General features: G+C 40.5%; 1 protein-coding gene across 2 annotated transcripts; it reads right to left on the bottom strand.

Moving 5' to 3' along the window:
- Nucleotides 1-567: 567 nt before the first annotated feature.
- Nucleotides 568-81,608, bottom strand: LOC136885794 (zinc finger protein 567). 2 transcript variants are annotated; one of them, XM_067158527.2, is made up of 5 exons: nucleotides 81,389-81,608; nucleotides 67,932-68,061; nucleotides 50,552-50,647; nucleotides 25,064-25,146; nucleotides 568-4,540 (listed from the first exon to the last, which is right to left on the bottom strand). In XM_067158527.2, the coding sequence occupies exons 2-5, from the start codon at nucleotides 67,995-67,997 to the stop codon at nucleotides 3,526-3,528; spliced, it is 1,260 nt and encodes a 419-aa protein (XP_067014628.2). In that variant the 5' UTR covers nucleotides 67,998-68,061; nucleotides 81,389-81,608; the 3' UTR covers nucleotides 568-3,525. The 2 variants fall into 2 exon arrangements, with proteins under 2 accessions (XP_067014628.2, XP_067014627.2); XM_067158526.2 differs by lacking the exon at nucleotides 81,389-81,608 and adding an exon at nucleotides 81,163-81,209.
- Nucleotides 81,609-121,896: the final 40,288 nt, after the last annotated feature.

Below are 121,896 nucleotides of genomic sequence, written 5' to 3'. Positions count from 1 at the left end.
ACAAATAAGGCCTCGCTTAGACCCAAAATTCCATTATGATGCAATGGGCGAGTATTTAGGGAAACCAAAACCGAGTGGAATATTTGATTTCTTCATGACGATACATGCCAGAACATACCGTATCTAACAGACAAAAGATGCCCAGCAGAAAATCGCATATAAAGATCTGTTTAGTAAGATAAAAGGCACGGTTAGAAATCAAGATTGGGTCCGTACAAATAAGGACGAAATAAAGATTCTCATGGGCATACTTTTGCCGCAGGGGATTGTATACAAAGATAAATAACGTCATTATATTTTTCGCAATTGCTGGTTGACTACCAACTCCTGTTTCCAATGAGCTGATGGTACGGAAGTCATTTCTCCTTGTCAGGCTAAGTTGCTCAGACGGTTGAGGCGCTGGCCGGCCTTCAGACCCCAACCTGGCAGGTTCGAACCTGGCTCAGTCCGGTGGTATTTAAAGGTGCTCGAATACATCAGCCTCGTGTCAGCAGATTTACTGGCATGAAAAAGAACTCCTGCTTGACTAAATTCCAGAACTTCGGCGTCTCCGTAAACCATAAAATTAGTAGCTGTAAAGGAAAAAACACTGTGAAGACCACAAATACTGTACATATTACCTATATTTTAGTGTAATATAATCCGTTAGTGACAATTATGAATTGTAAGTATTTAAACTGGATACCTCAGAAGCCGCAACGAACATATCAGATCCTTTCGAATCGTTTTTTCCATTTTAAATCTTTTAAGTACATGGAAACCTTGTAAATATACAATTCGCATGCAGAGAAAAAACATATTTCCAGGCAGAGATTCTTAGTAAACTGCCTAAAATATTTAGGTACACGTTACTGTCATTGGTAAGAAACAAACTAAGTATAACAGCCTGAAAGCACTCGGCATGTTCTTCCACAAAGAAAAGAAATTAAAACAGTACGATTTTTCAACAATTAGATACACTATAATACAGTTAATATCTCTTAGTGGCCATTCTATTTTAGACTAAGATTGTTTTGAGCGACTAGTTAAATATTTTCTTCACTCAGGGAAATCACTCCCCGCCTGGGAGTGAGCCAGTGTGTACCGAGCTCCCCGCTTACGAGAAATTATACGATTCTCTTAACATTTTAGAGCATTACAGTGCACGCGTTTGCGTTCACACACGTGTTCGTTCTCAAGTGAACTGTTAGACTGACATTCTGGCTGATGGATTTGCCAGACATTTCACCAGTATGGCTATTCGTCTGTATGTGTCTTCATGTATTTCAGGAGTGCACTTCCCCCCCGTGAAGGGCTTACTACAGATACTGCAACGGTGTGGCGAATCGCTGGTATGAATCCGCATATGAGCTGCTGAATGGACTTTCTTGCTGAAGGATTCTTCACAGACATTGCAGCAATTTGGTTCTCATCTGTATGCAATTGTATGTGTTTCGACAGTTCACTGCTATCGGTGAAGAGCTTACGATAGCTACTGCAACGGTGCGGCATCTCGCCCATGAGAGTGCGAATGTGACGTGGTGGTTGGACTTCCTGGCTGATGGATTTGCCATGACATTGCATCAGCGTGGGTTCACGCCCGTCAGAGTCCGCATATGGCGTGTTAATTAAGTCGTCTTCCTGGCAGGACTTGCCGTGACATTGCCTCGTGTAGCTTTTCGCTTGGGTGAGTCCGCATGTGAACTGTTACACAGAAATTGTGGCTGATGGATTTGTCACATATATTGTGAGACAATACTAAGGAACTTGGTCACCTTTTTCAAGTGATTTGAAATTCATATCACATCATGAATTGAAACTAGTGTGCTTCGCACCGCTACCTGTTGGCGTTGCTCGTTAATAGTCTCAGCCAGCTGGTGGCGCTCCTCGCGGCTGCCAGTCTGAAATGCGACAATGAAGCAAATAGTTGAATTAAACAAGTGAATAATGACCTTTGTATTCGAGGTCAAGATGTTTTCTGAATCGGAAGCAAATTGGATTGTGTGGCAGAAAAGGATGTCTTTAAGACAGGATTATGATCCTGGATAGGAACCTTTGTGGTTTCGCCTTTTCAATACGTTTTCCTTTAGTCGGCTGGTATGATTTCATTTAATACCGATATTTCTTTTTTAGAGAAATCAGTTTCCACGTGCCCATGTGGTAACCTACTTCATTCAATTTTTATTTCTAATTAAGTAGTGTGATAGCCTGAACCTCAATCCTTAGGTATGCCGTAAATCAAAATTATGTGTGGAACTGGTTCCGGTGGCTGTGTGATCGGCAGATGAACTACACCTGTAATTCACAATTATTCGGTTTGGAATCCGCAAAATATGCTAAAATGATAACCTTAGTTTGGTGATTTTCCCTTCTAGTTTTAAATTCGTGGTTAAAGTTTATTCAAGGTGTTATGTGTACTTCGCATGGTGAGTGTAGGACTAAAACTTTAAAACGTCATTTCGTGGCATCCTTCTATAATGTAAATGAAACCTCAAATTTATTAGTCGCCGTCAGGCTAGTTTTCTCTATGCTTATTGCCTTGCCTGTTATTAAGCCTTGTTGCCTGGTTACGAGTTTTGTTTGATGATGATTGGTTTTTCTGCCCTCTCTGTTGTTGAAAAATAGATGAATGTCTTTGAATGTTAATGATGGATAGAATGGTGCTTGGTGACTATGTTTTTAACTCTGATCCTATTTGTTGAATTATTTGTGGTAGTCTGTTTTTTATTGCCAATTAATTGTGTACGTTTTAGAAGCAATATTCATTTACATTTAACTATATTCCTTGCCTAGTTAACCAGGGCCTGTTGTGATTCTGAGGTTCTGGATATGGTACACACACCAATGATGGTAATAATAATAATAATAATAATAATAATAATAAGTGGTTATGGTTATAGTTAAAGTTGTTTTGAGGCACCTCAACCTTTTATTGTAACTTGATCTAAAAATATTTCAAACTACTGATTTTATTTTGTTACACAACATTAATATAAAGGACAAAAAATTGAGTCACATCATTTCTACATTTACTTGGTATAATTTTAATTTTATCTTTAATTATTAATGCTTTTATTAAAGCCTTTTAAGTTTAATGGTGTGGCTCATTTCATATGAAATGGTAAGAAGGGCTAAAGCTTTAAGTGAGTACTAGTTCCCGGTCTTGGATGGATATACTCTTGGAGTGGGCTTCTCCCTTCCACATTAAATATTGTCATCAGTAAGTATTTTTCTCCAGTCTAGAAAGCCAAGAATAACGGCCGAGAGTATTCGCCGCGCTGACCACACGACACCTCGTAATCTGCAGGCCTTCGGGCTGAGCAGCGGTCACTTGGTAGGTCAAGGCCCTTCAAGGGCTCTAGCGCCATGGGGTTTGGTTTTTTAAGTATGTCTCTGTGACAAATTGCATCAGTGTGGCTTCATGCACATGCGAGTCGAGCTGTGACGTGTAAGACTGACTTCTGAGATGAAGAAATCAACAACAGATATTGCATGGAGAGTGGCCACTCATCTGTGTGAGACCGCATGTGATGTGTCAGACTACATTTAGGTTGGATTGACTACAGAAATTGCAACAGCGTGTGTTTCGTCCGTGTGAGTCGGCATGTGACGTTTCAGACTCAATTTGCGGCTGAAGGATTTGCCACAGACATTACACCAGTGTGGCCTTTCACCTGTGTGAGTCCGTATGTGGACTGTTAGATTAACTTTATGCCTGAAGGATTTCAGACAGACACTGCACGAGTGTGGCTTCTCGCCCGTATGAGTTCGCATGTGACCTTTTAAGGTGGATCCGAGACTGAAACATTTGCCACAGACATGGCAACAGTGGGGCTTCTGGCCCGTGTGAGTAAGCATGTGAGTTCTTAAATGACTTTTCTGGTTGAAAGATTTGCCACAGATATAGCAACATTCTGGCTTCTCACCCGTGTGAATCTGCATGTGATATCTTAGATAGGTATTGCTGCTGAATGATTTACCACAGACATTGCAAATGTGTGATCTCTCGTCTGTGTGTGCCCGCATGTGACGTGTCATACTGCTTTTGAGCATGAAGGATTTGCCACAGACAATGCAGCAGTGAGGCTTTTCGCCCGTGTGAGTCAACATATGGTTCGTTAGACCGAATTTCTCTCTAAAGGATTTACCACAAACATTGCAACAGTGTAACCCTTCGTTTGTATGAGTTAAGATGTGACCTGTCAGTCTGTATTTTCGGTTAAAGGATTTGCCACAGACAATGCAGCAATGAGGCTTCTTGTCCGTGTGAGTACGCACATGATGATTCAGATTGCCTTTCTCACCAAAGGATTTACCACACACGTTGCAACAGTGTGGCTTCAGACCGGTGTGGGTCCTGATGTGACGCGTCAACCCACTTTTGCAGCTGAAGGATTTACCACAAACAATGCAGAAATGAGGCTTATCGCCCATGTGAGTCCTCATATGATAAGTTAGACTGATTTTCCGGCTAAAGCATATCCCACACGTGATGCACTTGAATGTAGCTCCTATGTCATCCGTAGGTTGATGATTTGCGAAGCTCACCTCGGGTCTCGATCTACAGTGAGCAAATGAAAATGATATTACCAATTATTTTACAGTCAACTCTGCTACAACCCTCACATAAGTGAAATGCTACTGAACATTACTCATGAAGATCGCATTCCTGAGGGTAAATATCTTCTGAGATGTAATGAACAAGGCCCCACACCGCTGGCTGCGCAGAAGCGTGTGACTGGGGAAGACATGTCCATGCGCGTACCGCCATGTTGCGGGCGCTCCTCAGCTTGACGCGGAGGTCGTACGGAACTCGTGCTTTAACTTACATTTCGTACACATGAAAACATTCGCCTTATAAAATTAATGACAGCCTACACCGACTACCGTGTACACACGCAATAAATATACATAATATCAAGACTGTGGTAATATTAAAATATACTTCTGTACAAAAACTGAAAAATCTACACAAATGCTTTGGATAGCCTATGGGTGGCGCACCTAAAAAAAAGAAACCTTTAGCAGACTAAATAAGTAGCCTGAAAAATACACTACTACAAAAAGTACACTACCGGTACCTCGAAAATGATCATGTCGCTCACTTTAATATAAGGGTCATGTTTGTAACTGATGTGTTTGAACATTGTACGTATGGCAAGAGGCCAGAAGGACGAGAATCACGTAGTAATCTGTCTCTTGAGAAACCTAGGATCAACAATTATTTAGCTTTATTGAAAATATGAAGACATGTTCAAAAAGCGGTCTACAACTTAAGTATGATTACACACCGTGAGATAAAAATTGCCTGTCTCTCAGCAGACTGGAGAACACATAAATTAAATATTTACACTCTCCTGTACCGATAACAATAATCTTCAATATCAACAAAAAGAAAACCTGTGAAATATAATCTTTCTATGGAAGGTACATAGCTTATGATTCCTCTCAGATAAGTCATTACAGCAAATTTTACTCAATTACCTGAACAGACTGTTTAAAAAGTACACGACTGCAGAAATCTTTCTAAAACAATCAGATACGTTTTTTTTCATTTTCTGAATATGAAATGCCGGCTCTGCGGTGCAGGGGTAGCGTGTGTACTTCTTACCCGGAGGCTCCGGGTTCAATCCCCGGCCAGGTCAGAGATTTGTACCTGGATCTGTGTGCTGGTTCGAGGTCCACTCAGCATACGTGATTACAATTGCTGAGCTATCTGACGGTGATATGCGGCCGAGAGGATTCGCCGTGCTGACCACATGACACCTCGTAATCTGCAGGCCTTCAAGCTGAGCAGCGGTCGCTTGGTAGGCCATCGCCTTTCGGCCTATTGTGCCATGGGGTTTGGTTTGGATATGAAATAACGTAATTGGATGAGTAGAAGTTAAATTATCATGTTTGTGTGATTTGGATTTAGGTAAATGCTGCCTGACATTCGTTACACTGATGCTAGTCTTCTATTGTGAATTTCTTAAAATTAAATTAATGTCTAGGGTTAGTTTGAGTTTCTCTGCGTGGTTTAGGCTTCAGTTTTATTTTTTACAATTTGCTGTACGTCGCACCGGCACAGATAGGTCTTATGGTGACGACGGGATAGGAAAGGCCTAGGAATGGGAAGGAAGAGCCCGTGACCTTAATTAAAAGTACAGCCCCAGCATTTGCCTGGTGTGGTTTCCCATTTTCACACCAAGCTATACCTTAATTAAGGCCACGGCCGCTTCCTTCCCACTCCTAGCCCTTTCCTGTCCCATCGTCCCCGTAAGACCTATCTGTGTCGGTGCAACGTAAAACAACTAGAAAAAAAGGGAAACCACGGAAAACCATCTTCAGGGCTGCTGACAGTGGGGTTCGAACCCACTATATCCCGGATGCAAGCTAACAGCTGCGCGGTTCTAACCGCACGGTCAACTCGCCCGGTTAAGCTTAAGTAAGAATATTACAATTTAAGATGTAAAACCCTCCTCATAATATTATCTTCTTAAAAATTACTGCTTTTACAAACTCATTCTGAATTAACATTCTCTGAGCACATAAAAATTGAAAGTGCGCCTAATTTTTCTCTAATATGAGCACCATGATTTACACCAGAAAGAAAATAAAATGAAATTGAAAGTAAAGCACTTGCAAACAAAAAATATTAATATCATAGTGAAAAGTTAATTTGATTAGCGTTTTGTAATGCAGACTAGGATTGACAAGATTGTAGTGAGCTTTGTTTAGACTTTATATTGTCAGATTTTTCAGGAATAGCGTATGTATTCTTTTATTACAAAGCAAGTGGGAAAAATTGGAGAAATTAAGACATACGATACTAATAAAGCATTTTTCAGATAATTGATAATTTGAAGCAATACCTTACCCTAATATTAGAAGGTTTTATCAAGTTGTATCAATCATATCTTACGGATTCTAGCCCCAGGTGTATCAAATTTGTAATACCGCTACACAGTTTGTATTAAAATTTGTAGTCTTTTTCAGAACAGCTTTCTAAGTTCTAAACAATTATCCCCGATGGATTGGAAAAATGCAAACAAGAAAAAGAAGCCTAAATATTCTAAATTTCATGCCCATGCGTTCTTTGAATCAACCACCCTATAAACTGTTTAGTTCTCGATTATGGTAAATGAAAGTTACATTTTAACAATTCAATTCCTACTCACATGTGAAAAGAAATACTAGATCCCTTCTGATAGCAGTCTGTATAAATGAAGGCTGCACACGAATTCACCCTCGTGAATATCTTTCCATTCCACAGGTAATGCCTAACTTTAGGCCTAATATTGCCGATCAATTTAACTAACGTAATGTATCAGCTCCCACACTCCTTGAAAATATTTGACAATATATTATCACTCCGTCAAATATAATACCAAACCAGATCCACTTACAGGCATGATTCAAATCGAAAACATGCAAGGGTCGGGAAATATCACGTGCTAGTCATGCATTCGAAGTTGAAGCGCCCGCAACATGGCGATGCGCGAAAGTGTTCAATATTCCGCTTAGCATCAGCGCGCTCTGTGAGTCTAGGTAAGTAATATTAAAGTCTTTGGTAATGAATATGAAAAGCTGTCACTTATGACGAGAATATGTTGCATCTTATGTCTTGAATCACATTATTACGCGCAAGAAACTTCTGATGATATATAAATGTACGAGCTCATACACCTAATTTAAAGAATGCTTGAGAAGTGGTCCAGGCTAAAGGAGAAATACAAGCTCCTTAATCTGGCAAACATTTATGTATTGAAATACGTATAAGTCTGTCCTCCTAGATAAAGGTCGGCATATGCTTTAGCGATTTTATCTTGTTTAACAACTCCGCGGTTTGTGGTGGGCGAGTGATAATTTTTGTACAAGCCCTTTTTGCGATTGAGTCCGCATGCGGGATGTTACTCTGAATTTCATGCTGCAGGATTTGCTACAGGTATAGCACTAGTGTGGCTTATCGCTTGTGTGAGTCTCATTGACATCAATAAAGTTTATTACCTTGTTTGCCGACAGTAAACAGAATCAGCTGAACCATGGCAAATCTTTTATAAATATTATTGACTGTCACGCAAAAATTCGTACTGTAGTTGTAAATTGATATCATACAAGTGCAGCATTATGTTACATCACAGTGTGGTCATTTCTAATTACATGGTTTTGACGTGCAATTAGAGTAAAAAAACTGTAAGTATAGGACGGTAGGTTTATACAAGAAAGTTCGTACTACTACCGTGTATTACATCATTCTACGTCTCAATTGCTGTCTTTAACTGAGGCCGCATGCAATATAGAAACAACTAATCATGACGAAATCCTCGAAAAGCTGAAAGATAACATGCAGATGATGACACTTTCCCTAACTCTGATGCTTTCATTTCACCTACAGATACTGCTGCCACGGACATTATGATAGTGACAAAGAATATGGCTTGGTTTGTAGGGTTTAATTACAATGTTATGATATCCTGGAATATTTGAACACAAATGCAACCTATCATGTCCTTAAATATTCTTATTAGTGTTCTTTTAACACTGCACGTAAAGGAGCATAAAAATCAAGGCTTGAGCCAGAATACGAGATGACAGGACATTGAATTGAACCATAGGGGATACTGCTGCTATGTAAAGAAAAGGTTGAAATTCATTTTATGTCAGAAACTTAATGGACCAAGTGTTATTGTTAGTAGAATGATAACATCCCTGAATAGCATCCATGTCTATGCCTGCGTCCCCACTGCAGGGAGGTTGTAGATATCCTAGGAAAGAAGAGTGAGAAATGCAAATTTCTTGGCTAAAGGTGAGATCCACCTGCAACAGGCACAGGAGAAAATTCATCGTAACGTGATGTGGAACTTCGCAAGGCATTCTGTAAGGACAGAATTCACATGTACCGGTGGAATGCATGACTTCTTCAAAAGCAAAGAAGTGGGAGGAGGCTCGACCATTTGTTTTAAACGGTGCAATACTCTGCGTCATTCTTCTTTACGCGAGTACGTGATTTTTGTGACAAGTGATTTATCAATTTCTCATTCTTTTTCAGTAAAACAGTATTTCATGTTGAATTGATGAACATTCTCCACAAATCTGTTACACTGCCATAATACGTGGGTCATCCCAGGTGACGGATATGGGTTCCCCAACGACCTGCTGGCAGTCTTGAGCGAAATATAATTGCTCTCGAGAACGAAGCACACACAAAGTCCTTAATGGCAACATTGGCGGAGATGGAGACGTTTAATACGGAGTAGTTCAAAGACGAGGTACTCGACCTTTCTGAAGTTATTGTAGAAAGGAGCGTAGCGTTCCTTCTCCGGAGGAGGGCTGCAAAAGGCGTCCGTTCTCCATGTCCTTGGTGGTGTAAGTACCTGCTGTCATGAGCTCTAAAACTATTCATAACAAGCGCCTCATCCTTATGGAAATACGTCACATGGAATCGGAACAAGCCTAATAATGTACATATATATAAGTGTAATACATATAAGTACATACATGTAATAAGTACATATATGTAACAAAGTACATACATGCTTATACACCCTGAAACTGTTCTCTAATGTATTCTCTGTTTGATTTAACGTACAAATAATTCACACTCTGAAACTAACTATATTTGACTACTGTGACACTGTGTTGACTGAAGTAACTGGCGACAGTAACAAGAAACTGGACCGGAGCCTGAACGGCTGTGTAAGATGTACCTTTAACCTGCGAAAGGACTCACATATATCACCTTATTATAAGGAGCTGACGTAACTTCGAGTGCACAAGCTCCATGAGCTTCACAAGCTATCACTTCTGCAAAAAAGTACTTTCCACAAATACTCCCGACTCCGTTTTCATCTTCTTACCTCTCGTCCTATCATGAACACAATACAAGATCTGGCTCCTCTCTTGCCATACCTGTAAGCCGCACTGCTGTGTACAACCCCTCCTTCATAATCTCTGTGTCTAGGTCATGAAATTCGCTACCTGCGAATATTAGAGACAATCCTTCTCATCACAAGTTAAAAGTGGCTTGCCGCGAGCATTTGCAGGGTAGATTCCGCTGACCTGCTGGATAATTATTGAGTGAATTTAGGAATGAATGAGATGAATGAATGGATTACTGTAGTTACATCATTTATGTGTACTTTATTTTGTGTATTTTAAAATTAAGAATTATTATTATTATTATTATTATTATTATTATTATTTATTTGTATTTGAAATTATAAGTTATTTAAGTGTATACTCATCTAGTGGTTAAGTGTAAGAGGGCCATGAGCCCTAACTTCGCCACCAATAAAGGCATTTATCCATCTATCTATCCCATAGAAGGGATGCATGTTGGCAGGGCCCAGTCAGCATGAAAATTATGCATGGGTTAGCGTCGCACGGGCTGTAAAGGCTAAGCAAGCGAGAACCACCATTTGTATCCATCACTGAATTACGTCCGGACGAAGTAGCGAATTAGCCACAGCACTTGAGAGATGGCACGTAGGCATCTGTAATGTGCAGGAAAAAATATGGGATGGAGAAAAGTAATGCGAAATGGGGAGCAGTTACTAAATGATGTACAACGGAAAATGAAGAACAACTAATTGTGTTGGCATTGTTATATCAGCAAACTTTTGACTGTTTAGTCTCTGAGGTGAATATGTATGACAATTGCTTGATGTAACATGTCTACGCTGGGGACAGAAGGAAAATCCAATTTTTCAGTGCAACGCTTCACAAACTGGCCTGGGCACGGAAAGCAAAGATGGCTTCTGGGCAGTGCTTGACAACAAGAACGTTGACTATCTTATTGTTGCCTGTGATCTGAATAGACGTTAGACGGTGGAAAGAAGACCACACAGCCCACTGCGGTCATGGATACGGACAGAAGAACGAAGATGACGACCAGCGAACTCCCGATAATTAAAAACCGGTCATGGCGAATACACAGCTCAAAAAGTGTGATACTCATCTAGGCAGGTACTACAGTGGCTCCCATCCGACTCACAATGGCTAAATCCCTGTGAGACGACAGAATCTCAGAGATGTTGCAGAAAACTTGAGAGAAAATGGACCAAAATGGATCAAATGGTGGCACCTGAAGGAGGCCGAACTTGTTGCAAAAATTACAGTGCCACCAATAACCACAGTTGAAGTAAGCCGGACTAAACTGTAAGATGCCACATGCCCTATTCTTGGAACAACTAAATGAGGGCGACGACTTCGGATTGGCAATGGCACGTGGCTTCGGAACGACAATGTTCAGGATGCAGTAACGTTGAAGGAACAGCTGTTCCACAAGTCTCTTGTTCATTGGAATGTCTACAAAGAAGCCAGTAGTAAAGAGAAGGAGGTCATTGCCAAAACCAAACCAAACAGCTATGCAGGTCTATATGTGAAACTAGACATGCAGGAATACGAGCGGGATATTCAACACCTAGTCAAATTGAGACATCATGAAACGGAACAAATCCAACGTTTTTACGGCATCAATAAGGTAACAGACGATTTGCTACTCGACTGGCGGGAAGCGCAAGAATGCTGGCGGAACTACTTTAACAAAATTTCAATCTTGGAATATCCGTACTACTAGTCCCAATCACCTCCGCTCAAAAATACGGGAAGCCCTGTCAATTTTTATAATTACCGCCAGATCACATTTTAGAGCCACGCAATGACAGTTTTCGAACATATCCTCGACAATAGGATTAGCGAATTAGCCAAAATTGCAACGAGCCAACCTGGATTTGTGTAAAATCGTGGCACAACCGGAGCAAGTCACACTGCACGGCTGTTAGTTGTGAGACACTGTGAAAAGAATAAGAGGCTCCATCTCGAATTTCTGGACCATGATAAAGCCTTCCATCAGGTTGCTCGTGACCTTATCTGGTCAGTGCTACAAGAACGTGGCATTCCAGAGCACCTTGTTGAGAGGGTACAATTGCTCTACGTAGAATGAAGGAGTTATGTCCAAGCTGCCGCAGGAGCATCTGATGACTTCCGCATAACTGTAGGAGTCCATCAAGGCCCTGCCGTATTACCATTGCTGTTCATTCTTGTGATGGACAACATTATATCAGACCTGAACAAGCCAATACCATGGACACTTCTCTATGCTAATGATGCCATTTTGACTGCAGAGAAGAAGCTTGATCTGCAGCGCCAAACAGATGACTGGAAAAAATCGACTAGCGCAATATGTCCCGCGCCTCAACAAAAAGAAGAAAGTATACATGACATTACATCGTCGAGATGTTGGAACAATGCATGTTGACGGTGAAAATATAGCACGAGTAGTGAAATTTAAGTATTATGGCTCCACAATCTATGATGAAGTCCGACTTACTGATGAAGTCAACTTAAGGATATGCAATGCATGGCTGATGTGGGGAAGGACAATGGGCACCGTTGCGACCGCGGATGGAGAATAATCTGAAATCTAATATCTACCTGTTATCTGTCCTGTCATTTTCCATAGCAACGAATGCTCGCCTGCTACAAAGGAGGTAGAACGCCAACTAAGCGTCATGGATACGAAGATGCTCAGGTGGAAGGCGGGCATAACTAGAGTGGATCACATTTCAAATGATGTTATTAGGAAAAGTCTTTTCACTGCACCGATTCAGAAGAAAATTGAGGACAGCCGTGTGCGCTGGTGTGGGCAATTGTTGCGTGCAGAGGATAGTATATTGTGAAAGTCAGAATATACACAGGAAGTAAGGGGAAAGAGGCGCAAGGGACAAACAAGACAGCAAAGGACAGATACAGTGCACAGGGAACCGAAAGCTGTGAAACTATATACAGACATGGTCTGAGACCGATCTAACTGGAGACAACCTATCACAACACCGGACACTGCCACGAGGCAGGACTGGACTAACATTAAAGAAGCAGATTGATAGATATTCTATTGTAAAAATGGGATACATGTTACACATCCTAGCATTCCACTTAATACGTTCCAATTCCCTTCCCTAAAGCCTACATCCAATATCTATAAATGACTTATTTTCACAAAATAGTGTTTGACAGAACGCTTCTGGATTTCTTGTTTATGTGACTGTATTAAATCTCAAGATTATCTGTATTAATCGGAATTGACAGTTTGCATATCCAGTGAAATTTTATTGGTACCAACAAGAAGAGCATTATAGGCTGAATGGAATTTCGCAATTCATATTTCTGCTTACATGCGTAATAGATAGGAGACGATCAGGTCAATGAACTTATTTTCACCCTGCTCAAGTCTATAAACATGAAGACCAGGGAGGAGTGGCAAAAAGTGGTCAGCTCAGGGCCACGCGTTCCTACACAAAGGGCAGTTAACCTCACCACCTCATGACTAATTGGTAAGCTCAGGAATATGTGTCTTTCCACAAGTCAGCAGTTGGGAAATTTTATGAATATTAAAACCTGTTCTTATGTAATTGAGTATGAAATTGACACAGCAAACCTGTCAGACATTTTGAAAGAAGTAATTTAATTTGCTGCATGTTATTTGTAGACTGCTGAAATGAGAGTCAGGATAACACAGAGCCAAAGGTGAGATATAAAATAATACACTTTGCTGGTTCGAGAGTGTACCTGCACAAGATATGTTTAGGAAGAAAAAAAAGCTAAATTAAACTCCATTCAAAAAGAGTAATATTAATTTTGTGTGTGAAAAGTATTCATAAACAACCTTTTTAATGGTGGTTGTATGTCATGATTGTTCTCTAACATAGCCTATTGTGTCCTGTAACACATGAATTACAAAGAAACAGCAGAATTTGAACCGAGAAGACGTGACATATTCGGGCGTTCTTCAGTTGTGTGCATGGTTCTGCTCTTTATAATGAGAGAGTGTAAGTGTAAGCTGATACTGGGCAGTTCTGAGGAATGAAATGAATATTTCTTGCCACTAGTTGTGAATGTACAGTGGAAGCAATTCAAAGCATCACATAACCACTAACAAAATCAAACAAACCTTTCAGGATTCATAGTTTCCATCAATAATCTGGTTTGAAGTCAAACATTAGGCTATGACTAGCCATTCCAGAACCTCTCGATACAAGAGTGCGGGTAAGAGCACAAAGCCAACCTTATACCATCGTTTCCCAGGGATTATCAAAAATCGTTCCACACAGTAACCACCAAAGGTGTGACAGCAAAAAATTAAATTGCAAGTAGTCCAACGGCACACCTACAGTTCTATAACACTAAACAGGATACACACTTACATTACTCTGTTATGTCTATGATAAAAATAACAATTCTGAAATAATATTCTATTATTACATCATCATATACCTATTCCTACCATATAATAAATTCACTTACTTGAAAAATTCTGGAATGTTTTTAGGCAACCTGCACAAATTTAAAACTTCTCTTGTAGCTGCCATTTGATTACTTTACATTAGCTGCCTAAATGTGTTTGCAAACAACAAAGTACAAGCACTTGAGTGACAATGAGCACTAAAATGAAAAGTGGGAAATGGCGACAATCAGCAAGGGTGACCACAACACTGGAACAAGTATAAATTCAAATTCAATACCATGATATCTTTATATGCTTAGAACAATGTGGAAGATTTATTTGAAAACTATGATATCAAAGATGCAGGACTACAGAACTGAACGTTCATTTCTACAACACATTATCTGCTTTATAAAAAATTAGATGTATGGCTTTTCAGGTGTTTGCTCTATTAAAAGCCATACATCTAATTTTTAATATAATTTTTGATATGCTCTATTGGTGGAAAAATATCTAATTCCCTCCATGGAAACTTAGAATTTCCACATTATCTGCTTTGGCGTTCACAAATGGAGAAATTTGACTTAACACAATATAGAACTGGAAAGATCATAAAAAAGGAATCTAACCAAATAAATAATTCAAAAACTGATATTATTTTAGTTATAACACTATTGAACTGATTAATGAAACTAAATTATATTAGTCTGAAATTATTACGCTGTTTATGATGTACATTAAAAAATTTGAATTTGTAGATTTAGTTTAGCCCTTTTCTCTGTGTCACTGTTGGTACAAACATACAAAATTACTGAGAATATCTGGAGGCAATAGTGGCAGATGGCATTTCAGATGATAAGAATGTGATGAACAAATGATGCAGTGACAGTGAAAGAAAGAATACTATCACGGTTGCTCGACACACCATCAGGAGAAAACAATATATATCGTCTTGCTAAGTCCTGTCACCGTTCAACTCAGGACATTGGACACGTCATGCACATCACGGGAGCCGACGCCAGACTGCTACGAGATCAACAATCCATTCTCCAGCATTGGGCAGATTACTTTAATAACATCAGCAACAAAGAATTTACGCATCCACAAATTTCTAGTCCTGATCCTATCGTAGGCCCTGTTCCCTCAATTACATCTGAGGAAGTAATGCTTGCCATTAGCAAAATGAAAAATGGAAAAGCAACTGGTCCAGATGACTTACCAGGGGAAATCTAGAAAATGCTCGGATAGCCTGCTTCAGAGTTCCTTGTCTCACTCTTCAACCAAATCATTGCCGAGAAACAGCTTCCACACACATGGACAACTAGCACAACATTTCCAATTTGGAAGGGAAAAGGAGATGGGAGTGATTGCTCGACCTATCACCCTATACGACTCCTCTGTCATACTTTCAAGATCTTTGAACGTGTACTTGACAGCAGACTCAGATGTATTGTCTCTGTAACACCAAACCAGTGTGGATTTGTTAAGGGATGCAGTACCATCGATGCTATCCATGCCACATGCCTCTTGATGGAAAAGCACAGAGAGAGACAGAAGAGTGTACACATGGCATTTCTAGACCTAGAAAAGGCTTGTGACCGTATCCCACACGAACTTATTTGGCGAGCTCTTCGTTGTCATGGCGTCCCTGAAGAGTATGTAAGCTGGGTGCAACTTCTGTATCGCAATTCCACTAGTGTCGTCCGGAGTGCTGCTGGAATCTCTCCGCCTTTCGATATCACTGTGGGTGTTCATCAAGGTTCTGCCCTTTCACCATTGCTATTCATCCTCTTCATGGATACGGCAACAGCTGACATACAGACTTCACATCCCTGGACCCTTCTTTATGTCGATGATGTGTTACTTGCACAAGAAACCCGTCCTGAACTCCAGCATCAGGTTCAAACGTGGAAGGACAGACTGGCTGAAAATGGACTGCACCTCTATATCCAGAAGACAGAATACCTGGAATGTGGCCCCCAAACCAGAGGTACCATAAGTATCAGTGAAGAAGACCTGCAGAAGACCATGCAATTTAAGTACTTGGGATCCGTCGTCACCTCGAACTGTGACACCACTCCTGATACTCGGATGAGGGTAAATGCAGCTTGGCTCAAGTGGAGACAGGTCACTGGAGTCCTCTGTGATAAAAAGATGCCTCAATATCTAAAGGCAAAAGTTTATAAGAGTGTGGTACGGCCAGCAGCGATCTATGGGACTGAATGTCGCCCCATGATGAAACAACAGGAGCAAATGTTGACAACCATGGAGATGAAGATGCTTCGATGGTCCATGGGGCTGCCCCGTTGTGACCACATAAGGAACACGGATGTCCGGCAAAGGTTTGGTGTCGCGCCCATCATAGACAAAGTGAGGGAAGCCCATCTCCGCTGGTACGGCCACGTTATGAGAAAACAGGACGACTCAGTTGCCAAAACAGCGCTCCACATCAACCCAGAGGGAACAAGACCACGAGGAAGACCGGCAAAGAGATGGACTGACAACATCAGGGCAGACATGCACAGTGTTGGCTTAACATCAGAAGATGTCAACGACAGACAGAAATGGAGGAGATGTAGCAAAGCAGCAGACCCTGCAAGTCAGGAGTAATGCTAAGAAAGAGAGAGAGCTTAGAGGTATTGCTTTCTTTTGCTACTTGCTTTACGTCGCACCGACACAGGTAGGCTTTATGGCGACGATCAAAGGTATTGTAAATAAATATATTTCAGAAATATCTAGTTCTATTCAATAAAACTACATGAAGGAACAATAAATTTGATCTTAAAATTACTGAATATTTTAGATAATTTTAACCAATAGAATTTTAAGATATAAGTGTATAAGTGTCTAAATAAGTCCTTTTGATTGTTCAGTTCTTTATTCATATAGAAAGTGCTTACCCTTAATAGATTGTGTTAGTGAATGTTGCAAATCAAGATTAAAAGAAAGTCAATGTCGACCAATTACGGGACAAAACGGTAGGCATTACGGTGCAAACAACAGTGGAGGTAATCCGTCAGTTTTCGAGCTTTATATTCACCACTCATCTCTGCATGCAATAGTGAGGTTAAGTTTAACAAACTAACACTACAGAAAACTCCCATTTCAATAAAGTGTTGCCACAGATAGCACAAACCGAGTGAACTCGCGCCACCGCAAAAATCGACCCACACAGGCGATAAAATTCACAGTTGCAATAAGTGCGCACAACAGGGGCGTATTCTCCTTGAATGCAAGGCATTCACTGCATGCGTTATGATAACACAAAGAACTGTCTGATGTACGATTTTAGGTTGTTTTAAGTCAAATATTAACGATTTCATCTCTCAGAAGTTCAAAAGGTCCACGCAACTGTACTAGTTCCGTTGCTTGACTACGTGTGGTGCTGGTGTAGTCTCGCCGTCTACTCCTCTCTAGGAAGAAAGAGACAGCATGGCGGACTTAAGGATAAATAATAATAATAATAATAATCGTATGGCCTCAGCTACCGTGTGCAGACATTTCAATTTGACGCCATCTGGCTGTCTGCTCGTCAATTTCGACGTTCCGTTTTACTCTAGGCCTCCACTAGATGGCAGACCGAGTAAACCGAAACTCTCTTGGGCGTCTATGGCTGAGATTTAATGAATTTGGTCGGGTAAACACCAAATGTGTCACCAGAGATCTTTTACATGCCGACATCGTACGACATGGAGTGTCGAATGGAATTTTTTCCGCCCTTCAAAAATCCGACTACCTCTGCCGGGTTTGAACCCGCTATCTTGGGATCCGGAGGCCGACACTCTACCGCTGATCCACAGAGGCAGCTGACTTAAGGATGCAAGGCATTCAATCTTAAAATTGCATTCGGTGGCAGACGTAGTTTTGAAACCCTCCAAACGACGTCGCTGCAATTGAAACTTGGTCAGAATTTGTCACCCCATACCCGTGCTACCCTCTGCCATCTGTTAGCAACTTGGAGAAAGTCGACATGTTTTCAGCGAACGGGACCCACAGATTATCCCCCAGCGAGAACCCAGCGTGACGAAACTGACCAATGCCACTGAGGTGAGGCTAACTAGTGAGTTAATTCATTGTGTGTTTTGCTGATTAGTGAGTTCATTCTGTGTGTGCTGTTCCTGTGCTATTCGTCGTTTTCGGTCTTTTATTATATTTTGCGCTTATTGTGGTATTAACGATGGATGAGTCTAAAACGGATATAATTGTAAATGAGTTTACTGGCCGTACGTTTGATGAAAAGATTCAAATAGTTCAAGCCGGGAGACCTCTACCTTCCCTCGTATATTTCTTCTTTACCGAGCGAGTTGGCCGTGCGTGTAGAGGCGCGCGGCTGTGAGCTTGCATCCGGGAGATAGTAGGTTCGAATCCCACTATCGGCAGCCCTGAAGATGGTTTTCCGTGGTTTCCCATTTTCACACCAGGCAAATGCTGGGGCTGTACCTTAATTAAGGCCACGGCCGCTTCCTTCCAACTCCTAGGCCTTTCCTATCCCATCGTCGCCATAAGACCTATCTGTGTCGGTGCGACGTAAAGCCCGTAGCAAAAAATTCTTCTTCTTCTCCTTCTTCTTAATCTGCTTACCCTCCAGGGTTGGCTTTTCCCTCGGCTTTTCAGACTCAGCGAGGGATCCCACCTGTATCGCCTCAAGGGCAGAGTCCTGGAGCTTCAGACTCTGCGTCGGGGACAAAACTGGGGAGGATGACCAGGACCTCGCCCAGGCGGCCTCACCTGCTATGCTGAACAGGGGCCTTGCGGGGGACGGGAATATTGGAAGGGATAGACAAGGAAGAGGGAAGGAAGCGGCCGTGGCTTGAAGTTACGTACCATCCCGGCATTTGCCTGGGGAAGTGGGAAACCACGGAAAAACACTTCCAGAATGGCTGAGGTGGAAATTGAACCTACCTCTACTCAGTTGACATCCCGAGGCTGAGTGAACCCCGTTCCAGCCCTCGTATCAGTTTACAAATTTCGTGGCAGAGCCGGGAATCAAACACGGGCCTCCGGAGGTGGCTGCTAATCACACTAACCACTACACCACAGAGGCGGACTCTCGTAAATTTAAAAATAGAAAACAAGAATTGTGTACGCACGTTCAATCCAGGAACTTACAGTAAAACTGTTTGGCTCGAGTTCACTTACATGTAATTAGGGTGAGTAGAATTGAAATTTACTTAATACATTGTGTTAACTGCATGGTTACTAGTTCCATGCCTCAGTGGAGATTCCAGGATACGCCACTGGCGCACAAGCATTTACCCATACCGTACAAGCTGACTCACTTAGGTGAGAAACTCCACAATTGCATAAAATCCGGTCGGATATTCATGGACTTTAAAAAAATGGCGGACGACAGGGAAGCTCGCGTAGAAGATGCTCTACTATTCCTAACAGATATCGCGGAAACAGGAGGTTATATGAAGAAAGAAAAGGAGGAGGAAATCCTAAAAGCGGTGAGAGTACTGAGAAATTACTTCACTGTGCAGAAAAAGGCTCAAAAATCAAAAAATGATGATGTAAACATGCCATCAATGGAGGTTAATGGAACACAAACAGAAAGCTGACAAAAGAAGAACGACAGCTGCATAGCAGGACAAGTGGCGCCATCTAGCGACCAAGAACAAGAGTTAACAAGAGGCACTCAGCACACGCTGCCACCTACAGGAGAAACGGCAGATGATCTGGACCCCGAGCTACATCAATCACTAGAATACAAAATTACCGAGAAAGTCAACAATCAAATGAGAGCAATGATAGCAGACATCACACACAATATCAAAAATACGATTAAAGAGGAAATGGCAGCTACAAAGCAGCAGAACCCTGTATCACAGGAATTTGTAAGAATAAATAAGAACGACTTCATACGAGAGAGAATCAACCGCCTCACGGAGGAGAGTAGTGGAAGGGGAAAACACTCCACCCGGGAGCAAGAACAACAGCCGTATGCAGAAGTACCGCATCAACACCAAGAACAAAATCAGATAACGGATGGAGAAGAAGAGCAAAACTGGACAAGACAAACCCACAAAAGGCACAGACGCCCGGAGAGACAGCAACAAACCATGAACGGTACAGGAGTGAATTTAAAGTTAAGAACTTCCGTATGACGATGACTTACAAGCAGAAGAAAAGAGGGCCTGGCTGTATGTGGGAAGACTAAAACAGGAGACAACGAAAGACGCGGTAAAAAGATTCCTAGCCAAAAAGGGAATCGCAGAGAATGTTATGTGCGAAGAGATGGAAACAAGATACAGCACCAAAGCTTTCAAGGTAGGAATACCTTTCAACTTCCTTGAAAGTGCAAACAAGAGGGAATTCTGGCCAACAGGAGTAACAGTTAGACGCTACCGTTTTATTCGGTCTTTTCGAAGAGAAACAGGGGCATCGCTTGAATAAAACAACTCAGAAGCTCTCGGAAATTACAAGACTTGGAGATATCGACGGGAGAAGAAGGATGAAAATAATGTTATGGAACGTAGAAGGATTAAAGAGCGCAGCATGCATAGCTCCACCACACTTTCTTGAAGGATATGACGCAGCTATATTCACAGAAACCTTTCTCACAGACCATTGGCAGCACCCGGAATACTATAGCATACACCTGCTAGCGAAACAAGGAGAAAGAGGAAGACCCCAAGGAGGAATAACAGTCCTCCTTAAACCGTGGATAACACCAATTGTATCGACATCAGAGCAGAACCACTCCATTCTAATAGAGACAAAATACATCACAATATTAGCAACCTACTTTCAGCCAAATGCAACGGCTATAGATATAACAGACGAATTGGGCCAACAAATAACACAGAGCAAGGAAGACATCCCTCTAGTTATTGCAGGGGATTTAAATTGTCGGTTGGACATACCAAATCACAAAACAAAATTAGTAATAGATTCACTGCAAGAAGAAGGTTTCAACCTGCTAAACGACACCAATGTCGCTACATATATTTGCTACAACGGCAAAAGCACTATAGACATCGCCCTCGTAAGAGGAGAAATAAAAGGGGATATCAATCTACTTTGGTGCGCGAACCACACACCAATAAGAAAAAACATTCCAATGAGCATCGACATACAAAGTGAATGGAAGGCAAAGAAAAAACAAGAAACGAGACCACTCTCAAGGAGATTGGATGTCAGAAAAGTGGAAGAATGCAAAGAACAGATGGAACAAATCAAAACACTAATCGACAACTCAAATGTACAGGAAGCTGTGCATGAACTGGAGAAACTCTTAACACAAGCAGCCAGCCCCAGGAAAGTGCGAACAGCAAAAGCATGGTTCGATCAAGAGTGCTTCCTATTAAGTAAAGAGGTGCTTCAAGCTCTACACCGACTAAAATCGGACACCGAGAATCATACACTCCTCCAGACATACACCGAGAAAAGAAGATGCTACAAAACACTAACACGGGAGAAGAAAACGGCATACAGAGAAGAAGGAAGAAGAATAGTTGAGGAAGCCAGGAGAGACCCATTCATAGCAATCCGCCCTCGAAAGCAGGCACAGACCCACTATATCAGCATGGAGGAATGGACGAGATATTTCAAAGACACCCTCAGCAAAGAAGGAAGAGAAGGAACTCCGGAAACCAACCAAGTGCATACAACGCATGAGATGGCAGCAGGGTCTCCACTTACTACAACTGAGGTTCAAAACATTATTGAATCCACAAAAAAAAAAAAGCTGCAGGACCGGATATGGTATACAAAGAATACCTGAAAGACACGGCTCATCTACTAGCTCCAATTTGGACGAAACTTTACAATAAATGCATAGAAATAGCCAAAATCCCAGAACAATGGAGACAATCAATAGTAAAGGTAATTTTCAAAGGGAAAGGAGACCCGAAGGACACAAATAAATACAGAGGAATAGCCCTGGAAAACAATCCTTTTAAGGTATTCACAAAACTAATCACAGAAAGAATAAGGGACACAGTAGAAGAGTACCTCCCAGAATCTCAATTTGGGTTCAGGAGAGGAAGATCCACTCTCGCAGCGGTGGAACTACTGCAAAATAACATATGGGAAGCCATTGAAAAGAAGGAAAAATACTATACAATCTTTATAGACTTCACAAAAGCCTTTGATCTCCTGGACCGAGCATTAGTACAAAGGAAGCTCGAGGAAACTCTAGGAAGAGACAGCGTCTGGACAAGAATCATAAACTCCATAAATGAATGGAACAAGATAAGAATCTCGGACAGCCTAGACCTTTCAGAACCAATATTTCAAACAAATGGTGTACTCCAAGGGGACCCACTAAGCCCTCTGCTGTTCATCCTGGCAGCGAAGGACATTATGGAAATTGCGCAAAATGAAGATGTAGTAGCATACGCCTATGCGGATGATATTGTGATTGGCTCAAAAAGCTTAAAGAAACTGCAGAACACTATAGACGAAGTGGGAAAATGGTGCATTGAACACAAGTTCGTAATTAACACTGAGAAGACGGAAATGATGGTGTTCAGATCAGGAGGGCAAATACCAAAATCGATAAGAATCACCTTAGAAGGGAAAATAATATCGATCACCAATGAATACAAATATCTAGGGATAACACTCCAGCCGTCTGCAAAATGTTTCACTACACACACAATAGAGAAAGCGACACAAGCAATTTAGAGCGATAAACGAAATAAGCTTCATCAGAACACTAAGTCTTGACACAGCAATGGCGCTCTTCAAATCGAAAATCGTTCCAATACTTACGTATGGGATTGAAATTATATGGGCACACCTGAATGAAAAGAACTTAGCAACACTGGAAAGAGTTAAAGCAACATACATCAAAAGAGCAATCGGAGTGGCAAAAACAACAAGATCCAGATTAGTCTACCTTCTCGCTCGGTAAACTTTCCTCATAGAGGATTTAACCACTTGACGTACTTTGACGGATCTCTCCGTCCTGGCTCTCGACTGCACTCCCGTACAAAGACGGATCTCTCCGTCCGCGCGTAGTGTTTATTTCCGGACCCGCTCCAAGCCGGTTTCCTTTGTGAAAGGATTTGATATTAGTAAGGTAACCTCTTGACAGATGGAATCGCTGTTTTATTCCATTGATGTATTCGATAAACACGTCTGTGCAGTTATTTCGCGGAAAGAATAACCAGTATCTTAGCAACCTCATCGTAAGCGAAATCATGGCTGCCTACGTGTTGAGTGACGAAGCGATTATATGGGAATTTTTAGAAGAGAATGACATTGATATAGAAATAAGCGACAAAGAATTTAGTGGATATGTAAAGTAATGAAAGTAGTTCGTGTGATAGAAACTTTAGCGCTGGTAGCGGTGAACAAAGTGCTGTTTTGCCGTCAAATATGTCACTGAATTTTAGGCCTACAACTGATGCCGCACCAGCGGCTTCTAATAATGTTTTACATGATAAGGAATGGAACTGGGAGCACGTAAGTAATACTACAGAGTATCATTCATGCATTGCAAGTGGTGAAATAGTATTTTACAAAGGCACCTAGGACAATGCCCGAACGAACTACAAGTTGTGAACGAATTTCTAACAGAAGACTTTTCGGGGACATCTAACCCATGAGGTAAATGCTTATGCAAGTAAATGTCTTGTATCGGCTGCCGAGGATATAAATAGGGTAATGTCATTTGGAAAGGAACACTGGTTTCCTGTATCTGTGGATGAAATAAAGGCCAGATTACCTTGAAGTGGTAATGTATGACAGAAAAAAGACGTTCAAAACCAATCTTGTTGTTGACTACAACTGGGGAAAGGGTGGCGTTGATTCCCATGACCAGAGACTCCTTGATGAGGAAGTATGTAAAAGGATACAAAAAATATACTTCTACATGATAGACATGACACTTCCGAATTCCATCATCAATCATCCCCTCCTCAACCCTGAAAAGAAGCGAGTAGGCTTTACCACCTTCCGGATCAATTTGGCCGAACAGCTGTTGGCAAGTGTGACCTTGCCTGACTATCCAAAATAAGGCACCCACGCCCTGGGTATACACCAATGAGACTTCAAGAGAGGTACTGGGGACACTTTCCGACCAAAATACCCCCAACAACGAAGAAGGTCATCCCATCACGGAGATGCAAAGTCTGTGTGACACGGGGTCTGAGGAAGGAATCTTCATTTGAATGCCACCGGTGCTAGGTGGCGATACACGAATATGACTCTTTTATGACGTACCATACTCAAAAAGACTTCACAAAGTACATCTGACAGTAGTTTGGATATTTCCTTTCATTACGTTGCTGTAAAGCATGCCTTTCCAGTGTCGGTGATAATATCATGTAAAGTAATGAAAATAAATGGTACACCAAGGCAAAAATAATTTCAGTTAAATGGTATGTGAATGGGTTAAGGACAATGTACCCCCTACCTAACACAACGGCATCGGAGAACCTACTAAGGACACTAATAAGGAAAAGAGAAGAAGTACCCACGGAATTCTATGGAACTGGGGCCATGATCGATCGTACATGGACAGCAGCAAATTTTGCGACGAGGCACGTATTTACAAGACTTGCAGTACATGGATTCCACCATGTCATCTGCGAAAACACAACATACCACGAACCGTCAAACTCATGCAGGTGTATATTGTGTGGACAGTTATGTGAATGATATCACTTAGAACTCTGCAACAAGAGGACTAGATCAATCAGAGACTATGCGTCCAATGGTGCAAGTGTTAAATTGTTATAACACCTTTCACTAATGTATGGCTATTTTGCTGCAATAAATGTTTTATTTATTTATAAATGTAACATTGTAAAGACAGGACTATACTGATAAAGATGGTAAGTTTCAAAGATAAAACAACCACTGCTGAACACAACTGTGAATAGGTACAACATATCCCATATTGTATAGGGTTTGTGGTGTACGTACTTTGTTTCTTCTTTGATGTATGACAGCAGCTGATCATCAGTATGTTGTTCTATGAATATTTCCTTCTTAATGTCTTCGGAAGGCTGTAAGTAAGAAATAAGACGAGTAGAATAAAGAAGTAAAGGAATAAAAATACGAGTATATAGGCCTAAACAAGAAACAGCTGAGAAAAAAAATTTCATAGTGGCATAATAAGAGGATAAATAATTTATCTCCCAATTTAAAATATAAACATTTAAGAATGGAAAGTAACAATCAAATCAGAATCATTTTATTTGCAAAAGAGGTGCCTACCTCGGTGGCAAATGGTACATCAAAATACATTATTGTCAAGAACTAAATTTTAAATTGACAAGAGAAGAGACATTTTCTAAAATACTGTGTTATACAATTTACACTAACCATTTTTTACTAATCACACAGCTCTCCTTTAATAAATTTATATCATTTACAAAATTCTACTCATAATATCTTCTTACTTACAAATATAATCAACTCATATACAGTATGTGGAATCACTTTAAAGTATACTACACAACTGTTACAAGCTAAAATTTATATTGCATTTATTTATTCATTTTCTTTTTTACCTTTTTTGGAACCTAACTAGCATAACGACCTGCTACGTCTTAACCAGAGCCCCTTTTGCCACTGCTTTTTGGATAAGTGATAAGAGAGATAAGAAAATGAAAAGGTACATGCAACAGGATAGCAGTAGACAAGGTAGCGATAGAAAAGGAGGAACATGAAGGGACAAATACTATCTCCAAATCTTGCCCAATACCATTCCTTGCTTCTCTTTCTGTTAATCCCTATTTCCACACTGACTACCTATTATCTTCAACCTCTTATATTCATGTTCCCCTGTTCCCATCATTCTATACATGAATTAACTTGTCACCTCTTTGTTACTCTCCATGCTCCTGTATCTATGTAAATAAAGTTGTAGGGGGGCCCGCTGTCTGTAATTTTGATTGTTTTGCCAATTTTTCAGATATTTATCTGTTTAGGTCAACTCAAGACCAAATCTGTGCTTTGTACTTTCTGTGCCTGTCTGCCTGCTCCACCATCACGGCGAAATGGCTGCATAGATCTCGACCAAACGCCATATTTAGCGTATACTCGTTACGGTGAAGGTTTTGATATTCACATCATTTTAAAATGACTTTCCTCCATTTTCTCTTGATTTTTCCGTAAACTCCGTGGACTGTATGTGAAACATCTCTTCATTATAAACAACTTATGTTATGTTCATAATTTATCTTACTCTTCAAATGACGGAGAAAATTACTATTTTCCGCGGGTACCATGCTTTGCATTGAGTGACCAATAGACCGACAACGAACCTACAGGTTACCATGGCAACGTCTCTGACTGCTTGCCAGCAGGGAAGTAACGTATTGCTATTTTCGTCCCCATTCCTGTAAATTCGTGGTTGTTCCTTGGGTAGAAAGCAAGAGAGGCATCAATCAGCCATTCTGCGGGATATTGGCAGAATATCGTTAGAGGTTTTAATCGTCCTCGAATAGCTTAAGTAATAATAGAAATATAGAAAGAATTTATTGCAGCCAAATGGCCAAATTGGTACATACATGACATATATTACACTTCCTTAGGAGCTTATTCTGTATAATAGTATCTGTACCGGGTGGTACACCTCCACGCCGCTAATTCAAACTTTGCGCCAGTTAAAACTCCTCTTCTGGAGGAAGCCTGAACTTTAACTTCCATATTAATTCAACGATTTCTCAGAAGATGTCATTACTATAAATTTTGAAGTGTTCTGAACTATGTCAGTTTCGATTCTTTTTTGTTTTATCTGTAGCAAGAAGTGTGAACATTCTCTTCTAGAGGACACTACTTAAGAACTACAATGGTGCACCCTAGTGCGAAGTGAAGGAACCTTTTTTTGAAGAAATTTAGTACTTATAAGTTTGTTCTTTATTAAATTTCTTTCTGCCATTGTTTAAGTTGGCAATGTTAACCCTTTCTTTCCGCCAGTTTTGAATTTGACCAATAAGGAATTTCTGTAATTAATTTTCCACCAATAAGGTGTTTCTTCTTCATCTGGTGTAGTAGTTTTTGCCATTATCCAATAAAATGCTTGTGGGCAGGTGTTATCATTCACGAAACGCCTCGAACTTTCCACGAGGGTATATAAACTGCTAATTTTCGGGTCAACAATGATAAAGGTGTTTTAATTTATTCCACCTATTCAATACTTATATTATATACAATGATTATTGTATTTAGGCTGAAGATGCCCTTAATTGAGGGCGAAACATGTCCCATGTAACTAAGAATTTAATTATGTAACAACTATACGTAATAATATAAGTATTGAATAGGTAGAATAAATTAAAACACCTTTATCATTGTTGAACTGTAAAATTTTCAATACGGACCTAAAATGAGGTTTATAACATGTAATAATTTTCGGGTCTCCGGGCCACTTCAGTAACCTCTATCATTGTGTAAATTATGTAGCAGGGGGCGGGAAGCGCCTCTTTCTTCGGGCAGCAGTTCAACCACCAGGTAATGGCCTTTTAATAACTTCTTTTCTTGCTAGCTCAGCAGTTTAACTCTCGGGGCAGGTCCGAAGCCTTTTACCATGTAACTTTCCTCTAAAATGTAAAGACATTTGGTATCAATTCTATCTTTTAAACTACAAATTGGGATAGAGAGTGCTTAACCCTCTCGAGCTCCCACTCATATTGCTTTGAGGTGAACTTATTTTCACAACCGTTTCTTCCCTTCTAGTGTAATGTAAATCGTTTTCTTATATAAGTCACCTCTTTAGTATGGGATTAGCCCTTGCATTAGTAGCCTAGTGCCAAGTAGGTTTTAGTAAAGTATATTAGGAGTGCAGTTTTGCCTCCTTTCAAATTGGTATTTTGGAGGCCATGTTATTGTCCTGTTTCTTCACTGAATAGGCCTCAGTAGGTTGGGTACTTTAACCCCTGTGTTATTTGTGTTTGGAGGTCAGCTTGAAGGTCGAGTTTGGTGTGGCCTTTTATAGGCTGGAACTTTGAGAGCGGGTTGCTCTTCCCAAAAAATTGTTTCTGTGTGCCTCGAGGAGGCTTTACTGTGTAATTGGGAGCAAGTGCTCCTGGGCATGATTGGGGTTTTCTGCCCCTTTGTCAAATCTTGTATATCGTAAGGTTGGGCTTATAGCTCAAGAATTGTGTGTCTGGCTCTCGGAGCCTAAATCCTGTAACACTGTAATTGTACACTCTCGATTTGTTGTTAAGCTACTGAGTACCTGTTATATTTGTTATTTCTTGATCTTGAAAAGAAAATATAACCTTGTTAAATTAACTTTAATTTCGTATTTTGAGACCTGTTCACCCCAGCACCTTCTTTCACCTCTGCACATCCACAATACTCCGTAACAAGTGGTAGCAGAGCGTGGTTGAATGGGTCTCAATTTAGCCCCTTTTGTCGGCTAAACATGGCTTTGCTTTCGAACTCTAACAATTTTCTCAGTTGCTGGAATTTTTTGATTTTTCCTTTCTCAAAATTGTTCTGTCACCATGTCCGGCCCTCGCGAGGTTCTTCATCCTTTCTATTTGCGTAAAGAGGAATTAATTTATGAACTATCTCTTAGAAACGTACAATCTGGAGGCACGGTTGCAGTCGACTCCAATAAACTAAAAGATTCCCTTGATTTGCCTATTACCATCCCGACTTTGGGAGAGAAAGAAATTGACGACGCTCTCTCCACGATCAATGATAATACTACTGAGCTAGCATCTGTAGTTAGTTTTTTTGAAGAAAATGATCCATCACCAAATCAACTCAAAAGAGTACAGGCTAAGTTGTACCACTTTTATAATAGCGTGTGTGACCTATTGTCTCTGAGGTTAAATGACCTTCAGGGTAAGGAAGCTAGTGCCCTTGCTGAAAACTTGTCCAAAATGTCTGGTAAGGTTAGTCAGTTGTTATCTGGATCTGCGACTCCCAAAATCGACCAGCCTATGGTCGTAAATATAGTTAATGTGGAGGATTCCTCTAAAGAGGAAGGAAGGGATACTGAGGCGACCACACAACGAACATCTGTCCCATTAGGAACCGAGTCCGATCGTCGCACGTCCATTCCACCCTTTGTGTTGAATAGGGCAACTTCGGAATCTGCTTCTCCGCCACTTAGGCCCCTTCCTACTATGTCACCTGGTTTCAGCAGTTTGCCCCATCCTCTAGCAATGTTAGTTAGGGGTATTTCCAAGTTTTTGGTTAACTCTATTAGTGAGGTAATTTCTTTTTTGAGATTTTTGGTCGAGTTCCAAGACCATGCCCTAGTATTTTCCCTCTCTGCTTCCCAAACTCTTCAAATTATTTATCCATATGCCATAGGTGTCCTCTCAGACAAAATAGTCAGGGCAATTGCTGAACAATCATCTATTGAAGACTTTCATGCACACCTTCTCGCAAACTTCATTCCGGCTCGAGCTAGGTCATCCCTTATTCAAAAGCACTACTATCGGGTACAGCGTCTGGACGAAAGTCTTGCCGACTTCATCCAAGACATTAAATTCTATACCAGGGTGTTTGCTCTTTATTTTCCTGAAGATCAAATTGTTCATGCTATTGTGGAAGGTATTTCACCATCCTATCGGTCATATTTGTGTTTTGCGGCGTGCCCGCAAACCTTTTCTGAACTTGAAGCATTGGCCGTCTCAGCGGAAGGAGTTAGATACGCCGATACCTTGCGTGTCACGAAAGAACCCCCCTGCATCCTCTAGTAGTTTTCGGCCTCCACCTCGCCGAACCATCACTGTCCTTAAATGTTATACTTGTGAGTCCCCTGACCATCTTCGGAACAAGTGTCCATCAATTAAATCTAGTGGAACAAGGAATGGAACAGGGTCATCGCAAGCCTGCTTTAAATGCGGCGCATTTTCCCATATCGCCAAGAATTGCCCAAATTCGAATAGCACCCCCTCCTGCTCAACTTCGGGCGCAACTTTCACCAATGCCAATAATAATAAGTGACGAGTGGCTTCGGCTGAGTCGACTACCTCATCTTCCCGAGGGTCAGCCCCTTGTAAACATGTCGAAATTTCAGGGAAAACTCAGTCTTCAAATTTATCCTTTGAATGCCCCAGAGAATGTCTTAGGATTGCGGCGGATACCCCCGCACCTGTTCCATTTCTTAAGATTGAATTAAATAATGAGCCTATAACAGCTCTATTAGATTCGGGCAGTGTTTGTCCTATTATTTCGGCTGAATGGTATTCGAAATTGAAATCCGTTTGTAAACTTCCTGACTATTGTATATCTTCAGTTCAATATGTTTCGGCTAATTCTTCTCCATTAGAAATTTTAGGCTCCTTTTATGTCAAAATTCGTATTTTTAAATTTACTTGGAAAGTTAAATTGTTTGTGGCCAAGCACTTGTCTTGCCCCATTAGATTGGGAGCTGACTTCATTTCTCACACCGGTGTAGTGCTCGACCTTCAGAGTAAGTCATGCACATTCAAATTTGCTTCCAATTGTAAAATCCCCTTGTTAAAGTGTAGTTCTGTATCATGTTCATGTATTTCGCCTACCCAGGATGAGATGTTGTTAGATCTTAGACATCTACCTGAGGAGCAGGCTGACAGTATTTGTAAGTTGTGTCAGTCGTTTCCAGAGGTGTTCTCTGATACTCTTGGTGTGACTGACCTTATTGAATACAAAATTGAGGTTACGGATTCGATTCCTGTCCGTTTTCCACCTTATAGGCTATCTCCACCTAAAATGAAGGCTCTGAAAGAAATCATTGATCAAATGTTAAAGGATGGTATTATTCGGCCCTCTAAGTCGGCGTATTCTTCACCTAGTTTTCTAGTCCCGAAACCCCAAGGTGGCTTCAGGGCTGTCATTGATTATAGGGCTCTCAATCGGAAGGTGGTGTTACAATCTGTGCCCCTTCCCAACCTTCATTCTTGTTTTTCATGGTTTCGTAAAGCTAAGTTCTTCACCATCTTCGATTTGAATCAGGCCTATAATCAAATTCCCCTGGCTGAAGAGTCTAAACATCTTACAGCGTTTGCCACAGATTGGAATCTGTATGAATACAACCGCGTGCCTTTCGGGCTCCCCACCGGAGCAGCTGTGCTTACGAGGCTACTAGATAGGGTCTTCTCCGACATCAAATTTGAGTACTTATACCACTATCTTGATGATGTCATCGTATTTTCGGAGACTTTTGAAGAACATCTAGATCATCTGCGAGAAGTTCTCAATCACCTTCGTAAGGCTGGGTTAACTGTGAAGTTGTCCAAGGTTGCCTTCGCTAAGCCCTCCATGTCATTCCTAGGGCATATTGTGTCGCCTGATGGTGTTGCAGTCGATCATCCTAGAACACAGGCCATCCGTGATTTTAAACCTCCCAAGGACATCAAAGGTATCGCCAGGTTCATTGGTATGGTGAATTTCTTCAGGAAGTTTATTCCTAACTTCGCTAATAGAGCGGCGCCCTTGAACCTTCTTCGTAGGAAAGGCATCAAATTTGAGTGGGGACCTTCTCAACAAGCCGCTTTTGAAGATCTTAAATTAGCTCTGTGTAATGCCCCTGTTCTGACTATGCCCGATTTCTCCAAAATATTCATCGTCCAAATCGACGCGTCGTCGGCGGCGGTAGCTGCAGTCCTTCTTCAAGAGACTGAACTATGCCTCTGCCTATGCCTCTAGGACTCTATCAGCTCAAGAAGCCAAGTATTCCATCTATGAGCTCGAAGGTTTGGCAGTCTTATTTGCCTTAGAAAAGTTCCGTCTCTATCTGGAACATGTCAAATTCGACTTGGAGACTGATAATCAAGCCTTAAGCTGGGTCTTAGGTAGGCCGCGTCATACTGGTCGTATAGCCCGGTGGGCTATCCGAATTTCGGCATTCCAATTTGACGTTAGGCATATCAGAGGTACTGAAAATGTTGTCGCAGACGGACTCAGCCGTATGTTTTCCAATGACGTCGAGACCCATGAACTGGTCGACAGTTCATCACCTCCCGAGTCCATACTATCTGAGGTTAATGCCATCTTAACAGATGCTCCCATGCTCTTTAGGGATATTGAGAAATATCAACGTGAAGATCCGACACTGGCTCCGATAATGGAAACCCTTTCTTCTGGGGAACACGTCGTCCCTTATGTACTGAGGAAAGGTGTTTTATGTTGCCCTTCGAGGCATGATAAGATGATGAAAGTTGTCGTTCCAGCTGTTCTTGTACCTATGATCTTCAAGTACTATCATGAGACCCCATTAGGGGGCATCTAGGCATCTTTGAAACTCGTGAAAAGATTCGTGAAAGGTTCATCTGGAAAGGTATGGACGGTGAAATCCGTGAACTAGTAAAGGCTTGTAAATCTTGTTTGCTTAGTAAACCAACCATGTCCACCAAGGTAGGCCTTTTGTCCTCTCATCAAGCGTCGCGCCCAATGGAACGCCTGTATATTGATTATGTAGGACCCTTCCCCCAGTCAAAGGGAAATGCCAACAAGTTCATCTTTGTATGCGTAGATGGTTTTACAAGATTTTCCTGGTTATTTCCGACTAAGCTGGCTACCGCTCAGTCCATCATCATTTGTTTAAATTCTATCTTTGCTTCTTTTGGTCCGTGTCAATATATTGTGTCTGATAATGCTAAAGCTTTCACCTCCGATCTCTTTCGTAAATTCTGTTTTGATCTGTCCATATCTCATGTGACAATGTCTGCTTATTATCCTCAACCCTCTCTGGCTGAACGGGTTAATCGTAATCTGAGGTCCGCGTTGATTGCCTATCATCATGAAGATCATTCTAGGTGGGACACGTCCCTGCACTGGTTAGCTTTTGCTTTGAATTCGGCGGTTCATGAATCTCATAAGTTTACTCCAGCTTCTTTGATGTTCAAGTTCGTTCCCAACACGCCGCTCTCTAACCTCTGGTCTCTGTGTGACATTCTACCCGAGACAATAGATCCAGATAATATTAAAGATCTTTGGAAGAAGGCTACAGCCAATCTTAAAGTGTCTCATGAAAAGGTTAGGGAAGGATATGATCGTGGATGGAGACCCACCCATTTGAAGGTAGGTGACCAGGTGATGGTCAAAAATTTTGTTCCCGTGGGCAAGCCTGCCCCCAGATTTCATGGGCCGTGCATAATTCTCGATTTTCTTACGCCGGTCACGCTGTTATTAAGCAATCCAGCCACCGAGAGGATATTTAGGGTTCACCTGTCGCATGTGAAACCTGTATAATTTCTGTGCTAACTTGCTTCATATAATTTTGAAAGAAATATGAAGGTTATATTTTTTTTTGAGGGGTTTCACTTTTAAGGCCTTCTGTCCTTTCAATAATGTTCTTTATATTTAAGCATTCATTGTAAAAACCTTCCCCGACCAGTTAAACTGCAGTCCTGTCCTTACTATGGCCATTACCATGCTCCCGTCTCCTGCTAACATAAAACGGTGGCTTATTGGAATGAAATAAATATCTCCATGCCGCTGGCCCCTCAACCTCGCCACAAACACTGAACCCTAAAATCATTCTGGTCAAAACAAAATTCTGCCGCCGAGCTTTAATGTTTCAGTGTCCCCGCAGCCGCGCGGCGCCGTACCGCCACTGAGGTGGGGTAAGGGCCCGCTCTACTCCAGTGAGGTCAACCTGCGTACGGCAAGCCGGAGTCCTCCTCCCGGCCAAGGCTGATGTGCGGCGCACAACCTGCAACTTGCCCGCGACCTGTATGTTCCATTACATGTTATAAACCTCATTTTAGGTCCGTATTGAAAATTTAACAGTTCAACAATGATAAAGGTGTTTTAATTTATTCCACCTATTCAATACTTATATTATCACGTATAGTTGTTACATAATTAAATTCTTAGTTACATGGGACATCAATTAAGGGCATCTTCAGCCTAAATACAATAATCAAAAATACAACTAAATTAAAAGTGGAAGTTAAATACAATCATCAAAAATACAACTAAAATAAAAAGTGGAAGTTAAAAGTTTAGTCTGTTCTTAAAATTCAGAACAATAAAATTGTGAAAAATGATAAAATAAAAAGATGCTAATGGAATACTGTCTTATGATTAAACTATAATCTTGTCGGAGACTAAAACTTCTATTAAAATTCGAATTAAAACAGTTCATATAAAATATTGGAAAATCAAAGTGGTAGTAATAAAAAGCCAACGACATGAGGGCGTGTACACAAGCATAACCTTGATTGTCAAGAATACAATCTTTTCAAGGCCGCTGATGAAATTCGTAGTAAGTAAGGCAGAAGCGTCTATTGAAAAATTGTAAGAGGCCGTTAGCACCGGTAGGTAATAAAATGGCTGAATTCTTGCCAGAAAATGTCAACAGATGCAGAAATAAGTTTTATGTAAGTGGAAGTTGTTATTTCTTAACTACTGTTGAGTTGGTTGCTGTTAGACGGGCATGTTATTGTCCTGTTTCTTCACTGAATAGGCCTCAGTAGGTTGGGTATTTTTACCCCTGTGTTATTTGGGTTTGGAGGTCAGCTTGAAGGTCGAGTTTGGTGTGGCCTTTTATAGGCTGGAACTTTGAGAGCGGGTTGCTCTTTCCAAAAAATTGTTTCTGTGTGCCTCGAGGAGGCTTTATTGTGTAATTGGGAGCAAGTGCTCCCGGGCATGATTGGGGTTTTCTGCCCCTTTGTCAAATCTTGTATATCGTAAGGTTGGGCTTATAGCTCAAGAATTGTGTGTCTGGCTCTCGGAGCCTAAATCCTGTAACACTGTAATTGTACACTCTCGATTTGTTGTTAAGCTACTGAGTACCTGTTATATTTGTTATTTCTTGATCTTGAAAACCTTGTTAAATTAACTTTAATTTTGTATTTTGAGACCTGTTCAAACCAGCACCTTCTTTCACCTCTGCACATCCACAATACTCCGTAACAGTATCTAATTGTAATATTCAATATATAGTATTCAAACAGTTTTATCCGCCCTCATTTCTCCATATTATATTCATTTAGCTGTGTGGTTCCTCTTAAGTGTGCATGGTTATGTCTTGCTATACTCAACAATAGACTTTTGCCTCTTATTACACATGCTTAAGTGGTGCCTGTCACAGAGTTGGTTACACAGTGCGCATACACAGTTTTTGGATGGTTCGTGGTATTTCTTGTTCTGGCAGATTTTATGGTGAAATCCATGGATTGCCAGTCTGGTGAGTAAAGGGGTTAAACTGCTGAGTGTTTAAGACAGTGAATTCTGTTTGAATTGCAAAATGTAGGTGGTGCCTCGAGGGGCCTGGAAAATGTAAACTTTAGTCAGCAAAGATGCTCTGCTTAAGGCAGAAAGGGTATAAGGTTCAGAGCGCAGTCTCCTAGGTGAATTCATAAAGCATAGACGCCCTTTACAGTTTTGAAGAGGCGTTTGTATACCTTGTAAATGAAATTGGGAGATCTGTCTCCTTGACTATTGAGTGGATGGAGCCACAGTGCTCAAGTAACATCTGTAAAATTGGGAGCTTCAAGCTCAGCTGATTGTCAAACTTTCTAACTTCCCGTCCTTGTATCTAAGCTAACGAGCTGAAATCTTGTTCTGTCGCTGAGCGACGTTTTTGTTAAAATTGGATATTTGAAAAAATAAGAAAACAGCCAAAAGGAAATATAACCTTGATTTTAAAACTTTTTATTAATCTTTTGATTAACGGAGATCGACACATTCTTGCCTGCACCTTTTTTCACCCCTCTGTTCCATGCAAACAAGTGGTAGCAGTGCGTGGTTCAATTGGTCTAGATAAAGCCCATTTTGACGGCTACTAATAGAAATCTACATCGAACTCTAAAAATGTTCTTGGTTGCTGGAAATTTTCAAAATTATTTTCATTTTCTATCAACATGTCCGGTCCTCGTGAAGTCCTTGCAAGCGAGTATTTGTGCAAGGAGGTATTGATTTACGAACTTCTAATCAGGAAAGTCCAATCTGGAGGCATGGTTGAGGCAGATATTGCAAAACTTAAGGAATCCTTAGAACTTCCTATTTTTATCCCGGTATTTGGGGAAAAAGAGATTGATGAGGCTCTATCCACTATCACTGATAATACCACCGAGCTTGCTTCTGTAGTTACGTTTTTGAAGAAAGTGGTCCTTCTGCTAATCAACTTAAAACAGTTCAGGCCAGACTGTTTCACTTCTACAATAGGGCTAGGGTCCTATTGTCTCTGAAATTGAAGGATGATCATGCTAAGGATGCGAGTAATCTTGTGGACACCTGTTTGAAATGTCGAATAGAGTTAGTCAATTGTTGACCGGGGCCGCTACTCCTAAAAGCGACAAGGTTCCTCTGGTAAACTTGTCGACGGAGGAAGAATCTAGTAGAGCAATTGAGAGTAGGAAATCTGTTGCTACTCGACAACCATCTGCCCCATCGGAAAAAGTGTCGGACCATCTAAGACAACTTCCACCCTTCTTTCTGAGAAATGCAGTGTTTGAACCGTCTCAAATCTCCAATGCCGTCACCTGTTATTTCGCCCGGCTTCAGCAGCTTGCCCCACACCTTAGCCATGTTGCTTAAAGTTATATCCACGTTCTCCATTAACTCAAGTAATGAAGTCATTGCATTTTTAAAAATTTTTAGTCGAATTTCAAGACCATGCTTTATTGTTTGCTCTCTCTCTCTCTCCCAAATACTTCAAATAATTTACCCTTCTTCTGTAGGTGTCTTCTCAAACAAAACTGTAAGCAATAGCTGATAGATCTTCAATAGAAGATATCCATGCCCATCTTTTGGCTAACTTCATTCATGCTAGAGCTATGTTATCTTCAATCCAGAAGTACTATTTTAGAGTACAAATGTTGGACGAGAACCTTGCTGAATTTATCTAAGATATAAAGTTTCATACGAGGGTATTCGCTCTTCATTTCCCAGAAGATCAAATTGTCCAAACTATAGTAGAAGGAATATCTCTGCCCTATAGGATGTACCTATGTTTCGCTTCTCGGCCCCAAACCTTCTGGGAATTAGAAGCAATGGCAGTATCAGCCGAATTACGAGTCGCCAAGGAGCCCCATTCGCCATCTAACTCTTCTCGGCCACCACCTCGCCGAACATTTCCAACTCGCAAGTGTTTCGCATTTGTATCAACGGAACACCTTAGAAACAAATCCCCTTGGTAAAATCTAGTAGAACCAGCAACAGAGCTGCTGCTTCAAGTGCGGGTCATTTCCCCATCTTGCTAAGAATTGCACCTTAAGTAACAGCACACCTTGTGGTGCTGCCTCCACGAAACCATGCGATAGGAAGTGACAAGTGTCACCGGCGGACCCACAAAATTCTCCTTCCAGAAGCTCAGTCCCTATTCGATTAGGCAACAAATCCTTCAAAGATAAATTTTCATCTAATTTGTCACTTGAGGCCCAAGAGAACGCCTAAAAATTACTTCCGAGAGTCCAGGATTTGTACCATATCTCAAAATTGTAGTAAATAACGAACACGTCACGGCTCGATTACATTCTGGAAGCGTGACACCCATTATTTCTAACTGGTATTCTCAATTAAAAGCTTCATGTAAATTTCCAAACTATTGTTTCTCTTCTATCAAATGTGTTTCGGCAAACTCGTCGCCATTGGAAATTTTAGGCTTCCTTTTTGCTAAAGTTAGCATTTCAAAATTTACCTGGAAAATAAGTTATTTGTAGGTAAACAATTGTCTTGCCCTGTAATACTGGGAGCCTATTTTGTGTCTCATACAGGTCTTGTGCTCGACATTCAGAGCGAGTCGTGCTCCTTCAAGTTTGCAAGTAACATTAATATCCCTTTGCTGAAATGTAATTCTGCGTCATTTCCATCTATTTCGCCTACACAGAGTGATATGTCATTAGATCTTAGTCATCCACCTGAGGATCAGGCTGAAAAAATTAGAAGGTTGTGTCAGTCCTTTCCTGACGTATTCTCAGATATCCTTGGAAAAACGGACCTGATTGAGTACAAGATTGAGCTAACAGATTCCATTCCAGTTGGGTTCCCTCCTTATAGGCCATTTCCCTAAAAATGAAATCATCGATCAGATGTTGAAGGATGGTATTATTCGACCTTCCAAGTCGGCGTATTCATCGCCCATTTTCCTTGTACCGAAATCGCAAGGTGGTTTCAGGCCTGTGATTGATTACAGGGCTTTGAACCATAAGGTGGTGTTACAATCTGTGCCCCTTCCTTACTTTCACTCCTGTTTTCCTAGGTTTTGCAAAGCTAAGTTCTTTACAATCTTAGATCTTAACCAGGCATATCATCAAATAATTTTGACAGAAGAATCAAAACATCGAACGGATTTTGCCACGGATTCGAATCTGTAGGAATACAACTACGTGATCTGCTGTCCTCACTAGACTGGTCGGTAGGGTCTTCTCGAATATTTGTACTAATACCTCAATGATCCCCTCAAGTTTTCAGAAACCTTTGAAGAGCACTTAGATCATCTGAAGGAAGTCCCCAATCGCCTTCGGAAGGCTGGGCTGACTGTCAAATTATCTAAGGTAGCTTTCGCTAAGCCTTCTATGTCGTTCTTAGGGCATATTGTGTGGCCCGATGGAGTTTCCCTTGACCATTCCAGAACACAGGCTATTCGTGACTTCAAGCCTCCTAAGGACATCAATGGAATCGCTAGATACATGGCATGGTGAATTTCCACACGAAATTTATTCCTAATTTTGCCAACAGGACGGCATCCCTGAACCTGCTGCGTAGGAAACGTCATATATGAACGGGAGCCCTCGCAGCAAGCTGATTTTGAAGACCTTAAATTAGCTATTTGTAATTAGATATGCCTAAGTTCTCTAAGAAATTCATTGTCCATCTGGTGCCTCTTCATCTGCTGTTGCCGCTGTCTTTCAAGAAACGGAACTCTGAAAAAGGCCCATCGCCTATGCGCCTAGGACCTCATCGGCTCAAGAAGACAAGTATTCTATCTACAAATTAGAGGGTTTGGCAGTCTTGTTTGCGCTGGAGAAGTTCCCTAGAAAACTAAGTTATTTGTAGCTAAACAATTCTCTTGCTCTGTAATATTGGGGGCCGATTTTGTCTCATACAGGTCTTGGGCTCGACATTCAGAGCAAGTCGTGCACCTCCAAGTTTGCTAGTAACAATAATATCCATTTGCTGAAATGTAATTATGTGTCATTTGCATCTATTTCGCCTACCCAGAGTGAGATGTTGTCAGATCTTAGGCATCTACCTGAGGATCAAGCTGAAAGCATTAGAAGGTTGTATCAATCCTTTTCTGACGTATTCTCAGATACCCTTGGAGAAACCGACCTGACTGAGTACAAGATTGAGCTAACGGATTCCATTCCAGTTAGGTTCCCTCCTTGTAGGCTATCTCCCTAAAAATGAAAGCCCTTAAGGAAATCGTCAATCAGATTGAAGGATGGTATTATTCGACTTTCCAAGGGGGCGTATTCATCGCCCATTTTCCTTGTACCAAAACCTCAAGGTGGTTTCAGGCCTGATTTATTACAGGGCTTTGAACCGTAAGGTGGTGTTACAATCTGTGCCCCTTCCTGACCTTCACTCCTGTTTCAAATTATCTAAGGTAGCTTTTGCTAAGCCTTCTATGTCGTCCTTAGGGCATATTGTGTCGCCCAATGGGGCTTCCCTTGACCATTTCAAAAGACAAGCTATTTGTGATTTCAAGCCTCCTAGGGACATCAAAGGAATGGCTAGATTCATAGGCATGGTGAATTTCTTCAGGAAATTTATTCCTAAATTCGCTAAGAGGCGGCGCACCTGAACCTTCTGCGTAGGAAAGGTGTCAAATTTAAATGGGGGCCATCGCAGCAAGCCGCTTTTGAAGACCTTAAATTCGCTCTTTGTAATGCCCCGGTATTAGCAATGCCTGATTACTCTAAAAAAATCATTGTCCAAACTAATGCCTCGTCATCTGCTCTTGCCGCTGTCTTTCAAGAAACGGAACTCGGAAGACAGCCCTTCACCTGTGGTGCGTCTAGGACCTTATCGGCTCAAGAAGCCAACAATTCTATCTATGAATTAGATGGTTCGGCAGTATTCCTTGCGCTGGAGAAGTTCCACCTTTATCTGGTACGTGATGAATTTGAATTAGAGACAGATAACCAAGCCTTAAGTTTGGTTTTAGCTAGGCCTCGTGGTAAGGGACGTATCGTCCGATGGACTATCAGGATCTCTGCATTCCAATTTGATGTACGACAGATTAGGGGATCAGAAAATGTAGTTGCTGATGGACTAAGCGGCATGTTTGCTAGTGATGTTGAGACCAGTGAACAGGAAGATTGTTCTTCTGTTTCTGTGCCCATACATCCTAGTATTAATGCTATGCTATTGAGAAATATCAACGAGAATAGCCAGTGTTGGCTCTGATAATGGAAAGTATTTTTTCTGGGGACATGCTGTCCATTATGTGTTGAGGAACAGCGTTTAGTGTTGCCCTTCGAGGCATGATAAGGAAATGAAAGTTGTGGTTCCAACCATTCTTGAGCCAATGATCTTCAAATACTATCATGAAACTCCGTTAGGGTGGCATTTATGCATCTTCAAAACAAGGAGAAAATCAGAGATGTTTATTTGGAAGAGTATGGACGGTGAAGTCAGAGAAATGGTTAAGGCTTGTAAACCTTGCTTTCTTAGTAAGCCCACCTTGTCCACTAAGCTAGGACTATTGTCAGCGCATCAGGCATCTCGCCCCATGGAGCGTTTATATATAGACTACGTCGGACCTTTCCCCGATCAAAGGGGAACGGGAATAAATTCATTCTTGTATGTGTAGACGGTTTTACTAGATTTTCATGGTTGTTGCCGACTAAGCTGGCTACCGCTCAGTCTATATTTTTTTTGCCCCAACACTATCTTTACTTCTTTTGTTCCCTGTCAATATGTAGTTTCTGATAACGAGGCTTTCACATCTAACTTATTCCGAAAATTCTGTTTTGATCTGTCCATATCACATGTAACAACTTCCGCTTATTACCCTCAACCATCTCTGCTGAGCGGGTCAATCGTTATCTTCTATCAGCGTTGGTCGCTTTTCATCATGAAGATCATTCCAGGTGGGATACTACTCTGCACTGCTTATCTTTTGCTTTCAATTCGGCTGTTCATGTGTCCCACAAGTTCACCCCTGCCTCTTTCATGTTCAAATTTGTTCCCAACACGCCGCTGTCTCATCTTTCGTCACCGAGTGACATATTAGGTGAGACAAAGATCCTGATAATATCAGAACCTTTGGAAGAAGACTAGAAGTAATCTTAAGTCCTTTCATGAAAAGGTTAGAGAGAGATACCATTGTGGACGGAAGCCCACCAATTTAAATGTTGGAGACCAGGTTATGGTTAAGAATTTCGTTCCTGCAGGCAAGCTTGCCCCCAGATTCATGGGCCATGTATTATTCCGGACTTCTTAACTCCTGTCACTCTTCTGATCAGCAACCCAGCCTGCACCTTACGCAGATCAAACCAGTATACCTTTTTGTTTTTCAGTATACAGTAGGCCATTAAGTCATGGCAGTGAGAAAATGTTATATTAAAACAGACAGTCTTGAATCAAAAAATTAATTGGGTAAAGTACACTGACTGACAGAGCAAATGCAACACCAAGAAGGAGTGGTTTGAAAGGGATGAAAGTTGGGGAAAAAACAGAGACGGCACGGACGAATAATTGATGTTTATTTCAAACCGATATGCAGGTTACACAATGCGCATGGCATCGACTCAGAAGGATGTAGGACCACCGCGAGCGGCGATGCACGCAGAAACACGTCGAGGTACAGAGTCAATAAGAGTGCGGATGGTGTCCTGAGGGATGGTTCTCCATTCTCTGTCAACCATTTGCCATAGTTGGTCGTCCGTACGAGGCTGGGGCAGAGTTTGCAAACGGCGTCCAATGAGATCCCACACGTGTTCGATTGGTGAGAGATCCGGAGAGTACGCTGGCCATGGAAGCATCTGTACACCTCGTAGAGCCTGTTGGGAGATGCGAGCAGTGTGTGGGCAGGCATTATCCTGCTGAAACAGAGCATTGGGCAGCCTCTGAAGGTACGGGAGTGCCACCGGCCGCAGCACATGCTGCACGTAGCGGTGGGCATTTAACGTGCCTTGAATACGCACTAGAGGTGACGTGGAATCATACGCAATAGCGCCCCAAACCATGATGCCGCGTTGTCTAGCGGTAGGGCGCTCCACAGTTACTGCCGGATTTGACCTTTCTCCACGCCGACGCCACACTCGTCTGCAGTGACTATCACTGACAGAACAGAAGCGTGACTCATCGGAGAACACGACGTTCCGCCATTCCCTCATCCAAGTCACTCTAGCCCGGCACCATGCCAGGCGTGCACGTCTATGCTGTGGAGTCAATGGTAGTCTTCTGAGCGGACGCCGGGAGTGCAGGCCTCCTTCAACCAATCGACGGGAAATTGCTCTGGTCGATATTGGAACAGCCAGGGTGTCTTGCACATGCTGAAGAATGGCGGTTGACGTGGCGTGCGGGGCTGCCACCGCTTGGCGGCGGATGCGCCGATCCTCGCGTGCTGACGTCACTCGGGCTGCGCCTGGACCCCTCGCATGTGCCACATGTCCCTGCGCCAACCATCTTCGCCAAAGGCGCTGCACCGTGGACACATCCCTATGGGTATCGGCTGCGATTTGACGAAGCGACCAACCTGCCCTTCTCAGCCCGATCACCATACCCCTCGTAAAGTCGTCTGTCTGCTGGAAATGCCTCCGTTGATGGCGGCCTGGCATTCTTAGCTATACACGTGTCCTGTGGCACACGACAACACGTTCTACAATGACTGTCGGCTGAGAAATCACGGTACGAAGTGGGCCATTTGCCAACGCCGTGTCCCATTTATCGTTCGCTACGTGCGCAGCACAGCGGCGCATTTCACATCATGAGCATACCTCAGTGACGTCAGTCTACCCTGCAATTGGCATAAAGTTCTGACCACTCCTTCTTGGTGTTGCATTTGCTCTGTCAGTCAGTGTATAATTTGAAATATCGAGGCCTTCTGCCCAACTGATATATCACATGTTCCACCTCTCATTGTTCAACCTATGTACAAATCTTCCCCTCTAACAAGGCTTATGTTCCATTACCTAGCTGCCATTACCTTATCCACGCCTCGAAAACCAAGCCTGCAAATCACGCACTCATCCTCAATGCAGCCCGCTTCATCTGAATCCGCAGCTCAGAAAAATAGTCAACTCAAATCTCCACAAAAACAATTTCTGTCGCCAAGTAAATGACTGTTTCAGTACCCTATCTGTTATCATCGGCCGTATCTCAACATCTAGCGAGAGATGCCGGCGTGGGGTATGGGCCCACTCTGCTCTGGCCCAGTTTCCTGCATAACGGCGTACTCGAACACCATCCTAGCCGGCAAGGGCTGAAATGCGGTAACCCAACCGCCTACACATCTTGGAGCAGTATCACTATATCTGATCTATGGCGACCATTACCTTGGATACCCCTCTCATGGTAGCGGGAGAGATGTAGCTGAAAGAACTTGGCGCCTGTGGCGGCCTCTCCTACCGTCAAGCCCTGAACTGTATATCCTGTACTGGCACGGCTGCAAGAAGACTTCAAGACTGGTTTTCGGCGCAATTGCTTAAAATGAACTCTTTCAAGAAAAACTGTACAACTGTACAAGTTCATTTTTTTCTAACAAGCACATTTCTAACACTATGAGGAGAAACTTTAAGGGGGGGGGGGGGGGGGAGGTCTGTACCGCAAGGTACACCGGCCATGTTCATTCAAATGAGGCGCCTTGAAAAATGCCATCTTCACTATAAGGATTGCAAAAAATAGTGCAAAAAATGTGAACTTTTCTCTATAGATGTCTCTACCAAGAAATAACTTACATTATGCCCTCCAATGTGAAGAGGATCTATTAAACTCTCAAAGACATTTTTTTAAATTTTCAGGTTTACTACATTGAGCTGGTTGTTCTATGCTTTTTGTGTGTTATGCCTTTGCTGGCAGGACCTAGTGTTTACAGTGCACTATGTCTTCTGGTATGGGCTAGAGCAATTTTGTTACTTTCAATGATCTGTCTCTGTCTTACCCTTGGCTTTGACAATATGAAAGTGACTGAGGTATGAGCGATGCTAGTAATGCCATTCCTTATGCAGCAAGTCCCTGCTATGAATGGTGTTAAAACATTGCTCATAGGATCGGTTGGTGCATGCATTTCAGTGGGCTTGGCAGACTGATATGTAATAGGAACTTCTGGCACGGTGAGGAAAGCAACGGGAAACTACTTCACTCCTCATTTCCCTAGTACGCCTCATCAGTGATGTCTAGGCCATCTATAACAGCTGATGGCAGAGCTGTTGAGCATCCAACCAGCCTTAGGGGTGAAGACTGAACATACATACAAGGTTGTCAACAGTTCAATCTCACTCCGCCAACTTCAAAACTGACCAATAGTTCATTTGTATATGTATTTTTCCACCAGTAATATTCATCTTCTACCTATTTAATTAGCCAATAGGAACCGTATTCTATACTTTTGATTACCCAATAAGATTACGAGGTGTGTAGGGCGTTAGCCCTGAGTACTCTAGAACCTTCCCCTTGGGTATTAAACCTGGCACTTTTTCGAAATACATTGTCTTATTGATCATTCAGTTTACTGAGTGCGTGCTAATTTAGGAGGCGAGGGCATCTCGCCCTTCATCGAGCTTTACAGCAGATTAAGGTAATGGCAGCTATTTAATATCTATGAGATAGCCTCTGAAAGGTAGCTCGAGAGGAAGGCTTCCTCTCTTTAATAATGTAACCTTAAATTTCCAATCATCTAAAATGTAGATTTCTACTGTAATTTTCAAACTACCCGAAAAGCACTTAGCTTAAATTTGGGAATAGAGAATGTGAAACCCTCTTAAGTTCCCTATCAACTTGACTTCGAGGGGACTATGATTTTGTAATAGTTTTCTGTCTGTAACTTAAAAATTTTCTCCATCTAGTCAACTCAGTAGTATAGGATTAGACTCTGTAACGCTGGGCAATGAGCTCAAAAAGGATTTTAAATTCTAAGTTTAAGTTTCAAGGAGTTCAAGTGTCCGCCTCCAAATAATTTTCATTCTTGGGCAAGTAAGTTTAACCTGTGTTTTTTCTTCCCACAAAGGCCCAGTAGAATGAGTTTTCGATACTCCTGTAAAATTCAACCATTTATGTTAAGTGGTTAGACTGTTAAGAGTTTGAATTGCAAAATGTAGGTTGTGCCTCGAGAGGCCTGAAAGTGTAAATTTTAGTGAAAAAAGATGCTCTGGTTAAGGCAGTAAGGGTATGAGGTTCGGAGCGCAGTCTCGAGCATACACGCCCTTTCTATATTTGTAGAGGTGTTTGTATACCTTTGAAATGTAATTGGGATATCTGTCTCCTTGACTATTGAGTGGATGGAGCCACAGTGCTCAAGTAACACATGTAAAATTGGGAGCTTGAAGCTCAGATGATTAGTTGACAAATTTTATTGATTTTCTAATTTCCCCTACCTTGTATCTAAGCTAACGAGCTAGTGAAATCTTCTTCTGTCGTTGAGAGACGTTTTTGTTTAAATTGGACATTTGATTGTCGTAGATAGACCCATTCATGCCCGCACCTTCTTTCACCCCTCTGTTCCACGCAAACACGGTACCAATTACAAAAAGCCTTATTTCTTATTCCAGTTCATTATTCATATATATATATATATATATATATATATATATATATATATAAGAAGATAAACGTCTCATTATACTGCCATCTAGGACCCAATCTCATAATCATTACAAGATAAAATAAGCTTCACATACTGTAATGCTCCGAGTCCTACTTTCTGGAAATATAGCCACCCATTTAGTCACTATTCTACCTAGCCAAACTGCACTTAATTTTGTCAGATGTCTCCCAAGTTCTGTCCTATCAAAACCTATAGAGATGTCCATCATGACACATTTGACCTCCTAAATCAAAAATATCTCCTATATCTTAGTGGAATCTACAAGATGAGCTTCAGTGGAATAATGTTCCCTAAACCTGAACTACCTTCTATTGAACCAGTTATTAATTTTGTAAATGTGCATATCATCATCAGAAAGAATGAATTCCAAGAGCTTGCATGCATCACCAGACAAGATGACTAGTGTGTAATTATTGGCATTATGCACATCACATTTCTTTATACACAGGGTGCTACTACACCTATTCCTCATTCATCGGTATAGCTGCTTCATACATACACTTATCAATTAAACACTACAGATTTGGTTCTATATTTCAACCAATTGACTTTCGTATATCCCCAGAAAGTTTACCAATCCCAGGAGCATTTTTAGTTTTAAATTTTTGTACTTTATTTTCAATCTTTAAAAACTGTAGATCCATGTGGACATTACAAATTTATTTCAAAGGATAAATTGAAATTGTCAACTGCGTCAGGTACTGCAAAACGACATGGCCATACCATTGGTGTGTAACGGTTCAAATCTGTTACAAGATGATATCTGTATTTATATTATTATTATTATTATTTTACCTGCAAGATTACTATTATTGTAATATCATTATTGCTCAACTCAATTATGCAATGCTTGTCGCTTGCGTGATTGTAGTCAAATTGTTACGTATATACGTGTGTGCAGATTAACACTAAAAACATGTACTGTACAATAAGAGTTTCTGTATATCAGATGTGGATGTAGTGTGTGCAATAACTTGTGACATTGTAAGATTGCGAAATACTGCTGGAGTTACTGCCGAGTCATCGCTATGTCATCGTGTGCATTTAGCGGTGAGCTCACTTCGTGGGAGTTACACAGGGTGCCGCCGGCGATTTCACGATTGTATGTAACATTTGTCGCGATGTGGGAGTAGATCATAGTTATTTCTGGAGATTGCGTAGGTGTGTCAACCAATGTCTATAAAAGGCGGCTGTTAATTCCCAAATATTTGTTATTAGAGGTCGTATTGATAAATACTACATAATAAATGTTTTATAGTATTAAATTTCCGATCAATTATGTCTTATACATTGCTACTGTTCTGGCTATGATCACAAAGATATTCATGAATTTGGATTTGTGTTACTAAGTCATATCAGCGCTAAGTCACGAGAAAGTGGTAAAATAAGGAACAACAGTCTACAAATCACAGAGTCGAAAGAAAACTAATGTGAAGGCCTACAATATAGAAAGCCCATAACACTGACCATTGTTTGTTGGGAAGTGCTTTGTGACATCTGTTGCAACTCATCTCCGGCAGATAGAATTACTGCTGCGTACCGAGTATTTTTTAATTTGCTTTACGTCGCACTGACACAGATAGGTCTTATGGTGACGATGGGATTGGAAAGGGCTAGGAGTGTGAAGGAAGCGGCCTTGGCCAGCATTTGCCTGGTGTGAAAGTGGTGAACCATGGAATACTATCTTCAGCGCTGCCGCCAATGGGGTTTGAAACCACTATCTCCCGGATGCAAGCTCACAGCTGCCGACCCCTAACAACATGGCCAACTCACCCGGTCATACAGAGCGTAACAGCCTGCCTGAATAGTGAGGGGAAGTAGCTGGGGAGTTAGATAATTTTCTTCTTTATCATGCCATTCCTCTGGTTCATAAATTTTCTGATTCTGCTGGTACGTAACACACTGGTTCATCATAGCATTTGAACTATTCAATCCCTACTCTGAGGCGCTGATTGGAATGAGCAGTATGAATATTTAACGGAATAATGGAAGAGGAGTGTTCACAGCTGTCTGCGGCCTGGTCATTCCAGCTCTGGAACTTTGGACTGTCAGATTGGCACCGTAGTACTGTTCGTTAAAAGTGATTAAATATGCAGTTTTTAACTTGATCAAGTATAATAATCATTTTGTGTGGTTATTTCTAGCCGAGTGCAGCCCTTGTAAGACAGACCCTCCGACGAGGGTGGGCGGCATGTCATGTGTAGGTAACTGCGTGTTCATGTGTGGTGTGTGACTTGTACGGATGTTGGGGACAGAACAAACACCCAGCCTCCAGGCCAATGGACATAACCAATGAAGGTTAAAATCCCCGACCTGGCTGGGAATCGAACGCGGGACCCTCTGAACCAGAGGCCACTATGCTGACCATTCAGCCAACGAGTCGGACATGTGATTGAGTATTTTATATATATAAAATATATATGTTTTTGCTTTTAATCGCTAAATTCCTACTGATGTTTTCATAATGACCTATGTTGATTTCAGTTAGGAAAACCAGTAAGTCAGTTTTTCTGAGAATCCCATAGCGAAGCATGGTTACATCAGCTAGTTTTTCTCTATTTCTCGAATATACCTATATTTTCCTCAATGAACACGTAGTTCGTTGTTCGAATTACTTAAACGAAAGATAGAAGCATCTAATTCAAAACAAACATGCCAGCCAGTATCCACACGTGAGCCAAATTCTATATTAGTAGCTGTCACATTAGTACCCAAAGTTGAGAAAGCCTTATCCAAATTTCACCTTATTCAATGTTTCTAACTCAATTTTGACATTACATTAAATACATGAGACAGGAGAAAATATCTTAAGACCAGCCTTTTCGACCACTAAATGAGGTGTCTTATGGTACAATCGCTTTGTAGATATGATGTATTGTATAGCAGTAGTAATTTGTAAATGAAAGTTTACAATATTGTAAACATGCAATCGATCTATATATATCCATTAAAGTCTATTTGTAGGAATGTAGAAAGGGTGTGTCTGCCATTATAATTAATATTTTACAAACTGACAGTGACTCTCAGCAGCAGAGCATCTGCTACTGTAATCATTACTCTCCACGTCGACATTAAATGGCAGTAGGAATGGAATCCTTTCCAACTCCTGTGTAACTGGCATTAGTAAGGAGGAACTACCATTGTAATGGATAGTTCCCTTCTTGATTTGACTGACAGAAGTCCAGGCAGCATGCAATTTTATTCAAAACTCCCCTAATCGATTGTGTTTGTGGGTAGACAAGTGTGCCCGCCATTATAAAAAAATTTACCCATCAAAATGTGACTGGCGTTAGGCATAGTGGCCTTGCTATTATAAAGGGAACTCACCAACTCGGTGTGACTGTCATTAAGAAAAGGGGCTGTCATTACAATCATAACAGCACAACTCAATTCTGACAAGCAGTAGGGAAGATGCCAGCTATTATAATAAAAACTCCTCAAATGTAATGTGTCTGGAAGTAGGAAAGGGCACTTGCCATTGTAACGAAAACTCCCCAAATATATTGTGACCATGCAGTAGGAAGAGGTACCAAACTTTGAAGTGGATTATCAGTAATCACTCTCCTCAGAAAATGTTTGAGTTTAAGTCCAAAGCATGTCCTCCATTCTCGATAATAATACCACCTTTTTCCTTCCCGACGCAATCTATTCTTAAGCATAACATATTACACAATAACTTTTGCACACTCACTGTTAATTCAATGATAAAACATTCTTTGTAACTTGTTTCGCATCCAGCAGATGCTTTTCAGAGTAGTTATTCTTGAAACATCCTTCCCCCTGTGATGACATTTTCGCCTTCTTAACAAGAAATGATTCCAGTGTATATGTGCTTAATGTGGCCCTCAATTCTATAAATACAACATTACTTGAGGATTTGTAATGGAAAAGAGCAGAGAAACTCCTTCATTAGCACAATGAATTTGACAATGTTTACGATCGAATAAGTACCGTTGCCAACTCACAAGCCATGAAACAAGGGGGATTTATCAGACAAGCTGGAAAGGACTGAGCATATTTCCCTCTTTACTTCTCTTTATCCGTAGAAAATGACTTTCGTGATAATGTAAATTTTCCGTAATAATTTTCCCTTTGACCGTAATGCCGTACTTGTGAGGTGAAATCTGTAATAATTACAGACAACACATAGTAGTTGGCACGTCTGAGTAGATTATGGGCCTCCCATGAAAACTTACAAACTCGACTGTGAATGGCAGTAGGCTGGTGAACATGACATTATAATCACAACTCCACTACATGCAATTTACACTTGAAATAACGTATGGGAACCTCACCCTGCTGCTTCTGGATAACGCTAAGAGACATGCAAGTTTTAAAAGTCTTATTCACTGCATGTACAGTAATTTACTTCGATATCCTTGTACAGTGTAGAATGCCTTACCAAGGCACAGGTAACTTTCCTAGTAATTAATGTAGTCAATAAAGGTGTATCATTTGGAAGAAACTAGTAAAATATCCAGTAACAGTAACAAAAGAATGTATCTTATAGCAACTCTGTGTTCAAAAATATTTACAAAGTCAAATGAACTGGTAGGAATGACACCAGCACCCAAATGATATAACGTAGAGGTAACTGTTACACAATACTTAACGCAAGATCATGGAACAGCTAGAAGGAAAAGTGAAAATTGGGTAAGTAAACAGTCAATCTCATAAAAAGTATATTTACATAGGACTATCCATCGTATGCATTGAAATTAAGGGTCAACCACTGATATATGCTGAGCCATTTTCTAACTATTTTCATTACCTGATTACCAAATTATGCACATTACCTCAAGAGAGTTTTCCTGTGTTGACTCTGGCTCTGTTAACTCTGACTTGGCTTCTTTTTTCAGAGCTATCACTTCTGATACATGTCCAATATTTTCCTGTGAAAAATAAGATACATTATGTATGCACATAACACATATCTACAAACATAGTAATCAACAAATGGACATGATAATTCATTACCTGTCAGTATCACAGTTACTTTCAAAATTTCACTAATTTTTAAGGAAGATTTCTACCAGCAGAGGATTCTTAAAACCAAAGGCTCTACTAAGAATGGTGATGCTATCCTTGCTCACTTATTAAGTCAGAGAAAGGATGAGACTGAGAACCAAATATAAAATGAGAAACATTTTCTAGCCACATCAGAAGATATCCTACCAGGGATGGAATTAGGAGGAAGCTGCCTTAGACATAAACACTAAATCTTATGAACTATTTTCATATGTCCAATCAAATCAACCAAACCTTACAGATGGTTTGAACCACTTCAATGTGTTAAAACTTTTCTAAATCTCTTTATATTCTTAGCATAAAGTTTGTTTAGAGACTTTAAAATACCTCGAATTTTTTAATCACATTTTCTACCCTGGTTTTGCCGTCCACACAGACGCTACATACTGCATTGAGACAGTTCTGTTTAAAACAGCATATTTCAGTGCTTCCAGGTGTAAATATAAAAAACGATCATGAAAGAAGCAGGCTCATCACAGTCAGATACCAGGGAAAGATGTGATGTAGTCCAAACTCAAAGCAACTACTGTACAAATGAAAATATTTTACCACTGCAAAGATGTTATCTAGTGTTCTGTGAAGACCTGTGGGGATAAGAACACCATCAGTGGAGAGTCAGCAGTGTTGGAGTGTACATCTACAGTTTCAGAAGCTCTTTCACGATCTACTACGAGACCTTCAAATTTCTCATTTTGATACTGTACCGGGCGGTACACCTCCACGCCGCTAATTCAAAATTTGCGCCAGTTGAAACTCCTCTGGTGGAGGAAGTCTGAACTTTATCTAAAGTGTTAATTTTCAAGTTTCTCAGAAGATGTCACTACTTGGAAATTTTGAAGTTTCTGAACTGGGTCGTTTTCGATGTATTTTTGTTTTGCCTGTAGTAAGCAGTGTGAACATTCTCTTCTAGAGGACACTACTGAAGAACTACAATGGTTCGCCCTAATGCGAAGTGAAAGAACTGTTTTTGGAGAAATTTTTATTTCAAAAGTTTGTTTCTTGTTAAATTTCTTTCTGTTATTGTTTAAGTTGGCTGTATAACCCTTTCTTTCCCCTTGTTTTGAATTTAGCCAATCCCGAATTTCTTTAATTAATTTATAACCAATCAGTAGAGTTCGTGGTTTATAGCATTTAAAAATCAGTGATTTAGCGTTTTGATTTTCAAATTTAGCGTTTTGTAGCATCTAAATTTCTCAAATTTAGCATTTTGTAGCAAATTGGTTAAAAATAGGCAAAATTTGCTAAATTGCACGCACAACAGTTCGGAGTAAAATCATACTGTTTAATCACACATTGCTCGTCATGCAGTTTTGAATTCACTATGGAAAATAAGACAAACATCAACATAAGACTGCAAGAAGTATTAACGAACACACAGGAATATGCTTATTTTCAAATTTACAAACACAATTTCAAAGTGAAAAATACTATTCTGAACGTATTTATTTATCACAGTACAACACACCTACAAGGAAGAGGAATTTCAATGATGATTTAAGTACAACATGCCAATTATTTAAAAGGTGTCCTCCTTCATTTGAGACCGCCTATCAGTTACAATTATGTTGTACTTGCTAAAAAAAAACTCTACATCGACACTGTTCGTAGAGGCCCAAATGCACAGAAGTGCTGCCAAGGCAAAGGAAAGCCTGCAAAACATTTTTTCTTCTTCACGGTTTTGGTTGCAGAGTCGGCACATCAATATAGGCCATCTGTATAATTACATAAATATGTCCCGATTTGTGACTTTCGGCATGCTGTTTGATCGTCACTTCTCTTTGACCCATGACTAACAGACAATAAAATAAATCGCTACCGTACATTTAAACAGAACTACTACTCAACACCAATGTCAAGAATAACCGACTAAGATCAAGGGTCAACACACAAAGAGAATGAACGTGGTGCTTGAAAGTGTATTTGCTGTTTGATTGACTGGTCTTTGCAGTGCTCTTTAGCCAGTGAAAGGAATTCCACACATTGAATGATTTAACCCTTTGGCCTGCCATTACTTGTAAAAGGAAATATTCCCTTACATACTATTTATTTTTTCGTCACTTTAACATAAATTTGATTAATCACATAAGCTACATAAGAATACACAAAGCAAAGTGAGCTTTTAACTCGTCTATAGTAACAGGAAACCAATGTTTTTGTTCGTAAGTATTACTGGTTTCAAGGGAAGCAGATAAATTAGCAAGAAATGTAGAGGCATAGGTATTGGTTTCTTTAGTAACATGATCCCAGAACTGTGGGTTTAGATATTCATTCCCTAAGTCCATTTCTTTCGGATTATTACCCAACCCCCTCCTCACTATAGAGTGAATTTCAAAAACTGGTTCAGATGTTACATTATTGTCAACAAGATCATAATTCCAAGTATCATTTTACTAGACTTCTCAACGGGTGAGTTGGCTGTGCGGTTAGGAGCGCGCAGCAGTGAGCTCATCCAGGAGATAGTGGGTTCGAACCCCACTGTCGGCAGCCCTGAAGATGATTTTCCGTGGTTTCTCATTTTCACACTAGGCAAGTGCTGCGACTGTACCGTAATTAAGGCCACGGCCGCTTCCTTCCCATTCCTAGGCCTTTCCTGTCCCATCGTCGCCGTAAGACCTATCTGTGTCGGTGCGACGTAAAGCAACTAGAAAAAAAAAAAGTATAGACTTCTGACTCGCTCTTGTTGCATTCTGGTTTTGTCACGTAGTTTCAATTGGCACTATCATTTCGGAATCACTTTCATCACTGTCATTTGAAGATGAAGAATTTTCACTCTCCAGAGAATCTTTTCCACTTTCAACATCACTATTTTCAAGCCAGTTACGAATAAACTCATCCATGCCGCGCATGGATTCCGCCATGATTGTTTACAACGAGCGGCAAAATGAGGTGCTTTTTATTTTCCGTATTTCAGCTCAGAGTTACTTTTTACATAGAGAAAATAGCTTCAGGTATCATCTGACATCAATCGGTTATGCTCCGAAACAAAGAGAATAAATCTCTCCGACCAGCTAACTGCGATAATGAACTTATAGATGTTCCGTGCACCAAGACGGAAGTGTCCGTCAAAGCATGTTACCGCTTTACGATCGTAGTGGGCGCCGTAATAATTATTTCTCCTGAAATAAATAACAACATTTATATCTTATTTTAAAGAAAAATGCATACTTTTTAAAAATAAATGTTTATTTCGTATAAAACTGAGAGTTTCGCATCTATTTCGCATAAATTGTATAATTTCGCATTTTGAACCAATTTCGCATTTTATCGCGAATACGAAATCGCTAAAAACCACCCGTACGGGTCATATAAGATGAAGGCACATACACTGACAAAGTTTCGGCATATTTCGCATTTATCGCAAATGCTAAAAATCACAAACTCTACCAATCAGGTGTATCTTCCCCAAAGGGGATATATTGCTTAACCCTAACCAATAAAGTTTTTGTGGGAGGGTGTTCTCATTCCTCAAACGCCTCGAACTTTCCGCGAGAGTATATAAACTGCTGATTTTAGGGTCTCCGGGCCACTTCAGTACCATCTTTCAGGGTGTAAAGTACATAGCAGGGGGCGGGAAGCGCCTCTTTCGTCGGGCAGCTGTTCAACAACCAGGTAATGGCCGTTTAATTACTTCGTTTCTTGCTAGCTCAGCAGTTTAACTCTCGGGGCGGGTCCGAAGTTTTTCCACCATGTAACCTTTCCTTAAAATGTAAAGACTCTTAGTATCTATTCTCTTTAAAGCTACATATTGGGATAGAGAGTGCTTAACCCTCTCGAGCTCCCACTCATATTGTTTTGAGGTGAACTTATTTTTTTTCACAACCAATTCTTCCTTAATGTAATATAATTGTTTCATCCTAAAGTCACCTCTTTAGTATGGGATTAGCCCTTGCATTAGTGGCCTAGAGCCAGATTAGGTTTTAAACAAGTGTATTAGGAGTGCTACTCGCCTCCTCTCAAATTGGTATTTTAGAGGCCATGTATTTAACCTTTTTTTCTCAATAGGCCTCAGTAGGTTGGGTATCTCTTACCCCTGTGTATATGTCCTTGGAGGACAGCTTGAATGTGGATTTTGGTGTGGTCTTTTATAGGCCGGAACATTGAGAGCGTATTGGTCTTTTGAAATTTGATTTCTGTGTGCCTCGAGCAGGCTTTACTGTGTAATTTTGGAGCAAGTGCTCCTGGGCATGATTGGGGTCTTCTGCCCCTTGATGATGATGATGCTTGTTGTTTTAAGGGGCCTAACATCGAAGGTCATCGGCCCCTAATGGTACGAAAGGAAATAACAAACATTTCAAAGGCATCCACTGACCAAAATAAAAATAAAATATGCCATGAAGAATGAATGGACATGAACCAAACAAAAACAAAAACAACAAACAAACAAACAAAAAACAGTGGATCAGACTCAAAACAGATCGAAAATAATATTATTACCGACCAAGGAACCACTTATACAGCACAATGATGCTTGGAGTCTAAATGGGGTGCAAAATCCACGTCTAAGGCCCCACAGAATGGTACATGTAGCGAGAAAAATAGAACCACGGTATGTGTCATGTTGGGGTACTAATCAGAAGTAGCGAAGACTCACGGTGTTCCACAAAAGATGGTACTACTCACAAGTATTGCAATACGTACAAGTAACGCAGACCTATGGTGTGTCTCACACAATGGCGCAACTCATAGCCAACGCAAACCGAGAAGGTTCCCCACCTAGGTGTACTAAGCACGGGCGCCGGTATTCCCGTGGTGTTCCACACATAGTGGGTACTAATCACAGGCAACGCAGACCCACGGTGCTGCTCATATAGTGGTACAACTCACAGGCTACGCCCAGACCCGCGGTGTTGCACACATGGGTACGACGCATGGGTACTGGAATCCACCAGGTCAGGCTTTTACTGCTACTAATCACAAACCTATTTCGTACCTTATTTCGTGGTACTACTCGCAAGTACAGGCAACCTATGGTGTTCCCCGCGTGATGGTATGATTCAAAATTAGTTTCATGGTTCTAATTCAATCAGCCCTTGGTCGCCCCTTTGAGTCGCCTCTTACGACAGGCAGGGGATACCGCGGATGTATTCTACATGTGCGTCCCCCACCCGCAGGGGGTTTCTGCCCCTTTGTTGAATTTCTGTATATTGTAAAATTTGGGCTAATTGTTCAAGTACTGTGGGTTTGGCTCTCGGAGCCCATCCTGTAACTCTGTAATTGTACATTCTCGAATAGTGGCTTTGCTACTCTGTACCTGCCATGCTTGTTATGGTACATGTAGCGAGAAAAATAGAACCATGGTATGTGTCATGTTGGGGTACTAATCAGAAGTAGCGAAGACTCACGGTGTTCCACAAAAGATGGTACTACTCACAAGTATTGCAATACGTACAAGTAACGCAGACCTATGGTGTGTCTCACACAATGGCGCAACTCATAGCCAACGCAAACCGAGAAGGTTCCCCACCTAGGTGTACTAAGCACGGGCGCCGGTATTCCCGTGGTGTTCCACACATAGTGGGTACTAATCACAGGCAACGCAGACCCACGGTGCTGCTCATATAGTGGTACAACTCACAGGCTACGCCCAGACCCGCGGTGTTGCACACATGGGTACGACGCATGGGTACTGGAATCCACCAGGTCAGGCTTTTACTGCTACTAATCACAAACCTATTTCGTACCTTATTTCGTGGTACTACTCGCAAGTACAGGCAACCTATGGTGTTCCCCGCGTGATGGTATGATTCAAAATTAGTTTCATGGTTCTAATTCAATCAGCCCTTGGTCGCCCCTTTGAGTCGCCTCTTACGACAGGCAGGGGATACCGCGGATGTATTCTACATGTGCGTCCCCCACCCGCAGGGGGTTTCTGCCCCTTTGTTGAATTTCTTTGTAAAATTTGGGCTAATTGTTCAAGTACTGTGGGTTTGGCTCTCGGAGCCCATCCTGTAACTCTGTAATTGTACATTCTCGAATAGTGGCTTTGCTACTCTGTACCTGCCATGCTTGTTATTTCTTGATTTTACAAAGAAAATATAACCTGGTTAAATTTTAAATTAACTTTAATTTCGTAGCCTGAGACCTGTTCACCCCCGCACCTTCTTTCACCTCTACCTACCACGGAAAACTCCGTATCAAGTGGTAGCAGAGCGTGGTTGAATGGGTCTCAATTTAGCCCCTTTTGACGGCTAAACATTGCTTTGATCCGAACTCTAACAATTTTCTCAGTTGCTGGAATTTTTTATTTTTCCTGTTTCAAAATTGTTCTGTCATCATGCCCGGCCCTCGCGATGTTCTCCATCTTAACTATTTGCGCAAGGAGGAGTTGATCTATGAATTAACTATTAGAAATGTGCAATCTGGAGGCACGGTTGCGGTAGACACAAACAAGCTTAGAGAGTTCCTTGATTTGCCCATTTCCATCCCCACTTTGGGAGAGAAAGAAATTGACGACTCTCTTTCCACGATCAACGAGAATATTACTGGGCTAGCATCTGTAGTTAGTTTCTTTGACGAAAATGATCCTTCTCCTAATCAAATTAAGCGTGTGCAAGCCAGGCTATTTCATTTTTCAAATAGAGTTAACGATCTGTTGTCTCTGAAGTTGAATGACGTTCAGAGGAAGGAAGCTAGTACGGTGCTTGAAAATATTTCTGAATTATCTAGTAAGGTCACTCAATTGTTAACTGGGGAAGTTCCTCCCAAAACTGATCAACCCACCACGGTGAATGTAGGTAGCGAGGAAGAGCCGCCTAAGGGAGAAGTCAATAGGAAAACCGTTGCTACTCAAACAACCTCTGCCCCATTGGACAACGAGTCTGATCGCCGAACCTCGTTGAATAATGTACGTTCTGAACTAACTTCCTTGCCACTGAAACCTTTACCTACTATGTCACCTGGGTTCAGCAGCTTGCCTCATCCATTAGCAATGTTGCTCAGAGGTATCTCTAAGTTTTCTGTTAATACCACCAGTGAAGTTATTTCATTCTTAAGGTTTTTAGTTGAATTTCAGGATCATGCCCTTGTTTTTTCTCCTTCTCCGTGTCAAATTTTACAGATAATTTATCCTTATGCAATTGGTATTCTCTCAGATAAAATAGTAAGAGCCATTGCCGAACAGTCATCTATTGAAGATTTTCATGCACATCTGCTTGCAAATTTTATTCCTGCTCGCGCGAGGTCATCTCTGATTCAGAAGTACTATTATCGAGTACAGAGATTGGATGAAAATCTGGCTGATTTCATACAAGACATTAAGTTCTATACTAGGGTGTTTGCTCTTCACTTCCCTGAGGATCAGATTGTACAAGCTATTGTGGAAGGCATTTCACCATCTTATAGGTCATATTTGTGTTTCGCGGCGTGTCCGCAAACCTTCTCTGAACTTGAAGCATTGGCCGTCTCAGCGGAAGCAGTTAGATACGCCGATTCCTTGCGTGTCGCGAAAGAACCCCCTCCTTCTTTTAGTAATACTCGGCCTCCACCTCGCCGACCAGTCACACCCCGTAAATGTTATGCTTGCGGGTCGCCTGACCATCTTCGCAATAAATGTCCATTGGTCAAATCTAGTAGGGCAAATAATGGAGCTGGTTCATCACAAAGCTGTTTTAAATGTGGGGCTTTCTCACATATCGCCAAGAATTGCCCAAATTCAAATAGCACCCCCTCCTGCTCAACCTCTGGTGCAAATTCCACCAATGCCAATAATAAAAAGTGACCAGTGGCTTCGGCTGAGTCGACTAATCCATCTTTCCGAGGCTCAGCCCCTAGTAAACAGATCGAAAATTCAGGGAACGTTCAATCTGCAAATCCATCTTTTGAATGCCCCAAAGAGTGTCTTAGGATTGCGGCGGATACCCCCGCACCGGTCCCCTTTCTCAAAATTGAGTTAAATAATGAGCCTATAACAGCTCTATTAGATTCAGGCAGTGTTTGTTCTATTATTTCGGCTGAATGGGATGCAAAATTGAAATCTGTTTGTAAACTTCCTGAGTATTGTCCCTCTTCGATCCAATATGTTTCGGCTAATTCATCTCCATTAGAAATTCTAGGTTCTTTACAGGTCAAAATTCGTATTTTTAAATTTACATGGAAAATCAAATTGTTTGTGGCTAAGCACTTGTCTTGCCCCATCATATTGGGAGCTGACTTCATTTCTCACACTGGTCTTGTGCTCGATCTTCAGAGTAAGTCGTGCACATTCAAATTTGCTTCCAATTGTAAAATCCCCTTGTTAAAATGTAATTCTGCACCATGTTCATCTATTTCGCCTACCCAGGATGAGATGTTGTTAGACCTTAGACATCTACCTGAGGAGCAGGCTGATAGTATTCGTAAGTTGTGTCAGTCATTTCCAGAGGTGTTCTCTGATACTCTTGGTGTTACTGACCTTATTGAATACAAAATTGAGGTCACGGATTCGATTCCTGTCCGTTTTCCACCTTATAGGCTATCTCCACCAAAAATGAAGGCTCTGAAAGAAATCATCGATCAGATGTTGAAGGATGGTATTATTAGGCCCTCTAAGTCGGCGTATTCTTCGCCTATTTTTCTAGTCCCGAAACCCCAAGGGGGCTTCAGGCCTGTCATTGATTATAGGGCTCTCAATCGGAAGGTGGTGTTACAATCTGTGCCCCTTCCTGACCTTCATTCTTGTTTTTCATGGTTTCGTAAGGCCAAGTTCTTTACTATCTTGGACTTGAATCAGGCCTATAATCAAATTCCCCTAGCGGAAGAGTCTAAACATCTTACAGCGTTTGCCACGGATTGGAATCTGTATGAATACAACCGCGTGCCTTTCGGGCTCCCCACGGGAGCAGCTGTACTCACTAGGCTGCTAGATAGGGTCTTCTCCGACATCAAATTTGAGTACTTGTATCACTACTTGGATGATGTCGTCGTATTTTCGGAGACCTTTGAAGAACATCTAGATCATCTACGAGAAGTTCTCAATCGCCTTCGTAAGGCTGGGTTAACTGTTAAGTTGTCCAAGGTTGCCTTCGCTAAACCCTCCATGTCATTCCTAGGGCATATTGTGTCACCTGATGGTGTGGCAGTCGATCATTCTAGAACACAGGCCATCCGTGATTTTAAACCTCCCAAGGGCATCAAAGGTATCGCCAGGTTCATCGGTATGGTGAATTTCTTCAGGAAGTTTATTCCTAACTTCGCTAATAGAGCGGCGCCCTTAAACCTTCTTCGTAGGAAAGGCATCAAATTCGAGTGGGGACCTTCTCAACAAGCCGCTTTTGAAGATCTTAAATTAGCTCTCTGTAACGCCCCTGTCCTTGCTATGCCTGATTTCTCAAAGAAATTCATCATCCAAACTGACGCGTCGTCGTCAGCAGTAGCTGTAGTCCTTCTTCAAGAGACTGAATTAGGGAGGCGACCCATCGCCTACGCATCTAGGACTCTATCGGCTCAAGAAGCCAAGTATTCCATCTATGAGCTCGAAGGTTTGGCAGTCTTATTTGCCTTAGAAAAGTTCCGTCTCTATCTGGAACATGTCAAATTCGACCTGGAGACAGATAATCAAGCCTTAAGCTGGGTCTTAGGTAGGCCGCGTCGTACTGGTCGTATAGCTTGTTGGGCCATCCGAATTTCTGCCTTCCAATTCGATGTCAGGCATATCAGAGGTACCGAAAATGTTGTTGCCGATGGACTCAGCCGTATGTTTTCCAACGACGTCGAGACCCATGAACCGGTCGACAGTTCATCACCTCCCGAGTCCATACTATCTGATGTTAATGCCATCTTAACAGATGCTCCCATGCTCTTTAGGGATATCGAGAAATACCAACGTGAAGATCTGACGCTGGCTCCGATAATGGAAACCCTTTCTTCTGGGGAACATGTCCCTTATGTACTGAGGAATGGTGTTCTAAGTTGCCCTTCGAGGCATGATAAGATGATGAAGGTTGTCGTTCCAGCTGTTCTTGTGCCTATGATCTTCAAGTACTATCATGAGACCCCATTAGGGGGACATCTTGGAATCTTTAAAACTCGTGAAAAGATTCGTGAAAGGTTCATCTGGAAGGGTATGGATGGTGAAATCCGTGAACTAGTAAAAGCTTGTAAATCTTGTTTGCTTAGTAAACCCACCATGTCCACCAAGGTAGGCCTTTTGTCTTCGCATCAGGCTTCGCGCCCCATGGAACGCCTGTATATTGATTATGTAGGACCCTTCCCCCAGTCGAAGGGAAATGCCAACAAGTTCATCTTTGTATGCGTAGATGGTTTTACAAGATTTTGCTGGTTATTTCCGACTAAGCTGGCTTCCGCTCAGTCCACCATTACTTGTCTAAATTCTATCTTTGCTTCTTTTGGTCCGTGTCAATATATTGTGTCTGATAATGCTAAGGCGTTCACATCAAATCTTTTTCATAAATTCTGTTTTGACTTGTCCATCTCTCATGTGACGACTTCTGCTTATTACCCTCAACCATCTCTGGCTGAACGGGTTAATCGTAATCTCAGGTCCGCGCTTATTGCCTATCATCATGAAGATCATTCTAGGTGGGACACGTCCCTGCATTGGTTAGCTTTTGCTTTGAATTCGGCGGTTCATGAATCTCACAAGTTTACCCCAGCTTCGTTGATGTTCAAGTTCGTTCCCAACACGCCGCTCTCTAACCTCTGGTCTCTGAGTGACATTCTACCCGAGACAATAGATCCGGATAATATTAAAGATCTTTGGAAGAAAGCTAAAGCCAATCTTAAGGTGTCTCATGAAAAGGTTAGGGAAAGATATGATCGTGGACGGAGACCCACCAATTTGAAGATAGGTGACCAGGTGATGGTCAAAAATTTTGTTCCCGCGGGCAAGCTTGCCCCCAGATTTCATGGGTCGTGCATAATTCTCGATTTTCTTACGCCGGTCACATTATTATTAAGCAATCCAGCCACCGAGAGGATATTTAGGGTTCACCTGTCACAGGTGAAACCTGTATAATTTCTGTGCTAGCTTGCCTCATATAATCTTGAAAGGAATATGAAGGTTATATTTTTTTTGAAGGTTTTTACCTTTAAGGCCTTCTGCCCCTTCTATAATATTTTGTTTTATATGTAAGCATTTTTGTAAAACCTTCCCCGAACCGTTAAACTGCCATCCTGTCCTTGCCACGGCCATTACCACGCTCCCGTCTCCTGCTCCACTACACACAGTGGCTTGTACATGAAATGAATTTCTCCACGCCGCTGGCCCCTCAACCTCACCTCAATGAATGTACCCTACTATTATTCTGGTCCAACAAAAATTCTGCCGTCGAGCTTTAATGTTTCAGTGCCCCCGCAGCCGCGCGGCGCCGTGCCGCGACTGGGATAGAGGAAGGGCCCCCTCTACTCCAGCGAGGTCGACCTGTGCACGGCGAGCCGGAGCCCTCCTCGCGGCCAAGGCTGATGTGCGGCGCACAACTGTAACTGGCCCGCGACCTGCATGTTCGCCGCGGGCGCGGCGTGCTTCAACACCTCTACTCCTCTCATAGTGCGGGCGAGCGGTATCTCAGGGTACTTGAGTGGTCCGAGCGGCCTCCTCTGAACTCAAGCAGCAGTGGCTGGTCTGGCCGCCAAAATCAGCATCGTTTAAAGTACATATCCAGCTATATGGACATTCCAGTTCAACATTACTACATTTCCTTGGATTTTACTGCAATACCTGGTGGACTTAGAAAATTTTGCCTCAACTTTAAAAAATTAAAATTTTCCTTCTGAATTCAACTTCTACAAACATAAAGACATTACTTCAACAGTTACTACAAGAATTTTGAATCTGGATCCTATCGCTTAAGAAAATTTGGTTGTAAATACTTCTGCAATTAATCTCCATATCAACATCATAACTTGGACCTTGTTTTCAAACAAATTTCATGTGTCACCCCTGGAGGGACTTTTTGGGGGGGAGGTCTGTACCGGGCGGTACACCTCCACGCCGCTAATTCAAAATTTGCGCCAGTTGAAACTCCTCTGGTGGAGGAAGTCTGAACTTTATCTAAAGTGTTAATTTTCAAGTTTCTCAGAAGATGTCACTACTTGGAAATTTTGAAGTTTCTGAACTGGGTCGTTTTCGATGTATTTTTGTTTTGCCTGTAGTAAGCAGTGTGAACATTCTCTTCTAGAGGACACTACTGAAGAACTACAATGGTGCGCCCTAGTGCGAAGTGAAAGAACTGTTTTTGGAGAAATTTTTATTTCAAAAGTTTGTTTCTTGTTAAATTTCTTTTTGTTATTGTTTAAGTTGGCTGTATAACCCTTTCTTTCCCCTTGTTTTGAATTTAGCCAATCCCGAATTTCTTTAATTAATTTATAACCAATCAGGTGTATCTTCCTCAAAGGGGATATATTGCTTAACCCTAACCAATAAAGATTTTGTGGGAGGGTGTTCTCATTCCTCAAACGCCTCGAACTTTCCGCGAGAGTATATAAACTGCTGATTTTAGGGTCTCCGGGCCACTTCAGTACCATCTTTCAGGGTGTAAAGTACATAGCAGGGGGCGGGAAGCGCCTCTTTCGTCGGGCAGCTGTTCAACAACCAGGTAATGGCCGTTTAATTACTTCGTTTCTTGCTAGCTCAGCAGTTTAACTCTCGGGGCGGGTCCGAAGTTTTTCCACCATGTAACCTTTCCTTAAAATGTAAAGACTCTTAGTATCTATTCTCTTTTAAGCTACATATTGGGATAGAGAGTGCTTAACCCTCTCGAGCTCCCACTCATATTGTTTTGAGGTGAACTTATTTTTTTTCACAACCAATTCTTCCTTAATGTAATATAATTGTTTCATCCTAAAGTCACCTCTTTAGTATGGGATTAGCCCTTGCATTAGCGGCCTAGAGCCAGATTAGGTTTTAAACAAGTGTATTAGGAGTGCTACTCGCCTCCTCTCAAATTGGTATTTTAGAGGCCATGTATTTAACCTTTTTTTCTCAATAGGCCTCAGTAGGTTGGGTATCTCTTACCCCTGTGTATATGTCCTTGGAGGACAGCTTGAATGTGGATTTTGGTGTGGTCTTTTATAGGCCGGAACATTGAGAGCGTATTGGTCTTTTGAAATTTGATTTCTGTGTGCCTCGAGCAGGCTTTACTGTGTAATTTTGGAGCAAGTGCTCCTGGGCATGATTGGGGTCTTCTGCCCCTTTGTTGAATTTCTGTATATTGTAAAATTTAGGCTAATTGTTCAAGTATTGTGGGTTTGGCTCTCGGAGCCCATCCTGTAACTCTGTAATTGTACATTCTCGAATAGTGGCTTTGCTACTCTGTACCTGCCATGCTTGTTATTTCTTGATTTTACAAAGAAAATATAACCAGGTTAAATTTTAAATTAACTTTAATTTCGTAGCCTGAGACCTGTTCACCCCCGCACCTTCTTTCACCTCTACCTACCACGGAAAACTCCGTATCAGATACATAAAATCTCGTTGGCACTGAAGGGGTGGGGAAGGGATTGTGATCAAAAGCTTATGTTCTAAAATAAATTCACTTACTAATAAAAGTGAATTAAAGTATAAAAGTCTAGAATATACCGACTTAACCCATTCAATACTGAAGAAAGAGAACAGTATTCATACTAAGAAAAAGGATGAAAAAAGATGCACAAAATGGAGAGGGAAATAATGATAAAGAGGAAAGAAAAGTTAATTTTTAATGGGCTTTAAGTTCCCGCAGTATCAGAGCCCACTAAAAAGGGGCATATTCAAGAGAATTTTCTCAGAAATAATGAATTCTAGAGTCCTTTGAGATAAATTACATTCAAATTTTGAGTTATTTTATCTCTCATATGCCATAGGCAAATCTGCTCTTTCCTTAACACACATATCTCTCAGCAGATTGTGGATATGAGGGTAACCCTGAGAATCACACCTGTGCTGGCATTATGTTTAGCAGACCGGTATATCCAGTCTCAAGAACACTGACGAACGTTTGTGATTTACCTTCTTCTACACTAATTAAAATAGGAGTAATAATTTTCAACATGTGGTGCTAATGGGTGTGCAGTAGTGTTTGAGGATATTGCAGTTTTAAAAAAGTACAATGGGCCAACCATCCTCTTTTGTAATCAGAGTAACCAAAGCAATTTCGATACAGACAGTAACAAATGAAGAGTAATCCTACCCCAACATTAACACACTCGCTAACATTTTCCGATATTGGCAAACATTTCTTTAACATCATTTTCATATCTGTACAAGTTTGATGCAGTGACATTACAAGAAACATCAAACCTAGAGTTCTTGATCAGGAGTGCGCTCATATGTCAGGTTCATGTTTGACACAGAACATAAAAAGAAATATCAAAGGGAGAGATCTTAAAAACCAGTATGCTCACATCTCGGATATGTTCAGAAACCATTCTCTTCTGTAGCGCCATGAACTTAGAACTCAACTAGCACACATTAATTCTGAGAATAGTGTGCATTTATTGCAGAATTTCAGCTTCAAGTAACTCTTGGGCAAATTCTCATCTATAAATTAGCGGTCTTCAGTATTTGAAATAAATTATTACTGTCAAGTCACAGTTATTCTTTGAACATCCCTCTTCCAAAATCCAAATTTTTCAAAGACAGTCAGGTGCCATAATGATGTGCAGGAATTCACTTTCATGCTGGTATCACTACAGATATGTGCTGGGATAATTCAGCTTCTCCAAATACCTCTAGACCAAACCCGAATCACACTCGCCAACATGAAATAAGCATGTCATGAGTTTACCCTCTGAGCTACCAAAAGAAGTCACTGAACTGAAAGCCACACACTCAGAGGATTGCAATGGACTGTGTATACAGTAGCAACAAACAGAGCAAGGAAAGTTGATGAAAATATCTTGCTTCTTCTCCTAAATATTCCACTGCATCTATGCCTTCATCAGGGTGTTTGACTTAGGTGAGCTATACTCACAATAAACTGCAAAGGCAGAATTTTACTACATGCTCACCCAACATTACTACATACATACATATTTTATCATTAAAGACTGTTATACCTGCCAGCATTCAGTCTGCAGTCCTCAGTGAATTTACTAAACATCGCCACAATCCTATATTTGCAAATAGTGCTGTGGCCACATTTAGTTCTATACCTCTTATCTTTAAATCATTAGAAACTGAGTTTAACCATCATCATCTTGGTCTCCCTCTACTTCTCTTACCCTCCATAAGAGTCCATTATTCTCCTTGGTAACTTATACTCACATTGCCACACCACTGAAGCTGGTTCATGTGTACAGCGTCATCCATCAAGTTCATTCCTAAATAAGCTTTTATCTCCTCATTGCAAGTACACTCAAGCCATTGTTCCCACCTGTTTTTACCAGCAATCATTCTTGCTCATTTCGAGTCTGTTACTTCTAACTTATGAATAAGATATCCTGAGTCTACCAAGCTTTCGCTCCTGTAAAGCAAAGTTGGTCTGCATACAGACCGATGTAAAGATAGTTTCGTCTGGGAGCTGACTTCCTGCTTACAGAATACTGTTGATCACAACTGCGAGCTCACTGCATTAGCTTTACTACACCTTGATTCTATTTCACTTACTATATTACCATTCTGGGAGAACACACAACATAAATACTTGAAATTATCGACCTGTTCTAGCTTTATGTCACCAATATGACATTCAATTCTGTTGAATTTCTTACCTACTGACATCAATTTAGTCTTCCAAAGGCTAATTTTTATACCATACTCATTGCACCTATTTTCAAGTTCCAAGATATTAGACTGCAGGCTTTTGGCTAAATCCACCATTAAGACCAAGTTGTCAGCATAGGCCAGACTGCTTACTACATTTCCACCTAACTGAATCACTCTGTGCTATTTTATACCTCTCAGCAGATGGTCCATGTAAACTACGAACAGCAAAGGTGAAAGATTACAGCCTTGTCTAACGCCTGTAAGTACCCTGAACCAAGAACTCATTCTACCATCAATTCTAACAGCAACCCAACTGCTGACAAATGCCTCTGATTGATTTGAATAATCTACCCTTAATCCCATAGTCCCCCAGTATGGTGAACAACTTTTCCCTCGGTACCCTGTCATATGCTTTCTCTAGATCTACGAAACACAAACACAACTGCCTATTCCCCTCATAGCATTTTTCAATTACCCGGCACATACCGAAAATCTGATCCTGACAGCCCGTCTGTGGTCTGAAACGAAGACGCTGGTTTTCATCTAACTTCCTCTCGACTGATCACAGCCTCCCTCCCAAGATGCCAGTGAATACTTTGCCTGATACACTAATCAATGAGATATCTCGATAGTTGTTGCAATCCTTCCTGTTCCCTTGTATATAGACAGGTGCAATTACTGCTTTTGTCCAATCTGAGGGTACCTTACCCACACTCCATGCTAATCTTACTACTCTATGAAGCCATTTAATCCCTGCCTTCCCACTATACTGCACCATTACTAACATTGTAAAAAAGTTTAAATGATGCAAACCTTACCTGGAATATCTTTTCGAGGAAAAATATATTCACCATGAGAGCCAGGGAACTGCTGGCCATAACATAATTCAATCTAACACCCAACATTTTCTATCACCTCAGTAACTACTAGCACTGCAATTGGCTGACATATGATAGGAAATGATTTCAATTTAACAAATATTCCATTACCAAACCATGCAGAATGAATTCATAACCACACACCCACCCAAATTCCATTTCAATAACCAACAGAGGTAATCAATTTACAACAGACAGTCGGTCAATGGGTACTTAACACATGAAATACCCTGAAGCTTTGAACTTTAGACACTGCCTTCACAAATTTGTCACAAGCTGGACCTAACCAAGGCTTCCTAGCAAGTGCTATGGGCCAAATGTCCACACAGCGGCCCCTTTCTAGGGGCTTATGCCATCAGAACCTATTTCCTTGTGCCATGAACAATGCTTTGTCACTAGCTAGACCCATAGATGTACATCAACAGTGCCGTTTATAGTTCCTAAGAGTTGGCAGCTTTGTTTAGCACACTGTGGCGTATTCCCAACAAAGAAACAAAACAGAGACAAACCACACCTAGAAGCCCATGCAGCAAATGGTGACTGCTGGTGTAAATATTGGGTAAGCACATAGTAAATTTTGCCCCTGCCAAACTTATTCAGCTACTAAGGATTTAATTCTGATCTCTATAAAGTTATCTGGATCAGACTTACAAGTGATGCATTTGTTGTGTCTTCAAGCCAGGCTGGTTCCTCCTTGATGTTCACTTCCATGTCCATTTCACACTGCAACCGAAGTAGTTAGAAGGTACTAGGGCTGCTGATTACTTCTGAAGACCTTACACTGAAAGTCAGGTCAGAAAATATATTACCTTATTGTTGTCATTGCTAATAAGGTTATTTGTCAATAGACTAAACAACAAGCTTGTAATTTTAAATGACTGTCAATATTATGATAGACTTTTTTTTTGCTATTTTGCTTAACGTCGCACCGACACAGATATGTCTTATGGCGATGATGGGATAGGAAAAGTCTAGGAAATGGAAGGAAGCGGCCGTGGCCTTAATTAAGGTACAGCCTGGCATTTGCCTGGTGTGAAAATGGGAAACCACGGAAAACCATCTTCAGGGCTGCCGACAGTGGGGCTTGAACCCACTATCTCCCGATTACTGGATACTGGCCGCACTGCAGCTATCGAGCTCGGTTTATAATAGTGCAGAAAAGACCCAAAATTTTAGGTGACTGTTGATATCGTGATCATACCTATAGGACTTCTAGTTTTCTATGACTGTTACTAAGATCATAGCTAAAGACTTCCAATTTTACATGACTTCTAATACAGTGATCACTTCCATATGATATCTAATTTAACATAATTTTAATATTGAGATCATAGTCAAAGGATACCTAGTTTTACATGACAACTTATTATCATATTCTTAGCTATATAAGATACAGTTTTATATGGAACTGATCCACAGCAACATAACTTTTCCTTTCAAAAATCCAACATACACTGACTGTGATTGAAATGAACAACATTCCTTGAAAATTCAGTAACTGTTCCATTTGCATATCACTCTGTTCTGTATCTTTGAATCTTCCTGCGATTTTTATCCTCTGCACATTGCTTCAAAGCTAACTGAACAAGTTCACAGTGGCATGAGATTTGATCGATCAAACTCTTCCTTCCTAGGATCAAAGTTTCACAAACCATTCTCCTCTCATCAAGTTGATTCACTATCTCCTTGTATGAGACACGTTCTACACATCTGATTTTCAACAACTTCTGATAACACGGCATTTCAAAGGCTTCAACCCTGCTTTTCTTGGCTCCAGTTATTATCCATGTTTCACTTCCATACAGTGCTGTACTCCACACTCAGTGTAAACACAATTTTTAAATTCTTCAATCCACTGAATCTAAAGAACATGATTAAAAGATGGGAGTTAGGCAGGATTTAGTTATGACATTTATAGATATTGAGGAGGCATATGACAGTGTACCACAAAAAGTGGCCTTGGATGCATAGAAAAAGAGAAGGCAGGGAGAGGAGAAGAACCCCGAAGGCCAAAAACAAAAATTAAAATTTATAAAGACTACGATAGAACAAAGTGGTTCAAAGTAGAAACAAGAATTCAACAAGGATATGGATTATCCCCTCTACTCTTCATTACGGTCATAGATGAAATCCACAAGAGTATACAACAGAAATGGAAACCAAGGAGGCATAGAAAGATGACAAAGTAATGTGATGAGAAGGTGACATAGAAGTAGAAGAACAAGTTACTGTATGGAATCAGGAAATAGAATAATATGGAATCAAAATAAGTGTGGAGAAGTGTACGATAGTAGTGGTGCGCTGCAACGGTACTGAAATGAGCAGACACAAGTAATAACACAGAAGGATAACAAAAACAGAAATAAAACAGAAGGCACATAAAAAACAAGGGAGGAAAGTTATGCCAAAACCCACAGAGACACCTGGAAGGAGTGGATCAGGAAACATACCAATACGGTATCAGTCTAATATCCATTAAAAGAAACACACCTATTAAAATTGAACAAAAAATTTAATTTAGGAAAAAAATAAACCTTTAAAATTGAATTAGCAGAGAGCAAAATTACAGTTTAAAATTAAATTAACAGAAAGCAAATTTTAAGGCCATCTTCAATTAAAATGATAAAAAAAGGTATAAACAATAACAAGTTTTAAATGAGAACAAGATTATTAATTAGGAGACTAACCCTACTTGAAACATTATCGGCCAATGCAGAAGGAAAATAGTTGAAACAAAATGGAAATAGCTGAAACGGAAATCACAAATCAAAATGATGACCACGGGAAGCTGATGTCTTGGTCACAAAGGATTTTTGAATTCAATGACAAAACACACCAATGTTTAATTCAAGGCATTACTTACATTTTATGGGACAGTCATACCATGATACGCTAATCACTTCCACAAGATAAAGCCATGCAGGCGTGCATTCGTGGAAACACAAATTAACATTAAATAAATTGAGGTACAATCTTAATTTCTTTCTTTTAATTAATTCTCAGCCTTAGTTAAGTTCTGCTGGTTACAAGATATCCTACTGAGTTGCCGTAAGGCATGTCATCAAAATAATCCACTAGTTTGAGTTACATCAGTTATATTACTCTGAAGAAAATGGAAATTGCAACACCCAGAAGGAGTGGTGCTACATTGCTGCAATTGAACATGCAGGACGAGTGTTCGGTTGTGATTTGATGCTTACACTTTCAGGTCCCTCTGACCACAAGTTTGGACAACAATCAATACAGGATGTGCCCACCACGAGCTGCAATACATTGATGAATTCATCGAGGCATGGATTCAATAACGCCCTGGATCGCTTCCTGAGGAATCGTGACCCATGCTTGCTGCACTGCACGGGGCATTTGTTCCAGAATTGTGGATGGCTGAGGATGGTTGGCCAGTTGTCGACCCTTTATGTCCCACACATGCTCAATAGGACTGAGGTCCAGGTATCTGGCGGGCCATTCTAAGGTTGTGATGTCGTGGAGAGCTTCTCTGGAGATGCGTGCAGTGTGAACCCGGGCATTGTCCTGCTGAAACATCCCATTAGTAATGTTCTCCATCATAGGGACAACCACTGGATTGAGTACCCTATCAACGTACTGTCGAGCAGTCATAGTGCCCTCAACAAGCACTAATTGTGATTTCACATTAAAGCCAATAGCTCCCCAGACCATAATGCTTGGTTTTGGCCCTGTGTGCCTCTCGACAATAAGATCTGGGCGCCCCCTCTCTCCGGTACGTCGGCGCACACGATTCCGGCGATCACTGCGGGCAAGACAGAAGCGCGATTCATCACTAAAGACGGCCCTATGCCATTCGTCGACCCACATCGATCTTTCTCGACACCAGGCCAGCCTTACACGTCGCTGTTTTGGGTCAATGGAACACCTTCTGCAGGGACACGGGCTCGTAAGCCAGCTGCACACAGGTGATTACCAACTGTTTGTTGTGTAACGTGTGGTGCCACAGCTGCTCGAATTTGCGGTACTGTTGCATGGGGTTCCATCCGGGCCATCCGAATGATGTGGCGATCCTCCCTCACGGTTGTCTGTCGCGCTGAGCCTGTGCCAGGTCTACGAGTGTGAGTAACTTCATTTAACCACTGCTGCCATACACGTTGTACCGTAGATGCCTGTCGGCCAACACGTGCAGCGACAGTCCTTAGCGATAATCCAGCCTCACACAGCCCAATTATCCAAGCCCTCTCAAACGGCGACAGTTGTTGATAGCGTACTCTTCTCTGTCGTCGAGGCATGTTTGACGGGGAACACTTCACTGCACAGACTGCATGTCAACTACGCTACACCAGAGTCCTTATACTGGAGTTGATTCCTCCGCGACCAATCACATGGGGAGACCTGTAGCAGCAATCCAATTAGTCTGAAACTTTGATCGTTTACATACCTACATGGCATCATTCCATATCTTGAAAATCAACACAAACGACCAATGCCTTCATGGTGTTGCAATTTCCATTTCCATAAGTGTAAAATGTAAATAAACCAGAAAAATATTTCCATGAGGAAGCAAAAGAAAAGCGCAAGTATCACTTGGAAATGAACAATTAACATTAAATATGCCACTAACACTATGTATATCCACAGACAAAACTGTAATGCCGGCTGCCATCACCATAGCAACGACTAACCCCAAAATACTGCGCAACAATGAGAAGCACACACGATATGAAACAAAAGGAATCAGTTACATCCCACAACTTGAAGAATTACGTGTTAATATAAAATAATAAAAATCGACAAAAAAATTAAAATTAATATTAAGAATGGGATCAGATAATAATTTAAAACTCTTGCAGAAACTCACATGGTACTTAAACCACCTTTAACATAAATTTGATATTAATAATGCATTACATAATATTTTAAGAGGAGCCTGCTGGCGATAATAACAATAATAAAAAATGTAATTAATCAATTTCACACGAGTGAGACAGCTTAACTCGACCCAAATGGAAATCACATAACTTGTTAGCAGGCTTAAATTTTAGATTTTAAGTTACACCAGAAATAAATTTAAGAAGAAAACATTTTCAAAGACAAGATATTCACAAGCTCCGCAACATCGTTCAAAAAGAATGACCACGAGAAGCTGATGTCTTCGTTCGAATTCAATGCCAAAACACACCAATATTTAATTCAAGGCATTGCATCAATTACAGTTACTTACAGTCAATAGGACCGCCGTACCAAGATATGTAAATCTCTCCCACATGATAGAGACATGCAGGTGTGCACTCCCGGAAACACAAATTTCCACAGCGGAATGCTTTATCTAAAAATGTTAACGAAGGGAACAACAGTGCAACCTCGGTTACAGCGGTGACAAGAGGTAATAGAGAAGTATGTATGTTCAGTCCGTCAGCGATGCCGCTGGTGGGATCCTCAACAGCTCTGCCGTCAGCTGTCATAGATGGCCTAGGCATCACTGAAGAGGCGTACTAGGGAAATGAGGAGTGATGTAGTTCCCCGTTGCTTTCCTCACCGAGCCAGAGTTGCTATTACATATCAGTCTGCCAAGCCCACTGAAATGCATACACCAACCGACCCTATGAGCAACATTTTAACACCATTCATAGCAGGGACTGGCTGCATAGGGATTGGCATTACTAGCATCGCTCATACCTCAGTCACTTGCATATTTTCAAAGCCAAGGATAAGACAGAGACAGATCTATGAAAGTAACAAAATTGCTCTAGCCTATACGAGAAGACATAGTGCACTGTAAACACTACATCCTGCCAGCAAAGGCAGAATAGAAAAGGAAGAGGGAATATTGAAGTAAATGGAAGAAAATTTGAAGTTGTGCAAAGCTTCAAGTATTCAGGGAGAATAATTGCAGAAGATGAGAAAATAAACTAAGAAAGTGGAAAGAAAATTGAACAAGACAATGGGTTTTACCAATATGTGAGAAGTATAGTCTGGAACTGGGACATCCCACAGGAACACAAGAAAATATTGCACCCACTGTATTACACACAAATTATGACATATGCAGTGGGCACATGGACAAAAACAAACCATGATGAAAGCAGAATCCAAGGGGCAAAGATAAAATTCCTTAGAGGAATAGTACGGAAGGTATGAAGGGATAAAATCGGAAACATAGAAATCAGGGAGATCATTGGATTCCCTAAACTGCAAGACAGTATAGGGACCAGTAAGCCGAAATAGTATGGACACATGATTAGAATGGAAGAGGATAGAGTTCCAAAGTGAGTATTTACAGAGAAACTGATAGGAGAAAGACATAAAGGAATGCTGAGGTGGATGTGGATGGATACGGTGTAAGAGAGTACACACAAGATAGGTGTAAATGTAGAAAATATATTGGAAGAAGGAAGGGAGTGGAGGAGAGATAGAAAACTGAGGAGGTCCTTGATTCACAACTCTACCCAGAAGACTGGAAATGGAAAATGAAGAAGAAGAACAATCTGTTGAACTGAAGACTAAAATTTATACAACACTGCCTCAGCTTATTTCATTGAACAATGCCACCAACCTTTATTTAAGTGTCCTATCTTTATCTGTCTGTGCATGTCATGACTAATGACACAACCAAGGGTTGCTTACCAGAGCGCCCCTTGAAGGGAGTACAGCGTCAAACAATTGGTTTAAATATTTAGCAGTTTTTATTGTTCCCCAGGTGGTACAAAACTCGTCTGTTTGAATACTGTGAATCTTTCTTGTCACTGAAATCATTTCAGCCAAGAACAGTGTTTGTTAGTCACTTTGTGATATTCTACTGTAAATGTAAACTTACTGCACTAACAGTCTTTGCTGAGCTGAGCTAGTGAGCAGACGTGCGTGGTAACGGTGCGGAAGTGCAGGAAAAGCAATATGGGCGTAACAGTGCAGCAGTATAGGAGTGTGATAGGGCAATGGCACAACCGGGTCAAGTGGATCAAGACGGACTGTAAATCAGGATTTAATAAGGAAATAGGACTGACAGAACTGTTGATGGCGGCAGCTATAGTGGCTACTTTATTAGTCATCGGAGGCGTCGAGATGAACCCAGGCCCATTGACATGGGAGGACATTGAGAAAATCAAGGAAGTTGTCCGTGATGCTTCTCAGGCTGATCAGACCAAAGAAATGTTCGAAGCACAGTTCCAACAAATCAACGACATGAAGGAAAGCATAACCAAAGATCTAACAGAAATAAAGGCGAAGATAAGAGAAGACAAGGAAGAAAGAGCTATAATAAATCAGAGGATACAGGAGCTAGAAGAACAAGTACAGGTACTTCAATGGCGAGATAGCAGAAGAACGGAGGAGGAGAAGAGAAGAAATATTATTATTTACGGACTGGATGAAACGGAAGGAGAATCTAAGATGGAATTGATGAGCTCAGTCCTTAAGCTAATGAGAGAGAAATTAGGCATTGAGTGTACCGAAAGGGAGATAGATGATGTGTATAGGATGGGAAAGAATAGAGGAAGAAGACCCGTTAGAATTAAGTTTGTTTCCTCATTAATGGCAAGCCGAATTTTGAATAGTGCGAGAAACTTGAAGGGCAGCAGAATTTGGATAAAAAGGGATATGGACAGAAACAGCCTCCAAGAGCAAAGAGTTCTACAATTCCATTTACGACAAGCAAGAAAATCGAATCTACGGGCATTTATAAGAGGAAACCGCTTGCATGTGATGGGAGATACCTGGGCGAGAACGTGGACGGTCAGTGATCTGGGTGATATGTTTAAGGAACGAAGTAAGCAGTTTGGGTCATCAGCGGAAGTGCATGGTGAAGGAGTGATGACACAAGAGATTCCAGAGTATACGTGCGATGCTCGGGTTGATAACCCCGGGCAGGTGATTCAACAGCCTACGTCAGATCTTCCAGCGGAGTTAAATAACAGTGGGAGGAACGACGAGGCGAGCCGGATGTCAACAGCGGCGCCGCGTGGAGGAGCTGAGGATACTTCCAGGCGAAGGTCAGTGAGTCTAAAAGACTTTCTTCAGAAGAAGGGGATGGGTTCAGGTAGTAGATTAAAACTCACAGAAGAACTATCTGAGAAGGATGTTATTTGCTCTCCGGAGGGAAGTATAATGGAAGTGGAAAGATCTGGAATAACTAGAAGTAAGTCAGGAAGTTTAGAACATAGAAGTAAAACATAACTAGACTTAAAGGTATCATGTGTTAACATTGAAGGAGTATGGAGCAAAATAGGTAACGAAGACTTTAAAGAGCTACTGGAAGAAATGGACATCCTTGGGCTTGTAGAAACTTGGGCTGATTACAAGAAAAACTTAAAGATAGAAGGGTGTATCGTATGGAGTCAATATGGATCAAGGAGATCCAATAGAGGAAGGATATCGGGCGGAATTTCAGTGGTTATCAAAAACAACTTAAAAGATAGAATACAGCTGTTAGAATCTGAGTTTAAGGAATTAATCTGGATAAGAATATTAGATAGGGTCAATTGGAGTAATGAAATATGTATAGCTTTTATATATATACCACCTTTGAGCTCCCCATTTGCGCAAAATGATTTTTTTGAGAATTTAGCGACAGAAATTAGACGAATGAGAAGTACGTATGATCAGGCAAGCATTATTATTATGGGCGATCTTAACGCGAGGACAGGGGACAAGAAACCAGTTTATAGTCAACTTGAGGACGGGGTATTACTAGTTAATAGAAATAGCCAGGATAAAGAATGTAACAGAAATGGAGAAAAACTACTAGAGTTATGCGCAGTAGAGGAGCTTTATATATTGAATGGGTGGTGGTTTGGAGATGAGAGTGGAAAACTAACCTATATAGTAGAAAATGGCGGCAGTACAATTGACCTAGTTGTATGCTGTAGGGATAGTTTGCAAATTATCAAAGAGATAAGCATTAAGGATTGGGCAGAGGCAAATCATATGCCAGTATCTATAAAATTAATTATTCAAGAGATAGGAGCGCAAGAGATCGTTTACGATAGCGTACAGGAGAGGAAAATAGCTAGGTATCATTGGAGAGAAGAATTAGGAAATGAATTCAGAGAGTACTTCAATGGAGAAAATTTTGAGATTTGGAAAATAGGTATTGTAAAATTGATAGAAGAGAATAGAGTGGAGGAAGCCCTAACCACGATAGAAAATTTAATAGGAATGGCAGGAAAAGGTATGAGGCAAAATCTAAGTAAAACGCAGATAAGAGGTGGATGGTATAATACAGAATGTGTAAAGAAAAAGGCACAAGTTATGAAGGCACTTAGGAGATACAGGGTGGATGGTGGTCAAGTAGCTAGAAACGAATTTTGTAAAAAAAGGAAAGAATACAGAGAATTGTTAAGAAAGACGAAGTTGGAATGGCAACAAAAGATGGCTGCAGACATAAATAAAAAGTGTAAGGACAATGACAGTAGGAAAGTATGGGATAAAATAAATCAAATAACCAAGAAGAAGTCGGGCTCTGGGGGGACCAATATAAGTTATAGTACATGGGTCCAGTATTTCGAGAAATTATTAAATAAAGAAGACAAATGGAAAGCTCAGCATGAGGGGATTACTGTTTCGAGGGGTTTGAGTGCCACTCTGCCTGAATTAGATGAGGCTATTTCGACTCATGAAATAAGGAACCTGTTACAAGGAGCCAAAAAGGGAAAATCAGGAGCTATTTCAGGTATCACATATGAATTTTGGAAAGAGGTGGGAGAACGAAGCGGCATGTTGGAAATTTTGACAAAGATATTCAATAAGATATTCGAGAAAGGGATATTTCCAAAAGCTTGGAAAGAGGGGATTATATGCCCTATATACAAAAATAAAGGGGATAGATTAAATCCAGGAAACTATAGGGGAATAACCTTATTAGATACATTGGGGAAAGTATATACGGGTATACTGGCAAATAGACTAAGGAACTGGGCAGAGAGACATTCAATCCTCTCGAAATTTCAAAGTGGCTTCAGAAGAGGGAGAACAACACCAGATAATGTTTTTATTGTGAGAACTCTTATTGACAAATATGTAAAGAAAAAACGTGGAAAGCTCTATATTACATCAATAGATTTAGAAAAAGCATTCAATACTGTGAACAGGGGGGCAGTCGTTACTAGATTGAGACAAGTAGGAGTGTCATGTAAAATGATAAGGGCTATAGAAAAGATATATGCTGAAGTAAAGTGTACTGTGAGAGTCAAAGAAGGAGTAGTAGTAGGTGATATTATTTCTAAAATAGGTTTGAAACAGGGATGTAAATTGTCACCGATTTTATTTTTATTGTTCATTAACGATATACTAGAATTTGAAGTTGAGGAAAGATTAGCACTGCCGTGTTTAGAAAATCAGGATATTCCTGGTCTTGTCTTTGCTGACGACATACTCCTGTTCACACTAACACCAGTTGCAATGCAAAAAAGTATTGATGGTATCAAGAAGTACTGTAAAGAGTGGAATATGAAAATTAACGCACAGAAAACTAGAGTAATGGTGTGCAAAAACGGGAACAAATTAGCAAAAAAGGAAAAATGGTATCTTGAAGGAGTAAATCTGGAAGTAGTTAATAAGTTAGAATATTTATGAATTATCATATCAGGAAATGGAAATTGGTCTGAACACGTCAAGAGAGCAAAACTGATTGGTACAGCAGCCCTAGCTAGTATAAGAATATTAGATAACAGGATGCCTAATATTGATTTTAGGGTACAAAGAAATGTATACAACGCTGTGATTAAATCTAAAATGATATACGGTTCAGAAGTATGGGGCACAGGAAAGGAAATAGTAATGCTCGATTCAGTCACTAGTAGATTTATTAAAATAATTACAGGCTTACCAATATGTACAGCGAATAGTGGAGCAAGATTAATGTGTACTGACATTAATATAAAAGTGGATATAATTAAGAGATTAATAAAATATTGGTTTAGGTTAAAAAGGGGAGGAGGGGGAGAAATTCTAGATATAGCTTACCGACACCAAATGAGGTATCAGGATGGGTACTGGGCGGGCAACTTAAAGAAAATACTAGTTGGAATTGGGATGGGGAACTATTGGGACAACGATTTAGAAGAAAGAAAAGTCTGTGGGAGAGTGGCACAGAGGGTAGCAGATATAGAAATACAAAGGCTAAGAGCTGAGGGTAATAACAGGAGAACTCTGGAGGAATTCATGAATATATACCCAGATATGAAAATAATACATGATAAATTAACCAAAAGAGAATACAGGGGAATGATATGGTGGTTGATGGGAGTTTATAAAAATAAGGCATTTACAGAAGTTGCAAATACATGTTTATTGTGTGAAGAGGAGTTAGGAAATGCACATTTCTTGAGACAGTGTGAAAGAACAAGAGCATTACGGGTTAAATACTTGGAAGCGGAAGAGATAAATAAAATGGAAAGAGAATCTGAGTACTATACTCTTGTCAAATTAATAAACAGGGAATGGAGAAGGCCAGGGAAACTATCAAAACTATTCACAATTATAAAAAGCTTGTGGGAGAAAAAAATGAAATTAGTGCATGAGGGAAGGGGCACATGCTGCTGAAAAAAAAAAATGAAACAGCGAAATTAGCACGAGTACACATGGTTGAAAGGATATTATGGGACACTTAAGCTACACATACAGGAATGCATGCTAGTATTTCAGGATGAACCAAGTCTCGGCTCTCCTACTTCGGACGACCGAAGTTGGAAGAGGGAGACTCCAAATCGACCAGTTACCCGTACACTGAATAAGAAGTTTAAAATCATTATAGTCAGTAGAAGAAAACATACGGAAAGTAGTTATCTCTGAAGTATCATCTCTGTATGGGTTAATAATAACGAAGTTTTGTAATCATGTATGTACATAAAACAACTTTGATTCACAGATACGGAACATTATAGAGTTTAACTCACTAATAACTAAGGGCGACAATAATTATAAGTTTAGTATTATTTTCGTTTCTTATATCTGTTCAGTTTTGTTCCCTTGTTCCTTAGGTATTGTATATTTCTAATTAGTAGATTCAGTTCATTGATATGTAAGCCGTACCGTATTATTCTAATGAGGTTGTTTGTTGTTTGTCTGCCTGTTTTATTTTACTTTGGTTTTGTTAGTTAGTTCGTTTTGGCTACCTTCTAATGAGATTGTTGGTTTTTTGTCTGCCCGTTTTATTTTATTTTGGTTTTATTTTAGTTTGGTTTTGTTAGTTTGTTTGTTTTTGGCTGCTGACGTACAGTACAGTTGGAAGAGGCGGGGATAGGCCTGACCTATCTCAAGCTAAAGTGTTGATTCGGTACGTCTGCACATGTAAAGTAGAGTAAAGTAGTGAATAGTGTTAGGTTAGAGGAAGTAAGTTGTCAATGAGACAGTGAAAGATGAGCCGAGTTATGGAATCCGTCTCGGCAGTGAAATATAGGTGTGACAGCCTACATGTAGAGCTAGGCAATCCGCACATATGTGGGTTGTTACAGGAAGGAGTGGTGAGGAAATAACATTGACAGCTTAAAGGGTCTATGAGGTATCGGTTTCCGAGCCTCATGAGACATGTCTGGTCGTGACATCCCAGGGAAGGGTGGTAGCAGTTCATCACCAGGGGTGATGTCGCGGCCAGACAGATTTAGGATAGATTTAGTACATATTCATGTAGTAAAGTAGTTAGTTTAGTTAGGTGGTGTGTTGCATGTGGAGCCGGCGATCCGCCCATGTACAGGATGCTACAAAGTAGATTTAGAAGTAGTTAAGTAGTATATTTATGTAGTAAAGTAGTTAGTTTAGTTAGGTGGTGTGTTGCATGTGGAGCTGGCGATCCGCCCATGTGCAAGATGCTACAAAGTAGATTTAGAAGTAGTTAAGTAGTAAGTAGTTAGTGTCTAGCTATAGTCTGTGAGTGTTTATTTTATTGGAACATTGTAACTGGGCGAAAGCCTGTTATGTTCAGTTCAATAAATTCATTCATTCATTCATACTGCACTAACAGCAAATACTACAAATTCTTACACGTGTAATACGAGCTTCGTTCCTGTGGCCAATTGCATCGATTCTTACTCATTGCCAGGAAACCGATTTCTATGTAAAAACATATCTATTCAGGACACTATGGTTAAGTGTATTTTGTACATTTCAACATAGGGGACACTACTTACGTGTGCCACGTTTTCTTGTTCTGGCCATCACTGGTTATCTTGTTAGTATACTTTCAAGTAATTGCATTTAACAGTTTCCATATCCATAATTTAGTCCTGAAGATTAATCTCCCTTTCTTGCTAATAGTTTAATATCGCACTAACATATTGAAGGGAAAGGGCTAGATTTAGGAAGATTAAGATCAATTAATGAGAAAATGAGGAAACCACGTTAACGATTTGCAGGGCTGCCGATCGTGGCATTCTAACCCATGCAAACTCAACGCCACTCGCCCCTGAAAAAGATCTTTTACACACCAATAATTATCAGGAAATATGTTACAAAGTAGAGGCAGCCTACTGTTTAGTAAAACATGAAGACTAAATACTGGATATAGCTGTTGTGGTGTAGAGATATAAAACAGAGGAATCTCCATAACAACACTTAAACAAAAAAGAAGTGTACATATTCAGATAATATTACAGATATCCTAAACGGAACAACTCTCAAGATTTAGAATCCTCCTTCTGCAGCCTACAGTGTAAAGAAAAACTCAACATTCACAGCGTCACTTTTAATTCGCACACAGATGTAAATAACATATCGACACAATAATTAAAATTGTTCACTACATTTTGTAACTTCTATCTGATACTACCATCTACAAATAAACTTTTATCAAATTAAAAATATTAAATATGAAAATATGTAGGCTAGAATGCTGGAACTGAGAAATCTTAGTGTTATGTTAGTACTGTTCCCAATTGAGATCCGTAAGTTTGGCAAAAGTAAATTATTGAAACTTGAACATTACCGACAATATGTTAGAGGTTGTGAACACACTGTACAATGATGGAAATCTGTAACACAATTAACGTTTAAGCTGTACAACTGGCTAATACGCGCCTTATATAACAACAAACCCGACACTTCGAAACAAAACCGGATGTTTTAATGTAGTTTAATCACTTAAAACAAACGCTTGTAGACGATTTCTATCATTCCGTAGCACAGGCTGAATGTAGAAATTGACTTATTACCTCTTCTTCTTGGTGATGCTTATGGGCTTTGTCGAAGACATTTCACCCAGTCAATACTCTGACTTGTGATATAAAAGAATGAGAGTTTACAACTGCAGACTATGAGCTACTATCTTGGATTTCATTCAAATGGGTGACATAACACTATATTTCACTAGAACAATCCGTAGTCGTGGCTTGCGAAACATCACGAGACAGAAAATGAAAAACGGTTGCCACTGAAAACTAGAGGTGTGTCGGTACTGGCGTACCGGTACGCGTCACCTATTCTCCGAATGGAGCAGTGACAACCTGCTCCAGGATCCTCTTCTCTACCGGTCCACAGCTATGTAACAGTGTTGCGATGCGACTCGCAGTTTGCTGCTACCGGTCCACTGCTACTGTGACAGTCTTGCGATGCGACTCGCAGTTTGCTGCTACCGGTCCACTACTGTCTGCTACTGTGACCAGACTGTGACGGTCTTGCGCTGCGACTCGCAGTTTGCTGTACCGGGAAGTGTTGTTACTGCTATTTGCAAACGGTCCAGTGACACAGCCTTCGTCGTCCCGTACCGTTAGGGAGGTTGTGACAAGAACAAGACCGGTATGGTGTTCAACATTTCATGTGAACGAAAGAAATCCATAGTAATCTACTTCAGCATTAAAACGTTTCTACAAATAATAATAATAATAACAAATAATAATAATTAATTATTATTATTATTATTATTATTTAAAAAAATAGTGTGATTATTATTAATGACTTGTTTTTCTTAACATAGTTAAAATATAGTTAAACGTCACTTTTAATACTATAACTAATCATTTAATCTGGCGAATATGATCAATGAACATTTTAAATTCACAACACTGAATACTTTCTAAAACGTCAGATATTTCAAAATGATCATCAGCGATTTCTAAACAACATTATTGGTCATTCGCATGTCAGAATCTTAGGGAAGAATTGCACACAAAATTTTCCTAGTTGGGAAGTAACTGGGTAAAAGTAATCGGATTACTTGTAACGATTACATTTAAAAAATACCTGTATCGTTACTTTTTCCAAAAAGTCTACTTGTAATTTACTTCTTGAAATAAAATTGTGCCGGGCGGATTAACTTGGTCGGTACAGCGCTGGCCTTCTGACCCCAACTTGGCAGGTTCGATCCTGGCTCAGTCGGGTGGTATTTGAAGGTGCTCAAATATGTCAGCCTCGTACCGGTAGATTTAGAGGCACGTAAAGGACTCATGCGGGACTAAATTTCGGCATCTCGGTGTCTCCGAAAATCGTAATAGTAGTTAGTGGGACGTAAAGCAAATAAGATTATTATTAGTAGATTTACTGGCAAGTTAAAGAACTCCTGTAGAACAAAATTCCGGCACCTCGGCGTCTCCGAAAACCGTAAATGTACTCAATGGGACGTAAAACAAGTAACATTATTATGTATGTATTTATTAATTGAAGATAAAAATATTTTCGATACCTACCACCAGTGTGCCATTATCGAATCAGATAAGACAGGCGAGATCATGACATAATCGAAGAACAGAGCAAATCGTGCTGACTACGTAAGCCTATTATGCTATATTCCTCAGCTCCATCTGTGGCTGGACCGGCTTGTCACTGGACCGGTAGCGTGTCACCGCGGAGCCATGCTCCTTAGCTCCATCTGTGCAAGACCAACTTTAACTTCAATCCTCAGACCTCAAGGCAGGTTTCGATTATTGGCAAGATGGCGGTGAGCGCGGGCCATGAGTGAAATCAGTGTGATCGTGAATGCCAGTTTAAAGTAATCGTTGCGACTGAAGTATTTCGGGTCTACTTTTGAGGCTGCATTTAATAGCTTTCAATAGTGACAAGGAAGTATAGGAAGTATAGGAGTCGTCGGATTCTTTTTTTCTGGTAGTTTAATATACTAAATATAGATTATCTCCTATTTACATGTGGTCACGTATAGGTTATGTGTTTGTTTATCTTTGTATTCGTGTGTAATTGTTAATATTATTAGTGTCGTTTTAGAATTCAATGTACCTATTTTAGATTAACATGGGTCGATCGTGTTGTGTGCCTCTCTGTAAGTCTAATTATGGCAATTCTTCGGGAATTTCTGCCTTCACATTTCCGAAGGATAAAGTCTTACGAGAGAAATGGATTCGTTGTATTCATCGTGATAATTTCACTGTAAATAATAAGACTGTTGTCTGCATCAAACATTTTGACCCTAAGTTTATTGTGCGTGAAGATGTTTTTCCCGTTGAGAATGGTGAACCAATTCGCATCCCTAGGAAGAATCCTAAATTAGCACCTGATGCCTATCCAACCATATTTGACAATCAGCCTTCGTATAATACCATAAGTTTGCCTCGAGAAAGAAAGGACCCTGAAGTGCGTAAACAGCAATTGCTACAGAGAGACGAAGAAGCGTTTACACGTTGGTGTGAAGAGGACAAGATAGATAATTTTCAGGTTTTCACAACAGAAGTGAAGAAGAGAAATGTGAGCCCATTCAGTGCGATTGTAAAAGATGATAGTGTTCTATTCTTAAAACTTCAAGACCAAGATATTCCATCAATAGTGGTGAGTTTTAAAGTGATGAGTGACCTAGAAGTGAAAGCGCATTTTAAAAACATTCCTTTACCTACAGAAAAATTAAGGTTTATATTAGGATGTGAAGGACAGGATGGCCTGAAGTGTGACAGATGGAGCAAATTCGAAACTCTGGTAAGTCATCTTGGTAATTATGAAGAAAGTAGTATTGAACTGAGTGATAGAGTACTTATTTTGGTGAACTTTCTGAAAAAAGCCCTTGTTTTAGATTGTGAAAAAGAAAAACTGAAACACAATAAAATTAAGTTTGCAGTAGAACAGTTAGAACTTAGTTTACTGAAGCAAGTGAGATATACTTCTGAGTTGCTAATATGGGCAGCAACTTTTTACTATTCTTTTCCTGGGGCTTATCGCATGTTGAGAAATACACATGTGATGACTTTACCTCATCCTGTCTATTTAGGACACTTTTTGACAAAAATAGGTCCAAATAGCACTGGTATTGGGCCTTCTCAAAAAGCATTTTTGAAGGAGAAGGCTAAACTTCTCCAACACAATGATAAAGTTGTGACATTGATGTTGGATGAAGTCTTTGTCAGTTCTAAACTGACATATAAAGCTGGAAAGATTTTGGGAGTGGCAGAAAATAGTTCTGAGCTGGATCCAGCTACCACCATTCAGGTTTTTATGTCGTCTTCACTACTTTCTGACCACAAAGATGTTATTGGTCTCTTCCCGGTAACAAAACTAAATGCAGAAACACTTTTGAAACTCACAATGGAGGTTCTAAAACTTATGAATGAATTAGAGTTTGAAGTTGTATGTATGATTTCGGACAATCACAGTACAAACAGAAGAATGTTTGAATTGTTGTGTGGTGGTTCTCTAAAACCTTGTATTCCAAACCCATTTAATTCATCGAGTGTCATTTATCTTCTTTTTGATAGTGTTCACATACTCAAGTGTATCAGAAATAACTGGCTCAATAGGTCTAATCAAACATTCACTATTCCAAATGTTGAAGAGACTTTTCCAGTAATTAGTAACATGCTCAGTATTCCTGATGGTACTGCTACCTGTCAGTATTCTACAGTTGAAGCTAGGTTTTCAGACTTGAAAGATGTATTCCACTCAGAAAGAAACATGCTTTTGAAACTGGCACCAAATTTATCAAGAAAAGCACTTTTTCCTACTTCAGTGGAACGGCAGAATGTTTCCTTGGCAGTAAATATTTTTGATGTAAAGAATATTGCAGCTCTAGAAGTGTTGAAGAGCGAAGGTGTTGATATTTCTATTGGCACAATTCAATTCTTGAAGTTGATTGGTAGATGGTGGGCAATATCCAATGTTCAGCATCCAATGAAGGGAAAATATACCAAAAATGATGACTCCAATCCCATTACTGGTCCTGATGATCCTAAACTTACTTTCCTAGAAAGTTTGAAAGTTTACATTGATGTTTGGCACATGTCACATGCTGCAGGGAAACTGAGTAATGAAACTTACCTTGCTTTGACCCATACTTTGACAGCAATAGTTCAGTTGTGTAGGTATATTTTTGGTAATTTCAACTGGTCATATGTACTTACAGCAAAGTTACAGACTGATAGTTTGGAAGGAAGGTTTGGAGCCTATAGAAGGTTAAGTGGGTGTGCTTATAATGTTTCAGTAGAACAGATTCTTGAGTCAGAGAGAAAATTGAAAGTGCTGAGCGTACTAAAAATGCAATCTTGTAAGCTTGGTGAATTCACACTCGATGATTTTTCAACTGAACTACACAATGTCCAGAAGAAACAAGTTCAGAATTTAGACAAGATTGAGCTAGCATTAGGTGACATACATAGTGTAACAATCCCACCCCACTCACAGAGGATTCTCATTTGTATTGCCAGCTATACTAGTATGAAGGTTATTGAGAAGCTTAAGAAGTATAACAACTGTGCTGATTGTGTTGAGATGCTACAGTCCGAAGAAGAAATGGTGATACACTGTGATGTTGACCAAATGCTTTCATATTTTAGGCAGTTAAATAGAGGTGGCTTGAAGTGCCCATCACCGATCATGGTTTCTATGTGTTGTAAAATATTCATGCTCTTTCAGGTCCTCATAAGTAGTGCTTATGAAACAGAATTTTCAAAATTAGAAAACCAAAGGGATGCAGTAGTTGCTTTAGGAGTTGAAGCCTTTGAAAGTAGTATTGATAATGCGAGTGATGTATGCAAGTGTGGTGTTCCTTTGACCAGAATTATGAAGAAGTGTGTGAAAATTCTGGCCAATATTTTTATTAACAATTACACAAAGGTCTTAAATGAAAAGAAAATCTCCCAAGAAATTGCCAAGAAACTTGAAAAGCAGGGTGTCAAGAGAAAGTCTGATGAAACAACTCTCAGGCAGAAACAGCACATTAGGAAAGAATTGAAACTCAGCAGCAAGTAACTTTAAGGTAATAAATAAATTAATTTTGAGTCATTAAATAATGTTTGGTGTAGAAACTTTCTTTAAAATTGATTTTTGGCTATGCACAGTGTTAGTTTTGTTCGACTACAATATTTTGGTGAAGGGTGTATAATAGGCTAATGGGTATGTTGTATTGTGTTATTTAGAAGGTTAGGAGGAAAACTGATTTTTTTCTTTGCTTGGTGTTATGTTGCTTAGTCTCTAGGCCTAATTTGTATGTTGGATGTGTGCACAACTAGTTTTGTTTGACTGCAATATATTGGTGAAGGGTGAATAACGAGCAAATGGGTATGTCGTGTTAGCGTTCATAAGTTTGGAGGAAAACTGATTTTTTTCTGTGCTTGATGTTATGTTGCTTAGTGTGTAGGCCTAATTTGTATGTTGGATGTGGGCACTACTAGTTTGGTTCGACTGCAAAATGTTGGTGAAGGGTGAATAACGAGCTAATGTGTATGTCGTGTTAGTGTTAATAAGTTGGGAGGAAAACATATTTTTTTCTGTGCTTGGTGTTATGTCACTTAGTCTGTAATTTGTGTGTTGGAAGTGTGCACTACTATAATAGTTTTGTTCGACTGCAATATTTTGGTGAAGGGTGAATAATGACCTAATAGGTATGTTGTGCTAGTGTTAAGAGAAGGAAAACTGATTTTTTATTGGTGTTATGTTACTTAGCCTAGTCTGTAATTTTCTTGAATATGTGTTTACATTTAAATGAAGTCGTACTTATAACTCACTGTTTGTTGTAAAGCTTTCAAAGTCCGCCCTATGTGACATACTCTCATAGAAAAAACGCAATATAAATTACCACTGCTATTTTATATTTCAAATATTGCGTGTTTGATAACCATGGATAAACATTTTCGTACTACAAATTTCTTACGACTATTATTAGGTTATTCGTCGCCATGTCAGCTTTGGCCTGGTACGGCAGCCATGTTTTTTTTGCATTGTGGTCTGAGAATTGGAGTTGATTGGAGTTGGTCTTGATCTGTGGCTGGACCGGTTTGTCACTGGACCGGCAACGTGTCACTGCTCCAGTCGTGTCACTGGAGCAGTTGGAGCAGTGACACATTATTTCTGGACCGTCACACCTCTACTGAAAACACTTCGTCGTAAAGGACACACATGCTAATAATCCAGAAAATCACTCTCATGGAATTAGAGATGGGCACTATCGACTGATAACTATCGAACTAGTCGATAGTTTAAACTATCGTAACAGTCGACTACTTTAAAAAACAAGTCGACTGAATTCAGTCGCAGTCCCCGTCACGTATCTCTTCACGCTTTGCTCTCCAGTCAGCACAAAACAAGTCGACTGAATTCAGTCGCATTCCCGTCAGCCGTCACGCATCTCTCCACGTTTCACTGTCCAGTCAGCACAAAACAAGTCGACTGAATTCAGTCGTACTCCCGTCACAGCGACGCGGAAGCGAATGGAACTATCGGTGTATGATCATTTCGGATATGTAATATATAATATGTTAACTTTATAGGTACATACTTAATGTGGCGATTTTCTCTTGTCGTTTATGTGCTCTTTATTTCGTTGCATATTTGTTTATATTAATTACGTTATTCATAAATAAGGCATAACTATAAAATAATCTGCATAACTATAATAATAATAGACTAGAAAATACAGTAGTAGTGTGTTTGGCTAGTCTCATATATTCCCCCTGTGGGTGGGGCAGTAGAATAACACCCACGGTATCGCCTGCCTGTCGTAAGAGGCGACTTAAAGGGGCCTCAGGGGCTCTGAACTTTGGAGCGTGGGTTGGCGACCACGGGGTCCTCAGCTGAGTCCTGGCATTGCTTCCACTTACTTGTGCCAGACTCCTCACTTTAATCTATCCTATCCGACCTCCCTTGCTCAACTCTTGTTCTTTTCCGGCCCGACGCTATTAGGTTTGCGAGGGCTAGGGAGTCTTTCATTTTCACGCCCTTCGTGGCCCTTGTCTTTCTTTGACCGATATCTTCATTTTTCGAAGTGTCGGATCCCTTCTATTTTTCCCTCTGATTAGTGTTATATAGAGGATGGTTGCCTAGTTGTACTTCCTCTTAAAACAATAATCACCACCACCACCACCACCACCATCTCATATATATCTTGATTGTGTACTACAGCAACAAATTTTACATATTATTATTGTTAGTACTGTTCGGGAATAGAGCCTCATTGTCGTCGTTCTACGTTTCACTGTCCATTTAACACCAAGAAAGACCATTCCTATGATGCTGATTCGTATTAAGGGCATCTCCCTATTTATTAGCGCCGCGTCCGGACGAGTGCGTAAATCGGATTGTAACCTGCGCAACTGTGAATTCCTCGATAGTGTGATTATGTAAGTCTGGGATTGGGGTATGCGCCCAAGGTACAGTACTATTGTGGCATTTGCCAGGAATGAATGTAGAAAACTCCATGGAAAACTGCATTAAGGATACGGTATCCGCTGTCAGTGAATGAAGTACGGACCTGGGATATCCAGGTGGCGCAGATTCTTATTCCTAATGTGGATTGGTGTGACTCCTCGGCTGCGAACGTGGGTCCCTTTGAATACATTTGTAAGTCACTCAATATAACATTAATTTTGTTCTAATGGGTGATTTTGATTTATTGGTAAATTGCGTTAAAATCAGTCGAATTCGTAAAAGTAGGATTCTCCACTTTTGATACGGAGAGTTTCGACTGGAAACATTCGAATGTTTTTCATGGACTGACTACTTGCGTTATATGAATACTTTCTTTCGACTGAAATCATTCGACTGTTCAGTCTTCTCAACAGGAAGTAATGAATACTTTTGTTCGACTGAAAACATTCGACTATTCAGTCGATAGTTTGAAGGGACTATCGCCCGACTAGTCGATAGTGGTTTTCAGTCGATAGTGCCCATCTCTACATGGAATACTCTTAGTGACTTGGCATCGAGTTTGAACGTGAACACTCTTAACACCTGTCAACACAAAGCAATACGCTTATGTAATGGAGCTTTGAAATCAACACCTACAAGTGCACTTTTAGTCGAATCTTGCGAAGCTCCTTTACATGTGAGGTCTCTCTAATATCAGTCAGACATTCCTAAAACGTGACACTGCAGAATACGGCATAAATCCTTTATTAGATAGGGAAAGACTTATGTCTGAAAACTTCACAGATAGAACAATGATCAGTAGAGATCGACGAAAACGGAATATTCCAGCTTGTTCTAGAAAAATCATGAAGCACGATAGTTTCACCCAGTCACTATACGCAAAAAGAACATACAAATATCACATTCGTAGAAAACATACAATTTTCGAAACGATAGAACTTTCCAGGATGTGTACTGAAGATAGAGTCGGAATGAAAGTCTCGAATATTCGGAATAGTAAAAGTAACATGGAACCGAGGTGGAGTGGCTCCGATCCAGGCGGCGTACTAGGCCCGAATGCGACTTATTACCACTTAACACCCCGAAGTATACGACACTTATTGAAAAGAGCACTCTGTGTAATGTGCTGCTATGTCAGGCCCAAAGAGGATATGTAAGAGAGAAGGAACCTGTGCCTATGTGGTTTCTCTGACTCTTAACACCACACCTTACCAATTTAACCTATGTACTTGCAACTCATAGCACAAGAATCTCTTCAATGTCATTACAACAGAACTGCTCTTAATCTAAAATGCTCTATCTACTAATATGATATAAATTAGAGTACAAACAACTTATACATAGAATCCACCAACGGACTTTTTATATGCCAACATCAACGTGCAGCGACATTCAATCTTTCAAGCTCAAGCCATATTCGAATACTTTCTAGATTTTACTGTAACTTACATATTTTTATTTAGAAACTCATAACTAAGCATGTGTCTACTTTTATAATGTTAAACATGGCTATAAAGCCTCCAAAAAAACAACCCTACTGTTCAACAGACAAATATGTCACTAAAAGCTGATTATTATACTGCACTTTCAATACTTTCTCCTTTTTTAACTAAAATACTAAGGTGTACACCTTATAAAAACAATCTTTTATCACATTGACTGTCAGCTTATATATGTATATATTTTAAATATATTCATGTTTATATTCATTACATGTTATATTACTGTAGGAGTCATGATTAATGTAATATATCTTTGTACAGTTGTCCTTGGCTGATGATGACATCAAACATTGTCGAAACCGGTACCAGATGTAAATAAACGTGATGTTTTAAATGTAAACCTTCACGTAATACATTGTATTGAAAAGGTGGATATTAACTTTTCCCAATTCTCTATTGTGTACACTGCCGGGCTGAGTGGCTCAGACGGTTGAGGCGCTGGCCTTCTGACCCCAACTTGGCAGGTTCGATCCTGGCTCAGTCCGGTGATATTTGAAGGTGCTCAAATATGTCAGCCTCGTGTCAGTAGATTTACTGGCACGTAAAAGAACTCCTGCGGGACAAAATTCCGGCACCTCGGCGTCTCCGAAACCGTAAAAGTAGTTAGTGGGACGTTAAGCAAGTAGCATTATTATTATATTATTATTGTGTACACCTTACCAACACAAACTCTCACCGTGGTAGCGAGGCAGTGATCTTAATATATAAACAGGATACACAACAGCTCTGCTTTGGAAAGGCAAAAATCGTGACGTTCGTTTTTTGTTACGTTGGCAATTGTGTACGCATTGAATGTGATTTGGATATTTGTGATTCTTATTGAAAAATATATTTCTAGATGAGTTTTCCTCCTTTATTAATGATAAAATGGTGAAATATTGCGTGGCGTATGGTTGTAAAAAGCTCCAGAGAAAAAGAAGTGGAGTTCAGTTTCACAGGTATGTTATTTTAGTACGTAACTAAGGAGGAAACTGGTTGATGTCGGACATAACCTCAAGCGGTACATGGCCATAGACTATTTATTTATTTATTTTTATGATTTGCTTCTTTATACAGGTTTCCATTTTCTCGGCCTGATAATTTGAAGAAGTGGGTTCAAGCAATACGCAGAGAATATTGGTTACCCACAGCATACAGTACATTATGCAGCAAACATTTTACACCTGATAGTTATCAGTCAAGACCTGTGCACCTGTAGAATTACTAAAAGAAGATGCTGTACCATCAAGCTTCAATTTTCCAAGCCATCTTTAAAAGAAGATTATTACAAGACGACAGCTGGTTCGCAAAGAACCAGTCCTTAATCTGGTTAGTATTAGTCCTAGGCCTGTACATTTTGTATAGAAGAATATATTTTACAAACGTAGTATTCTTATGCATGTAAATGTTTGATGCGACTTTTTAATTGCAGAAAGAATAGGAAGTGGCAGGTGTTTCTGCAGAAGACCAAGAGTTCCCCGAAAATATGAAAATAGATAAACAGACTCAGACAGATAAACTCCCACAATCTCCTGTGAAAACAGAATTGAGAAAGAAGATCAAAAGGCTTCAGATGGTTGTTTATCGCAGGAATAAGGAAATAAGTAACATGGCTGAATTAATTTCAGATCTGAAAAAGAAGGGGCATCTAAATACTGACTTAGAAAGCATTTTGAAATTTCATTTCAGTGGCTTTCCATTGCACTTCATAATGAACCAGTTTCAGAATTCTGGGGTAGGCAAACCAGCAAGAAGGTACAGTGATATCATGAAACAGTTTGCTTTAACATTGCACTTTCATTCCCCCAGAGCATACAAATATGCGAGAACACTGTTTTCATTGCCACACCCTAACCGCATCAGGTCATGGATTTCATCAGTGAATTGTGAACCAGGATTTGTTTCCGAGGTGTTTGAATTTTTGAAAGAAAACTGTGATAAGTTATCACATTTAAAAGAAAGTGCTTTAGTGTTTGAAAGTATGTTGATTAGAAAGCAGTTACTATGGGATGATAGTAATAAAGTTAACAGAGGTTATGTTAATTTCGGTGGTCAAATGGTTTGAACAGAGGTAGATGAATTGGCTAGGGAAGCTCTAGTTTTTCAAATTGTGTCATACAGGAAAAAGTTTAAGTATCCAGTGGCATATCTTTTTGTGAATAAGGTTCCTGTTGATCTACTGACACAATTAATAAAAACTTGTCTTATTAAATTGTATGAAGTTGGTGTTGTGGTGCGTACTGTTACATGTGATGGGGCTTTTGTTAATGTTCAAGCTCTGAGAAACTTGGGATGCTGTTATGAAGGTGAGCATGTTGTATCTCATTTTAAACACCCATCAACTGATTGTAATGTTTAAGCTATACTGGACCCATGTCATATGCTGAAATTAGCAAGAAATACTTTAGCAGATAAGAAAATAATTAGAACTGTAGATGGAGATGTGAAATGGGACTACATTGTCAAACTTCATTCATTACAGGAGAGTGAGGGCTTAAAGTTTGTCAGTTCAATATCAAAGCAGCATGTTTATTTTTATAACAAAAAAATGAATGTTTCCCTTGCTGCTCAGACTTTGAGTTCAGGTGTTGCAGATGCACTTGAATTCCTTGAAGGGCATAAGCACCCTGATTTTCAAGGTTCAGTTGCAACAGTTTCTTTCATAAGGAAAATAGATAGATTATTTGACATCCTCAATTCTCGAAGTGTCTTCGGCCAAGGTTTCAAACAACCTTTGAGGTTAGAAAATGTGAATTTCTATCAAAATTTTTTCAATGAAATGGAAAGTTTCTTAAAGTCAATGACTATTGATGATGTTCCTATTTTGTTAAATCCCCGTAAAACATTTGCATTGGGTTTTCTGTTGTGTATAAAGAGTATAGGCATGTGGGTACCAGAACTTCTTTTCAGAGAGAGTGACCCATTCAAATATTTCTTGACATACAAGGTATCGCAAGATCATATTGAATTGTTTTTTCCTGTATTCGAGCTAGAGGTGGTTGGAATAATAATCCAAACACACTACAGTTTCATATCTTAGAAGTGAAGCTTCCATGGTGTGAAGAATTATTTAATTTAATTTCCGGGTTGAACCGTGCAGTACTTGTACGCATATCACGTACAGTTTGCTGACGTTTCGAATACATTGCAGTATTCTTTGTCAAGGCGACTGAAATACCCCTACTCAATCCGAGGTAATCAGTCTCCCAGGCAGAAATTACACTACTAGAGTGGCCTTGATCTTGGCCTTTTATATCCTACCCTTTCTAGCTGACGTAAGCCCTGGCTGTCTCGCGAGGCTTCTGGAAAGTATTTGTCACAGCCAGGTAGTGGGGGCTTGCCCGCGCTTTTATGTAATGGGGTTGCGGCCCGTGTGTTTATGTTGTGGTCTGTATGTCTTAAACTATGAATGATAGGCATCCAGGAATTACTGATTTTGTATCCTTTTTCTAAATTTATGTTGTTCGGATGTTTCTTGATTTCGATAGCCTCGCGGATTTTCCTTTCCAGATTCCAAGGGATAGCTGCTAGGATCTTGGTCTTGTCAAACGATATTCCATGCCTAGTTTTGTAGGAATGCTTGGCTACTGCTGAAATATCTGTGTTTTGGTTCTTGGTGTGACGGATATGTTCTTTTAGGCGGGTGGAGATCAGACATTTTGTCTCACCTACATAACAAGCTCCGCAGCTACATTCAATGTGATACACTCCAGGGGCCTGTAATTCTATTGTGTCTTTTACTGGTGGTAGAAAACGGGCTAGCTTACGGTGAGGTTTATAGATAGTTTTTATGTTGTATTTGTCCAGTATCTTGCCGATCCTGTCTGTAGTGTTTTTAATGTATGGCAGTATCGCTGTTTTCTGCCGGGTCAGTTCTTCTTTTCCGTTGTTTTCTCCTGCGGCGGCCTTTTCTTTGTTCTCTTCTGATTTTTTAAGGACTCGTCGGATGTTATTAAGCGAGTAGCCATTTTTCCTAAGGGTTTCCGTGAGGTGTTCTTTTTCTTCCTCGAGGTGCTCTGCGTCAGATATCGCTATGGCCCTGTTCACTAGTGATGTTAGGACAGCCTGCTTTTGTGATGGGTGATGATGAGACGAGGCGTGTAGGTACCTGTCTGTGTGAGTGGGTTTCCTGTATACTGCGTGACTCAGCGTCCCATTGGGGTTGCGTGTTACTAGCACATCCAGGAACGGTAGTTTTCCGTCTACTTCTATTTCCATGGTGAACTGAATATTTACGTGTATGGAGTTGAGATAGTCGAGAAATAGCTGTAGGTTGTTGCTCCCGTGAGGCCAAGTCATTAAAAAATCAGAAGAGAACAAAGTAAAGGCTGCCGCAGGAGAAAACAACGGGAAAGAAGAACTGACCCGCCAGAAAACAGCGATACTGCCATACATTAAAAACACTACAGACAGGATCGGCAAGATACTGGACAAATACAACATAAAAACTATCTATAAACCTCACCGTAAGCTAGCCCGTTTTCTACCACCAGTAAAAGACACAATAGAATTACAGGCCCCTGGAGTGTATCACATTGAATGTAGCTGCGGAGCTTGTTATGTAGGTGAGACAAAACGTCTGATCTCCACCCGCCTAAAAGAACATATCCGTCACACCAAGAACCAAAACACAGATATTTCAGCAGTAGCCAAGCATTCCTACAAAACTAGGCATGGAATATCGTTTGACAAGACCAAGATCCTAGCAGCTATCCCTTGGAATCTGGAAAGTAAAATCCGCGAGGCTATCGAAATCAAGAAACATCCGAACAACATAAATTTAGAAGAAGGATACAAAATCAGTAATTCCTGGATGCCTATCATTCATAGTTTAAGACATACAGACCACAACATAAACACACGGGCCGCAACCCCATTACATAAAAGTGCGGGCAAGCCCCCACTACCTGGCTGTAACAAATAATTTCCAGAAGCCTCGCGAGACAGCCAGGGCTTACGTCAGCCAGAAAGGGTAGGATATAAAAGGCCAAGATCAAGGCCACTCTAGTAGTGTAATTTCTGCCTGGGAGACTGATTACCTCGGATCGAGTAGGGGTATTTCAGTCGCCTTGACAAAGAATACTGCAATGTATTCGAAACGTCGGCAAACTGTACGTGATATGCGTACAAGTACTACACGGTTCAACCCGGAAATTAAATTAAATAACACTACAGTTTCAGTCAGCTCTCAAATCACTGTTGCTAAAAAACAGTATAACAGCTGGTTCAAATAACAATGTGATTAATTTAGAATCAAACTGTGAATTCTCTGTTGCACAGTTCAGGTCTTGTAAGGTGCAGTCAGGATCAAATAAGGATAACTATTTGGATTCAGAATGTTTAGTTTATTCTAATGCACTGGATACAACAGAACTGAGTGATTATGTAAACAACGTTGTTTATTATATAGCTGGCTTTGTTGTTAAAAAATTGTTGAAGACCATACAGTGTTGTGAATGTGCTGTGATGATGACAGTGTCTATTAACCAGACCACGGTTCATACTTATTGTAAAATTCCTACATCAGATCCAACTGCTTTCACACAGCAAGTTTCCAGAGGTGGTCTTAAATTTGCTTCAGAAGCAGTGTTTAAAATAATACAGTATTCATAGAAGTGGTTCTGCTCTCTTACGAGGTTTTCAGATTGGAGCAAGCCAGATATGCATGCTCACTTTGTTTATTCTGTATATCGCTATTTTACTCTTCATCATCCAAATATTTTTCAGATTAACCACACAATTAATTCTGCTACTGATGTTGAATATTTACATGAGACCAAGGTATTGAAAGACATTGTCTCTACATATATTTCAATTAGATTAAGAGCAAAGTCAAGAGCAGTAACAAACAGTGCTACAAATGCTACTGTACGACAAAAGCTGACAAAGCTCATCTTATTTTCCAATGTGTAGTTTACACCAGAATAATGTATGCACCTCCTGTAATATGTGATTTTTCTTCCTGGAATCCTAAATATTTGTCAAATGTTACCAGTTTTGCTATAGTATTTACAGTCGGTTTGGTATGAAATGTGAACTTGTATTCATCATCATTTCCTTGTCCAGCTCCTGCCAAGTCGAGATGTTGATGGTACTTCTCCACCGTTCCTTCTCCTTCCACCACTTCTCTTCAGTAATTGTATTCCATTCCAGTCTCCTTTTTGATATATTGTTCTTGACAGAGTATATAATCTTTCTTTGGGCATCCCTCTTGCCCTCTTTCACTCTATCTTAACCTCCCACACTTGTTTTGATATCCTTCTCTCCTCCTCCAGCTGGGCTGAGTGGCTCAGACGGTTGAGGTGCTGGCCTTCTGACCCCGACTTGGCAGGTTCGATCTTGGCTCAGACCGGTGGTATTTGAAGGTGCTCAAATAAGTCAGCCTTGTATCGGTAGATTTACTGGCATGTAAAAGAACAACTTTGGGACAAAATTCCAGCATCTTGGCGTCTCCGAAAACCATAAAAGTAGTTAGCGAGACATAAAGCCAATAACATGATTATTATTATTTCTTCTCTCCTCCATCCTCATAACATGTCTCAATTCTTCTCCATCCTCTGTTCTTCTATCCCTATTTCTTTTCTGACCTCAACATTTCTTACTTTGTCTCACCTTGTCGTCCCTCAGGAACTTCATCTCACTGGCCTGAATTTTAGTCTCATCTCTTGCTGTCAGTGTTCAAGTCTTTGATGCATACATTAATATAGCATATAATAATATATATGTACATCTCGTACATTGTCTCTTTACATTTCGTAGGAATGTTCCACACCTAGTTCCTTACATTCTGGTAGAACGTATTTCCCACATGTACCATTCTGCTGATTTTATACAATCTTGCATTTTTTCACTTCACAAATATTTGAAGCATTCAACAACCTCAAGGTTTTGTCCTCTGATACTAACAGTTCCTTTTCCTTCTCTTTCTCCTCTTGTCATCACCACTGTTTTGCTCTTGTGTTATGCAGTTTTCATTTTTAGTTTGTGCTTTCAGTATAAGTGGTCCGTTATTGGAAATGATAACTTTTCCAGCTAACTCATTCTTGCTTGCCAACGTTTGTGCTCAGTGTGCCCATTTGTGCTCATTAGTTGGTAACTAGCAGACCTACCATGATCCATCATTAGTGCATGTAGGGGAGGACATTGTATAGGCCACTTTGAGCATCTGGCAGTGCCAGTGGATTATGAGAGAATTTGTCTCTTACAAAATTGATGCCTGCTAGGCCATCAGAAGATGTCAACCAAGAATAAATTACGGTACCTGGAAAATTTAAAATTTCCTATAATGGACCATTTATATTGGAATTATGAATTATTTACTCATTCAGGACAATTATTTCAAGTTCCCTATGGGAATCAGTGTTCATGCTGATGAGACCTGGTGTTTACAGTGTACTATGTCATATGGTATGTAAATTTTACTTTCATTGATCTGTCTCAATCTTATCCTTGGCTTTGATATTATGAGGTATGAGTGATGCTGGTAATGCCATTCCTTATGTAGTCAGTCCCTGCTATGGATGGTGTGAAAATGTTACTCATATGGTTGGTTGGTTCATGCATTTCAGGGGTTTTTGCAGGCTTATATGTAATAGCAACTGGCCTGGTTAGAAAAAGAACGGGAAACTCACTCCTCATTTCCATAGTATACCTCCTCAGTGATGCCTGGGCCATCTATGACAGCCGATGGTGGAGCTATTCAGGGTCAGACCAGCCTTTGGGCTAAAAACTCAACATATTTAAATGGTAATCCCAATCTGTATCATCTGATGGCCTAGCAGGCATCAGTTTTTGTAAAAGAGAGTAGTTCCCTCATAGCACATTGGCACTACCAGTTGCTCAAAGTGGCCTGCGCAGTGGTCTCCACTACATGCACTAGCCATGCGTCTTGGTAGGTGTGCCAGTTACCAACTAATGAGCCTGAATTTACACACTGGGGTGAAATGCTGGCAACTAAGAATTAGTTCCCTGTTCCAGTTCCTAAGACACTACATCGACCACCTCACCATTGACCTGGAAATAGCACTCCCCTTTAGTCACACTTAGCAAGCATTCAAACCCTTAATGTGTTCCCACCATAGAGACACATCCAGCTTCTAAACTGTGACATTCTGTACATACATGTATTTTTGTGTATGATATGTGAAATTGATGAAATTAAATTATGATTTCCTTCTAGGAACCTCATTTTTGATATTAAGGCCAAAGGCAGGCCATTTATACAAGTGGAGGCACATGCTTCCCCTAGTGCACCATCACTGCATTGTCCTACATAAGAGGCTTGCAGTGGTGTGTCAATGGCACACTAGCTGCCAGTGTCTTGGAAAGGTGTAGCAATCCAACTGATGAGCCCACTGCTACACTTGGGCGAAACGCTGGTAATTTCACAATTGGAAAAGCCTAAAGAGCTTAAATGTATTATATATAGTTATATAGATCAATGTTTTCTCACCAATTTCTTTACTCAGTCAGCAAAAATAGCTAAGCTTCTTCTTCTTTTCTTCATGGGGTCTCTAAATATTAGTTCCTAATTACCGTTAACTCTAAGATATTTTGCTACCATGTTTTTCCTTCATTCCCACCTAGATATACCTGCTCCCCAGTCGATTGGAGCCCTGCAAACGAAGCAGACGTGTGTGCGGAGTGCTGACTGTTGTGGCATAAGCATAATGGGAATAAGCATAGAACTCTACCGAGCGGTCATCGGCCGATGGAACAATTGAATAAAATATCAGGTATGTGGTTTAAAATGTGATTTAAAATACTCTGAAATCGTGCTGGCAGCGTTAGTGATTGCTGCATTATTAGTAATTGGAGGAGTGGAAAGCAACCCTGGGCCACTGAATTGGGAAGATATAGCTAAGATCAAGGAGGTGATAAAAGAGGGCAGCCAAACAGACACAACGAGGGAGCTCATTATGGCACAGAATAAAGATATTCAGGATATGAAAGACAGCCTTCGGGGTGATATGGCAGGTATAAAAGAATCTCTAGATAAATACCAGGAAGAAATGAAAATTGCTAAGGAACACCGACTGGGATTGGAGCAGCGCACACGGGAGCTGGAGATGCAGGTCCGGAGTTCAGTGCTTGCCCAACGTAGCAGATGTCTGGTCATACATGGGATTAAGGACAATAGAAGCGAGGACAAACTGGCGTTACTAGATGCTGTGTTGGAAGTGTTCACACAAGGAGTGAAAGTAAATTGCACGGAATCCGATGTGGACGACGTGCAGAAAATAGGAAGGATCCAAGGGAACAGACCGATTAAAGTACAGTTGGTATCTGGAATGAAAACCCACCAAATTCTCCAGAATGCCAGGAATTTAAAAGGGACGGAAGTCTGGATCCAGAGAGAGACCTGGGAATTGAAGAAAGGAAAGAGATGAAAATCCTACGATTCCACTTGGGGAGAGCAAGAAGGGAGGGCCTTACAGCATTTATTAGAGGCAAGAGACTATTCATCATAGGCGATGGTTGGAGAAAGAAATACACGCCATCCCAGCTGGAAGCCCTGGCGAGAGGAGGAAGTGCGGTACTGGCGCAACACGGAAGAAAGAATGATGACGTGCAGGAAACAGGAGCAGAGCTCGTGTCGCCAAGGTTGCTGACACCTACTGACAGTGAGGGCGTTGCCACTACTACGGAGAGACGACCTGTAAGTAAATGTTTAACACCTGATGAGGAACCAGGTAATAGCTCGTGTACTACTCCGGTAGCTGAAAAAAGCAGCTGCAGGACAGAGGACGGTAAGAAAAAGAAGCAGGGACAGAGCTTGAAGGACTTAAGGGCTAAGAAGGAAGTGTTCTCAGATGGAAAAGGTAATAAACGGGAAGGAAAGAAGTTAGGGGAAATTTATAGTTCCCGTCATGGAAGTATAGTACAAATTGATAAAACAATTAACACACGTAGTAAAACAGGTAGTGTCTCAGATAATAGGAAAGTGAAATAACTAGCATTGAAAATTGGTTTTGTAAATATAGAAGGCATATTAAGTAAACTGGGGAATGATGGAGTGTCTGAGCTTGTGGAAAATTTTGAGATATTTGCTTTCTTAGAAACATGGATGCCGGAAGGACAGATTTTAACATGGAAGGGCTATGTTACGAGAAGTGTAATCAAAAGAAAACGAGGGACTCGAGGGAGAATTCCGGGAGGAATAACACTTCTGATAAAGGAAGAGTTTAGTAGTCAGATAGAAGAATTGCCTAACGATATGCAAGATGTAATTTGGATCAAACTTAAACTGGAAGGGAGTAAACAGAGAGACATATGCTTAGCCTTTATATATAACCATCCGATGGGGTCACCATATACCAATGTGAACTTTTTTGAGGATTTAATGGAGGAGATTAACCTAATGAGAAGTAAATATGAAGAAGCAGGAATCATTATGTTGAGGGATTGGAACGCACGAATTGGAGAGTCAATTCCCGCCTATAGTAAAGAAGGAATAGAGCCAATGAGAGGTAGCAGAAACAGTCAGGATTAGGAACGTAATGTATATGGGGATAAACTACTAGAACTATGTACCGCAGAGAATTTATATATTCTAAATGGATGGTGGCGGGGAGATGAAACGGGAAAGCTAACATACAGTGGTGGTCAAAATAATAGAGCCACCTGGCAAAGGTTTAGAATAAAGTGCAAATTTATTACTAGACATGTTTGTACTATGATGGAAACAAAATTTTACGTTGTACAGGAACCATTACAACAGAGTCACATTGTACCACAGTCAGTTATATAGATAACACAACTGAAACTAATCAATAACATTCAAAATAATACCAGACCACAGGGTCAAAAAAATAGAGCCAATTGACACAAATATTTTGTACTTGATCTAAGTCTTATGAAATTTACAGGAACAGTCGTTTTTGCATAGGAGTGCATTAGTACTTCGTGGTGTTACCCTTATTTTTGAGGATATCCCTGCACCTCTTACCCATAGAGTCGACTAAACGCCTGCATTCGTCGCTGCTGATCGCATTCAAGGCTCTCTGGATTTCTTCCCAAAGTTTATCTAAAGACGTAGCTTTTGAGCGGTCAATTCTCTTGTCTACGATCTCCCATAAGTTCTCGATGGATGATGCGTCAGGGGATTGAGGTGGCCACTCTAATACTTCGATATGGTGATATTGAAAAAAATGCCTTATGATCCTTGCAGTATGCTTTGGATCGTTATCGTGCTGAAATTTCCATTTCAGCGGCATTTCCTCTTCAGCATAAGGCAGCATCACATTTTATAAGATGTCGTTGTACATTTCTGCGTTCATTATGCCGTTGATACGGTGTATTGGACCAAGGCCATACCATGAAAAACATCCCCATACAGTAACACTTCCGCCACCGTATTTCACAGTTTTTAAAGTGTACTTGGGATTAAATTCCTGGTTTGGTGGGCGGCGCACATAGACTTTTCCGTCTGAGGCAAACCTATTATACTTGGATTCATCGGACCAAAGGATGTTCCTCCACCAAATATTGGGTTTGTGTTCATTTCTCCGGGCGAAGGCCAACCTTTTCCGAACATTAGCTTTTGAAACATGTGGCTCCTGTCTCGCAATGCGCCCATTCAATTTTGCGGATCTCAGTCGTCTTTGAATCGTTGAAGTTGATGGTTGAACATCATTTTTGTCGCTAAACAAAATGGCTTTCAGTCGTGGTGGTGACAAAAATGGGTTTCTTTACTTCCCTAGTGATGAGTCTGTCTACGCGAGGAGTAGTTACACGAGGTCGCCCCCTGTTCCCCACCTGCGGCTTTGTTTGTTTTGCCAGTCTAATGGCGTTCTGGACTCGTTTTCGCGAAACGTGTAAATCTTTGGCTATTTGATTCATGGATATCCCACTTTTGAACATCCGGAACATTCCTATACGACCATCATCACTTGTATGTTCTGCTCTGCCCATCTAGAAGAATGTAAACAAAACCAAACGTCAGTTTACATACAAAATAATATTGAGTGGAGGTTTGTTGACAAATAATATCGCTAGCCCCCAAAACAACTGCAAAAAATCAATTTGAACGGGACTTCTGTAAAACGGCTCTATTATTTTGACCTATAAGATTCTTACCTTTATGCCTCTTTTCGAACGTCTAGTTCAAACGCTTCCTTTCGCACGACTACAGACAGCAGCGACGTCTTCCCTGATATTGTCTAAAAGGGACTGACAACACGGCACTCGTGCAGATTTTGCGAACTAATAGATATCCTAGTTCTTAATCTCGTCAATAGAGGTGGCTCTATTATTTTGACCGCCACTGTATATTACAGCGCAGGGAGGTAGTGTAATTGATTTGGTTGTGTGTACGGGAGATATTTTAGAGATGGTAAAGGAAATAGAGATATTAGAATGGGCCGAATCACATCATTCCCCGGTATCTGTTACCCTAGAAGTGTATGAGAAAGAACAGGAGGAACGTAACACTGTAACAGAAAAAGATAATATTAGGATAATCAATAAATACAAGTGGTGCGAGAATACCCCAAAAAGTGTAGAGTCATATTTAAAGGGAGAAGAATTCCAGATAATTAAGAGTGGAATAGAGGTTGCGTTACTGAGTAGTAAGGTGGACTTAGTGGTAGAACTGGTAGAGAAGCCCTTTAAAACTATAGCTCATGTGAAAAGGAAACAGAATAATAATAGTAAAGATAAAAGGAAAGGATGGTACAATGATGTGTGTAAAACAAAGAAAATGGAGGTGATTAGAGCCCTAAAGGCATATAGAAAAGAGGGGGAGCCTAAGGTTCGGGCACACTATTGTAAACTAAGAAAAGAATATAAAGTGTTGTTAGTAGAGCAAAAGAGGATATGGCAACAGGAGGAGGCAAAATTAATAAACATAGACTGTAAGAATAACCAAAGTGATAAGGTATGGAATAGAATTAACAAAATAAGTAGAGGTGAGAGAGGATATGCCAATGTTAAAATTGAGAATGGAGTCTGGATTGATTATTTTAATAAATTGCTTATTTTAATAAATTGCTAGGAGGGCAGGATACTTGGATAAATAATAGAACATGTATGGATATCTCGAGGGGCTTAGAGATTTGTTTCCCCTGCTTAGATGAAGAAATAACAGAATGTGAGGTTTTAGAAATGATTAGAAAGGTCAAATGTAGGAAAGCGGGGGGGCTTCAGTGGTATAACTAATGAATTTTGGAAAGAAGCAGTAAAAAGTCAACAAATGCTGGAAATATTAGTAAAATTATTCAATAGGATATTTGATTCTTTGGAGTTTCCTAAGGCATGGCAGACAGGTATAATATGTCCAATTTACAAGAAGCGTCGGGAGAGAAGTAATCCAAACAACTACAGAGGTATAACACTATTGGACTCCCTAAGTAAATTATATACGGGAATTCTGGCAAATAGACTGATGAAATGGGCGGAAGAATTCTCCATCCTCTCGAAATATCAAAGTGGTTTCAGAAAACGCAGAAGAACAATAGATAACATCATGATTGTAAAAACAATAATAGATAAGTATATAAAACCGAAAGCAGGAAAATTATATATATCGGCTATAGATTTTGAAAAGGCCTTTGACACAGTCAGCAGGGGTGCGTTGTTCGCAAAATTACGCCTATTAGGGGTATCTAGTAAGATGGTACAAGCATTGGAGGCAGTTTACCGAAGGTTGCAATGCAGTATAAGGGTAGGTGATGGGGTAGCATGTGGTCAAATAGATTCTTTATTGGGTTTGAAACAAGGATGTAAGCTATCTCCTATTTTATTTCTGTTATTTATAAATGATATATTAAATGGACATGGAGGTGATAACTGGATGAGTCCAGTTTTAGTAAATCAAGAAATACCAGGCCTAATTTTCGCGGACAATGTCCTGCTGATGACGTTAACGGCCGGAGGCATGCAAAAGAGCATTAATGCTGTGACAGAGTTTGCTAAAACGTGGTCATTAAAAATCAACATTTCCAAGACGAAAGTTCTGATCTGTAAGAAAGGCTGTAAACGAGCGAAGAATGAACAATGGACGATTGATGGTTGTCAAGTGGAGGTCACAAATAGATTAGAGTACCTGGGAATATATATAGCAAACAACGGGAAGTGGATCCATCAAATAAAACAAGCCAAATGGAAAGGTCTTGCAGCATTATCAGTAATTAGAATTCTTGAAAATAAATTCCCAAATATAGACTATAAGATTCAGAGAAATGTCCTGCAAGCCGTAGTTAAAAATCAAATGCTTTATGGAGCTGAGCTATGGGGTGTAGAGAAAGAGTGTGAGATGCTGAATCAGGTTATAAGTAAGTTCTGTAAAATTGTAATGGGGTTACCAAATTGTACAGCAAATTGTGGAGTAAGATTAATATGTGAAGAAAATATCCAAGTAGATGTTCTTAAGAGAGTGCTGAAATATCTGTTGAGATTGAAAGGAAGAGAGGGTGGCGAGCTTCTGCAGATCGCATATCAACATCAGAGAGATAATATCCAGGGAGAGTATTGGTTAACGAAAATCAGAAGTATATTAGATAGGTTGGGATATGGAAGTTATTGGGAGAGGTTGGAAAGATCAACGAATAAACTAATAATTAGACGACTCAGAGATATTCAAAGACAGTGGTTGGTATCCGAGTGTAGAAGCAAGGCGACCCTCTCAGAGTTTATTAGGATAAGGCAGGATATGAACATAAATATTGTGAGTGTAAATAGAAGAGAAATCAGGGGTTTGATATGGTGGTTAATGGGAATTTACAAGAATAGGGGATGGATTAAAGTGAAAGATGCAACAAGGTGCCTTCTCTGTGGTGAAAACAGAGAAGAATTTCACATGTTGAAATCATGTAAAGAAACCATAGCGGTGAGAAGGAAGTTTTTGAATAACAAGGAACAATATATGATAAATGAGGATGAGAATGGCTATAGGATTATTAAGATGATAAGCAAAGAATGGTATAAACCTGGTAATCTCAGTAAACTGTTAATTGTAATTAGAAATTCATGTAGAAGAGTGTTGAAAGAGCCTACAATGAGGGTAGGTCATATTACGGATGGATGATTGTGTTGCGAACCGTTTAGTTAAGAAATTGCCAATAGGGCTATGTAGTAAAAGGAATATTAGTATATGTAGCACTGTAAAGTCGATATGTTAGTAAGCCATAACGTACTTAACTGTCAAACTGTTTGTAATTTTTTTTTTTTGCTAGGGGCTTTACGTCGCTCCGACACAGATAGGTCTTATGGCGACGATGGGATAGGAAAGGCCTAGGAGTTGAAAGGAAGCGGCCGTGGCCTTAATTAAGGTACAGCCCCAGCATTTGCCTGGTGTGAAAATGGGAAACCACGACTGTTTGTAATGAGACAGGGCCCAATGGATATAATGTTTCATCCTCAGCTGCTGGCGATCCGTGGCTGTAGGTTGATAACATTCACTCATTCATTCACTACTCATTCCACATATATTATTCATTCAATCATTTATTTAATTCATAACAAGGGCTCTCTCCCCAGTTACTGGTTATCCGTACTGGGAGGGATGAGTATTTTTTCCTAACATGCATGCATGAATATCCATATACCCATTCATAAATCCATCCGTACGTGTTTTCTCAATACAGTTAGGGAATTGGTAATTAATTAATTCATTCATTTATTCATACACTCATGTAGATAATCGTAGGCGTGGCCCTTGCATGTGGAATGGCGATCCGCCTGTGCAAAGGGCACTATTTTAGATAGGGAATCATAGCCAATTAATTAATTAATTCATTAATTCATACACTTATGTAAGGCTATAACCGAAGTAGGACGGGATAGGACGGGCCTATCCCAATCGAATATGTAGAGTGATCTAAATGCAACAGAGAAAGAAGAATAGGGAGGGGGGCACATGGGGTGCAGGATTTCCGCTTACGTGTGCCTCGCAGAAATTAGGGAATGGTGAGAAATTAGTGTTTGACAGCTATTAGATCAGGTGGGGTCTTCCGTTTGGGCCTCAAGGGAAAGGGCCGGACGTATTATCCTTGGGAACGTGGCTCCTTTTTCTCACCAGGGGTGAATAACACGACCGGGCAGTAGTCATGCATAATCCCATCCATGCATTTATCCTGCCAACCGAATGCTCTCTCCTCAGTTGGTGGCTATCCGTGACTGGGAGGGAAGTGTTCATTCATTTATACATGCATGACAATATTATTCGGTCGTGGAATCATTAAAAAAAAAAACCTCATTCATGCATTTATGTACACCTATGTATAGTGTCTGTGAAAATGGAGGAGAACTCTGTACAGACTTATGATAAATAAATTTATACCTGCTCCCTTCACAAAGCTGCAGGTTGTTCTTATTAGATCATCTTTGATTTTTTCTCTCTCTTCACCTGGTAGTCCTAGAGTGGAGAGTCTGATTTCTACCCAGAGCCTCACATTCGAAAGGTATGTGTTCAGGTGATTCCTCTGCCTCATTGCATTTCCTACATATATTGTCTCTTATTACTCCAATTCTATGTAGGTATTTTTTCAGATGGCAGTGTCCTGTCAACAGTTCTACTACCCATCTTATATTTTCTCTGCTGAGTTTCAACAGTTCTTTAGTATGCTTCTTGTTTGGTCCTTTTATCAGTTCCTTTGCAAGCCTGCATCCTGGAGTATTTTTTCAGTTCTCCATTTGTTTTTTTGAACCCATTTTCCTATGTAGTGTCGGGCTTGTCCATAGGAAATTCTGCATACAGGTTCTGGGCCTACAAAATGTGTTTCTGCCCCTTTCCTGGCCAGTTTATACGCCTATTCATTTCCTTCTTTACCTGCATGCCCTGGTACCCATATTATTTTGACAATGTACTTTGAGAGCTTCAGGATAAGTGAATGGCAATACGAGACAGTTCTGAATATTATCCGGACTGCTTCTAGTGCCTTAATGGCCGCTTGGCTGTCCGTAAAAGTGAAAATGTTCTTATTCCTATAGTTCATTTTAAGATTTTCTTCAAGACATGTTCTGATAGCTATCACTTCAGCTTTAAAGACTGTAGTGTGTTTGCCCAGGCTCATCTGGACTGATCTCTCAGGTCTTCCCCCGTTGATCCCTCCTCCTGTGCCATCCAAGGTCTTTGAGCCATCAGTCCACCGCACTATATCTTCTTTTTCAGTATTCCATTCGTTGACATCCTGTTCTTCTTTTTTTATTATCTAGGTCTAAAACGTTTTTTCAAAGTTGTACTTTGGTATCATATGATCAGAAGGCACATGTAGAACTTCCTCTGTTATTACTCTGTTAATTTTACAGTGTCCTAGATTGGGTCTTTGTGCATTCCAGCACTCTGATTGTGCCAATCTATATGAACTCATTCTAGCCTGTCCTTTTATGAAATTGCATAGTGATGGGAGATCTAGTAATGTATTCAAGGCTTCTGTCAGCGTAGTTCTCGTGGCCGCAGTTATGGCTATGCTTGCCATTCTCTGTAGGCTATCCAGTCTGCTACTGACTTTTCCTTGGCTTACTTTCTGCTGCCAGATGATTGCAGCATAGGCCATGATCATTGTATATATCCACATTACCATTGATCATCTTAGGCCCCATGTCTTCCTGACGGCTCCTTTACATGCATACAGCAAGTTCTTGGCACGGGTTATGTTCCTTTCTATATGTGGATTCCAGGTTAGATTTTTATCTAACACTACACCTAGGTGCAGTGCCTGTTCTTCCATAGATATATCGTGCCCAAAGAGCTTCAGTGATCTCTTTCCCTCTAATTTCCTCCTTCTTGTAAAAGGGGCCAGAGTTATCTTGTTCGGGTTGACTGATAGTTGTTCTTCCTGACACCAGTTCTACACAAGGTTAAGTGATCTTTGCATGAGATCCTAGATAACTCATCACTTTACCTCATACCACAATCACTAGGTCATCTGCATATCCTTGTGTATAAAAACTTTGTTCGTTGAGCATAACTATGATTTTGTTCACTACGACGTTCCACAGCAGAGGAGAAAGAACTCCTCCCTGAGCACAGCCTCGGGTGGCCCTAACCGTCAGAGTTTCTTCAAACAGGGTTGCTTTTATCTTCCTTCAGTCTAAGATGGATTTAATCCATTTGATGATGGTTTTACTCACCTTGCTCTTTTCCAATGCTTTGATCATAGATTTGCAGCACGAAGGCTCCTTCTATATCTAGAAATGCCGCCAGTGCAATTTCTTTATATTCTGGGCTTTCCTCTAGTTTACAAACTAATTGGTGGAGTGGTACTTCAGTGGTCTGCCAGGTCTATATGCAAACTGATTTTCATTTAATGTTGAGTTCAGTTGCACCGTTCTTTGATATATTTATCCAGAATTTTCTCCATTGCTTTCAGTGTGAAGGAGGTTAAACATAATGGTCTGTATGCTTTGGCTTGGGCCTAATTTGCCCTTCTAGGCTTAGATATGAATACTGCTTTAGCTTCAGACCATGATTTCGGCAGGTACCCTCAAGCTAGACTAGCTCTGAAAAGGTCCGTCAGGGCATTGATGAGTATCTCCCGTCCTTCCTGTAGGAGTATCGGAAGTACCTCATCTGGCCCCGGAGGCTTTATAGCATCCTATATTATTCTGTTGGCACAGTTCCAGTCTGCTCTTCGAGCTCCGGTCTCTGTTCCAACAGATTCTTCTTCTGTCATATCCTCAGCCTCAGGAAAGTGACATGCCATTAGTATCTCCAGCGTGTTCCTCCCCGCCTGAGGTATACCCATCTGGTTTCTCCAGTGTCCCCACCTGATTTATATGAGTTGCTTTCAGAACCTTCTGGAGCCTTGCTGTTTCAGTGTGTGATTCCACTTTCTCACAGAACAGTCTCCAAGATTTTACTCAGTGAATTTCCTTAGGTATACGTCCCACATACCATTTTTAGATGATATTCTATACAACATCCTAACCTCTTTTTTCATTTTGGCTAGTTTGTTGTTCCACCACCTTATATTTTTGGTGTTTTTCTTTGATAGGACAGTTTTCATGGAATGAGTCTATAATGGCCTCTTCTAATAGTTCCACTGCCTCATCCAATTATTTTTGTCCTCTCACATTTGTTGGAATTTTTTGCACAGCCTTCCCTAGAACTTCTCTGTATCTGTTCCAGTTAGTTCTTTTTGGGTCTCTGTACATCTCAATCCCACATAGTCTTGCATCTATTGCAAATTGGATGTGCTGGTGGTCTGCCAATTATGGGTCCTCCAGCACCTCCCAGTCTTTATTGAAGTTTGTATTATGCATAGTGCTTAGTGTAATGTCTATTACCTCCATACGATTTTTATTTATAAATGTAGGCTTGTTTCCTAGGTTTAGTATGGTCAACTCAATTCCAATAATAAACTCTAGTAAAGTCTCACTTCTTGCATTGCAGTTTGTGCTGCCCCATGCCGTGTAGTGTGAATTTGCATCTGCTCCAAGGACTAGGTGTTCGCCTTTCCTCTTTACGTTGCAAATTAGGTTCTCAACTTCTTCTGATGGGGGCAGATTAGTTGAGTCATATGGGAGGTATGCAGAGCCTATGGTTATTTCTCTGGGTCCTTCCCAATTTCCAAGTTTAATCTTGGGCACTGTTAAGTCCCGTGAACGGTGGTCCTGTAACATAAGACATTTTAATTTCCCTTTCAGAAGAAGGCATGTTCTGGGTATTTCCAATGTTGTATCATACATCAGCTTACCTCCAGATTCTGCCAGTCCTGCTACTCTGCCCTTAACTACCCATCGCTCTTGAGTAAGGGCCACGTCAATAGCCACGGACTGGCGAAATTGACCATAGCTGCTTTTTTATGCTGAAGATTGGCCTGAAGGACCTTCAGCTCCATCTTTATCAACATTGGGTTTCATTTTTCCCCTGATTACTTGAAACTTGATCTGCCCAAGTCCGAGCTTAGCCTTAAGGCTTCTCGTTTTGAGCTCTTCAAATTCTCTTTCACCAAGGGCTAAAACGACAGTCCTTCCTGTCTTATCGATTGGAGTGGCATTCAGCACTCTCCACTCTTGTGTTAGAAGTTTGGTATTGTACTGATTGATTCTGACAGCAGTCTGCTCTACTGGAGCTTCTGTTGCCATTTCTTGTTTTGAGTCGGCGACAGCCTGTCCAATTGGGACTCCGTCTCCATTTTTTCATCTTGGGTTTGCTCCCAGATCTGCTCTACTGGAGCTTCCTTGGCTTCCCTTCATGTCGAAATTTTTGAAATTGGTTCTTTATAAGCATCCATATTTCAATCAAACAGGGTTTTTGCCTGTTCTAGGGTCCTGAGTGTCGTCACCATCTGTGGTGAGGCATACAGCCAGAAATTGTCCTCCCGCAACTCAGGCTCTCCGTAGCAGAGACTACACCCCTCAGTTGTCCATCCAGCGGTCCGCCTCTGGCTCAAACCTAGCCAGTTTTATTCCCCATTCAGTAGGCCTACTCATGTGGTCTCCACTTGGCATTATCATGACTGAGTTCACAGCCATGACTTTCCCCCTAGGTTGGGATCGCCCCTTTCCCAACCCGCAGCTTGTCTAGGCTACGTAGAGCAAAGTGATGTGTTGGTTCCAGCACCCCGCAGTGAGCCTTCACCTCAATCACCAGCCCCACTTCACCCTAACCACCGTATCACCCATGTGGAGGAACCATGGATGCCTCTCTAACATGTGTGGGTGAGGCCTCCACTTCCAAGTCTTGACTTGGGCTAGTAAGAAAATAGCTAAGCTACTATCGGTTATGTTATCAAGAACTCAAAATTAAAACCCACAATATGTTCCAGCTATAGAACTGATGTAGCCTATTGCTAAATTGTTTTTTTGTTAGTTTCTTTACGTCGCACCGACACAGATAGGTCTCATGGCGACGATTGTATAGGAAATAACTAGGAGTGGGAAGGAAGTGGGCGTGGCCTTAATTAAGGTACAGCCCCAGCATTTGCCTGGTGTGAAAATGGGAAACCACGGAAAACCATCTTCAGGGATGCTGACAGTGGGGTTCGAACCCACTATCTCCCGAATACTGGATACTGGCCGCACTTAAGCGACTGCAGCTATCGAGCTTGGTTTGCTAAAGTGTAGCAACCTGTACAGATGTATATAGTTCCAATTTGCATTATATATATTTGGTATAGATCAAAGTTTTATATAAGAACCTTTTTCACAATCAATATTTTCTTAGCAGGTTGTGAACTTCATTGATTCCTATCATAACTAATAACAGTAATTTGATATGTATTTATTTAAATACTCTCATTAATAATACTGCTGAAAATAGCGAAGTTTCCTTAGTTATGCTGTTAAAGAAATAAGCTGTAATATTGTATTTTTGTGTATGATATGTGTAATCAAATGAAATTGTCTGTTCAAATGTAAATGTTAGAAGACAACAAAACTAATTCAGTAAAAACAAAAATTAACAAACAAGAAGAGAGAGTAAAAAATAAAGACTATCTTACAGAACAATGTGTATACCTCAAGACTTGCTAGCTAAGATGCCCACAGTCCAATCTCCTACTCCTATCACCTCTATTTACCCTCTCACACATCTAACACATCACCTTTAACCCCCCACAATCTCTTGACCAGAGAGTAGGTGTTCCCTACGAGGTGGCCCATCGCCCCACTCAGGGGAGGAATGATCCATACAGTCCACAACAGAGCTCCTCCATCTCATTCTAGGCCTCTCTGAAGTCTCTGTATCCATTAATGTTTTCTTTGGTATTCTATCTCCTGACATTCTCATCAAGTGTCCAAACTGTTTCAGCTTTGCTACACTAATCTCTTCTTGAAGTTTACACACTCCCACACTTCTTCTTATTTCCTCATTTTGTATTCTATCTCATCTTGTCTTTCCCTGTATGCTCCTCAAGAACCTCATTTCAGCTGCTTGTATCTTACTTTGGTTCCACTTAGTTAACGTCCAGGCTGCTGAAGCATAGGTCAGGATAGGTATATAATAGGATGAGTATAAAACCTTCTTGCACTTCATTGGCACATCTTTGTTCCATACAATGTCTCTCACACACTGGTAGAAACTTGCAGACTGCTGTATTCTTCAATCAATTTCTCCATCCAAAAATACTTTTCTCATAATTTTCTTTCAGGTATGACATGCTTATATTGGACAAGGGCATTTAACCATAGGAAGGTAGTGTTTGTGAAATATCAAGGGCCACAAACATTGGGAGTGTAATGTAATGTGAAGCAACATCACATACCAGTATTAAAATTGCCAGACTGAGTGACTCACACGGTTAAGGCGCTGGCCTTCTGATCCCTACTTGGCAGGTTCAATCCTGGCTCAGTCTGGTGGTATTTGAAGGTGCTCAAATACATCAGCCTCATGTCAATAGATTCATTGACATGTAAAGGAACTCATGCGGGACTAAATTCCGGCACCTCAGCATCTCGGAAAACCGTAAAGGTAGTTAGTGGGACGTAAAGCCTATAACATTATTATTATTAATACATTTTAAGATGAAAATTTTTCCTTCATTACTGGAAGATGCCAATTTAAATAATAATAGAACAAATAACCAAATTTTGTTGTAGTTACAAAAAGCGTGCTGGTAACATAAGGTTATAATAATGTTATTGATATTACATCCCACTAATTACGTTTAAGGTTTTAGGGGACGTCGAGTTATTGGATGTCCCACAGGAGTTCTTAAATGTGCCAGTAAATCTACTTACACCAGGATGACGTATTTCGACACCTTCAAATACCACCGGACAGCCAGGATTGAATTTGCCTAGTTGGGCGATCACATAAGGTTGGTTGCAAGTAGTTAATAGGGCTACCGGTATAGGCCTAGATAATCTTAAGACAGCCTCAAGATAATTATTAGTTCCAAAGAAAAGTGTAATATCACAACTTTTGTAATGTACAGCTATTTTCCGCTCTTTAAATGCGGCTATTTACTACTGTTTACCTTCAAGGTACATTCAGACCAGATTCAGATTAAACAAATGATTTTAACAAACCGCTTCGATATTGAATTATTTTAGTCAAAACATGGAAGAACATCAAGTAGTTTAATTTGAAAATCTATTCGTTCATAATAGTGGTTTTATACGGCCGATATTTTAATATAATTCCAGTAATGTTTGCATGGCTATATACAGGACACGAGTAAGAGAGAGACAGACGTACGTTCACTGTCATGGCGGACCGCTAACTCTGTCGTCACGCTACCTCCAGTATATATTAGAGCTCAGTGTAGCGAGCCCAACCGTTGTCTACAAGATACACAAGGCCTGGAAATACAGCACTCTAAACTTGTCATCGAGATACTTCCGACAAGTGCCGCTAGAGTTCTCTTTACTCTTCTGTCTCGCCCTCTCACTGCAACACGTTGGTTTGCGAAAAACTATAAAATTTAATTAAAACTAATAATTTCAGAGGACACCAAACAGATATAAGATAAAAATAGACTAAGAGCAATTGTATGACTTATTTTCTAGAACGTAGGCCTTTGTCTCACACTATGTTAAGACGAAATAAGTAATTCACGAAAACTTCGTGATCAATTAAGACAAATACATATCAGCAGCATTAATGTTCAAATGATCACAAGAAACGATTCATTTAATCTCATATTATTATCTATAATGTATGACGTACCGATACATAGGATTAGCTTACCTGAGATGCAGGAAGTTATCACAATTACAGCACTTTGCGGTTCAGGGGTTTCCTTCTGAAATTCTTGAAAGCATCATCCTGATCGGAAATTTCCTTTGCCTGATTGTCCAGAATTGGTTTTAGAAACTTTGTCAGTATTATTTTACCTAATCTTTCCTGATCACAACAACTAGTACAGTTAAAGCGTTGCAGGAACTTTGGCACAACATAGAGAATTAGTTTCTTTACGAGATTTGTTTTTCCCAAGTAATATAAAGCAGAACATGTGAACTTTAAAATGTTTCTTAGGAAATAAACGAACTTTCTTGATGGATACCTTAGGGCACCCCGATCTTGCATTCTTAGAGGACTATCACTGGTGGCTGACGATAGTCCTTGTAAGTAAATAAGTAAGTAATATGTTTTATTTATCCTGGCAAAGTTAGGGATGTACTCCCTTTCTTACACTTAACCAGTCTTAACCTAGAACACTTAATAGGCAGGTTTCACAGTGTGTGTGCTCCTCAGCCACTCTCACTCTCAAGATCTGAATCAGAAATTCTACTAAATTTTGATGGTATGTCATTTCTAGGAGCTGGATCCTTCCCGCGCTTGTTACTTTTCTGTTTATGAACAGGGTACACACTAAAAACAGAAGGAACTTTGTTAGGAAGAATTCGCTTGATTGATGTGCTTAAAGTAAAATCTGACATTAAAATGTAAGCTACACACTCGAGAAGAATTGTTAGGTACCCAAAAAGATCCTCCTTTATCACCTTGCCTGGAAATAGCTTGCCTCCACTTCTCTCTTAAACCGCGCTCCGAAGGGAAACTATGAAACGTCACATTTCCTTGCTTTTTAGCAGTATCGGAAGTACAAAGAGGTACACAACAGTTCACCATCTTCTCAACATCACATACACACACCGGCAGAAAAAATACTGACAATAAATTGCACAAAATCAACACAACATCACTATTAGTCCGCACATCACAATGTTAAAAGTCCGCCAAGAACAGAACGGAAACCTAACATCTAGCAGCCATGCCGTGAACACGGTCGGGCCGCTTTTTCAGTGGCAAAATGCTTCCTATTTCCCGGCCTTGTGTATCTCGTAGGCAACGGCCCAACTCGGAAACCGGCAGATACTTCTTGTATCACTTCCCACTTTGTTAAGAGGAGGAGCCCTTTTGCCCTACGGATGAGGAGGAGGTGCCCTTTTGTTACGAGGAGGAGCCCTTTTGCCCTACGGATGAGGAGGAGGTGCCCTTTTGTCTTTTGCGTGAAAGATAAGCACTTTAGCTGTACAGATAAGGAGGAGGAAGCCCTCTTGCCCTTTTTCAAATTCCATAGACAACGTAATGAAGATAACAGCAGTAAGGTTAAGGTCTGAGAGTGTACAAAAGGGTAGCTTGCTTTAAATCTATGTTCTGTAAGATGTACGTATGTTCAAAACAGCAGCTTGCCATAAGATAGTAAGCATGTCGAGAAGAGTTACTTGCTTTTTAAAAACTATGTTCACTGAGATAATGGTATGATCAGAAGAGCAGCTTGCTATAAGATGGTCGTATGTCGACAAGGGCAGCTTGCTTTATAACTACTACCTTTAAGATGGTAGTAGGTTGAGAAGGGCAGCTTGCCTGTAGTTAGACCATAATGTAAGAATAATGCAATATATTTTATTGAGCCATCAGCATATAATTACACTTGACTGGCGTATTTTACTGCTAATTCACTGCTGTAATATTCATAAATATCAACAAAGCTCGTCTCATACATGACTAAACATTTATAAGAATGGAACTTGTTCTAACTGAATAGGCAAAAGCCTATGGTAAATTATTCTTACATTATGTATTACAAAGAAAAGACGAATCCGTTTTATTATAATTACATGTGTATATTGGGTCATTATATTATGTAATAAGAGTATTTAACTTGTTATAATTTTAGCTATGTTGTAACATTGGAACTCTTAGCATTTTAATGTAGCCGAGGATGACCTTGTAAGAGGTCGAAACTCGTCCTATTATACATGTGATATTCCATCATACATGTGATAATAAATAAGTATTGATTAGGTGGAACCTTTCTTTCTTTTTATGATATTTATAAAATTTGACCAAAACTCATATTTAGGGTATACTCATCCCAGGGTAGGTTTTAATATGCATATCATTTTAAAATCTTTGAACAGACGGGGGATTTATAGGAAAACCGGAATGGTTTTCCACCATTTCCTCTTATATTACTGATTTCCTGTACCAGTGTCCAGTATTCGGGAGATAGTAGGTTCGAACCCCACTGTCGGCAGCCCTGAAAATGGTTTTCCGTGGTTTCCCATTTTCATACCAGGCAAATGCTGGGGCTGTACCTTAATTAAGGCCACGGCCGCTTCCTTCCCACTCCTAGCCCTTCCCTGTCCCATCGTCGCCATAAGACCTATCTGTGTCGATGCGACGTAAAACAACTAGCAAAAAAAAAAGATTTCCTGTAAAGTCCGTGGACTGTATGTGAAACGACTCTTCATCATTAACAACTTTTGTTTTGTTCCCAATTTATCTTACTCTTCAAATGTCGGGAAGAATTACTATTTTCTGCGGGTATCATGCTCTGTAATGAGTGATCGACAGGCCGACAACGATTCTACAGGTTACCTTGGCAACGTCTCTGACTCCTTGCCAGCAGGGAAGTAACGTATTGCCATTTCCGTCATCATTCCTGTAAACTCGTGGTTGTTCCTTGGGGAGAAAACAAGAGAGATGTCAATTGGCAATTCCGCGGGATATTGGCGGAATATCGTCAGAGGTTATAACATTCCTCGAATAGCTTAAGTAATAACACCATCAGTCATCTTCTTATCTGTTTACCTAAGAATCCCTGAGCCTAAACTTCCCCTGTGTGACCACTTTCTTTTATCCGTAACTCATACCAGCATAGTTTATTGAGGAACAGTTGATTTTCCAGTGCATCCACTTGGTATTTACATACTGGTCCTATCCGGCTGTTCTCAGTCGGAATCCTATTTTCTATTAATTTCAACTTTCTCAACTGTATGAATTTCTTCCTTAATTCTTCCGCTGATTTTAATTTTTTCTCAGTTTCCCGCATGCAGCGGTTTATTTCTTTATCAGCACTGTATTCTGGATGAGTCTGCCTTGTGATGTGAATTTTTGAACTACGTTCTCCCAAATTCAATGTGCAATCCACGAGGTGTATCATAAAGAACGCAACTTATGTCCGGGTAAGAACGACCTAAAGTCCAGTAGCCTCTGATGTCATTTTAGAACTCTGACCTTGAGTTCTTTCTTCACGACTGGAATGCGTGAGGTGCCGGAATTTAGTCCCGCAGGAGTTCCTTTGCATGCCAATAAATCTACCGACACGAGACTGATGTGTTAGACCACCGTCAAATACCACCCGACTGAGCCACGATCGAACCTGACAAGTTAGGATCAGAAGGGCGGCCAGCACGTCAACCGTCTAAGCCACTTAGCATGGCAAGAAAAAAATCTCTTCTGTGTCATCAACTCATAGGAAATAGGAGCAGTCAACAACAATTTGCGAGAAATGTAATGTCCTCATTTAGTTTACTGTAAAATCTCCTGTGACAAATGTATGCCCATAAAAATCTTTATTTCATTCTTATTTGTCCGGACCCGGTCTTAATTTCTACTCCTTCAGTTTTTCTTATTAACCTGGGTTGTGTGTGCGATTTTCTTCCGGGCATCTTTTGTCTATTCAGCAATGCTCTGTCATACGTCGCCATCAAAGAATTCAAATATTTCGCTCGGTTTTGTTTTCTCTAAATCTCTCCCACTACACAATGATGGAATTTTAAATCTAAGCAGAACCTTCTTTTCGTCCACTTTTTGGTCCAGGATGATGAACTTACACTGGTTGGACTGTTATCAGTATTATCTTCACCACTGTCACTGTCATGATTACTTGAAATGGTACCGAACGTGAATTATCTCTTCCGCGACTGCTAAATTTTCGCATCACCTCGGCTCGAGACCTGTGTATTCGAGGCTGCAATACTTGTTCCAGGTAAATTCCTGTCACCTAGGAATTTTCCTTCGGCAAACCTTACTTCACAAAGATCACTAACCTCCTAACTAAATTTCAACAATTCGTTTATCATGACCCGTAAATCGTCTTCCTCTATCGGTGAGAACCGGTGATTCCTTTTAGATATTTTAGCGGAAAAATGTAAGAAAAATGATTGACTAGAACGTTGGTCCCTATAGTTTTAAGAAAATAATGAAATGCGTCCGTATTATGGAACACAAGCGTGCGTTAATAAATATTGTGTAACTCGCAGTAAACACACACTCCAGTCGTGAAGAAAGAACCCAAGAAATCAATGTGACAGTTCTAAAGTGTCATCCGAAAGATCTGTTGAGTATCATGATCTCCAGGAATACCTTCCATAGCAATATTATTTCTTGCAAGGGGTGATTAGTTGATGAGCTAAAGCTTCAGAGCGAGGTTATTGGGTTCTAGGTTGTTCTTGCTCGGACGTACGTGCCCTTATTTATGATGCAACTTGTGGATGACACATTGGAATTGTGAGAATATTGTTGAAAAAGTTCTCATCACAGGCAGACTCATCCAGAATACGCTGCTGAAAAAGAAATACACCTCCGCAGGCAAGTACTTGAGAAGAAAATTATAATCGGCCGCGCTCCCCGCCGAACAAGAGACTTGTGGCCGCGGATCTCGACGCATCGTCCACTCAACGGGTTATGTTACATGATACTCTCAACATTTTATAGCATTACTGAGCATGCGTTTGCCTTAACACCCATGTTTGTTTGCATGTGAACTATTACATTAATATTGTGCCTGTAGGATTTGTCACAGACATTTCAAACGGACGGCTTCTAGTCTGTATGCAAGAGCATATGAACTGTTAAATCAAAATTCTGCGTGAGCGATTTGCCGCAGACATTGTAGCAGTTTGGCATCACGCCTGTGTGAGTCTGCATGTCTACTATATGACTGCCTCTCAGGCTGAAGGATTTGCCAGAAACATTGCAGATGTATGGCTTCTTGCATGCGTTAGTCCGCAAGTGAGCTGCTATGTTGGCTTTAAAGGTGAAGGATTTGTCACAGACATTACAACAGTGTGTGTTCTCGCCCCCTGAGAGTCCGAAATAGGGCTGGAGTGTTCCCTTCTGCCTGAAATATTTACCGCTGATATAACGGCAGTATGGCTTGTCGTCTGTATGCGTTCGCATTAAAACTGTTAGGTCGACTTTCTGCTAGAAGGATTTGCCACAGACATTGCAGCAATGTGGCTCCATACCTGAAAGTGATATCCGCAAATAGAGTGTAAGATTGAGTTTGTCACTGAAGGTTTTGTCACAGACATTGCATTAGTGTGGATTCTCACGGGTGTGACTAAGCATGTGTTTCAAGCGCGCACTTCGATCGGTGAAAAATTGAATGCAGATACTGCAGTAATGTGTCTTCCCACCAGTGAGAGTCCGCATGTCATCTTTTAGACTGCCTTTCTGGCTACGGTATTTGCCGCAGGAATTGTAGCATTATGAATACTTGCTTACGCGAGTTCGAACAAGAGCTGCTAGGCACTCTTTTGTGCTAAACGATTTGCCACAGAGATTGCAATGTATGGCTTTCCGCGACTGAGTCCACATGTGGGCCGTTAGATCCCGTTCCGTGCTGCAGAACTTGGCGCAGACATTGCATCAGTGTGTGTATGGATGTGTTGAATGACCGCATATGGATGTGTTTCTAGAGTGCACCTCTCTCAGTGAAGACGTGACCAGACATACTGCAACAGTGTGGTTCTCACCTCTGTGAGGTCTCATGTGATCTACAAGAAGGATTTGCGCACACAGTGCGGGAGTATTGCTTTTCGCAAGTGTGCATGTGATGTGTATGACTGCGTCTCTGGGCGAAGAACTTGCCACAAAATTTGCAACAGTATAGCATTTCACCTGTGCGAGTCCGCATGTGAGCTGCTACACTCGCTTTAACGATGAATGATTTTCCACAGATATTGCACAGTATAGCTTGTCGCCTGTGTGAGTACGCAAGTGAGCTGCTAAGTTGACTTTACCGCTGAATAATTTGCCACATCAATTGCAGCAGTATCGTTTAACGCCTGTATGATTGAGCGTATGTTTTGAGAGTGCACTTCTATCGGTGAAGACTTGACTACAGACAGCGCAACAGTATAGCTTCTCATCTGTATGAGTCCATATGTGATCTCTAAGAGAGCCTTTCTGCCTGAAGGACTTACCGCAGGCATTGCAATTGTGTAGCTTCTGGCTGAAAGATTTGCCACAGAGCTTGCTCCGGAAACAAGGTGTTCCACCATCCGGAGGTTGGTGATCTACGTAACTCACCTCGGGTCTCGATCTACAGTGAAAAAATTAGAAACGATGTTACCAATGGATCAGCAGTCAACTCTACTACAACTCTCACACAGCGGAAATTCTACTGAACACTGCACTGACTGATATCACATGCAGAAAGCTTGTTAGTCATGAACATCACATTCCTGAGGGTAAACATTATCTGAGAACAAATTCAGATTGTAGTCGTAAATTCGAAAAGCTCCCGCTTGTTACGAGGATGTGATGCGCCTTTTGTCTCAAATCACGCGCAACATGGTTTAGAAATGTGCAGGCACGTGGTGGTACAGCTGAAAGGAGAAACACAAGCTCTTTAATCTGACAAAGATTTACCTTTTATGTCTGTCTTTCTACATAAAGGACAGCATATGTTTGGAGATTTGATCCTGCTCACCCACTCGGCGGTTTCCAGCAGGCGAGTAATATTTTCCCTTTTTCCTTGAGGTTGTTTGAGAGAATCTCATTGTTGTACATATTAATAAAGTTGGGAACATGGTTTTCCGGCAGTCAGCAAGATCGGCTGAGAACGGCAAAACAGTTATAAATATTAATTACTGTCGCGCAAACATACGTATTGTATTTGTATATTGTTATCATATCACTGCCGCATTCTACTACCCGAGTCGAGTTACCTATATTTATACAGCTTTGATGTACAATCAAACAGAGCCGACATACATATAGACAGACGGTATATTTAACAAGGTACATAATTACTATCATATACAACGTCTAAATTACTGTCTTTAACAGCAGCATGGAAACCACCAATCCTCATGTAATCCTCGAAAAGCTGGAATATAACGTGCAGATGACGGTTTTTCTCCTAAACCTGACACTTTCATTTTCACCTCCAGATACTGCTGTCATAGATATTATGATAGCGACAAGGAATATGGCTTTGGTAGTAGAGTTTTATAACAACTTTCTGATATGCTGAAATATTTAAACCCAACTGCAGGCTATCACGTCCTTGAATATTCTTACAAGTGTTCCTTCAACACTACAGCTAAAAGGGCCACGAAAATCAAGGTTTGAGCTAAAATTAAAGATGACAGGACATTGAACTCTATCGTAGTGGATAGTGCTGCTATTGAAAGGAAGGAAAGAGATTCCTTTTATTTCAAAAACTTCAAGGACACAGTAATTATTTTTAGTGGAATGATATCAACGCTGAGAAACATCCACGGCTGTGGCTGTCTCCCCACCGCAGTGTGCTTCTAGATATCCTAGGAAATAAAAGCCAGGAATACAAATTTCTTGGTTAAAGGTGAGATTCGCTTACAGCAGGCACGTGGGGAAAGTCTATCACGCAGGCCAAAATAAATCGTAAGGTGAAGTGGTACTTCCCAATTCATGCTGCGTGCACTGAATTCACATGGGCCAGTGGAAAGCATGACTTTCTCACAAGTAAAGTGGTGGGAGGTTCCACCAAGTGTTGTTACTCCACTCTCATGAGAAAATCAGTGGACACATAAAACGGGGTCATTGATTCCAGATACGACATAGTAGACCACTTGAACATCACTCAAGATATTAATATTGACACCACAAGGCAACAGGGGGCAGTGAATACAACAGTAGTTTGTATATCATGCATCTTGTGCCATATCACACCAAACAAAAAAGTACAATATTCTGTGGCAATTCTTCTTTTCATGATTTTTATGACAAGTGACTTATCACGTTCTCAATTAGCTTTCATTTTGTATTGATGAATATTCTC

Source organism: Anabrus simplex, chromosome 14 (genome assembly GCF_040414725.1).
Source record: "Anabrus simplex isolate iqAnaSimp1 chromosome 14, ASM4041472v1, whole genome shotgun sequence".
Lineage (NCBI taxonomy): Eukaryota > Metazoa > Arthropoda > Insecta > Orthoptera > Tettigoniidae > Anabrus > Anabrus simplex.
This window is presented reverse-complemented; position numbering and strand designations above follow the sequence as displayed.

What these genes read in the sequence shown, in the direction of transcription:
- LOC136885794 (XM_067158527.2), bottom strand. Translation starts at nt 67,997, where the DNA reads ATGGACATGGAAGTGAACATCAAGGAGGAACCAGCCTGGCTTGAAGAC. An exon ending in ACACAACAAATGCATCACTT is followed by an intron (nt 50,648 to 67,931) that starts GTAAGTCTGATC and finishes TATTTTTCACAG; the next exon opens with GAAAATATTGGACATGTATC. An exon ending in CACAGGAAAACTCTCTTGAG is followed by an intron (nt 25,147 to 50,551) that starts GTAATGTGCATA and finishes TCTTACTTACAG; the next exon opens with CCTTCCGAAGACATTAAGAA.